The sequence below is a fragment of the Tursiops truncatus genome, chromosome 5, assembly GCF_011762595.2.
Source record: "Tursiops truncatus isolate mTurTru1 chromosome 5, mTurTru1.mat.Y, whole genome shotgun sequence".
In the NCBI taxonomy this organism is placed as follows: Eukaryota; Metazoa; Chordata; class Mammalia; order Artiodactyla; family Delphinidae; genus Tursiops; species Tursiops truncatus.
Window position 1 is genome coordinate 137,075,023 of NC_047038.1, and position 127,545 is coordinate 137,202,567.

A 127,545-nucleotide genomic window follows, 5' to 3' on the forward strand; every position below is an offset into this window, starting at 1 on the left:
ATGGAAAAGGGATTCCTTAACGTTTTCAGCATCCAAGTTGCAGATTTTGAGTGCATTCCAGCATGGAGATGTTGTGTGTCCCTCTTGCTGAAGGGCTCTGAGGTATCGCATAGTTAACGAGCCTTTGCAGGCTGGTCTGGGGAATCTATCACAGATGACTTAATGTTTTCGAGAAAATACATTTTTGGTAACTTTTTATTTGGATAAAATATCAAACTTATGGAAAGGTTGCAGGAATAGTGCAAGGAATTCCCATGGAGCTTTTGCCCAGATTGTTCACATTTTCCTCCATTTGGTTCTGTGTGTGTGTGTGTGTGTTTACACACACACACAGAGAAAATATTCTTTGAATTCTAATTAATTTACAACTTTTGGAACATAAATTACTAGCAAATTTGGGTCTGCTTAAATAGGTGATAAATAAGACACATTATTTTATGCTTTTCAATTTCCCTTAATTCCTAATATTTTCCCTGTAATAAGGGCTCATTTCCAGAAAGAAAAATGTATTTAAGTCTTTACTTTCCTTTTAAATACTTTTATTAACTTCATATAATTGTGAGACTATGTTTTCCCGAGGCCTGTGATACTCTCCAATAATAGGATTGGTATTTAATGAGCCCTGTTCAGTACCTCGAGACACTGGAGCATCACTGAGTAAATAATAATTATTGTGATATGTATAGTAATACGCCAGGGATGCTAGAGGCCAGCCAGTAATGGCCTTTATTCCCGAGGTCACCATGGACTGGCCTGGGGGCTAGTGGAGAGAACTGTTAAAAATTCCAGCTGACTTACCCCTCAGATCCCCAAATAAGAGTTCAGTGTATCTACAGCTCTGCTAATACTGATTTAAACACTGTAATGTTCAGCTTTCTCTTGCTTCCAAGTTGCGTTCTTTTTAAAATCAGATCCTTATCTCCAACCAAACTCTGCACGTTACTTAGTTCACCAGAGATCTTAGACTAACATTATTAAAAGTTCACTTTCCAGAAAAATGTTTTGAAATTTCTACAATGAAATCACAGCATAATTTTCTTCATCCATATTAACATCCTCTTTAAAAATATCATTGAATTAATTTCACTAGAATAAAAAATTCACAGATGTGTACTTAAGACAAAGAGTCCTGATGGTTCCAAGGACATATATACACACCAGAGTGTTGAACACAAACACTTAAAAAGTAAGCTATCAGCAAAAAGAACAAGTCTTATTTCCCACTTCTGAACTTCAGATTTTCCTGATGGAACTTTAATACGGCTCAGCCTGGCAATGGAGGGTGTCTGCTGACATAGGTCCAAATTACTGCTGTACGTTATGATTCATTCCCTGAATGCTGCCTTTACTCCATGTTGCTTCTCGGTAAAGTAAATTAGAATAATATTATTGCATTTTAATGTAGGCTGTAACCCTCTTTTATCCTGAAGGTTATGACACAAAAATGAATTAATAGAAATGAAATTGCTCTTATGAATTAAAATAGCCTTTCCCATATATAGACTTTTTAAAATGTCAAAAAAGGAGATATTTATTGTTACGACACATTACGTTGTGGAGAATATTTTTATAAAATCATCTTTGATATTTACAGAAGAACTACTTTAGATTCATATTGCATCTAACCCATAATGGCTTATTTTCTCTAAAAAAAAGAAAAAGAAAAAAGTGCAACAGAAGAAGCCTCAATCTGTTTTGTTATGTATGCTAACAGTTAAATGAGGAAATGTAACAAAATGCAGACTTGAAAGGTTCAAGGAGCTTAGGGTATCAGACTATGGTTTCTATTCAAAAAGCGTTTTTAAGGCAACCAACACTATGAGAAGCGCTTTGATAACCAGGGTGTTTGGCCAGGGCAGAAGGCAGGCGACTCCACCAGGCTGTACAGGTCACTACAATCGCCCGATATATGAACAAGGCGCTCAGTTCTGAGTATAGGTTATAAGCTATTCTTATATATCAGAAATACTCCCCCAAAGTCACTTTTTGAGGCTTCCTTCTTTCCTTCTTTCTTTCTCTCTCCTCTCTCTTTCTTTTTCACTGAAGAGTTGAACATTGAGGTGAATACATTTTTGTCATGTTAAGTGGAAGGAAAAGCAGGTGGTGACATAGCTCCCAAAATGTTACCACCGCTCCTGAGCTCGCTGCCATCTCAGTGTGCTCTCAGAAGGTCCACACACGCTCCAAGGACTCAAACCCAGAGACTAACAATTGGGTGTGTATTTGGCTAATCTATTCCCGATGCTTTGCCTAAAAAATTGGCATTGGCTTCCTCAACATCTTTCTTCTGGAACCATGGCTTTGAAGTTGTTCCTTGTTGATAAGCTTCCAGAAAATGACAGATTCCAGGAATGTCACTAGGAAAGTTTGGTGGGAGTTCCTCCCTTGATCGAGGTGTAAACACAAAACCAGGACAGTCTTTGAGTAATCTGGGAATATTGAAACACAAATATTAATCATAAAACTTAAGACTGACGTAACTGTCTAGTCAAGAAAAGGTGACACAACTAAAGGAACATTCCTGAGAATATTAATAAACCAGCCATCTTCAGTGTCACTGACAGGAAAAATCCTAGTGATGTTTATAAGCATCTTCACAGAAGAACGGCAAGGAGTCAATGCACAGTAACAGAAAGCCCTACCGAATAATGTAGTTCACTCATATTAGAAAAGATAACTATCAAGTAGTCTTGTAAAGGTATCATCTATAATCTATAGAACAGTGCAATTCACAGCAGTGAGGAAAAAAACCCAAACAATGCAAAAAGTCTAATAATAGCAAAGAATACATGAAAATAATGTTACAGAACTGGAGGAGTTGAAAGAGATAAGACATTGTCAATTCATTCATTTTCTAAATATTACTGAGAAGTAAACTTGGGCAAGACCTTGTGAAAGAAAATTCTATATAAGATATATATCTACATATAAAATGTGAGAGTAACTTTGGGATCTCGCAATAGAATTTTTATGAATTCTAGGTTAGTAGGACTTAAGTGAGATTTAGTTGTATATATCGACACTCTACTTACTATCTGATATTTGCAATATATTTTCTTCTTAAATTCTTAAGAATTAAATTTCACCTTAAATTCAGATGTTCTACAGGCTTTTATTATTTGCTGCATTTGTCCATGATGATAAACTCATTTGAAACTCTAATCATTTTGATTAAGTTACTGTCTCCTCTTCCCACTTGCTTCCCTAGCTTTCTGTCAAATGCAAACTTAATAAGCATCTCTCTGATCTATTATTCAGGCCGTGGATGGAAACTGGCTGTAAACCAGCTTCTGCAGAAAATCTCTCCTCGTATCTCCCCTTCCACTCCCCAGTCTGCAGTGAAAAGAGTGACGATGCTGCACGAGACTTGGGGACGCTGACGCCCCTCTGTGTGCTGAGGAAACCGCTGCACAGAGGTGCAGGTCTCGAGGATCACAGACCTCAAGCAGAATACATGGGAGTGTTCAATCAACTAATTTTTATCAGTGCACCAATAAATATGTAACCTGCAAAATTATAAGACTAATGAAATGATGTTTTAGTCATGGATTTGTAAATATTTTGAGTACCTATTATTTTTAAGGCATAGTATTTGGTAATATATAATGAAAAATTACAGAATTCCACACAATTGAAAGTATAAGCTTCAAAGTCTGGTAGATGTAGGTTTGAATAACAGCAAAGATGTCAGATTTCTAGCCTTTCAAATGGGGATTAAAATAATACATGTCTCTTAAGACAGCTGTGAAGATTAAATAAATTGAACAAGATTAATTAAGCATCAATTAGATATCACATAACACCCGTCATATTGGCAACAATCAGTCTGACAATATCAGTCACTGGGAAACAGAAACCTTCAGACACCGTGGATTCTATTGGTACATATTACCAATATATACCAATAGATTGGCGAAACCAATCTGGACAGCTAACGGATGCTTAGTAAAGCCGAAACTGGGTATAGCCCACGATCTGGGAATACCATTCGTAGGTATATTATCTAGACACATATGTTTAAGAATATTTATCAAATCACGTTGTGTAATAATGAAAAACTGGCAATCCTCTAATTACCCATGGATAGAAGACAGACTGGCTTATTTATACTCTAGAACACATAGTATGTCACATGCCCATATGGGGACATGCTAGATTTATCTCGTACCAGCTTGTGAGAAACAGCTGTTAAACACTCTGGAATTCTGCAAGCCAGTTAAACCATCGGTAGCCTGAAACCTGCCACGGTGATAGTATTTACACCTTAAAAACTGGTAAAAGCTAGAAGTCAGGGAGTATCCACTTCACTCCCCAGGCTGGTTTACCAGCACACCACTGCGTTAGGAATACTGTAAATAAATGAACCAGATTTTTATGAACTGGATTTATATTTCATCAAGAAAAAAATCTCAAAAACATAGTATTGAGTGGATTGAAGGCAAGTTGTAAAAGGGAACGGGTGGAATCTATTTTCCTCTGGTTTTATTCTTCTATCTGGAGCATTCAGAAGTGGCTTTAAAGCAAATCACTTGAATGTATGAAGAGCCTCGCTCCAGATCGCACATCTGGTAAGCCCTGTGCTGTAGGACATGTCTTCTGCCTACAAATCCCATGCTTTTTAAAGAGACTTACAGATGTTTTGTTCATTAAATCATCTTTTTAAAAAGATCCAAATCTGTAAGAAAAACAGGTTGGAAAAATAAAACCATTTAGAAGAAAGCTTGCGTAAGATCCAAGAATAGTAGCCACAGTCCCAGGGCAGATGCTCACATGTGGAGGGAGGTTTTCTTTACCCTCCTGACCGGATGCGGTTTCCTGCAAGCAGCTGCACCAACTCTCCTAATTCGGTCATCGTCCCATAATCCCTTGTTCTCCTTGTTCCCTGGTGGACTTCAAGTCCTGCTTCTGTGCCACTGGTCAACTTTCCCGCCCGCACGGGGCACCTGCCAGTTTTGTCTTTAATGATCCTGCATCACTGCACGCAACCCTCCCTTTAATCCACTGACCCCAAACTCAAACGATATTGAACCTAGTGTCTGCGTTCTCTGCACTTCAGTAAAAACAAACAAAAATGCGGGAACTGTCCCCTAGAAGAAAACTCCTCATGACATTTAAAAGAAAGGAATGTCTAATTGCCATTACATTCTAAATTACTGATCAGAATCTGGAAGTGGAAGTTTGAAGGAAATGGATAGTTTTGGTTGTGCGTATGCAGTCTGTGTCCTAAAGTTACATGTGCTTCATAAATATATCAAGGAAGTTAACACTTCCTAATATTATTGTATTGGGAAACGCCATCCCTGAATTCAGTGTACTATCAATAAAGCTCTGCAAAGAAATAATTACCTTTCATATTTGTATAACTTCTCATAGAATCTCCACTTGTCCTGATCTTAAGAAACACAGGATGAGCTGAGATGAGCACCTGAGGGTGTGTCCAGGGCGGGTGAGGAATGTGTCTGTGAAGACGCGGCCTCTGACTTAAGGTCTGATGTGCGAAGGAGGAAAGCGGGGGATGACCCGGGAGAGAAACGCAAAGCACGCATCCTCCATTCAGGAATCGGTTTGGCGAGCGTGATGCATAAAAACGAGGCCGGGTTGCAGGAGATCCATGAAATAAGGAGGGAGTGGAAGAAACCTTGGTGGTAGGGTCTGGCAGGACTCTGGTCAGAGGGAACACGTGAGTCCGTGGTTGCACGTTTAATTTTGTTCTGGCTTGTAAGGCCGGGGGACGGATCTGGCCTGTGCTTCACGAAGAGAACATGGGTACCACGTGGAGGGGAGCCTGGGTGTGAGTAGCGCTGCGTGCAGCACACTCATCTGCAGCGGGGGCGGGGCACGCACGGGGAAGGTGAGGGCATGCCAGGGTGCTGGTCCCAGGAAGCAGGTGCACGGAGGCCCTCTACCACCCAGTCAGGAGACTGATGGAGCTTGGCCGGTGGGAAGTGGGTGTCTTCGGGGGGGGGGGGGGAATCAGCTGTTCTAATAGGATCACATTGCCTGTAATGGGCCAATTAGTCACCCGAGCAGAAATACAGGGCAGAGCTTACGAGTGGAGATTCTCAGTGGAGAATCATGGGTCGGGCTGGAGATCAAAGTTCCCGTGAGGCTAACGCGCAGTTTAAAAAAAAAAAAGTTAAAGTGAGGATGATACAAGTTACGGCTTTTCTCTTCCTTTAAGATGGTTTAAGCAAGAACAAGTTATGAAGAATGAAACAAACCAATAGACAAAAATGACGACTGCGTATGAATGAAAATAGACTTCAGGCACCGAACGGGATCCGTACCTGTAGGTGGTAGGGCTGACGTTGATTTTCCGGGGGACACTGCAGGACTCGAACTTGTTAGCCAAGGTGACATTATTTCCAAAAAGGCAGTAACGGGGCATCTTAACTCCAACAACTCCGGCAAAAACCGACCCAGAATGCAGTCCAATGCGCATCTGAAAGCAAGAGCAACGCAACGTCCGGTCAGGGGTGAACACTGCTGCTAGTCAGCGCCGGCTGCGTGCCTGTCGAAACCACCGGGCTCCTGGCTCTGCCCACAAGCCCTCCTTCCTCCAAGCCTGCAGCCCATCCCCTCTCCTCGCCACCTCCTCAGCCCCGCCTCTTCACGCTGCTCACAGAGCATCCTTTATCTCAACTGTCCTCCGCATCTGAATCGAAGCCCCCCACGAACGGACCACAGTCACCATGGTGACCAAAGTGCCCGTGGACTGTTGACGTGAACCTGCTCTGTCCGTCGGTGAGAGAGATCTGACTTCCGGCGCCCAGAAGTTGTTTCCCAACACGGTCAGAGGGGGCCAAGAAGCCAGTGCTCAGGATGCAGAGGGCGGGTTTTTAGGTGTTTTGCTTTAAAAGGGCCTTTGTACCAAACACTACCTCACTACTCAAATGATCGGGTGCAGAAAGAGAATTGTAATATTTAGGCAGAAAATGACGGAGGAAGCGGAAAGCTGGCATTGCTGATGCCTGCGTCACAGTGACTACACACACGTCAGTCAAAAACATCTGGACTCGAGGAAAACCAGAGGGTCCTGCCGCATCAGGATAGGCTGAGGTAAACGCTGAGGCACCCTGAAAGCTGTCAATGATCTGGAGAGCAGTTAAGACAATGTTTTAAAGTGGGATCTTCCGGAAGCTCCAATACTGGCCGATCTCAGAGGAGGTACAGATTTTAAATTACTGCTGCAACGAAGCAAGTTAAAGGGGGGATGTTTCAAATGACAGTCAGATACCCTGCACGTTACTTTCAGTTCTATGTTTAGCTGACCATTTGAAACAAGTTTTATTAGATGTGCGTATTGTACGCAGAGGCCAAGTACTCAGTGACTTAGATGTCCTTTAGAATCCAGAAGACTCCAGATCTCCCTAGTTTTACAGCTAATTGCAGATCTCTTCTAGAAACTTCTGAGAATCATTGGCTTCTAACATGTCAAATCATGAATTCTGCGAAATTTTCAAACAGAAGCCCTGCATCATGAATCAGGATATTTGTATTAGAAACCAAAATCGTGCTGATAGCTGGTGCTCTGACCTACAATATTATATTAGTTTCAGGCGCACAACACAGTTATTCCATATTTTATAGATTATACTCCCCGCAGAGTTGTCATAAAATAACTGTACTCGCTGTGCGGTCCATGACATCCTCGTAACTTACTTATTTCACACCCAGTTGTCTGTACATCTAACCCTCACTCCCACGTTCCCCTCCCTCCACCCGCTTCCCTCTGGGACCACTGGTTTCTTCTCTGCATCTGGTAGTCTGACTTTCTCTAAATCTCCAAATCTCCCTTGTACTCCTTCCTCACCTAAAAAATGCAGGGTTGGATTCTTTTTAAAGTTCCTTCTTCATCCAAGTTTTACTTTAAGCAGAAAAACATAAATGTCTATTACATTCTGGCTTTTTCTTCCTTAGGAGACTACGGTTCTATATGTAAACACTATGACAGTGAACAATGTAGACACAGAAAATAAGGTGACAAAAGGCTCTCTTCTGCTTATAAATATCAGGCAGAATTTTAGAAGTTTTTACTGAGTTTGGGCACTCTTCTGGTTAAATCAGTTTCTCTCTTTGTACCTAGTCACTCTAGCTTTTTTTTTTTTTTAACATCTTTATTGGGGTATAATTGCTTTTCAATGGTGTGTTAGTTTCTGCTTTACAACAAAGTGAATCAGCCATACATACACACATGTTCCCACATCTTCCTCCTGCGTCTCCCTCCCTCCCACCCTCCCCATCTCACCCCTCCAGGCAGTCACAAAGCACCGAGCTGATCTCCCTGTGCTATGCACCTGCTTCCCACTAGCTATCTACCTTACGTTTGGTAGTGTATATATGTCCATGCCTCTCTGTCGCTCTGTCACAGCTTTTAATACGACAAGTTTACCATGGCGTTTTACTGTTTCTTTTGCATAATTAATATGGAAATGCGTAAACATTTCCTCTTCGTAAACATCCAAACAACGCAGACAAAGCCAGTGTCTCTGCTTCCTCCCCTGCCCCCCAACTCCCCTCCCCCAGCCCTGAATCTCACTCTCAACCCCAAAGCTTCCTTATACGGGAACTTTTCAAATTTACAAGCACAATAATGGTCCAAAGTTTAACAGGCCCGTCACGCCCCCAGTGGAAACCTGCTGGGGAGTCTCCCCTTTGGGGCCACTTTTGATGTAGCCCCTCTGCACTCAGGTTCTGGGGCTGGGAGGGAGGCTCCCAGAGCCTGTGTCGGAGTTCACTCTGCACCTTCTGACTCAGCCTGGCCCTGGTCTCCATCATGAGATAGCGTCCACCCACCCACCGTCTTCCAAGCCTCAGTGGGTGGACGTTAGTGAGGAAGTCGGTAGGAATAAGTGCATAGATGGTTTGTACATACGACATGCTGGAGAAAACAGAGTTTGTAAAGAAAAAAGGGAAATATTTCCTATTCTTTCACTGTGATTCCATGCCGTGGGGCAGGAGGGTAAGAAACACATGACTCCAAATCTGGATCCGTGAGAGGCTCGACTACTCTTGTCTAGCAGTGAATTGTGGATGCCTTCTCATAATGTTGTTATACAGATTTTAAATAAGATGACGCTTAAGTCACAATCTGCTCCCTGTGATACACGTTAGTGCTTCTCTCTCTACTGAAACTACTCTGCACTTCTGCGTCTGTGATATTTCATGAGTAGCCCCTAAGGCTGTCAGGTATTTCCTAGGACTGCAGGTCAATACAAAGAAAAAGGTGGTTTCACATCTGACTTTACAGCTCAGTAAAGCTAAACTATTATCACCCAGGTAATTATCTTTGAAACTAGCTATAAATAATTCTTGCAATTGCGAAACTCTAAAAGTGTATTTCTACAAATATCAAAAACCCCCCATGCCACTAACCCCCCTGCCCCAAACATACACATCTTATTACAAAATCCATTTATGTGGAGATCACTGGTTTTATTATTAATCGGGATATTTTAAGCATTTACTTTGATGCTCTGAGTTTCCTCACCAAAAAAAGACAAAACAACAACAAAACACAAAAAAACACATAATTCTCTTCTAAAAAGGTATAGAAGTTAAGCATCTGGAAAAGTCAGATACCATGAAACCTTTAAAGCACAGTGGAAAATTATGTCGCACTCTTCCTATTGAAACCTGGGGTCTCAGTCTTCTCCCCTGCGGGCAGGCTTAGGGTTGCTGTGACCATTAGGACAAAATGGACGTGTCACAGTGTATCTCCTCAGGCCAGGGCATAAAGGCCATGCAGTGGAGGCAGACCTGTTCACCGGGACGCGGCCCCTGTGTAAGAAGTGGGACGGCCCTGAGGCTGCCCCAGCAGAGCGTGACAGGTGAGCACCTGGGCTGACAGTCCCAGCTGGGCCCCGCCCTCCGCCAGCCCCACCCAGGGAACCAGGCCTGTGAGGGAAGCTCTGGTTCAAGTGGTGTAATCCCAGCTACCTGACGCGCCCTCGACCGCTGAGGTGCCGGATGCTGTGAGAAAGGACGAGGTATTCCGGCTTTGCCTCATCCAAATTCCGACGCACAGAACCAGTGCAAAATCAAAGCTCTGTGGTTTTATGCCACTAATTTTAGGGAAGTGTGTCACACATCGGTATATAACTGGGATGAGGGTTGACTTAGAAGATAGTTGTGAAGGCTTACGCATACGGCTTCTAGTAACGGTGGAGAGAGCCCTGGCTAAACTTCCAAGTTTTTTCCTCCTTCTCTCTCTATTTTATATCATGCCACGTAGGATTCCATATTACTTCAAAGACCCATTTCTGAAGGTCATCAACTGAGACTGTTCTATGGCAGACTCACTTCAAGTGGGACAAAGAAGGATATTCCACTCACGTTTTATCTATTAAATCAATGGTTAGCATGTTAATTTTATTTTCTCATCTGCTATAAGACATTATTGTTCCGGGATATGGCTCGTCTAGAAATTTTAGAATTTTATGTGTCCTGGAAAATACTGGTGGGTTAGCAGCCCACTTCATTCTCGTGTAATTCCTCCCCTGCAGGGCTCAAAAAACTAAGCATTCCATTTTCCAAAGTCCCTTGAAGGTTCTAGATGTACTTAGGTGTGGTGAATCGGAAGCCCTTGCCTGAGCTCTGGAAACCTGCATTTCTGCCTGCACTCCCGGTGTGAGCACGGCTGGGGAAGCCTTTGTGTTCTCTCTCCCCTGCTTCGCAGGGAGCCCAGTGGCCAGTCATTCATTTTGGAAGAGTCGTGATGCGGTATTTCCACGTTGCTGATGCAATTACAGTAGCTGCAACTTTCCTCTGCAGCCAGCAGTGGACGCAGCTGCTTTCCGAGCACAGTGGTTCCCTGCCTGGCTGTGGCTGTGTGGTTCTGGAACCAGCTTCCAGGTCACGGAGGAAGCTGTGGTTCTGAAGTGTGGGTTTGGGAACCATGTTTTCAAAGCTCAAGCCATGGGTGGCGTCTCTGGTCTCTAAGTGATCTGTAAGCCATTTAACACCGCGTAGTAAAGCAAGAGGAGATTTGCCCTCTGCCACTAAACCCTGAGGGACGCACCATTCTGTTGGGATCTAACTAATCAGCATTTACTGTCCTGACATCTCCTGGCCAGGACGTGATACGCCTCACCTTGATGGGCTCTCCGTGGGGAGACACCACTTCATCAGACAGCTCCATCATCTTCAGGGCCATCAGTGCGATCCGAACAGCGTGGGTGTCGCTCTCTTTGTGCAAGCCCCCAGCCACACAGTATGCATCGCCGATGGTCTCCACCTACGCACAACAGATTCTCCACGTTACAAGCAGAAGCTGAGGAAGCACCACAGGGCATATCATAGAGCAGAGATTAAGAGTCATGCAGCAGACACCTCAGCGCTCAGGGCCCATGGAACATCAGAGCAAATCGCAGACTCTTGGAAAAGGCTCTCCTTCCCAGGAAACGCAAAAGGTGAGCGGCGGTGCCGCGCTGTGAACACAGTTTCGGGAGGGCTTCTACTCCCAGGATCGCCACTGACTCACCTCCTTCTTTCCCCACCACGTGAAAGGGCTTTGTAGAAGCAAATGACGTACTTTGGGTTTATACTAAACTGTTTAAGATACTGGGTGATTTTATACGCTCTCAGCATAAAATACAGCGTTCTGAACAAAGTCACTACTGAATCAAGGCCCTATGAATTTATTAAGGATGTGCCTGGTTAAAACTGTCATTTTAGCTTTTCAAAAGGACATTTGGGGTTGTCATAGCAACGCTAATCACAAAGTGTAGAAACCAAGATGTCAAGCCCAGAGGCAGACAGTGGTGACTGGAAGCTATTGGAAATCAGGCTCTTCTGTAAATTTCATGTACATTACTATCATTGTCATGATTGCTGTTGCTACGAGTGATTTTTATCTGTCGGTGACCCTGAGTACAGAAAGCTAACGGTTACTTTAAATCCACAAATAAGCCACCAATTTGTAATAGGTACATTTTTCTCCTCTAAATATTAATTGTAACTTATCAGATCATATCACTGTTCTGATCCAGAGCTTCCAATCTAGGGGGACGGAGACGAGAGAGGAGAAGAGAACGGGGACAAATTTCAGTGACTCCCTTTTTCATGCAGAATAAATGCCGGGGCCCTTAACATGCCCCCCAAGTTCTTGCCCTGCCTTTCTGCTGCCCCCAATTCATGTCCTAACTCTCCCTGTTGCGCACTGTGTTCCAAGCCAGCGGCCACCTGTTTCCCCTCAAACATACCAAACACTTGCTACTCCTCGGTCTGGAACAGTCTTCCTGCAGGTGGCCACCTGGCGTGTCCCTGGTCTCCTCGGGCCCTGCTGACACCCACCTGGCGAGGAAGCCCAATCCTGCCCACGGCCCGTACCTGCTCCATTTCCTACCAGGAGAGCACACCAACAGGGATGCTGTTGGAGTTATGCCCGTTTGTTGGCTTTTCTCCTAGTAGGACACAAGCTCTCGGAGTCTGTCTCATCAGCTCCCCCATCACTGGGGCCCAGGCTGTTCACCAAGGACACAGCCCGGCGGCCGGGCATCCCGAGAGCATCTCCTCAGCACTACAGGCAGAGAAGCGCTCAGGCTAACGGCTCACCTGTCACAGGGCTCAGGAAGTGTTACTAAGTAGGAGAAGGGCACCCTCGCCCCTACTGGGTGTTGGGTGCTGTCCTCTGTGCTGCTGCAGCCCCTGCAGAGGTGAGAGTGGTATCACGTCCCCAGTGTCACAGGGAATCTGCCCTGTGCGTCTCTGTGTGTCCCTCCTCTGCCCGCCCCCTGCCGTGGACTCTTTTCACAGGGACTGTACCCCCTCCCACGCTGGCCAACGCTGGAGAACCAGTAAGGATGTGCTGAAACAACAGACAGATACACACTCAAATAAGCAGAAAATGACCGAGAGATTGAAAGACAGAAAGGAAATGTAACTGAATGAAGTCCTGGTCCAGCCGGGTCCTGGAATAAACAAGCCTGACTGTTCCTTGGAAGCCACCACGGGCACAGGTCAGCCCCTGATGAACACTTTCTATATCTTAAGGTTATTCCGAGGTGAGGACCCTCCCCCGTTTGTTCACAGCATCTCCAGGTGTTTCCACGCGGAGTCGGCATGAAGAGCCGGTGAAACGAGGATGCAGGCTCTCTGGCTGGGGCTGCGGCTGGGCCCCCAGGGGTCTCTGCGCCCGCACCCTCATCGTGAGGTACAAGATTCTGACCACTGGGGAGAATGACCCATATTTTAAAGTTTCAACAGGGCGAACCATGCAGCAGCGGGCAGCTTCTGCAAGCAGCCACAGCAGTTTGCAGAAGACAGGGAGACCTCCCAGTTCTGAGAGGAGATATTCTCAAGGCATAAACTGTCTACAAATAAATACAGTGAATTCCACAAGAGGTCATGAGGCTTAACCTAAGTGAAGCCAATTATTTTATCTGTAATTATGCATGGACCTCTTTTTTCCTAAGGGAATCATAGCTCTGCCTGGAATTTCCTGTTACAAATTTTTTAAAAGGCAAGTTTGACTTCGAGCATCTAGATTGGAACAAAGGAGGGGCTTATAGAGTCCCATAAATCATTTTTGTTTCCTCTTTAATCATTTATTTATTTTCATGTTGCATTAAGCTCTGAAATGCCAGAATTTTACGTGGCAAATTAAAAGATGATTCAAGCCACATAAATGAGAAGCATGCTTTATTCCTTATGCCAGTATTTAGGACAACGTAAAATACTTTAAATCAGCAAGAAAATATGTTTTACTTCTAAAGAAATAAGCTGAACACAAAGTGTCTTCATTGGTTCTCTTATTAACAAAAGTTACATTTAAAAAATAGTTTATTATGTTTCAGGGACAATCTCCGTGCAGCCTCGGAGCCTAGAATGATGGCTGCTACCCTGTAGGCACTCAGTGCCTGCTGGCTGATGAATGACAGATTTTTTTTTTTTACCGTAATCTTTGTAACAGTCGTGTTCACGAAGATTACCGGACATAATGCATGTTATTCATGCATATAAACTCTGTGGGTGGGTATTATATCCTCTGTTTCAGAAATGAGGAAGGTTATTTAACTTTCTCTGCTTACAAAGCCAATAAGGCAGTAAAGGAGATTGGAAGACAGCCCTTCTTCTGCCCTTGGCCTGGGTACAGTAACCCCCTAAGCCGCTGACTTGGGTTTCTCTTCCCTGGCTGTGAAAAGGATCCCGTTACCCTGTACTGAATGAATCCGTTCGAAGACAATTTGTGCAGTCCTCGTGCTTCTTTCCTTCTGCAGACAGAAAGGATACGTCCTCCCTGTGCAAGGCTGACCTTGAAACATCTCACATTAACAGTTCATCTCGGGTCTCACAGTCGAGGCTCAGGCTCACTGTCTTTTTTTTTTTTTTGCGGTACGCGGGCCTGTCGCTGTTGTGGCCTCTCCCGTTGCGGAGCACAGGCTCCGGACACGCACGCCCAGCATCCATGGCTCACGGGCCCAGCCGCTCTGCGGCATGTGGGATCCTCCCGGACCGGGGCACGAACCCGTGTCCCCTGCATCGGCAGGCGGACTCCCAACCACTGCGCCACCAGGGAAGCCCAGGCTCACCGTCCTTTAAACTTCCCCTCTCTGAGGGTCCGAGGCCCGCCCCTCGCTCTGTCGCCCCTGCACTCTGTGCTTGTTCTTTGGCACAAGCTCGTCCTTTCTGGAATGCGCGGCTTCGCAGCCCTTTCGGGCCGGAGGCCACGCGCACGGCCGAGGCACGCCGCCTGCTCCCGGGCTGGGGCCCCCGGCCTCGCCCTGCCCCCCGCAGGCCCCTACCTTGTAGACGTCCAGCTCCCCGCACTGCCGGTCGAAGCGGGTGTAGAGCGCGTTGAGCATGGTGATGACCTGCAGCGGGGAGCACTGAGAGCAGATGGCCGTGAAGCCCACGATGTCCGAGAAGAGCATGGTGACGTCGCCAAACCGCTTGGCCTGCACGGCTCGGCCCTGCCACAGCTGCTGCGCCACCTCGCAGGGGAAGATGGAGCACAGGAGGTCCACCGTCTTCCGCTTCTCCTCCTCCAGGGCCTGGTGGGCCTGCTCCAGCGTGGCCTTGAGCTTGCCCAGCCTCTTCTTCAGGCCGTCCTGCGCCCTGGCCTGCTCTCCGATCAGGACCACGTCCCGCAGTGCGTTGTGGATGGGGATGTCCGAGAGGTAGAGCCCCCGGCCCGTGAAGTCCTCCAGTCTGTCCACGCAGGGCGAGCCCAGGAACAGGATGGCGCTGGACTCCACCATGTAGATCATCTGGCCTTTGAGGTCCATCACCTGCGTAGGAAGAGGCACCAACCGTTGTGGCCTATTCAAGTTCCCAACACCTTTTTGAGACAAAAGGTGAGGCGGGTACAGGGATAATCCCCTTGGTTTTTGTAGCTGTACCGTGAGGCTTGCGGACCTCAGTGCCCCGACCAGGGATCGAACCTGTGCCCCCTGTGGTGGAAGCGTGGAGTCCTAACCCCTGGACTGCCAGGGAAGTCCCTCCTTTCATTTTTAGACTTGATTTTTTTCTACTGGTCAACAAAAACAATATGCTTTTTTATCGTTGCAATTTACTATGAATTCTAAAATGCATGCAGACATTTGGGGAATACACTGCAGTATAGGCTACACAGAAATCATGATTTTCAATCAACAGAGCCCCAAATTCTTGCTTCAGGGCTTTCTCACTATGTGGCATGCTGATGCTTCTGCTACTGCATTCTGTGGACAGCAGCAGAAAGGATGGCACAAGGAGCCCTGAGCGAGGGGGCTTCGTGTGTTTGTCCTGGATGACAGGGTTACTTGTGTGAATGAGACAAACGTGTACATGTGTGTTCACGGCAGCAAAGTGGAAGGCAGCCCAGGTGTCCTTCAATAGTGAACGGTTAAACGGGAAACCACACGATGGGATACGACACAGCCTTTGAAAACGTGGAACAGACAGGTATCTAATGACATGGCAGGAGGCCCATAGGTATCGTTTAGTGATTAAAAAAAAAAAGTTGTAAATAGTATATTTTGTTTTAAACAAAAATGTGTAAAATTAATGTTTTTGAGTTTGCAATGAACATCTTTAAGTATTACCTATTTTTTAAACACTTAGCTATACTACTTTTATGATAAAAAGTAATAAAGCTGTTTTCATTTGGGGGGGACAGACAGCATGTCTGCTGGTTTACATGTGTCCAGAAGTTAGATGCGTCATAAGCCTTTCTTTGAGCTCGCTTGTACTATCGGCTGTGATTTCCCAAACATTTTTCTAAATCATTACCATGGTTATCTATGACGAGAGCAGAACATTTTTCCCCACATTCTCTAACAGTTAATCAAACAAGTTATTGATTTTTTTCCATGTCTATTAAATATTGAAAAAATCCATTTAGTTGCCGCCTGTAAGAAACAAGTTGTTTCTTTGTTGTAGAATCCCTCTTATCATTCCAAATTAAGTCAGCTATTTCATGATGACTGAAACCATACTTTTACATCAATATTTTTCTAATTCAGTTACAAAATACTCCATAAAGATTGTAAAAGGTAGACTGCATTCAACAAATATCTGTGCAGTGATGGCTTAAGTGAGTAAGCAAATGAATGCAGAAAGAATCTTGTCTTAAATTTATTCCACCCTTCGAAGTGTTTTAGAATTGTCTTAAACAGAAATGCTGTATTAAAACATCTCAAGTAATGCGTATATTTTCACCTTTTTTATTTCTAGTCTTTAAATATGAAACAACGGATTCCATATTCACAACAGTGTAACGTTCTTCTTACCCTGGAAGATTTCTTCACGGCGTTGTCCCACCTCCTCACGCGGACCACAAACTGCATGTTCAACATGGTCATGATTCCGCTGAAGTTCTGGCTGATCTTTGGAGTGAGAATCTCGAAGTACTCGTCAAAATGAGGCTTCCCTTGCACGTCTCTCCTGCTCATCAGCCTTCTGATGCCGTTGCCCAACTGCAGGATGGTCATGTCTCTGTCCAGCATGAAATGGAAGGGGAAGGTCTTGCAGAAGAGCGAGGTGGGGATCACCAGCGAGGACGGGGGCTTCCCCGGGGGTGGGGACGGCCGGGGGGTCTTGACGTGGACGGAGTAGAGCAGGCAGGGCTGGTCCATGAACTCGCTGCAGTGCTGGTGGAAGCAGGGGGGCGTCGAGGACACCTCCACTTCGGTCTCGTACAAGATGCGAGCAGCTGCCTTAACGATGCCGGGGAGAATCAGGGAAGTGATCCTCTTGGGGAAGAAATAGTAAACATTTAAGAAATCGGGATCTTTATCCAGGCACAGGATGGACGCTTCCTCAAACCTGCCCTTCTTCTCTGCTTCCTGGCAGTGACTGCTTTGTCTCAGAAGGGTGCTGAAGCTGTTTAAGAAGTCTTTCAGGGTTCCTCCGACCACCCCTAGGATGTATTCATCTTCTTCGTAGCATATTTTAAAAAGCTCCTCACCGAGAGATTCTCTGATGATCTCCACTGGGACTCCTGAAAGCACATAATACATTTTCTGCCGTATCAAATGCGCCATCTTAGCAGAGACGTGCTGTTACTGGTTTTAATATTGTTCTCTCTGACGAGTTAGTTTGCTTTATATCGGCTAATAAGATTTCCAACCAAAATTAACTACCCGTGTTTAAATTATCTACATAAATTAGTTTCTAAAATTTGGACAACTCCTAATATGAATCCCAAGTCAGTTAATTATGAAAGAATGGTCAACTGAGTATAATATATGACTTTTTATCTCCCTGAAGCTTAACTATAAAAGAGCAATTGGAATCACAGGACAAAGTCCATTTCAGAAAAAGCTCTCCCACCTTGTTAACAACGGAAACAGTGGTACATGTTGCTGAAGGGGTCTTGGCCCCCTTGGAGTATAAGCATCAGATACAGGAATTAATCTAAATCACTGGTGGTGAAACTCAATTTTGTCATTTTTCCTTAGAGACGATATGAAGTAATTGTTTTCCAGTAAAACAGCATTCTTGTTTGATGTTACCTGACTGAATAGGTGTTTGGAATATATTATCTACTCTCCACAGCTTCTCCCTCTAATGTCCTTTGTTCTTTACACTCTGTGTACCACATTCTTCTCATCTGTGACTTAGGGAAACCCGAGTGCCCTGTCCACAGCGCTGCCATGGCAGGGTTGGCGGGCACGTTAGGATCGCGCCTGACCCGGAGGAAGGGCTCAGTACAAGTCAGCCATCGCCACTGTCATCATCATCATCATCAAGTTCTTCATATCTTGTACTTTGAGAAACATCTAACCTGTTGGTTCATGTACTCAGACTTTGGAAAGGACAGTATGACAGAGTCACTCATCTGCTTGTTTCCTCCAAACTAGGATTAATATGAGAGCGCTGCTCACCTTTTTTCCCGTGATTGCTTCCAACCTTTAAAAAAATTACTTCTTTTACTTTGCTGAGTAGAATTTTTCATGCATAAATGAGGAACACTTAAAGTTCAAGACCAAAGCCTGTGAACGCCTATGAGTCAGCCTCCCACGCAGCTTTATCTACTTCTCAGCAAATAAACATTGTGAGAAGAGGAAATGTTTGAGGTCAAAGACATATAGTACGAAAAAGTTATTCTTTGTGTTAACACAAAACGTGATATTGAACATTTCACACTGCAAGCTACCAACAAATAAATAGGAATATTTTAAAGAAAATATTTGTTCTCCAGCTAAATATTTTCTAGGAATAGAAAATCTTTGTTTACAGGTAAAACATTAGTTCTACAAGTATAATTATTTCCTAATTGCATATACTTAATTCTATTACCTGCTGCAATCGCTTGGTCTGCCATTATTTTTTCAAAGTCTTCTCTTTCCAAAGATTTCCTGAAATTATTTCAATATCTTAAATTATAAACTGACATGTGAATGCTAAAATTTCAGATTATAACATACAGGAATGATGACAGAAAATAATTTAAACTACCTTTTCTGTAGAGGCAAATCTTGACTGTCAAGTTTACAGGAAAGGAGCAGTGACATGTACAAACCCAAAACAATGTTGGAAAAACCCCGAATATACCTGATTTAGAGTGTTTCATCATTTCTTATAAAGTACATTTACCTTTGAAGCTAACTTCATATTGGCTAATAGTATAGAGGCTGTACTGGCAGAAAACCAGTGGTATGAAATGGCCAGGAAAAGATGATAATAAGTCAGCATGGCGTTTTCTGATAACCCAGCCAAGAAGAAAAATCTCTGTACTGAGGGATTTCACTTTTAAGTAAGTTCTTAATTATTTTCTAAAGCAAATACATAGTACATCCTGCTTTTGGTTCTATATATTTAACTCTCGGACATCATTGCATTAAACTTTTATCCTTGATCTTACATAAAAATTAGTAACTAAAGAAACCTATTCCTTATTCAATTTCTGCGCTGCTATATGTAGCGCAAAAGTTGATAATATGACAGCATACATTTTGACTGATAGAAGGTTTTTGTAATTTCAACTGTTTGCCTAATTGTTTTCTGATCATTTCTGACAGTGAAGACTGATTATGACCAAATTTGCCAAACTACTGAAGTGATTAAAAGACACCCAAGTTCTACTTGTGGTTCAGCTTGCCATTAGACAAGGCAAGAGGAAACAGGCATGAATTTAAAATGTTAAAAAGATTTCAGTAAAGCTCGATACATGTAGAGAAGTTTCAAAAGGAAATATTTTTGAGAAGGAAATTGCTCTGTTGGCTACTTGATTGCATAAAGGTATACTGCTTATAATTATTTAAAATACTAGGTTACTAGAAATATATATTTCTGTATGTTCTTATCTAAATAGTTTGAATTACATCTAGTTTGAATCTAGAGACCCCCCAACCCTTTGTTATATATTATGTTATGTTTTCAGTCTTTACATTTGCTCCTTCTTCTCCCTTAAGCAACTTCTGGGTTTTTTTCTAAAGAAGGAGAGCAAAGCTGCTCAGAGACCTCTTCTGCTAACTCCCAGCAAAGCTTAGCTAATCCAAACAACACACAGTGCGATTCAAAATAAGCTCCCTGGGACTTCCCTGGTGGCGCAGTGGTTAAGAATCCACCTGCCAATGCAGGGGACACGGGTTCGAGCCCTGGTCCGGGAAGATCCCACATGCCGCGGAGCAACTAAGCCTGTACGCCACAACTACTGAGCCTGTGCTCTAGAGCCCGCCAACCACAACTACTGAAGCCCGCGCGCCACAACGACTGAAGCCCACGAGCCACAACTACTGAGCCTGTGCGCCACAACTACTGAAGCCTGTGCGCCTAGAGCCCGTGCTCTGCAACAAGAGAAGCCACCGCAATGAGAAGCCCGCGCACTGCAATGAAGAGTAGCCCCCGCTCGCTGCAACTAGAGAAAGTCCAAGCGCAAGCAATGAAGACCAAGTGCAGCCAAAATAAATAAATTTATTTAAAAAAACCCAAAAAACAAAATAAGCTCCCTCTCTTTACCCTCAAAAAAAAAGAAAAAACGAGAAGCTGTAAGCCTGCATGGACACCAGCAAATGTGCATATATTGTACACAGAGACACACACACCAGCCACAAGTTCACACGTGATGCTGTGATGTGATCAAAAGGTCCTAGAAAAAGAAACACACCCAAAGCTCTCTGTGCAACCAACCTAAAGAGGTATCATAACCGGTTGTACTAAAACTCATTCACTTAACAGAGGTGGCGGACGGGGCATTTAAGGTACCCTCAGCGGGCAGCAAACTGACTGCAGTAGAAACAGCAGCTGACCTGCCAGAAAGATGGGGAGAAAGGCCCAATGTCCCGAAGAACTAAAGAAAGACAGCAGAGAGAAGCCATTTAGCATATCAGCAGGCAGTCTCATAAGAAAAAAGGTCCTTCATCTTATTTCAACAGTGGAATAGTGATGAGGACAATTTAAAAGTGTGAGCAGCTCTAAGAAGTCAGGGAAGTGGTCATAGATTTTTTTAAATTTCCAAATAAAATAATTTTTTTAAGTTTTGAGAATTTCTTTTTAAAGAGATAGGTCTCTGGGAACACATCCTAACGGAATATCTGCATCTAGCTGAGGCACGTTTCAGGACACAAGGCCCTGAGAATAAATTCTGAGTAAACTGTCTGGCAAAGCCCTAGGCAGACAGACATAGTAGCACAGCTACAGGACTTGTTGGCTATCTTATCAGCCTGCCTGAGAATTAAGGTCAGAGGCGTTCTGGAATGCTTTCCGTATCACTCTGTAAACACAGCTTCTGTCAGACACATAGGTTCACACTCTCTCTTTTTGGACCTGTGTCTGACCCCTTCTTGCCTTTGCCTGCTGCCTACAGTGTGGGACCAGTTAGTCAGCAAGGGAAATTCAGCCCTGATGATCCGCAGAGCCGATTACCCACTCCTGAGCAGCAGACAGATGAATGAACTCGTAAAGTATTCCCGACAATGATACTGGCTTGCAAAACTTTCAAGTTCGAGTCTGAAAATTTGAACTCAAGTGTTTATTGTATTACTTGCCCATGAAATAATTCTTTGATTTCAGGAAAACCAAAACAAGGCCAAATCAAGTTGTCCACCGGCAGGAAATGAGCCGAGATGTATTTTTAAAATGAACTCTAAAAGTCAGGTTGTTTTTTTTTAAAAAAATTACCTTATATATGAAACGGCTACAGAAAGGTTTCTTAAAGAAAATTTCAAAGACAGAGTAGAAGAACAAATACAAACGGAACTGGTATTCGCACACCAGTATAACCGAACCAGTTAGAAAAATACCGAAACACGTCCCTGAGTACTGCCCCAAACCCCTGAGTGGTCCTCCTCTTGCCCCTGTATCCTTTCCCGTCCTCCTGATGCAGGAGCTGAAAGTTTAACCTGTGGTCGAGGCTACGGGGGAGGGACAGGCAGGTCCCAGCCTCTCGGTAGTGTTCTTCAAGCAAGGACTCTGCTCTGACCCACGCCTTACCTTTGTAACATTTCAGAATATCCCTTGCTAGGAAAGAACAGGCCTTCTGGGAGCTTTTTAAAAGCAACAGCACAGGGCAACATGGTTAAAATCATGGGCTCTGAAAAACCCAGGCTTGAAACTCAGTTCTGCCTTTGCCTGAACAGCTCTAAGAGCCCAGATATTTTACAGGAACCTGAGCTCAGTGATATATAAAATGTGAAAAATGAATACACTTGCTTTCATATGAGTGTTAGCCCAGTTCCCGGCATACCAAAACGATTCAAAACACACGCATACATCACTCAGTGGTGGTTATTAGCAGCTGTGTCAGCGATTGCAACCAGAGATTCATGCAACTAAACTGATTCAACTTACCTGCTTTCCTTTATTTTGTGTTTTGCCAGTGTTCTCTGAAGGGCAAGGTTCAGCCGCTCAAACTGAAAATTGAAAGGAAAAGTTTTAAACATTCCCTTAAATAATCATATTCTTGAAGATACATACTTTACAGAAAATTGGTGCTGAAGCTCCTTATGAAGAAGCAGAAGCAGTTACTTTAATAAGTGCAGTGAATTGACACTGTGAAAAAGGGGATAGATTTTCTATGGGCTTTTCACACTTGGGCAGAAGCAAAGCTCTCAGACTCACTTGAGTCTGGATGTGGGCTTTGCCCTCGGTGGGCGCTCACTGACAGCCACAGAGCTGGAATCAAACAGGAGACCTGGTTTGGTGAAGTCAAGCCTTCGTGGAGGAATCGCGGGCACCCCTTCCTCGGGGGCCGGAAACCCCTTGGGTGTGTGGCCAGGACTTCAGTCTCAGGGGCGCTCAAGCCAAGAGACTCACACTCCTTCCACAGACCCACGCCAGCTACCCCAGTGACCGCCACCCTTCCCACAAACCCACATTTCTGTCTCATGTACGGTTTACGTGTCCTGCTCTAGAAAACTCCTGAGTTTGTCTCTCCCCTTTCTTTTATCCCTTAAATCCAATCTGTCACCAAGGTCGGTTGATCACTGATTGAAACAAATCTCAGATTTCCCCGAACTTGCACTCATTTCCTTTCTTTGAATGAATAATCTTCACCAAATACTTGCAGTGTTCTTCTCTTCTATTGATTTCTGAGTATCTCATGAATCTTCCTAGATTGCAAAATAGTTGTACATAAGCCTGCATAGTTTTAAACACTGGCTTCAATACTATTAATCTCTCTTAACAGCTTGTTGATAAGTGGGAAGTAAAGCACTGGTAATTTCTTTGCATTCCGTAAAAAATCATATGTATCTATGTGTGTATATAGCCACCAGTGCTTTGTGTAGTTTACGCAGAGGACAGTGGCGAATTCTCTGGCTATATCCCAAGTTGTGAAATTCCTTTTTCCTTGAGAACTATTTATATTTCTCTTGGAATTTCCACTGGTCAAGTGAGACAGTAAAGTTAAGCAAAATAGACCAAGCTTCTGTTTTAATAAAATGAGTCATGAAAATAAATTTTGGTGTTTTTTAAAAATTTATTTATTTATTTTTGGCTGCGTTGGGTCTTCGTTGCTGCGCGCGGGCTTTCTCTAGTTGCGGCGAGCGGGGTCTACTCTTCGTTGCGGTGCGCGGGCTTTTCATTGCGGTGGCTTCTCTTGTTGCGGAGCACGGGCTCTAGGCGCGCAGGCTCAGTAGTTGTGACACGCGAGCTCAGTAGTTGTGGCTTGCAGGCTCTAGAGCGCAGGCTCAGTAGTTGTGGCGCACAGGCTTAGTTGCTCCGCGGCATGTGGGATCTTCCCGGACCAGGGCTCGAACCCATGTCCCCTGCATTAGCAGATGGATTCTTAACCACTGCGCAACCAGGGAAGCCCCAAACCTTTTGGTTTTTAAAGAGCATATAGAGCTTAGAAAAGAAATGTGAAATTTCTTGAAAGAAAATGCAAGGGCTGAAAAGAAACGAGAACTTTGATTTACCACGTAGAACCATTTATCTGACGGTTCCGGTAAGGAGAGAGAGGACACATCTGCCTCAGGAGGAAAGAAGGGCTGGAACTGTGGGCAGATTCCGACCAAGGGCCGGATGCCTGGCAGGTGGGGAATGGCTTTGGGAAGAGAAATGGGGGCCTGTTCCTCAGAGCCCTTGAATCGGGGAAGGAGGAAGGGAACATTAAACCCGAGACCGTAAACAAGGCAGCTCGGCCGGGGGTGCTCAAGGATCTTCAGTTTCTCAAGGGCCTTTTTTCTTCTCTCATATATTGCGTTTTATGTCCATAAGCTATATTTTTTTCAGTGAAACCCTTAAAGTCTGTGGATTTTTAATTTTCAGTAGCTCTTTCCAAATTAATTTCATAGAAGTTTGTAGCAATTGGCACTCTTATCAGTTATATATGCGACTGCCAGTTTAGCTCCGCCCCATCCATCTTTCCGTAAAACCTATTCATACGGGAAGAGGGGTCAGCCGCGTAATGAGGGTCACTGCCTCTGCACGAGCCTGTCTTTCAGGCGTTTGCTACCTGACATTTGTTTCTTATTTTCTGTCTTCTCCACTAGAATAGAGACTCCAAAATGGCAGGGAATACCTGTTTTGCTCACTACTGCGTGCCCAGCACCTAGATAGTACCTGACCACGGGAGATGCTCACTACAGTGATGGGATGAATGAATGAATGAATGAATGACCATCACCCCCGTGCCCCCATCAGCTATTCAGTCTTGAAGGCTTGGTCTATAACATTTCTATCAGTGAGGAGATATAAGCCAGCACAGAGGTGTTGCTCTTTCAGCTTGTTCAAAAATGGATTTAGATTGTTTCCAATTTAAAATCGTTTGATTACATTTGTTTATATATGAATTGCTGCTCTGACCAGGAACTTCGCATGAGCAATGAGAAAAGAGAATCCATCCAATTCTGCCACCAAAGACTTTTTCCTTCCTCACCCCGAGCGCTAGTTGAGACACCACCCTTCTCTCTCCTCTTCTTGACCTTTCGGTTAAAACACCAAGTACATGGTTTTATCCTTGCCAGTCTGTATTCTTCCTGGTCTATCATTTCCTTCCCACTGCCACCAGGAACTTCTTTTTCTAGTCCTTTCCTCCTAGCATATATGCTGCCATTGTAAGCAAGGAGAAATGGTCCCTCTCTCATTGCTGGGGTTTGTGGAACAGGTGTCTTCCAGACTTTCCATGTTGAATCAGAACTTAGGCCCTGCTGTACAGCACAGGGAACTCTACTCAATACTCTGTAATGACCTATACGGGAAAAGAACCTGAAAAAGAGTGGATATATGCACATGGATGACTGAATCACTATGCTGTACACCTGAAACTAACACAACATTGTAAATCAACTCTACTCCAATAAAATTAAAAAAAAAAAAGAATTTGCTTTTCTAAAGAAGAAAGTCCCAAAGTCCTAGCAAAGCTGCAGTAGCATAAGCTGCTGATACTGTGGCTTACCAGGCTTTCCTGTCTACTTCCATCACCCACCACTGCACCTCTGGAAAACTGTTATAAATTCAAAACAAGACAAAACAAAAGCAACAAGTTTTGCAGACAAAACACGCATTGGTAAAGGCTGCTGGTGCATAGTTTCCTACCTTGGTGCGAGGGCTTCTACGATACAACCTGAGCCTAGACCCTGAGATGATGCAGTTCACAAGAAATCCACGAACAGGACTCAACGTTCCTGAGACCTCAGGCCTCCTGACACAGAATCAATCACTGCAACACAGCCCCCGAGGATACTCATGTATTAATACCTCAGGTACAACTGCTGTTTGATGCCATATTGTCGGGAACACTCTGAATGGAATTTCATCGGTCTGGTTTATGGATATGTTGCTATTTCAGTTGATTTTTAACTTTTCTACAGTGTTTTTTTTTTTTTTTTTGGCCTGGAGGCTATATTAAGAAAGTTTATTTTTATGTTAGAGCAATGAAAAGTCATTGAAAGGTTTTAAGTATGGCAGGAGCTGGGATGGGGTGTTTTCTACAGTTTTTAATGATTTTCTAGACCAAGGATATTTCCCTCATAAGGATGTTGTAAAACTACTTCTCTTCTTTTCTTCTTGCAACCCAATATTTTGCAGCATATTTAGAGACTTCAGGAGTGCCCTCAGACCCTCTTAGTCTCACAAGGTCTTGGATTTGGGATGATATCCTTTATATAAGCATATCTGACTCAATCGATTCAATTCAGGAAGTGGGTTCTGATTTGCTACAACTGTGGCTAATATCATATCATAATTTCTTTAAAGACATTCTGCCTGAGGAGCTTACAGGATTACTGGGGAGAATATTCAAGAAAAATCAGCTAACAATGTAACAGAAAGAGCAACAGATTACGAATGAGGTGCAGAGAACATTCCAGTCTCCTCCTCAGTTATCTTTTACTTAAAGCAAGTGGCCTTTTATGTGTCAATTTCTTCAAACTAATGAAAAGTTTGCATTAGATGAGCAAAAGGACTTCTGTAACCTACGATTCCACAACTCTGGAAAGCCATCTCCCACCCTAAATCTGCTAAGGATATACTTGTCCCCCCATAAAACATAATTGGGGAGTTAAATCTGATTATCGAAAGCAAGAACTAGGGTACCATCAAATACTATTTGGAGTCTCTTCCTTTGGGTTACTGATAGAACTGAAACTGAACAGTAGGCTAAGCATTAAATCTGTCCCCTTGAAAAGAATCGGCTTAAAAAAAAAGTCCTACTTAATCAAAGACACGTAGATGTTCGGACAGGGGATGAAGTAATCTACACGGCCCTGGGACGTTCCCTGTTTTAATGAAAATGGCCTCAGTTGTGGGAAAAGAGTCCTGGTCCTTGATGCCAAGAGTCACCTCCTGCCTCTTGGAAGGCCTACGTCCTCGCCTTCCCTGCTACGTGACAGCGCAGTCAAACCTTGATGATTATTCCTGTGAGCTCACGAACAAACAACGCAGATCCTTCTAAGTAAAGAAAAGGAAAACAGGAACATATATGTTTGGTGTTCAGAATGTTTTGAAAAGAGGTTCCAACATGTGTATGACTTCTATTGTAGGAACTCAAAACTTATCAAACAGAATAATGACGCCAACATGGTAATGACAAGACCCAGGGAAAGCATGGAAGGTCTCCAGCCGTCCATCCTCACCATCTGTTCATCCCTGTGCATCACGCTCCGTCCTTGGAAATGAGAGTACCAACCGCTTCCCAGACTGTGATGCCAGCCACCTGTCTGAGAAGGGCTACATCCCTCACCCCAGCCAACGCTGGCTGGCTAGTGACTGGAGCAGAGAGAGAATAATTAAATATTTCCATCTCAAAGGCCACGAACCAAAGTACTACTGTGTTTTTTTATATTTGACATAAGTTCCCTCAACGTCCTGCTAACTCTAATTTATCCATCCTTCAAGCTTCCATTCAAGTCTCTTCTTTGTCACTCGAGTCCATATTGTTGACAGCAGTAATGGCTCTATCCTTTCAAAGCTGTGTGACTTTGGTCAAGTCACTTAGCCTCTCTAGTCCTTCTTGGGAGTGAAACAAGTTTCTCTCTGACGTCCCTTCCACTCCTAAAAGTCACCGGTCTGTGGTTCTTCAGTGCTCCACACAGGCACAGGGGTGGTGTGGAGTCAACTGAAACTCATCCGTGGACGATGAGAGCTGCAGCCTGATCACATCAATCCCCAGCCTCCCAGTTGATGCGAATTTATATAAAACTGTGAACACTGACAGAGGGAGGAAGACGCACCATGAAGCCTTTCAGCAGCTCTTCTCTTTGACCCCAAGGGGCAATGAACCCTCCACATGCCCCATCCATTGCAAAGATATTTTACCTGGTCTATGCTCTGTCCCCAGGTTCTTTTCCTCCCGGTTTCATTGGGAACTAATTGACATACATCACTGTCTAAGCTTACAGGGCACAGCACGACGGCTTGATTTACATAGAGTGTGAATAATTACCACGATAGGTTCAGCTAACATCCACCTTCTCCTATAGATACAGTAAAAAGAACAGAAAGAAAAACAAAGTCTCCTTGTGATGAGAACTCACAGGATTTGCCTAATGACGTTCCTACACATCACACAGCAGGGCCAGGTAGTCATTTATCTTATAACTGCCAGTCTGTACTTTCTACGAGTTGTTGCTGTTGTTCTTAAGATTCCACATATAAGTGAGACCTTACAGCATCGGTCTTTCCAGAATTCCCTTAAGGGCTGCGCTCCACATCTCAAAACGGCATCAGGCTGTGCAGCCCAGCCCACAGAGCTACATCAAGATGTGTCTGGGGGCTTCCCTGGTGGCGCAGTGGTTGAGAGTCCACCTGCCGATGCAGGGGACACGGGTTCGTGCCCCGGTCCGGGAAGATCCCACATGCCGCGGAGCAGCTGGGCCCGTGAGCCATGGCCGCTGAGCCTGTGCGTCCGGAGCCTGTGCTCCGCAACGGGAGAGGCCACAACAGTGAGAGGCCTGCATACCATAAAAAAAAAAAAAAAAAAAAAAAAAAAAAGATGTGTCTGAGCTGAGGGCAGGTGGGTGTCACGGGCAGGCCCGGGACCCTGACTCAAGGAAGCAGGCCAGGCCTGGCGTGAGTGGAGACTTCAGACTCTGAACCAGCAGGATGTGGCGGTCTTCCCAGCTCAGCAAGTTGCCAGGGAACAGATGATGCTCTTAGGAAAACCCAGCAGGGAATAAGTTATTCTTCAAGGAATTTGGTTCTAAAAATACAGCTAACGGATCCATAAAAACTAGCTTGGCATCCATGAGTAGAAAACGGGTCCTTGTGGGCGGTGAGAGCTGTGGATCGTTTCACCGAATGCCCGTGCAGACTCCAGGTGTGAGCATTTCCATTTTCAGGTGCGGATGCTGACGCCAAAGGGTGAAGCAGCGGCTCGAAGCCATAAAGCCTGTCAGAGTGCAGGATGCTTTGGAAAAGCACGCAAGATTTTAAACATTTTCAGATAAAACACAATTTAAGAAAATGACTGCTTTAAAAAAATGTTTTAAAATGTTTCCAGAAAACAGTCTACATCGACTGTAGCCTTGAAAGTGAGAGAGCAAGCGTTCACATTTTCCTTAGGAAAACGTCCTTTTGCCATTTTCAGAATATCAGTAAAATCTCGAAAGGCCAGGGACTCACCTCCGGGAAAATCAGTTTGCAGATACTCTCGGCCAGCGTGTGCAGGTAGACGCGGCTGCGGCTACTCTTCCTCTGAGGAAGCCCTCCGGGCGGCTTCTTCGCGGGGTCGCTGGGACAGAGGCCCTGCCCTCCGGCCGGAGCTGCGGGCCCGCCCCCTGCTGCCTCGCCCGCGGGCTCTTTGGGGACCGGGCCCGGGGCCAGCAGCGAGAAGGGGCAGTCCCCCGTGATCTGCAGGTCTTTCAGCTTCGCGCAAAACATGGTGATCACCTCCTGGCGGCTGTTCTTACGGGGACCGACCCACAGAAGCCACTACGGGACCAGGGACACTGGTGACGGGAGCGTCCAGGGGCAGCAGAAGGTCAGAACAGAAAGAGGGGCGACTCTGGATTCCTACGGAAACAGAGAAAGGCAGGTGTGAGAAAGCAAAGACCATCCAGTGCTATGTCACTTTCAAGTAAGAAAAATTCTGGTGCAAATGTCAATGAATGGACGGAACATCTGGTAAAGTTCTTGATTTAATACGGATGCATCATAGTATACTAGTACTTCCTTTTAGTATTTTAATATTGTTCAAACGGAACGCAATTTTCTCCAAAGTGTCTTTAGCACAAACTACTGATTCTCATTTTTATAGCCCATTTGGTCCTGTGTGATTCCACAAGAGTGAAACACTAGGGTTTTATGGCAGACGCTGAGTCTCCATCTATGTCATGTCACTGCTGGTACTGCTACGTTCTCACTGTGCTGTCTGTTCTGAAAAATCAGAATCGCATGTCTAATGTCTCCTAAACATACCTAAAGAAAAAAATATATATAATGAGGCCCAAGTATATGTGATTAGATCTGAAACACTGACTTTTACATGAAAAGAATTACATGAAAAAAATTAATTGAAATGATTACTGGCAAAGAAGATACTTGTCTCTATAAATAGTAAAATAACTTAAAAATATCACCAAAATGAAAAACACGTAATAGTTTTTCAAAGAACTCCTGATTCCTAAGACCATGCCATTGGATTTGCCAGGGTCTCTGGATCCGAATCCAGAGAACACCGGGGTAAACCAAGAAAGCCTCTCTTCCTAGGGGTCCCTGAGGTCACCCGCACGGCCCTTCTGGCCGACTTTCCCTCTTACTTTTGTTTTTGTTGATGTTCTGACTGAGTCTCCACACAATTCGCAACCCACGTCTCGTTAGTTACTTTTCAGTGGAACCGTGTGGTTGTAAATTCAGCTTATCCACAGTACAATGATCTTGGGCTTCCCTGGTGGCACAGTGGTTAAGAATCCGCCTGCCGATGCAGGGGACACGGGTTCAAGCCCTGGTCCAGGAAGATCCCACAAGCCGTGGAGCCACTAAGCCCGTGCGCCACAACTACTGAGCCTGCACTCTACAGCCCGCAAGCCACATTTACTGAGCCCGCGAGCCTCAACTAAGGAGCTCGCGTGCCACAACTACTGAGCCCGCACGCCTAGAGCCCATGCTCTGCAACAAGAGAAGCCACCGCAATGAGAAGCCCATGCACCGCAACGAAGAGCAGCCCCCACTCGCCGCAACTAGAGAAAGCCCGTGAGCAGCAACGAAGACCCAATGCAGCCAAAAATAAAAATAAAGAAAATAAATTTATTAAAAACAAAAACAGGGCTTCCCTGGTGTTGCAGTGGTTGAGAGTCCTCCTACCGCTGCAGGGGACACGGGTTCGTGCCCCGGTCCGGGAAGATCCCACATGCCGTGGAGCGGCTGGGCCCGTGAGCCATGGCCGCTGAGCCTGCGTGTCCGGAGCCTGTGCTCTGCAACGGGAGAGGCCACAGCAGTGAGAGGCCTGCGTACCGCAAAAACCAAACCAAACCAAACCAAACCAAACCAAACAAAACAATACAATGATCTTGATTAGCTTGGGTCCACCAACTATTTCCATACTTGGAAAATCAAAAAGCACAAAAAAAGTGAAAAAGAACCCATGGTTACTTAACCCCACTAAGTGCCTGGTACAGGGCTGGGAACTCTGTATTTACGTTTAAGCCGCACAGCAACCATTGGGAATAGGTACTATTATCTCCAATGGGCCAGAGGCTCAAAGTTTAGGTCATTCCATTTGAGATGCTAGGAAGTGCCAGAACTAGGGTTCAAATGTGCGTCCTTCTCCCTCCACGGCCAGTCCCTTTCGATGGACCCAAACTCACTTTACCAAGTGAGACTGGCTTCTAAGTAATCAGGCTTAGTTTATACAGTAGGATTAGTTTATCTTAAAGATACGGGTTTTGTTTACATTAGAAAGCAAACAAGAGCATAATTCTCCTGCTCACTGGCTCGTGGTACTTGAATCATCCGGGGTAAAATCTTACGTCATGGGTATGTATAGCTGCTTCACTTTGTGTAGAGCAGAAGCTAGCGCACCATCGTGAAGCGATCATACGCCAATAAAGATGTTAAAAAATAAATCTTATGTTTCCGTCTTTGGAACTGGAGTTCGATTATTTTCTCGTCTTTTCTATGCCCCTCCGTGCTCTCAGTATGTTCCTAATATGTATAAGCATCAGCTTGTAACTTGTCACAGATAAGTTACTAACAAGCTTATAACAATGGACAATTCACTTCCTAAACGGGGACAAATAAGGAAGCTAAAGTCACATCCGACAGCCCCTGGGGTGTTGCTGGGTTATCGGGTTTGAGGAGGATGATGGATGCTGACTGGCCAGAAGAAGCTGCCAGGACTCTCTGTTTCTTTTTCTTTTTTAAAATTTTTATGTTATATTGGACTACAGTTGATTTACAATGTTGTGTTAGTTTCAGCAAAGTGACTCAGTTAGACACATATATACCTATTTTTTCAGATTATTTCCCCTTATAAGTTGTTACAAAATATTGAGTAGAGTTCTCTGTGCTCTACAGTGGATCCTTGTTGGTCATCTATATAGTAGTGTGTGTATGTTAATCCCAAACTCCTAACTTATCCCTGTCCCCCGCCTTTCCCCTTTGGTAACCATAAGTTTGTTTTCTATGTCTGTGAGTCTGTTTCTGTTTTGTAAATAAGTTCATTTGTATCATTTTTTAAGATTCCACATATAAGTGACTCTCTGTTTCTTAAAGTCAAACCCCAAATCTGTGATCACACGTCATTCTTTTTTTGTTTTATTTTTTGCGGTACGCGGGCCTCTCACTGTTGCGGCCTCTCCCGTTGCGGAGCACAGGCTCTGGACGCGCAGGCCCAGCGGCCATGGCTCACGGGCCCAGCCGCTCCGCGGCATGTGGGATCTTCCCGGACCGGGGCACGAACCCGTGTCCCCTGCATCGGCAGGCGGACTCCCAACCACTGCGCCACCAGGGAAGCCCGATCACACGTCACTCTTATTCTGCGGGCAGAGAAGAGGGCACTTCTCCGTCAGTGGGCTGCTGAGTGGCCCAAAGGAATCTGGTGATGCAGGAACGGCTACGTGGATTCTGAAAAACCTACAGATCTAGGGCTCTCAACCAGGCTTCGTTTAAGATTCAATTCTACAAGTGTCTGCTTCTCAGTCTTTAATGTATCTCAACATAACTGTTACTGTTTACTAATTCCTGTCCTCACACACACTGTAGATCAAGGTCAAACCTTCCCGTAAAGGGCCACAGGTCACTTCAGCTTTGCAGTCAGTGGCTCCACTCCCCATTGCTGGCAGGAAAGCGGCCACAGCAGATACACAGAGGGCCAGGCATGGACATGTTCCCATAAAAACAGGCTGCACTGGGCCCACAGGCCACAGTGTGCTGACTGCTGTTTGCAAAAAGCTGAGCAAATTAACTGAAGCATTTAAATCCAAATATAATTTTGACTATAGGGTCAGAGTTACTTCCTCACCTCTTCTCCCCATCCCACTCCTAAAATAGAGAACCTCTATGGAGCCAGTTCTGTACAACTTGGAGATAATAAAGGAGAGTATAGTAGATAATATTAAGTAAATATTCATTCATAAAAATTATAATACCATTATTTCATATGAATTTTTAGGAAGAAGGACCGTATTAATTGAATGCCATGGTTTCAGTTATGTAAACGTATAATACGATAACTAGAAAAGAGGGCACTCAAAAAAAAAAGAAGGCCACAAAAAACACAAGATTATATGTTGGAGCCGATGCAGGTCTGGAATTTCTTCCTCAAACAAGTTATCCTGGTACCTATTAGAATTTTAGTATTGGACCTAGGAGTTTGACATAATGTAGTTTATGAAAATTCTTCCATTATGCTTAATCTTCTCATTTAAATTGGATTTCAACCCCTGTCCCCAAACCCAATATTTTACCCTCATCTTCTCTTCAATCTCACTAGAGCAGGATACAACTGACCAGTCAACGTTCCTGGAAATTCTTTCTTCTCCGAGATGGCGCAATGCTCTAATTTCCAGCCAATGTGCCTAACGTGGTTTTTTTTTTTATTAAACTAAAAACAGCGACAGGAAACAAGTTGTGCATACTGCAAGATCACTTAAGTGTTTAGTCTCATTAAATCACATATGTATCAACAAACTAATTAGCATCCTTTGTCTGCTCAGCTGATGAGATTACACTATGAACAGATGCTGATACCTTGGAAACCCGTGTTTGTCTTGCGTTTGCCGGGAAGACAGACTACGTTCTTCAACAGAACGAACGATGATTTTCACGTGTAACATTAGCAGCAACTTCAGAAACGGTTGGGTCAGTTCCTGAATCCAGTACAGAGCTGGGTGTAGAGATGGTAGTGACAGGGGAAGGAAAAAACAAGTGAATCAAAGTGATAAATTTGGTGACAAGGCCTTGGCAAGCAGTGGGAGAGAGATTCTCAGAAACTCGGAGGGGTATTTGCCATCCCCAGGGTTGATGATTAAACGGCCTCCAAGTCCATTGACTGCTCTCTCCCTTTACTGGTAAGTGATTAACTCCACTAGGGTGAGAATAAAGACCCAAGTACTGGCCTCAAATTAATAACCGGGAGGCAGAAAGTGGATCTATGTGTGTGTATAACTGATCCACTGTGCTGTGCACCTAAAACTAACACAGCATGGTAAAGCAACTGGACTCCAATAACAATTTAGAAAAGTGATGAGGATGCCTTGCTGTGCAGGTAACGGGATTCTCCATCATGAACCTCTAGCAGAGAATGAAGCCCCAAACCCTTGTTTCCACATGTAAAAAGAAAACCTGAAGAAAGCACCCTATGCATACTCCATCACACAGAAAGCCTGTTTTCCAACAGCAGGTCATATGCCAGACTTAGCGCCCAGCCATGCCGAAACCTGTGATTCAAGAAATGAAAGTGTTTTAAGATTAAATTCCAAAGTCCAGCTTTTGAAGAGTAGCTGAAAGAAGAGAGAACTTCAAAACAAACTGCCTCGGGAAGGATAAAGTGTACCAACCCCAGCCCAAGCTGTAGCAACCATTTTCATAAACAAACGTCAAGAAGACAGCTTCATGTTCAGAAAATCGAACGTTTTCATTCCTTAAAAGCTGAAAAATTATTAAATAAAAATCCAAAAATCAGGCCTTTAAAATGTGTCTCTTTTCACCTGGCAGTAGGCAATGTGTATAGAACTTTCCCCTGCGATAGATCAGGACAGCAGGACAAAGTAGTAGAAAAGCTGGTGAGAACTTCCAAGTCTGGGCAGTGCTGGGCAGAGGGAGGGCCAGCGAAGGCCCCACTCCCAGCTCCCCAGTCCCCTCTGCTTCCCCTTCTGGTCACGGCCCCTGGGCTGCGCTCACCCCCTCAGATGAGATTTATTCCTGTGCCTACGAGGCCCTGGCTTTGCTTCTACCGTGTCACTCAAACCTCCGTTGGCTAAATTCAACCGTGCACTCCTGAAACTTAAAGCTCTGCACACACCTGACTCCCCGTGCTGCTGGCATTTTGCTTTTCATAACCTCCGCTCCCACGGATTCTCTGATGCTCTGGATTGCTTCCTGCTTCATTACGTCATTCCTCCACTTGTTCACTTTCATTCTGTTCAACAAGCGTTTATGGATGGCCTAACTGTGTGGGACCTTCTTCCAGACGCAAGGGCAGAGCCACACACAAAGGACATCACAGCCACATGGAGCTTACAATCCAGTAGAAAAACTATTTCTTTTTTTTTTTTGTAACTCCTAATTTATCCCTCCCCCACCCCTTTTCTCCTTTGGTAACCCAAGTCTGTTCTCTATGTCTGTGAGTCTGTATCTGCTTTGTAAATAAGTTCATTTGTACCGTATTTTCGATTCCACATATTAGCAATATCACGTGGCATTTGTCTTTGTCTGTCTGACTTACTTCACTCAGTATGATAATCTCTAGGTCCATCCATGTTGCTGCAAATGGCATCATTCCGTTCTTTTTTATGGCTGAGTGATATCCCATCACATATTCGTACCACATCTTCTTTATCCATTCCTCTGTCGATGGATAATTAGGTTGCTTCCATGACCCGGTTACCGTAAATAGTGCTGCCGCAAACACTGGGGTGCGTGTGTCTTTTTGATTTATGGTTTTCTCCGGATAGATGCCCAGCAGTGGGATTGCTGGGTCATAACAGCAACTCTATTTTTAGTTTTAAAGGCACCTCCTTACCGTTCTCCACAGTAGCTGCAACGATTTACACTCCCACCAGCAATGTAGGAGGGCTTCCTTTCGGAAAACTCCTCCTGACACGACAGTTCCCAGTGTGATGTGTGCTATTAAAGGACAGCCACACTGCGATCTAGGAGGGACACGAGGGATCTAAACCCAGTCCCAGCAGGAAGAGACCGCGAGCTGAACGGGGGCCACGAGCCAGGTGAAGAGACCCCAGAGAGAACAGTGCGTTTGGAGGCCAGGACGGACCCAGACACGTACCAGGAACTGAACCAATCCCGGCCCGGCTGGAGCAAGCGGTCGGGGAGCTCCCGGGGAGGCCAGGACGGTGCAGACGCGAGCTTGTAATCCACGCTGCGTAAGCCACCGCTCTCTTCTGAGGGCAATCAGCCGAGTGACTAAGAGGTGAGATCGGGATCGTATTTTTAAAAGATTATCTGAAATGCAGGATGAGGGCTGCATCAGAGTTGGGTGGGATTACGGAGACACCCTGAGGATAAAAAGTGGATCAACCCCTGCAGTGTTTCAGAGACAGAACCCACAGGCTGTGTCTCCCGGGGGGACGTGGTAATGAAGGGAAGGGAGCCCAGAGTCCCCGGACTCACCTTCTCAATACCCCAGCCCCGCGGAGGGGAGACCAGGGTCCAGGGACGGCCACCAAAACGGTCTGCAGTTCACTTCGCAGGATTTGGTCATTAGGCCATCACTAAGCCCAGATGTGCAGTTTTCAATATTGCATAACCCCTCGTGGGGGCTGGATGCTTCAACTCTCCTACTGAAACCCCCTTTAGGGAAGCAATTCTTCCTTCTTCAAAAGCCCAGACGTGGGCAAGCTGACTGCCGTTCAGATTCCAGGCCAGGGACTCACCCTCCCGGGGCAAGGCGTCTCTAGCTCTCTGCAAGAGTAGAGGTTGCTTTTCTTAAATATTTTTGTTCCTAAGAGCCAGTACTGGTCACCCTCCCCCAAACTAAGAGGTCAACTCTGAAGTCCACGGCGACCTCAGCTCTGGGGACCCAAAATTCCAGCATCCCCCACTGGAAACAACTGCCTCACTAAAGCTACACTACGGGACATAACTTATGTTTAACACACTACATTAATCCTTTCTTGAAAAAAGGTGGCTGTGATCCATACCTTTCTTATTGCATTCAGCAGGCAATTCAGTGACAAGTTTGAAGTAAGAGCGAAGTTTAGTGCACTCTAGAGTAGGGAGGTTTTTAACTCTAAGAATGATCATTTTTTGATTCTCAATTGTTATAGCAAAATGTCTACAGGATGCTTTGTAACTAATTAAAGAGTAAAACCTTTGGGACTATAAATCCTGAGTATCTGTGCTTTTAACGATCACCACTGAAATCTGAATGCGTACAGTTACTATCTCTTCAAATTAAATATCATTCCCACTTATGGCAGGTCACGAGGAAATCAGATAAACATTTCGGTATTTTGTTCCTCTAACACATGAAATAATCTCCAGCTACTCCTCTAACCCCTATCATAGTTATACTGCTCAAACAGCTCCTTACAAAGACATAGTCATTTAAAATACATTTACAGGGGCTTCCCTGGTGGCGCAGTGGTTAAGAATCCGCCTGCCAACGCAGGGTACACGGGTTCAAGCCCTGGTCCGGGAAGATCCCACATGCCGCGGAACAACTCAGTCCATGCGCCACAACTACTGAGCCTGCGCTCTAGAGCAACAAGAGAAGCCACCGCAATGAAAAGCCCACGCACGGCAACGAAGAGTAGTCCCCTCTCTCCGCAACTAGAGAAAGCCCGTGCACAGCAACTAAGACCCAATGCAGTCAAAAATAAATAAATAAATAAAATAAAATTAAAAAAAAAAAACATTTACAGAAAATATAGTGATTATTATGAGAAGGGTTAAGGGAGACGAGTAAGGCCTTTTTACTCTATGAAAAGCCATCTTGTTTTCATCTATTTGCAGATAAACACTGTGTATTTCTGTATTGTGGTTTGGCTCATACTAATAAATAGGGGAATAATGTCAGCGTAAAGTAGCGGTCACATTTGAAGACGCCCACCCACCCCTGCAGGTCCCCTCATCTCAGTCTGAACACACGCCCTGTCTTGGAAAAACCTGTTACAGAGTTTCCTTTATTGGTTCTTTGTCTCAGCAGGCTCTGTGCTTTCCTATAATATAGGCCCTTCCAATCAAGCTACCTTTCTTCCCTTAGATCAGTCCTATAATTACTGTAGCACGGTATTCATCAGAATTCAGCTTGTCTTTTAAACTAATCTTGTATATTTGTTAGGACTGTTATAGCTTTTGTTAGTGTCCATAAGTGCTGACTGGTTTCACCCCAACATATTTTCTTCCCATAAATCCTTTCATTTTTAGTGTGTAGTTTTGCAACATACAGCTTTTTAGGAAGTTATGTTGTATAAGAAGTGCCTATATTCTCAGCAATGTTGTTTGTTTTTTTTGTTTTTTTTTGTTTTTTTGCGGTTCGCAGGCCTCTCACTGTTGTGGCCTCTCCTGTTGCGGAGCACAGGTTCCGGACGCGCAGGCTCAGCGGCCATGGTTCACGGGCCCAGCTGCTCCGCGGCACGTGGGATCTTCCCGGACCGGGGCACGAACCCGCGTCCCCTGCATCGGCAGGCGGACTCTCAACCACTGAGCCGCCAGCGAAGCCCCTCTCAGCAATGTTTGATTTAAATTTACAAGTAAGGCGGGAATTCCCTGGTGGTCCAGTGGGTAGAACTTGGCACTTTTACTGCCCAGGGCCCAGGTTCAATCCCTGGTTGGGAAACTAAGATCCCCCAAGCTGTGCAGCCAAAAAAATAAAGTAAAATAACAGGTTAGTTGAAAAGCCTACTTAACTACACGGGAGAAAACCCAATAAAGTACATTCTCTAAGACTGTACAGATCTCGTTATGACTTAGGTCGTAAACCCTGATGAAACTTTCCAAATGGACCCCACGTGAGGAGCTGAGTGAGGCTCCGGGACCAGAGGCTCCACCTTTGCCTCTTCCTCTACCCTTTACCAGCTCTGTGACGTGAGTCAAGTTCTTAGTCTAACTTCACCTCCACTTTCTCCATGTGGAAATAGGGATCCTAATAACAACGATTTCATCCACGTGCTGTGAAGGTAAACATATAAAGTACTTAGGAAAGCACCTAGCACAGTACGTGCTGAATAAATGTCAACCAGCACATTTCCTTCTCAGCAGTCGTGTGATACCGAACCATTTTCTTAACTTCACTGAGCTTCTGTTACCTCACCGGTAAAATGGTATGAGACAGGGATATACGAGAGATCAGAGAAAATATATGTAAAGGCCTTCCACAGAACAATCACACTCACAGAAGGTCACTAAATACATGATTGACAAATGTATTCTATCTTCTCAGAAAGACAGGTAATGTTTTCAAGCTACGACATTTTTTCTCTTCACTTTTCAAAACCAAGGGAACTCTGATTTATATCAGGTGCTTGGTGTCCCACAAATATAAAAAACATTCTCCACTTGAAGAACACGGCTGCACACCAAGAAAGTTGTTATCTATGTCAATAGTTAGGGCTCCTTTCATTGAATTACCAAATAGTAGAGTTTACAGCACAGCCCAGGGCACTAAGATGCCATTTTGGTTTCATTTTATGTAATTCTATCAGCGAATAAGTTGCATGCCAAAGTTCTTTAATAAAATATTAGAATAAACATTGAAGAACTATGCTAGATTTTAAATCTCTTTTTCCACTCATTAAACCAAACTCGTTATATCAATCGAGCAAATATTATGTCATTGGAGTTCATACCATTTTCAATAAATACACATTATTCCCAATGTGGAAATTTTTTAAACAAAATAAACTCATAACAACCAAGGTAAAATAGAAATTCCATGGCATCTGATTTTCTTTTCCTAGAAGTACATTCTGGGATTGACTGTCATATCTGCGGAGCATCTGATTTAACATTTTGAACAACGAGGAGGCATTAAGGTGGCTTCTCCTTGATGGGAAGGAAGCGTGACCCTACGAGCACAGAATTCACTCTATGGTGGAAGAAAGTCAAATCATCTGGGCTCTAACCTGTCATATTTGGAAGGAAGATTATGGAAGAAGACACAACAATGACTCTGGATCCTTCTAATCCAGCCCTTGGAACTTTTCCCAAGATCCTTGAGAAGAAAGCCCACAAACTAACAGAGTCCTAAAAACGTAAGATCTGTGAGCATTGCTGGAGACAGAACCTTCCCAGCCTCACCACGAACAAATCAATCAAGACGCGTACGCCTGGCCACACAGGCACCAACAAAGAGAAAACCAAGGAGACCCGAAGAAATGCATGGCAATGGAGGCGCGGGTGGCGAGCCAACGGGAGGGTCAGACGAAGCTAAGCCAGCCCTGAGCAGGCCGCTGGGCACTCGTGGGGTCGGCCTGTGGGCCAGGTCCAGCCTACTGCCCGGTTTCGTCCAGGCTTTGCGCTAAGAATGGTCTTCACATTATGTAATGGAGGCAAGCCAAAAGAACGTCTCGTGATGACCGAGCACGAAATGAAATTCAAATTGCGGTGTCCACAAATACAGCTTCACTGGAACACAGCCCTGCTCTGCCAGAAGAAGAAACATGGTTGGTCTCTGCCCACTCTCGCCCTTTTCTGTTTCCTGGCTCGCAGCTCCGCAAACCCTTGGAATCTCCAGAGGGATGGTGTTTTTTACGCAAACCAGGTAGCTGGTGGCTGGAGGCCCCTGGGCAGCCTAGGACGGGGCCTCCTTGCCACGGAAGCCAACCTGAGATTAGAAGGTTGGAACTTTGCATCCCTCCCAGATCTCTCGGGGGCGGGCAGGGGGGTTGGAGGTTGAGTTAATCACTAATGGGCAATGAGTTAATCAATCATGCCTACATAACGAAGCCTCCGCAGAAAACCCCAAGCGCAGGGGCGAGCTCCGGGCTGGGGAACACGTGGAGGTGTAGAAGGATGATGCGCCCAGAGCTCACGGAAGCTCCGGGTCCTTCCCCACGCCTGCCCTGTGCGCCTCTTCCATCTGGCCGCTCTTGAATTGCATCCGTTTATAATCAACGGGTAATATAGTAAGGAAGCTGCTTCCTGAATTCTGTGAGCTCCTCTAGCATAATGTGGACCTCAAGGGTGGGCCGTGGGAAGCTTCCACTTAGAGTTGGTTGTGGCATGAATTTGAGATTAGGCTCTGAAGTTGGGGCGGCCTTGTGGGGCTGAGCCCTTAATTAATCTATGGGATACGGTCTCAGAACTGAATGAAACTGTAGGACACCCAGATGGCGTCGGGAATTTCCTGGGGAGGAAACACACACAGTTGCTGTCGGAAGTGAAGTACTGATGAAAGAAGGAAGACGGGGCTTTTCAATGTTTACAAGTTCATCCATTTACCTGTGGCCTAAGGCTGCTGCTTTGGAACAACAGTGGCGGAGCTGAGTAATTGCGACAGAGACCCAAGGCCAGCAAAGCCTAAAATATTTACTGTCTGGTCCTTTATAGATTCCGTTTGCTGACCTTATAAGACATCATATACATTATCTCATCGAATCTTCACAACCATCTGACGGGGAGCGAGTGTGTATATGTTACACAAGAAGAACCTAAAATGTAGATTAAGGAACTTGTGCTTGGTCATTGCTAGTGAGTGGCAGAAACAGGCGGTGAACCCAGGTCCATCTGGTTATAAAGCCAATGCTCTGGGGTGACGTTGAAAAATGGGGAACTTTTATATACCATAGTGATTATTACTCAAATTGTTCTGGCAGTACATACAGTCGGGGAAAACAAAGGTTAAATTTATCTGCTAAAATGGAAGGTCAGACTTTTGGGCCTGGGACCGAGGGAATGAAGACATCCCAGAAACGCAGGTGGGAGGGGCCCTCTTGGGACCCCCGTCAACTCTAAGGAGACCCCGTTGTGCAAAATTTCACTTTGAGCCTCTTTGGTTTTAGGAATCAAAGTAGAATCAGAAGACAACTAGAGGGGCTTCCCTGGTGGCGCAGTGGTTAAGAATCCACCTGCCAATTCAGGGGACACGGGTTCGAGCCCTGGTCTAGGAAGATCCCACGTGCCGCGGAGCAACTAAGCCTGTGCGCCACAACTTCTGAGCCTGTGCTCTAGAGCCTGCGAGCCACATACTACTGAGCCCATGAGCCACAACTACTGAAGCCCGCGAGCCACAACTACTGAGCCCGTGAGCCACAACTACTGAAGCCCGTGAGCCACAACTACTGAGCCCGCGAGCCACAACTACTGAGCCCGCGAGCCACAACTACTGAAGCCCGTGCGCCTACAGCCCATGCTCCGCAACGAGAAGCCACCACAATGAGAAGCCCGCGCACTGCAATGAAGACCCAACGCAGCCAAAAATAAATTTATAAAAAAAAAAGACAACTAGAAAGACTGTGGTTGTCTCTGACACACTTAAAGCATCTTTATTGTAAAGGAGAGGAATAAATTATGGGAAAGTATATTTTTCTGAGAAATTTTCTTTTAAAATCCTAGGGAAAAGGCTAATAACGGTCAAAAAAAACCAGAGCTGGATTAGAGTAATGTTGACACAGAAGAGAGTTAGATTTTTTGAGTTAGATCTTCCCTCTTCTGTGATTCACCCAAAGCTCCCGTCCTGGAGACCTCGGGCGGGGGGAGAGAGGTTTCTCTGGCAGCTCCGGGGGAGTGGGGTACACAGGCCACTGACTGGTTAGACGCTGCCGGGCAGTCACGGGCCTTCTAGAGTTTTCCGTTCAGCTCTTTCTGATTCTTGAGACAGAAAATGGTCTTCTGTCACTGACACTGAGACACGGTCCTTGAAGCTTATGCTGGAACCAGGCCAGCCGAAGAAATGCAGCAAATTCCAACAGAAATTCACTTCTTTCTGAGTTTCTACATTAGGATCAGTTCAGAAGAAATCATTACCAGAAATGACACCTGGCTTCTGAACACGGATTTGCAGGTGTGTGTCTGGACACCCCAAGGGGCATGTTGAGAGAGCAGGTTCTTTCCCATTAAACCCCAAACCACGACTACATTGTTTTAAGGCCTTCTCATCTCGGACCAACTGAAAACAGGGAGGGTCCGAAGAAACTTTCCTGTTCACAGCGAACACAAACCATGTGTCTCCTGCATTTCAGTATCTTTTACACAAAAGTCAACATAAGGACACAGGCACTTACATGATACAAGTTCAGAACTTGAGACCTTAGAGGCTGTTAACTGCAGTCCTTCCCACTCACAGATGGCGGAACAGAAATCCAGATTCTCGTGACTTGGCCCAAACCCCAAAGCTCCTGAGGGACAGAGGTCGCTCAGCAGCTGAGGCCACGTGATCACTCCACACACTCTGGTCACCTCCTCAGCTGAAAGGCAGAGACGCCCCCGCCATCGTGGAGGCCCCGCAATGGCTGCGATGCTTCGAGAACATGTCCACGCTCCATCCTCTGAGTTCGAGTCCCACACCTGTTGATCTGAGAGTTACCACACGTGCTCCACGTTAGTCCAGTCGGCGGGTCACCCGTGCTCTCACCTCGCACCAGCATCAACACTCGCTGCTAAACTGGCTTGGCTGTCTACAGTTTCTGAAACATTTCCCCAGGCTCTTTTCCACGATTTTCTCATCACCTCTTGCACTTTCTCAAGAAGCTATCTTTAGTCCTTTTTTAATTCTCTAAACATATTTTCTAAATAGCCTGACTTACTCATTACCCTGTCTTTGCCACTTAATTGAAAGTTAGGTATGTTTCCAGCCTTAATGTAACTAGCCAACGTAGATCACGATTTATCTAACTTTAGGCTCCTAGTAAGTTAATTTTATGCTGAAATTAAAAGACAGGACTACCGGCTTGGAGTCATCTGGTATAAACGTGGATGGGATACAGATATATCAAGTCCTTATTATATGGTTCACTCAGTCTTTTCCCTTTATTTTCCCTGGATCCTTCTGTACGTGCAGCAAATACACGTACAGATACGTGTATTTGCTTACAAATACACATATGTAAGCAACACACAACTGGAGAAGAAATCATTTTCAGAAAGTTTTCCTACGTATTTTCCTTTTCTATCTTAGTTTGTATGAGCTGTCCTATTCGTTTTTACTATTTTTGTCCAATTATTTTCCTTTTCTTTTTTATCACTTCCATTATTTTATTATTTAATGTTTACCTTTTTTGGAAAGGAAGAATCTCACTACTCATAGAAATGCATGAAATTCACTGAGCTCATTTGAAAATGACAAGAGATTGGACATGAAGCCATGAGCGGAAGGGCACGCCATGGAGGAAGTACAGCGAGGTGAACGGGGCGGGGGGAATGCAGGAAGTTGTGGGAAAGGCAGGAAAGGGTGGTGCTAGAGATACTACAAAATTAAAGTTGGCATCAGTGGCAAATGACTAGGTCTGAGAAGCAGGATGACTCAGGTTCTGTCTGGAAGGATGTTGGGCCATTGATAGAGGCCCCAGAAGCCGGTTTGACAAAGTGATGGTCAGCTGTGCTTTGTACACGTGGACCTTGAATTCTTAGCGGGACATCTGGGTAGAGATGCACCTGAAAACTGAAGTCTTTAAGGAGTGTAAAGCAGATTAGAGATATGAATCTGTGTCCTCTAGATAGAGGAAGCCGTTTAAATCGGGACTTTAACTCAAACCGTTCAATGTCAAAGGGCCGCAAAAGAGAGATAAAACGGCCACGTGGATGACTGGGGAATATTTGTACTTAAGAATTGAAGAAGGATGTTAGGACTCAGATGGAGAAGCAGAGATCAGAAAAGTATGCTGCGAATGAAAAAGAAGAGGACACACGTTCAAACAGAGGGGTTTGTTGGGAGACCGAAGAGGGTCGGGGGGTGTGCTGGTCAGCCAGGCCTGCTGTAACTCAGCACCACAAACTGGGTAACTGGGTGCCCGCGACAACCTTAACACGTCTTCTCAGGTTCTTCAGGCTGGAAGTCAATGGCAGGGTGTTAGCATGGACGAGTTTTGGTGAAAGCTGGCTTTGTGGCTTGCAGATGTCTACCTTGTCACATGGAGGGGGGCAAGAGAGAAGAAAGAGAGAGACAGAGGCAGAGAGCGACAGAGGGAGAGAGAGAGCGACAGAGGGAGAGGGAGACAGAGGGAGAGGGAGAGGGAGAGAGACGCGATAATTCTCAGGTATCTCTTCTTAAAAGGGCACTTAACCCCATCATGAAGTCCTGTAACAGGGAGGAACAAGTCTGACTCCGCGTTGGAGCTGCTTCTTTTTCTTTAACCTTTGTGTTCTGTTGCTTTTTGCTACAAGGTAATCGCTATAATCAAGTTGCCTATAAGCTTAAATTATCCATAATGGCCCATCTCTGGGAACCCGGCCTCCCAGGTCATGAGCATTAAGCTAAAATAACTTTGTTCAGCTCACAGGCCCACCTGTGAACGTCTGCAGCAAGGAAGAAATTCGTACATCCCCTCTGGAGTCTGAAGCGGAAATATCTGCAACAACCTATTACCTTTTTCATTGTACTTTACCTCCTCACCTCCCTCTCCTTGTTCTATAAAAGAAACTAGCATCCAAACCTGGTTAAGATGCTTCTTCAGGACCCTAGTCCACCATCCTCTCAGTCTGCAGGCTTTCCGAATAAAGTCCCTATCGCCTGCGTCCACACCGCGTCTTTCGATGTATTGTCCCGTTGTGTGGCGAACGGAGCGAGCTTGGACTCGGCAACACTCCCACCCCCACCTAAACCTAATACTAGCCAATAAACATCTCTTTGTGTTCAATAATATTAGTCATGAGACAAAAACCCATTAGAATGTCTAAAATTTAGAAGTCTGACAATGCCAAGACTTGATGCTGATGCGGAATAACGGGAATTTTTCGTAAACTGCTGGCGGGAAAGTAAAAAGGAGCAAACCACTTTGGAAAGCAGTTTGGTGGTTTCTTAAAAGGCTGAACACACCCTATCATACCACCCAGCTATTCCATTTCTAGGTATTTACTCATGAGAAAGGTAAATACATATACAAACAAAGACTTGAACACAGACATTCATGAAGCAGGTTTACTTGTAACAATCAAAAACTGGAAACAACTGAAATGTCTTCGATCACGTGAATGAATAAGATGGTGTATAGCCATATGTGCAAAGGACTGTTATCCAGCAGAAACATGCAACAAAGAAGATAAATCTCAAAATCATTATCTGAGTGATGGGACTGCACACACGAGAGTCCACACCGTAACAGTACTCTGTATAAAATCAAGACACTGCAAGCAAACCCGGACTTACAGACAGCAGATCAACGATCGCCTGGAGATAGAGGAGGGGTGCTGATTGGAAAAGGACACAAGAAATTGTTTAGGGGTGACGGAAACGACTTCTATCTTGATTGTGGTGACGGGTTAACGGGTGTATACACCTGTCAAATCTTATCCAACTGTATATTTTTTGTATTTGAGGTTTATTTTAAGTGTCATACCTTAGCCAGGTCATTAAAAAAAAAAAAAAAAACAACTCAGTGGAGGACTAAAAGAACCTAAATGAACTAAATTCCAAAATAAATAAATAAGAAGCCATGGAAGAGATGAGACCTGGGCTATTTTCATCCCAGATCAAGTGGTGGAAGCTGGCAGAATCTCCCACAGGCCGGGGTCAAGAGTGGCTGGTTAAATGTCTATCAGACTTTTAGCTGCTGGAGGAGAGATTAGATCACCAAGGACCCCGAAGCTAAGATGGGCTGGTCCTCCACCTCGCAGCCTAATATGTGTATGTGGTACCTGACACACACACCTGATAGATGACATGAGAAGAGGAAGAAAATGTGACCCACGGTCAAGAGAAAACAGTCAACAGAAAGAGACCAAGAAGTGGCCAAGATGTTGTCACCAGACAGGAACTTTACAACACCCGTGATAAACATACTAAAGAATCCAGTGGCCTAGTTGAATAGCGGGCATAAATAGGGAGCTTCCATTAAGAAACCGAACATAGAGAAAAAGAAGCAATCCGAAATGCTAAAAATGAAACATCACAGCAAGGGAAATAAAGAATTCCATTTACCATCAGAGGAAAGGATCAGTGAACATGAAGTCAGGTTAACAGAAATGACCCCAACAAAAACACAAAGAGAATAAAGAGTGATAAAATGGAAAAGCATCTGAAATCTGTAGAACAATATCTAAAGGTCTAACATACATGTATCTAGAGTCCAGGGAAAAAAAGAGAGGAGATGGAAGCAGAAAAATATTTGAACAAATAATGTCTGGGAATATTCCATATTTGATGATAGCATCAAACACAGATCCAAGAAGTTCATTAAACCCCACACATGATAAATACAAAGAAAACTACACCTAGGCATAATGTTATCAAACCTCTGAAATTCAAAGATAAAAAGAAAACTTTCAAAAAGCATCCAGAGGTGAAAAAAAGAAATATAATAAAGAGGGAGTAAATGATTTTTACTTACTTTTCTCCAGAATAGAGAAGAGCAGGTAATGCAAAAAAACGTATGGGCTGAAAGAAGAAAACTACCCTCTTTACCTTAAATTATAAATCCAACAAAATATTCTTCGAGTTAACATGAAAAAAAAGAAGTTTCCTAAACACTACAGTCATAACTTTGGTGGAGAATTTAGGTACTTTAATTTAACTGAATTTCTATCATTTGTATTAAATGTATTAATTTTTTTCTGGTTTTATGTGTTTTATTTGGAAGTTCATAGATCAGCAAAACCTAACTCTAAAGCTCATAATGCTATAGAGTCTAATCTATTTTAAAAACAAATGCTACTGATTATATGTAAAATCATATACAAACCAACAGAAAAACTGATATGTCAGCCATTAAGGTGGTAAAGCATAGTTTTTTTAAAATTAAATTTAAAATTAAATTTAAATTAAATTAATTAATTTATTTTTATTTATTTATTTTTGCTGCATTGGGTCTTTATTTCTGCATGCCGGCTTTCTCTAGTTGCGGCAAGCGAGGGCTACTCTTCATTGTGGTGCGTGGGCTTCTCATTGTGGTGGCTTCTTTTGTTGTGGAGCACGGGCTCTAGGCTCATGGGCTTCAGTAGTTGTGGCACGTGGGCTCAGTAGTTGTGGCTTGTGGGCTCTAGAGCGCAGGCTCAGTAGTTGTGGCTTGCGGGCTCTAGAGTTCAGGCTCAGCATCTGTGGCGCATGGGCTTAGTTGCTCCGCGGCATGTGGGAACTTCCTGGACCAGGGCTTGAACCCGTGTCCCCTGCATTGGCAGGCGGATTCTTAACCACTGAGCCACCAGGGAAGTCCTAAAGCATACTTTTTAGAGGATGGACCCTGCCTGGCTAAAAAGACTGGTTCCACCACTAATTCAATGTATGACATTTAAGCAAATTATTTTTCTACTCTTGACTTTGTTTCCTGACCTTAAATTAAATGATAAGGGTAGAACATTCTCAAGGGTTTCAAGAAAGGTAATTGCGTTTTAACAATGCTTGGAATATAGTATGTACTTAATGAATGTTGACTATTATGACCTGAAATTAGGTTTACATTAGCCCCTTGATGCTACTTTGTTCAAGGCTTGGTTAACAAAGCAGTAGTTGTCAAAGGGCTCCAAGTTCTGCGCACCCTGGGGTGCCCCGAGAGCCCCTCCTGGAAGGTGCAAGGTCAGAACTGCTTTCATAACAGCACTGGGATACCATGTGTCCTTTCCATCCTCATTCTCTCTCAAGTACACAGCAGCTTTCTGGAAGTTAACACGACATCTACAAGGTCATCATTATGCAGCTAATGAAATGCATGCCCCTACTTCTACGTAGTAGGTTTAGGGTATGAATGTGTATATTCAGGTATTAACCCCGTTTGTTCTCCGAACTTCTACTGTGGTCTTTCTCCCTTTCATTCGTTATACTTGCTCTGATCTCTGTAACCTCATTATTGCCCCAAAATCATTATTTTGAAATTCCCAAGTTCTTCTTGTATCTACATGTAAACACAAGAAGTAACTACCCCTTGGGATTTTGTTTTGCACTGATATTATATTATATTAGCTTTTCTAAAGTTAAAAATTTTATTTTAACAGTTATTATTTTAGAATTTAATAATACTTATTCTAATGTAAAGAAAAAATTATTTATACTTTTCCTTTACTTAAAGACAGATTTTTTTGCTTAAAAAGAGGGAACTGGAAAATTTCCTCAACCCACAGCTGCACCACGTACATCTGCCATGGTAGCCTGACAGCTTCCCAGTACTGATGAGATCAGTGGTGATGTTAATTAATGTGATTATTTTGATACTGTATAATATAAAATGTAAAGTTTGTCAACATTTGGAAGACCTGCAAAACAAGGGGAACCAGTATTTTCCAGTGACCACGATGGTCCAAATTCATGCAGAAATAAAGGTTCCATTCACAGAACAATGGATTTTAATGGTTTCAGATCCCACGTGGCAAGTAACCTTTATGAAATGATCACTTCTCAAATTTTGAATTTTTTATGCCAAAAGAATATCTACAGTTGCCTTAAAACATATTAAACCCCTCCTCTCTTTTCAACTATGCATCACTGTAAGGCTGGTTTTTTTCATACTTCCACTAGAGCAACCTGAATGTGTTAAATATAGAAAACATATTCCTTTTCACTTCAAACGATTGTATATTGACTGTGGGTTCTTCTACCAAATGCATAGTTACTGCTCACAGATATTAAACTTTAAGTTTCAATCTCACTAACCGTGTGGACACACGACCGCTTTACCTTCACATCACACTGCTCTCCATCCGGCAGCGCACACTTCTCTCCAATGCCGGACAAGACCATAGCTTTCTCCTTTAAAGCTGATATTCTGCTCTGGACTCCATCACAGATGCTTCCTTTAAGCCCTTTCTTTCTAATTATTCTACCTATGTAAAATCTTTAATCTTTCTGTCTACCTGAATTCCTGAATTTACCCATCCATCCAACCATTCGTTTATTCATTTGTTCATACATCCTGCAAATTATTTATTAAGCACCTATTACTACATTCTAAGGGATGAGGTTTCAGGAATTAAAAACAAAAACAAACAAATACAAAGAAGCCAACATTAAACCCTAAAGGAGGGTCTCATGTAGGGGTTGGTGGGTGAACAGGATAAAAACACACAAATTCAGTGAAGGTGAACTACCATGACCTGTTGTGATGGGGACACAGAAAATCTGCATCAAATGCTGACACGGTACATTGGTAAGTGCTTCCTCAAATGAATGACTCTTAAGCTGAGCCTTGTTGAATGAGTAAGAAATAACAAGGCATAACAAACAAGAAAAGCTATTCCAAGGAGCAGAAAAGTAGGCGCCAAAGAGAAAGACAAAACAAGAAAGAGTTTGGTGACAAACTGCAGCTGTGACAACATGGCTGTGACACAGTATTCTAGTAGGAGGGTGACTGAGACATGGGAGCAGAGTTAGGGGTGAAGTGCGGCCGTCAGATCACCCAGTGGGAGCTGTGAGCGCTGCGCCGTTTCTACACCGCTTTACACGCGTGTGACACGCAGCGCGCAGCACCGCTTCTCGGTACTCAAGCAGTGACCAACGCTCATTTGTCAAAGACAGCTAAGGCAGACAACCACAGCCGAATGCCATTTTACTGTGTGTAAAACAGACTGACGGCACACAGCTCCCAACACCCACTGTGCACTGAAACAGAGCCAGGATTAAGACAGGAATAACTAACAGATTTTACTCCAGTTGGATTTAGACAGATGATCAAGGCTGGTGAGCAAAAAATGTTCTAACCATCCCCAGCTAAGACGTTTCTTCACCAGCGACGAAGGTGACTAACAGGGAAGAAATTGTGTGAAAAAACAGCCCTTCCCAGGGCTTCCCCGGGCCTCCTCGCTATTTAAGCGCCCTGCTGCCCAAGGCACCCGACTCACCTGCCTTTCTTAAGCCCCACATGCGACGTCTACCACTTTCCTTTTTCTCTTGACTTTGAAAGTCTATATTCAGGAAACCATGGTCTTGATTGAAGGCAGAAGGCAACATAACCAAAGTGACGTCTGCTCTTGGACAAACAAGCTTGTGCTGCTTTTCTGGGTAAAACAGTTCCCCGTGGCCTCCAGAGATACACTCCACGGGACCGCATCAATCCAACTGAACTGGCCACGGGGCAGGACTGATGGGAGAGAAACCTTTGTGCGGTGTGGCCTCACGATACCTGCGGTACGCAACCTTCTTGCTCCTGGCCAAGCCGGCAGGTGAGCTGCAGGTGACAATGCAGTCTAAGTCAGGATCAAGCCTTCGAGCGTCAGAGGGCACGGGGAAAGAGAAGCACCGGAAGAGAGCAGCTTCACTTAGGACGGCCTGCTGTGCAACAGGTTCTGCCAACATGGCGGCCCTCTCACACACCACCGGGAACCTTTTTCAGCACAAGATAGCACAACAAGAGCTTAAGAATATTACTCTAAACCGTCCCCGCAGAAAAGATCCACAACAGAGGCTGTGGCACATTGTTACTGGGACTAGAGACGAACAAAGAAGAGTGTTAGTCGTTAGTGGCTGCAAATATTTTAAGACACTGAAAAGTGAAATTTTACCCAGAGTTTGCACTGGGAGGATTGCCTGTCGCTAAGCACATTTGGAAACGTACAGCGTTGATCCAGCGTAAGAATCTCTTGCCTCAAATCTTGACCTATCAGGTCTCGACTATGTGACTGTGTTTATCCAAGTATCTTCCACGTTACATTTGCAATCCTCGAAATTCTGAGTTAACCCATATTGATTCAGTTTTATATTCACCAATACACAACTTAAAAGTTCATATTATACTAGTGAAACGTTGAAATTCTTTGTCCTATGTTGAATTAAGTTAATCATATGAGCCATGTATCATTTAACTACTTGTAACAGAGGATATCTGAAGCTGCAAAACGAATGAGAAGCAGCAGCTAGCAATTTCAGTGCGTTCATATAAAATTAGACTAGTAACATAACCAAACTCCTCTAATAAAAATATGCATCATTAAAGTCCTAGGGTTTGTCAGCCTCATGGATGGAAACTCCTGATGCAGTGTGAGGACTCAAACAATTTCCCTAAGTCTAGAGATGCATCTAAAACTCTGAAGGGTTGGAACTGACTATGAAGGTCTAATGAAAAGTAACGCATATGCCACACATCCTTTCCCCACAACTCTAAACAACTAAATGGTTCCGAATCACCTAACAAAGAAAGGTTCAGTGGACATCCTGGTCTAGGTGTCACCTAACCCCTTTTAACCTTAACTCTGTTTATCGGTATTTCCCAGCACTCACTGCTCTGAGATGCCCACTTCACATCACACATTCCGACCGAACGCTCGTGATCCCTGGAGCACTTTTATTACGTGTCTGTGAACAGAATGGGAGCTAAACTGAAATGGCATCTCCTCCCATTGGGGAGAACAGTCAATTCAGCAAGTGATTACAGCGGAAGATAAGACGGTGAAAGACAAGTCCCATATGACATCGCTTACAGTGGAATCTAGAAAAGTGATGGAAATGAGCTTGTCTACAAAACAGAAACAGACGCACAGACACAGAGAGCAAACTTATGGTTGCCAAAGGGGAAAGGGGTGAGGGATAAACTAAGAGTTTGGGATTCACAGATACACACTACTGTATAGAAAACAGACAATCAACAAGGACCACTGTATAGCACGGGGAACTCTACTCAATATCTTTTAATAACCTGTAATGGAAAATAATCTCAAAAAGAGTACACATATATATACATGCATATATATATACGACTGAATCACTCTGCTGGACACCTGAAACTAACACGACACTGTAAATCAACTATACTTCAATAAAACAATTATAGCCAAGGATAAATAACAGCATAGGGGATGAACAGGGAGGTGCAGGGAAACATAACAATGCCCTCGATTCAGACCCGGAAGAGCGGGGAAAGTTTCTAGGAAGTAGAGCCTAGCTTGAGATATAACGTCTGAGTAGGTACCGGCCCCTCGAAGACCCAGCAAGGGGCCAGGGAATCGGGAAGAGGAGGGGAGCTGGCCGTGTTTCCCACAAAGGGATGCTGCAGAGTGTGCGGTGAGAAGTGGCACTGCCGGTTCTCCATCCATAGGTTCGTCCCCTCCCCACACACACACTCACACTCTCACACAGCCCGTCACACACGCACTGACAACCTCACACCCCCTCACACTCATACACCCACACAACTCTCACACTCACCTCCACACACACCCTCATACACACTCACACACCCCTCACACTCACACACACGCACTGACAACCTCACACCCCCTCACACCCCCTCACACTCATACACTCACACAACTCTCACACACTCACCTTCACACCCCCCCTCATACAAACACCCTCACACGGACACACACTCACACCCTCACACACAGTCACTCTCACACACCCCCTCACACTCAGACACAGGCACTGACAACCTCACACCCCCTCACACTCACACACACACACTGTCACACACACTCACACCCCGCTCTTCCCACTCTTTAAATCCCACAGGTCCTGCAAGGTCCGGCATCCTCAGCCTGTTGTCGAATCTCTGCTCAGCGCCAGACCTTCCCTAGAAAGCCTTCTTCAGCATTTCCCTCCTGTGGGACGCTGGCTTTTCAAGTCCTTGAGAAGTTTCTAAAACTGCGGCACAGATATTAAGCTCCTGGTAACGTGCTGACATGTGTAATTCCAAGGCTGTTTCTGGGTGGTTATCTCCACGCACAGACTTTAAGCCCCTTCAGGCAGGAATGTCATAAACTTTGCATCTTCCTCAGTAACACGCAAAATCCATAATACACTTCATCCTGAGAGGTACAGAAAAGTGACTAACCTCTGAAAAGTGTGTCACAGAACATAACGTAAGCTGAAGCTTTCAAAGACTACAAATTGAAAACAAATTCTTTTAATTCTTGTTACTACTGCCAGGCACAGTGGTGCTGACGGCGTTTATTAGCTATAGGAGAGCACACTGACTGCGGGGGGCGAAGAAATTCAGATGAAGGTAACTGACTGGACCAGCTGGTTTGGCTTCATCTCAGTTCCTCGAGAACGTATCATTATAACGGCAAAAGCAAGATAAAAGTCAAGTAACAAATTTAAGGCCCAAGCCATAGTATGATGTTCAATATCCTAAATGAGTTTAAATCCATTAAGTGGGAAAAATTTCATCACAAAGTACTGAAAGCACGTGTGGATGTGATAAGGGAACAGTTACAATCATCTTTTAAAATGTTCCGTGAAGGGAGGGCTGACAGGGAGCAAAGAAGCCAGCCATGGTCTCAATTTTCAAAACAAAGAAGGTGGATTCCAACTTTAGCCTTGAGAGCTAGACACTGATTCCAGGCACGCCTCCCACGAGATTCTTAACATTATCAACTGTAAGCGCCCAAAATGTGAAGTGTTGTTACCTACCAGCTAGGGAGAGGCCAAAGGAACCCAGCATTACAAAGCAACCCAGGGCTATTTCTTTTTGTTTTCACAGGGTTACTTCATAGCTCTTCTGCAGAAAGTGGAAATGCAGTGCAGCAAGGAACCTGGCTGAGTCTGTCACAGAATGCATGCACCCCGCCCACAGGAAGGAATGTAAACGCTGAGGAAGGAGAGTCGCTTGACTATAACGCTGCCGGAATGGCCTTATAAAGACCACTCATTCGTGGGCTCCTGCAAAGCAAGGGAAGGCGTCTAGGACCAAACGTCCTGCCCATTCTCCACTCGGCATAGTTATTGGATGAAGATATTAACTGCATCCTGATCACATCTGCTCATGCCTCTAAATGGGGAGGAATAGCTAATCTGTATCATGGAACCAACATCCAAAAATATCCTGACCTCCTGGAACAACAGGCTAATGAAAGGTGAAGGTGACATTTAATTGCAATAAGTATTTTTTAAAGTCCCAAATCTAGTAGTCAAATGTACAAATCGAGGAAAAGAAGTATACTTGCAGAGAAGTATGCAAAAAGATGCCTCATTAAACAGTGCAGTATGGATGCCAAAAATATAGAAGGGGAGAGGACAGATTTGACGTTAGAATGATTTACTATGTGGTACCCAGAGGAGACAGCCAGACAAGTCCAATGATGTTAGTCCGTTCCTGTTTGCTCAGCTCTCAGGACCACACTTTCAGAAAAACAGGAATTCATCCAAAGGAGAAATTGCTTGATGATAATGGGATTCTCGACCTATGCCAATTAAGGACAAGTTGAAGGACATGAATATTACCATAGAGATCACAGACATATTATATCTCTGTTACGTAGAAAAGCTTTCTGTATAAGTATTCTAAGAGGTAAAAATTGGGATAGGAATATTATAGAGGCAAATAGTACAGTTCACTATAAGGAAAGAGTTCTTAGCCTCAGAGCAGGTCAAATAAAAGAATGCCTCCTGCGTTCAAGATGAATCTTGATCAACAGCTCGCCTAAATTGATCTTAACATTCTCCTTGAATTTGGAAATAAGATCATCTGCTAAAAGTGAAAAAATAAAGATAATTTGGACTGGAAAACCTGGAGAACTCCGGAACATGTCTTATGGGGAATTTGATAGAAATTATCCAGGAAAGAATAGAATAACTTCCGAGCAATGTTAACCATCCCTGAAGCTGAAGGTGGAGTGAATCAGGTGCTGGTAGGCCTAGTGGCAAGAGATTAAGGGATGGAGCAGAGCTGACATGGCTGTCCAACGTCAGTGCGCTGAGCAAAGAGGAAAACCGGAGAAAATCGGGACTGGCCAAGGTGCAAAGTCACAGGACAGGAGGGTGTGTGCGGTGCTGAGTGAGGGGCTTACTGGAAGGACAGGAGGTGGGGTCAGAAAGAGAATATGGAAGGCTCAGCTTTTTCAGCTGGGCAGCCCTGAGTGATGGGAAGGCCCGGAGGGCGGGGGGCGAACACCAGTGGATTCCCAAAGTGAAGCAGCGCAGGCGGAGGTCCTGGGGACCCAGCGTGCAGATGCTGAATGAAGTTCTCAGCAATGACAGCTGACCAAAGTGTGGGAAGCAAATCCTCTGTTAGTGTAGGTTCCCAAGGGAAGTGGAACATTCAGGAAGTCAACAAGCACTGGTCACAGGGAGAGGGTAACACCCGTGAAGCGTGTAAACTTACAAAGACCCGGGGTAGCTGGGCGATGCTGAAAGGATTAACAGTTAGGAGCAGCTCTGAACAGCCTGCAGGCCCCATGGGAGAAAAGCACAGGCATGTGTGTAGGACCAAGACCACAACAGTCCACGTAGGCTCCTTGCAAAACAGATACTAATCCTGACATGGTATCGTCGAACAGAATACCTACAGCACCAAGGCATCAAAAAACTAAAATCAATAACTAGGAAGACACCCACTATGTGCCAGGTACTGCGAATCCAAGGATGAATACCCTGAGGGAGATCTGGGTTTGGTAGCAATACAGACAGCTGAACAGGTGTCTGTTTTTCCACTGCAGTATGTTGATTTACAATGTTGTGTTAGCTTCAGGTGTACAGCAAAGTGATTCAGATGCACACACACACACACACACACACACACACACATCTTTTCAGATTCTTTTCCCTTATAGGTTATTACAAGATATTCCCTGTGCTATCTAGTAGGTCCTTGATGATGATTTGCTTTATATACAGCAGTGTGTATCTGTTAATCCCAAACTCCTAATTTATCCCTCCCCGCCCCTTTCCCCTTTGGTAACCAGAAGTTTGTTTTCTATGTCTGTGAGTCTGTTTCTGTTTTGTAAATAAGTTCATTTGTATCTTTTTTTCCCCAATTCCACATGCAAGTGATACTGTATGACATTTATCTTTCTCTGGCTTCCCTGTCTGAACAGGTATTTTTATTTTTAATTAATTAATTTTTTTGGCCGCACTGCGCGGCATTAGTATCTTGGTTCCCTCACCAGGGATCAAACCCATGCCCCTTGCGTTGGGAGCGTGGAGTCTTAACCACTGGACCACCAGGGAAGTCCCTAAAAAGGTATTTTTAATGTAAGGTAGCAGAGTGAAAGGGGACACATAGCTATGTCACACCTGGAAAAAATTCAGGATTAAGAAGCTTTCCTGGGGGTGCCCAGACCCCTTTCCTGGGGTGTTCACTCCCAAAGCCACTGTCTTCTGTTGGCTTCTTGCTAATTCCTACTGTGGTGAGAAGGAAGAAGTGGTACCCGAGTGAATTAACTTAAGTTGCCTTTGATTTTCTGAAAGGGAGAGTTTATTTTAATAAAAAGATTATTAACAGCCAGAAAGGATTCCAGGCAAGCATCTACACGCAGTTGATAATCACATTTATGTGGCTGGGCCTGGGGGAGGGGGGGATCATGGCCCAAAGGCCCTCAGGGTTCATAAGGGCGTCACTCTCCTACTGCTGCTGGGCGGGGACTGGCCTAAAGCTCAGTCCTGGCAAATAATTCTGTTCATACCCTGTAAGCCTGAAGGCTGCAGAAGAACAAGCCTGTGGGCCTAGCACTCAGGCGAGAGAGAAATAGATGAACTAGGTCAGACGCTTCCAAACTGTTTGAGAGAAACAAAAGAAGCCAATGTGAGTCAGGATAGCCAAAAAATCACTCCAATGCCAAACGAGTCAACTAATCTATGCGCGGCTGAATTGGTTCATCTAAAGACCTAAAACTTGCCAGAAGATTTTCTTGTATCAAGATGGAGAGCCCCAACCAAAACTGCCGCACAGGCACCTAACGAATGTTTACTGAAAACATCTAGGTGGCCTAGGGACTAAAAACGAGTGAAATTATTGATATTTTAGAAAGAAAAGCAACTGTTTCTACAAATATGCAGAAAAGTAATAAACTGTAATGTTTAAGAAGAGTTGCTTGGGTAAATATTTATAATTAAGTGGTATAAAAATCAATGATACAGAAGTTATATATCCTAGCAAATAAAAGGAAAGTTAAGCAACTTCCTGGAAAATCTAACATTCCTAATGGAAATAACAATTTGAGTTATCACTTACTTCTTTAGTCTTTAGTCCAATATTAATTTAAAAAGTTTTTTAAAATAATGCTTTAACACAAGATCATTTTATAAAGCATAGTTATATGAGATTTGAGGACCACACCTTGTGAAGCTACGTCTCCTTCTACATTCTCAAGAACGACAAAAAAAAGTATCTTGGACATGTTATTGTATACCCGGGTACCTAGTAGCGGGGACTTAAAGGGGCTTTTTATATTCATACACTATGAAACACCACACCAAGCATAAGTACTTTCTATTTGTGTTGGGTCTCAAAGAGAGAAAAATAAAATTCTTATTTTCTCTGTCATACATTAGAAAAAAGATCCTACAGCACAAGGAAAAACAGAATACCCATCTATTCATTACAAATTTCTATTAAATAAACTCCAGCTACTTAAGTTTCCTCGCTGATACATTTAAAAACATACAAGTGGGTCTGTTTTATATGAGATGTTTAATTACTGTAAGAATAATTATTCTAGAATGTTCCCTACTACTTTATGTCTACAGGCTCTATGTAAAGAGCCTACTGTTTTGACGTGAAAAGTACAGCTTATTTATTTTAACTCCGTGCTTCTTATTTTTCTGTTGGGTCATAGATCCCTTTAGATACCTGAGGACTCTGGATTATCACCCTAAAAATGCAGAGACTCAAACGTTTAAATACAATTTCAGGATCCCCGGGAGCAATCCACAGACCGAGCTGTGTAATAACTGAACAGAGAGCACAGACTGCACGGGCAAACTCCACCAAAAGCATAACACTGTTAACATGGCTTTTTGACAAATTAAGATTTGCTTCTAAATTTTAGACATCATATTTCTGTTAGTTGCTGTTATTATTGATTTTTGTCACTCTTCATAATATAGTACCTGAAATGACAACTCCCAAAGAAAACCAAAAAACATAGCCGTCTTAGGAAAAGCAACAGATTAGCTCCACACTAGGAACCAAGGTATAAAAATCTACATCCATCACTGAAGGCTCTAACGCTTATCCACGTGTCATCAGAGGGTCAGCGATGTTCCTCCCAAGAGCAGTTCTAGTTAGGAGGTAAGCATTTGATGAAATCACTATCACAGGGCTGACCCTGATATGTTATAAGTCAAGCTCTAATTTAAAACTGTATATATGACCCGTTCTACTTAAAATTCCAGGGGGTTTCAGTGTGTTGGAAACCAAGACGCCCCGGTCACAATTAAGCGACACGTTCAACCTTCTGGCTTACTTCAGAAGATACACACTGTTCACCAAGTGCAAAATGAAGGCGCAACCCCGGGAAACGAGGGAGTAAAGGAAAGACGCACGGAATGCATAACCTGAAATCACATGACCACTCGCAGCGGAGCGCCCACACAAGTGCCGCCGCGAGGCTGCTCGGCCCACCCAGGACAGGCTGAGGGCACCGGCCCGACGCCAACCGCTCCCCAGGGCGCCGCGGTCACAGTGGGCATCGGATCCCCAAGCAGTAATTAACACGCGCGCACACACACACACACAGACACGCGCGCGCGCACACGAACACACGCGCGCGCACACACACACACACACGCACACGCGCGCACAGGCACACACACACGCACACGCACGCAGACACACGCACACTCCCCGGCGGAGCCCGGCAGCCCCCCTGGAAGTTCGCGGCGGCCCCGCTGAGCGATCCCGGGGTCGCAGCCGCCCGGCCCCCAGGAGCGCGAAACGCTCACGCGCAGCGTGGCCGGACGAGGCTGCGGTGACGCCGGCGCGGCCTCACTCCCCGCGGGCCCTCCGCCCTCGGCCGCCGCGGGGCCCCGGGGCGCGGTGCTGCCCCCGGCGTGGGAACCGGGCCCGGTCCCGGGAGCGCAGGAGGGCTTCCTGGGGGGCACGCGAGGGCCCGGACTGGGGGCCGCGGAGAGGGCCGCCCCCCGGGAGCCCGGGCCGGCGAGGGCGCGCGGCGACCACTTACTCGGGGGCGTCTCGACCTCGGGCTGCGTTTCCGGCTCGCCGGCAGCTCCGGGCGCGCCTCGCAGATCCGCGCCGCCCGCCCAGGAGGAGAGTGGGCGGCGGGCGGCAGAGGGGGGCCCGGCGGCGGCACCTGCCGGTCCCTGCACCGGTGTCCCCACAGCCGGCGGCCGCCGCGCCTCTTCCCGGCTGCCGCTCAACAGGCAGGGCGGGCGCGGCGCGCAGCAAACCCGGTTCCCGCGCGGCGCCCACGCTCAGGCAGCCCCGGCCCCGGGCTCCCGCTCTCTCTCTCCCTCTCTCCCTCCCTGTCTCCTCCCCCCGCTCTCAGCCCTAAGGATCCCTCGCAGCGCCTCTCCCTGCGGTCTTTTCGGAACCCCTCCCCTTCCCTGCACCAAAAGACTGAGAAAGAAAGCAGCGGTTGAAACGCACCATGGTGAGGTTACGCCGGGCTCCTGTCCGCTCGCGGCGCGCCCTCCCCGCAAGTGTCGGTCGCCTGGGGGGCGGGTGTGCTCCCGCGGCGGCTCCCTGCCTTCTGCGTGGACTCTAGCAGCCAAAGTGTAGGGAAACTACACCGAAATCTGCTCCTGGAAAGCCAGCTCGGGGCTGAGTGTCACCCACTGCGACCATACTAGGGCAGGGGGACTGAGTCCTCCAGCCGCCCAGTCGCCTTCCCAGCAGTTCCTGTGTGGAGACGGAGACCAGGGAACAGGGACAAAGGAAGAGAAAGGAGAAAGAGGGAGGGAACGCAAGGAAAATTTGGCCGACTTAAAAAACAATGTTTTCCACTATGCACTGGGCCGGAAAAACCTCAGTTCTCCGTAGTTAGAAACTCCAGCATTTCTGCTGGGAAATTGATGTCTCTGCATGGATGGTTTTCGTGCCCTGGTTCTCAGGTTAAAGCCAATCTGCTCCTTTGCAAATGCAGTTCTATGGCTGCCGAGCATTTACATCTTTCCAGTAAGGTCCTCATTCTGCTTGGTTCGGTACATTTAGTTCTGTTTGTTGGATGTGCGCGGTGTGTGTGTGTGTGTGTGTGTGTGTGTGTGTGTGTGTGTATTCCAGAACAGAAAAATAAGTTCTTATATAAGCGTTTTGAGTCACCTTTCCGACCTCAAAAAAGCTCATTATGCTGTTTCATTTTGAATTCATAATTAGTCATGATTATTATGCGATCTTTCTTCAAACCCAGGAACTCTGAGATACATTGTTCGTGGTTATCTCCAATTCGTATATTTCTCCCCAAACTTACCCACATAAATCTCTCCATTTTAGACTCATCTCGCAGCCTTGACAACTATGCTGTCCTCCAGACAAACATCAGTCAGAATAAACATACATTTAAATAAGAAAAAATACATTTAAATAAGAAAAAAGGGCGTTTAACTAAAATTTGCCTTAGTATCGGGCAACTGGTCCAGAGCTATAAGTGCATTTTTTGGCTCTGCCATCTCTGAAACCATCTGTTTCTCTACATCTGATGCATGATAATCTCTTAGGTCAAAAGGGCTTTTGTCTTCAGAGAATTTAAGTGCTAGGAGGAAACAAATAAGTAAGAAGTACCCAGTATCGCATAGTTGAAAGAGGATTTCATAGTATTTTAAGAAAGATAAAGCTAATGATTTGAAGCTCAGAGGAAGCACAGATACCGTCTGACTGGAGACTATTTCATATCAGGATGGCAGTAGAGTCAGGCCTTAAAGCACGGATCATATCTGGGAAAACATAAAGTAGAGGAAGTTTTTGTCTTTTGTGTTTTTCAGGCAGCGGCGAACTTGTGAGCAAAGGCTTGGAGGTGGGAGGGTAGGACCCTGCTGTTCAAAAAGGGAGTGGTGATCACAAGGGTCGGAAAGGCCACTGTTTCTGCAAATAACAGACGCTGGAGAGGGTGTGGAGAGAAGGGGACACTCCTCCACTGTTGGTGGGAATATAAACTGGTGCAGCCACTGTGGAGAACAGTATGGAGGTTCCTTAAACTAAAAATATTGATAGAACTACCATACGATCCAGCAGTTCCACTCCTGAGCATGTATCCGGAGTGAGCTGTAATTCGAAAAGATACATGCTCCCCTATGTTCGTAGCAGCACTATTTATAATAGCCAAGACATGGAAGCAACTTAAATGTCCATCAGCGGATGAATGGATAATGAAGATGTGGTGCATGTACACAATGGAATACTACTCAGCCATCAAAAGGAATTAAATAATGGCATTTGCAGCAACAGTGGATGGACCTAGAGATTATCATACTAAGTAAGTCAGAAAGAAAAAGACAGATACCATGTGATATCACTTATATGTGGAATCTAAAATATGACACAAATGAACTTATCTATGAAAGAGAAACAGACTCACAGACATAGACTTGTGGCTGCCAAGGGGGAAGAGAGTGGGGGAGGGATGAATTGGGAGTTTGGGATTAGCAGATGCAAACTATTATATATAGGATGGATAAGCAACAAGGTCCTACTGTACAGCACAGGGAATTATATTCAATATCCTGTGATAAACCATCATGGAAAAGAATATAAAAAAGAATGTATATGTATATATATAACTGAATCACTTTTCTATATAGCAGAAATTAACACAACATTGTAAACCAACTATACTTCAATAAAATAAATTTAAAAGGGAGTCCTTTGCAAAGTACACCAAAAAAAGTGTAAGCAGATGAGGTAGAAAGGTAAGTTGAGTCCAGACGGCCTCATCTGCCCGCCTTCTAGTTGTCCTGCATTGCAGCCTCATATAAAACCTGCTGTTTCCTTTTTTGTTTTCCTCTACTGTCGTTTCTCTTCTCAACATACCCTTCGTCCTGGATCATGACTTGCTTGACCCATTCATTCTTGCCTTTACTGGCCTCAAATTCTAAGGCACACAGACTCCTTGGTAAGGACTACATTGAACCTCAGTGCTTTCTACCAGGACCTACCCAGGTTCACCAAGGGGAGCTCTCAGGTAGAGAGTCCTATGCAGACACTTCCTCAGAGACATAGTGATTTCAGTTCCAGGCCACCAAAATAAAGCACATATCACAATAAAGCGAGTCACACAAATTTTTTGTTCCTAGTGCATATAAAAGTTACATTTACACTGTAGTCTATGAAGTATGCAGTAGCATTATGTCTAAAAAACAATGTATCTGCCTTGACTAAAAAAATACTTCGTTGGGCTTCCCTGGTGGCGCAGTGGTTGAGAGTCCGCCTGCCGATGCAGGGGACACGGGTTCGTGCCCCGGTCCGGGAGGATCCCACATGCCGCAGAGCGGCTGGGCCCGTGAGCCACGGCCGCTGAGCCTGTGCGTCCGGAGCCTGTGCTCCGCAACGGGAGAGGCCACAGCAGTGAGAGGCCCCCGTACCGCAAAAAAAAACCCAAAAAACTTTGTTGCTAAAAAATCCTAACCATCAATGAGCCTTCAGCGAGTCTTAGTAGTAAGTCAAAGATCACTGATCACAGGTCACCATAACAAAATACAATAATGAAAACGTTTGAAATATTGTGAGGATTACCAAAATGTGACACAGAGGCATGAAGTGAGCAAAGGCTGTGGGAAAACGGCACAGATAGACTTGCCCGATGCAGGGTTGTCACAAACCTTCAATTTCTAACAAAAATGCAATAAAGGGAAGTACTAAAAAGGTCTGCCTGTGGCCCTCCCCCGTTCTCTATAGGGTGTGTGGGGAAAGCAACCAGCCTGGGGTACAGGAACCACCAAAGCGTGATTGTGAGAGACATTCTCTAATCTGGATGACCGATACGCCCTGAAAAATTACTAAGAGTTCCTTGATGTTGGGAAGTAACCTTTCCAGCCTAAGTGCTTAGCGATGAGCATGGATCACAGGAGGGATTCGGTGAGATCATTGACTGGATAAATGAACACCTGAATATTTCATCACCTTTGAGATCTGTTCTGTCTTACAGATGACGTGTAGGTTAAAACCTACCTGCCTCCACTTTACTGAGAATAGGAAAGTTGTCATGGCAACTTCATCAAAATGTTAACAAGGACAAGTATTCAGTTTATAGCGACTTGACTTTCCATAACTTTGTCTCTCAGGCAGAAAAGCTCAAGTTTTTCTTCTCAAGAGGCTTCGTTTTTCCTGTATGCACAATTGGCAACAGCACACAGGCATTCAACTGTGTATTCTGTTCGCATTTGCAGATGACAATGGCAATCAGAGGTGCGGTCTGACTCCTTGCTACTCAGAGTGTGGCCTGTGTGTCTGCAGCAGCAGCGTGACCTGTGATCTTGTCAGAAGTACAGGCCTCAGGCCTCACCCCACACCTACCGAATCAGAACCTTATTTAACAAAGTCCTGGTTAACTCGTATGCGTGTTACAGTTTGGGAACCACTGGTCTGCAGTCGGCTCATTAAGTGTGCTCCACCTGGAAGTGGGTTTTATGAATCTGTTTAAACCTGGGGATTTTTACAGCAAGGCTCGCTCTTTCTTTCTGGGATGTTATTACCATATCAGTTCAAATCAACTAATGGGACTAATGGATTCATCCTTTTGGCTTCTTGGTCTAGTTCATAAACAAAAGCCACAAACCAAGGGAATTTAGAAAAGGGAGAGGGTGGGAGGGAAGGAATGTGAGGAAATTGTACGCTAGTGTACAGGTACTTTTTAAAAATATGTCAGAGGTGGAACTTCTCTTTACTTTTTAGCAAACAGACCATTACCCGTACTGTTTATCCCATCAAGGTAACTTGTCAAACTTCATGATCTTTGTTTTTCTCTTTATTATTCTCTTTTCCTCCTTAAGGTCATTTACTTTCAATTTGTTTGCAACGCACCTAGTTAGATGTCTTTTGCCCTGGTAACCTGTGATCAACCATTGGGACCACATTAGCATCCCACGTCTCTTTTGGAATGTGAGGTTTTAATTAAGAAAAGCAGAACGCAGGTCGGAGTCCCTAAATTTCTGGTCCTGACATACATGTTCAGGAAGCAACGTGGACTTTAAGAGATTCCAGTGGGGATGGAAATAGAGTTCATTATATTTTCTCAAAACAGGTGGTGTTTGTCAGCATTCAGTAGGGTGGTTGGCAGAATAATGCCCTCACGCCCTGCACCCCGGCCCCAAGATGCTGTGTCCCGATCCCTGAAACCTGTGAATAGCTTACGTTTCGTGGCACATGGCGAGGGGCAGTTAAGCTTGCACACAGAATTAGGATTGTAACCGATGGACCTTGAGGTGGGAAGATGACCCCAGATTACCCGTGTGGGCCCAATCACAGGGTCCTTATAAATGAAAGATGGAGGCAAGAAAGTCCGGGTCCGAGGCAGAGAGAGTCACAGGGATGCAGTGTAAGGAAGACTTGCCCAGCGATTGCTGGCTTGAAGGTGGAGAGGGCGAGTAGCCAGGGATGTGCACAGCCTCTGGACAAGGGTGAGGCTAGAAAGCCCTTCTTCCTGAGCCTCCAGAGGAGAGGCAGCCACGTGAGCGCTCTGCTTCTGGTCCAGCGAGACCCATTTCAGACCTCTGACTCCCAGAATTGTGAAGCAATACACGTGCGTTGTTTTAAGTAACTAGATTTGGGCAATTTGTTACAGCAGCGATAGGAAATTAATACCGATTTTGGGCCTGGGAAGTGGGGTGTTGCTCTAAAAAACTACCTTAAAATGTGAAAGTAGCTTTGGAGGGGGCAGGCTGGAAGAACCTCATGGAGAATAATGTTTTAGAAAGCCTAGGTTGCTTTGAGTGTACTGTTAGTAAACATACGGCTGTTCACTCTTCTCTCAACGAGTCAGAAGCACGGCAGAAAAAACCTCCATCATCTCAGAGCATCCCTAACAGGTCACAGATGGTCAGCTGGAAGAAGCAGGGGTGGTGAAAGCACTGCCAGTGAAGGCACAGCTATTGGAAAACGGGGGAAAGGAGATCCTTATACAGTGGCAGAAACTCAGCAGAATTGTAGTCCGCAGGTATGCGGGAACAGGGAATATTTAGGTATTTACCAGAGGCCAGTTCTGAGCAATGTGTTGAAGACACAGGCTGGTTTCCTCTTGCTGCTTCTGGTAAAAGGTGAGAGGAGAGAGATAGCTTGAAGGAAGAGAAGGAAGCAAAAAGGAACCAGGACTTGGTGAGTTGGGAAATCGTCAGCTTATCTGGATGCTAAAGCATGGCATGCCACCCTTTTCTGGGTAAACATAACGTACTTGTGCTTTGGCGATCCTGAGAGGTTTTAATTCTCATATTTGAAAAATCTGTTAAATATATTGACTCAACAGATCCCCATATTTTAATTTGATGTCCTAGAGTAATAATTATAGTGACTTTTTTGGCCCTGATATCACTACATAACCCTGGTATTCATAAATTGTTTGTGCTTCAAAAGGAGGCCAAGGGGCTTCCCTGGTGATGCAGTGGTTAAGAATCCGCCTGCCAATGCAGGGGACATGGGTTCGAGCCCTGGTCCGGGAAGATCCCACATGCCACGGAGCAACTAAGCCTGTGCACCACAACTACTGAGCCTGTGCTCTCGAGCCCGCAAGCCACAACTACTGAGCCCGTGTCCACAACTACTGAGCCCGTGAGCCACAACTACTGAAGCCCATGTGCCACAACTACTGAAGCCCGTGAGCCACAACTACTGAGCCCGTGCGCCTAAAGCCCTTGCTCCACAACAAAAGAAGCCACCGCAATGAGAAGCCCGCACACCACAACGAAGACCTAATGCAGCCAAAAAGAAATAAACAAAAATTTAAAAAAAGGAGGCCAAAATGGTATCCTATAGATCTCAATATATTTAATGCTGCTTTTAAAGTGCTCCCCCCATAGGAATAACTTACAACTGCATTGACTAGAGGAAATTGAAAGGAAAGCATAAGGTAGAAACAGTGACATGAAAAGTTCCGAAGATGAATGGGTTAATGGATACCGCAAAATAAAGATCTGACAAACTAGTTCAAAGGTATTTATTGAGTGTAACTATGTTTACTCTCTCCAGTAAAAGATATTTCACACGAGCAAAACTGACAAGTTTAAAAAAAACAGGTATGTTTTCTGTAAAGAGAGAAGAAAAGAAAGAAGTCCACAGCTAAGGTTAAGCACTCATTCTAACTTAGTTAAAAAATACACGTAGTTTTCAATGTTGCTTTTTCTTCCCCTGCATCTTGCTCTTGCAAGACTTCTAGGCTTTCCAGAATTGATCATATGAAGACAGATTCTGTTTTCTGAGTCCTTGGCTGTACTCTTTCTTAAATAGAAAAACTACACTAGTTGCCAACAAAGAAGTCATCTGAGTTACTTATAATAACTCCAAACTGGAAGCAGCTCAAATGCCCAGCCACAAATGAGTGGCTGAGCAAATTACGGTACATGCATACGATGAAGTAGAACTCAGCAGAGGAAAAGAAGAAACTACTAACCCACATGGCAACACAGATGAATCTCAGAAACATTGTGCTGAGGGAAAAAAAACCAGGCACAAAGGAGTACATATGGCATGTTTCCATTTACATGACATTCTAGAAAGGGTAAGACCAATCTGGTAGTGACAGAGGGCAGACCCCTGGTTGCCTGGACCCAGGGTGGGGAATTGCTGGTAAAGGGACAGAAGGGACTTTCTTGGTGCTGGGAATGTTCCACATCATGATTGTGGTAGGGGCGATGAGGGTGTATGCGTTTATCGAAACTCATCGAATATTACACTTAAAATGGGTGTGTTTTATCGTATGTACGTGTATCTCAATAAAGTTGGCTTTAAAATGAGAGCTGAAAACATCAACAACAAGCAAAGTTATTAAGAGAAGGATGAATGAATTTTTTTCTGGGGTTCTAAAATGTTGTCAGGAAAGAACCATAGTAGTTGGCACTGCAAGATGTAATTATGTATCAGACACTATTCCAAGCACTGTATGTGTTTGGTCACTCCTTTCCTCTAATAATCCTTTGAGGTGAGCTTTACATTCAAGGAAATTGAGGTATAGGGAAATTAAGCAATCTCCCCCAAATCACGCAGCTAGCAAGTAGCAAAAGCAGGGCTCAAACTCAGGTGGCCTGGTTGGGAACCCTGGGTGGGAATGCCTCTGGTCATTCTGCAAAGAGCTTGCTAATTACGCAAAACAAAAAACCCCAGCTCAGGCTGATTAGATCAGATTCTTTGGGTACTGGCAGGTCCCAGGAACTTACATTTTAACAAGCATGTGTAGATCATTCTGATATTTGAGGATCACGTTGAGAAACCCCAAATATATCTTGGTAGTAAAGCTGTCTTAGTGAAAAATTGCCTGGGCGGGGACACATTCCCGACACCGTTATGCAGTGGGATTCTCAACATTGGCACTCCAAACTGTTTATATACTCCTTTAGTTTCCTTGTCTGACTTTAAGCTACATGTGAGCAGTGGAGAACATGAGTTTCAACAGCTTTATTTCCTAATGGCAAGGTTAACTAAATTGTAGTAACGGATTTCCATTTATTTATGCATTTATAGAATGAAAGAGAGGGAGAGACTGAGGCAGAGAGACAGGGAAGGAAGGAAGGGAGGAAGGAAGGGGGGAAGGAAGATTCCTGAAGCAGGTAGGCAAGGCATTGGAAGTATATTTGTAAAGCTGCTTATAAAAGAAAATATTAAGGAAATCACACTCAGGTAACCTTACCCCAATTCTTCAAACGTCATAAAGCTTGACAGGTTCCTGCTTCCCTTCATGGCAAAGCATATTAGAAAATAAGCATCAATTATGTGTATGCCTTTTACGAAGAGCTGAAAATCCCTTAGCACCTGCCATGTCTGGTCAGTGGACTTGGAAGTAACCCCAGAGCTCCTGCAGGTGAAGCTCCCAAGCATCTTCCTCGCCAGGATGCGAGTCTCCTATTTCAGGGGATCCTGCGTTAGCTGAATTGAAACAGAGTTAAAAACATCACAGCCTTGAAAGCATATCACTTTTAGAAGAATGCATTTAATCCAAATGAGGAGAGTTTTTATATGCGAATACAAATATGGGAAAATCTACGAGCCCTTAAGTTTTAAGAGAAACATTCCAAAGCCACACGACCTACTGACCTACGGGAAAGGGCCAGCTGTGTAGAAAGACACGTTTGCAACTTTTCAGATACCGGTGAAAGGAACGAAAAGTATAGTCTAGTCAATAAAGTGCCCTCTCTCCTTTCAAATATTGTAACAGATAAACATGTTTCTGCTTCCAGTATAGTACTGCATAATTTAAAGTTGCAAAATGGTATGAGAAAAGTAAGATGTGTCTCACTGAGCAGTCCCCGGGAGGGAGGCCTGCTAATCTCCATTGTTCACTCGCCCTGATGATGCGCTGTGCTAGCGGCGAGCCAACGCGTCTGTGCCAGAAACATCTAACCCACGGGTGCCGCTGTCGCTTTTGTTTTTCTCTTTACTTCCAAAGACAAGATGTTTCCTTTGATCCTGCTCATAAGTGTTCCAGGTTTGCTTCTCCTTCTGGCAAACACGAAGCACATAGACCTCAAAACTGCCAAGGAGACTAAGATGGTCTTAAGGGATCACCTTGCCAGACGGGGCCCAAAGGCATATCCTGAGCCCTGGTTCAAAACAAGAAACTGACTCAAGTTTCCATGTAGAGAGAACTCTGTTTTGACAAAGGAAACACAAATTATGCAGAGGCAGACTTGTTGAAATCTCACTTTCTGAAAATGACAGGTATAGGTGCTTCTCTTATATTTATAAAATACTGTGTTTGAACGGTCGACAATATGACCTAGGGGAAGTAGTGTCTTACCAAACTCTCCTTCCTTTCCAGAGGATCTACTTTGGCGATTATAAAAGTGATGCAAGTGATAAAAGGGGCTTCCCTTTCCAACACCTCAGGAGATGTACAGAGAAACCCTCCCCAGTACAGAACACCTGGCAGGGCTGGATAACATTTAAGCACGATGTTAAGGCTGAAGCAGGCCGGATGTCCAGGAAGGGGAACAAGCTGCAGCCAGGAATAGAGAGAAAAAAAGGCTTCACTGGTAGGAAGCAGAGTAGCTGGAATTCCTCGGCTGTCATCACCTGCAGCTGGTGGACAGAGGACTGGGCCAGTGGAAGCAGGTACAAGGGGACAAGACAGAAGCAGTAGGGACAGGAAATGATACCACAATAGAAATCCTGCTGGCGTGTTTTCTCTCTTCAGTGTTGACTCAGAATGGGGAGGACACAGTCTCTCCCAAGTATTCCTGCACATGCACGGTTTTGGCTCAGAAACGCATAGACATTCAGTGGCTTGAAACTCGCAGGAAGAACCCTGAGTTTAAAGTGGTCCTGTGTTGGGAGCACTGCAGGAGCCTGGCAGAAGCAAACACAAATTCTCACCAGAAAAAAATAACATTCCCTCAGAGTCACTCATTCATTCAAATATCTTTATTGAACACCAACCCCACAGCAGGCACTGTTCTAGAAACTGGGGACTTAACAGTGTGTAAAACAAAGATTTTTGTTGTCATGGTGCTTCCACTATGGCGGACAACTAAAAATATGAACAAACAAAAATATAGGACATCGGATGGTGGTATGGGGTGTGAGAAAAATACAGCAGAGAAGCATGATGGGCCGGGGGTGGGAAGGTGGGAGGGGAGGGAGTTAACCGGCTCTAACCAATAAGTCGTGGATGTTGTTTTAATATTTCAGTCTTATTATGACCCCTACATCAGATTGTGTTTCTGCAGGAAAACAGACATCACTTGACCCTTGATGCATTTGAAACAGAGCTGTTGGAAGGCCTTGGCGAGGAGTGTAGGGACCGGAGGAAGATATCAGTGATGCCAGATGCCTGCTTCTTCTCTCTGCCGTCTAAGCCTCAGTGAAATCACAGAACGGTCTCAGCCCTGTTGGTGAAGGATTCTGGGAACCGTAGTTTCCATGCTCCCTGTAATTTGGAACGCTGTAATATGGAACGCTGCAGACTAGTACCCTCCTCAGATACTCATTAATTTCCAATAAATCGTTTGTGCTTTACTTTGAGCTGCTCAGTTACTTTTCCAAAACTTTTACATTTTCCTTGTGAGCCCTTCTCTGCACCTATTTTATGGTTAGCGGCTCGACATACAGCAGTCACACCAATTTGTCAGAGACCCACTGTTAGCATATTATACGCTTTCTAACACCCCGTGTCTTAGCTTCCCCTTCACATGGGGCGAGGGTGGGCCTGCGTCATCTCTGCAGCTCTTCCTGTTACAATCTGTAACCATATAAGCATCGTGGGAAGGTTAGGGTGTGGGATAAAATTCAGAAAACAATCTTCTCTTTCCTTTCTACCATATGTACTAGAAATATGCTTGCATAAACCAAAAGAAGGAGTCATCTATTAAGTAGAAATTAAAATTCTAAGCTCAAATACCTGTAACTTAACCTTGATTAAAGTTAGGTTAAGAAAAGAGGGTAAAACTTCAAAAACGACACCTTTAACAGAAGAATAACACAGTTATTGATGTTAGTTCTTTGAGAACAGGTAAAGAAAGCACTGGATAAACATTGCCTTTTGTTTAGGCTAGAAAATATTTCTATATCTGTGTGCATATAACAAGTTTAATTTATATTTATTCTGTATTTTATGTCAAAAAGCTATTTTATTTTAATTGTATTTTCTAAAACAGGCAAAGAGCATTCCTATTTTTTCTAATGTTTTCAAGGGCTTCGAGCTGTACCACTTGACCTTGTCCCACAGGTCCTTTAAGCTATCCTCACTCTTTCGTGCTTTTTTCTTTTTGCCGCTCTAACTGGATGAGTTCCACTGTCCCACCTTCCAGCTCACTGGCCCTTCCTTCTGTTTTATCTAGTGTGCAGCGGCCATGGCTCACGGGCCCAGCCGCTTCACGGCATGTGGGATCCTCCCGGAAGGGGGCACGACCCCGTGTCCCCTGCATTGGCAGGCGGACTCTCAACCACTGCGCCACCAGGGAAGCCCCGGGGTGTCAGTTTTTTGAAATTTATTCTGCTTGGTGCTCTCCTAACTTCCTGTATCAGTGATTTGGTGTCTGTCATTAATTCTGGAATGTTCTTCACCATTATGACTTCATATATTTCTTCTGCTCTGTTCTCTCTTTCTTCTCCTTCTGGCATTCAATTATACACACATTACACATTTTGGAACCTCCCCACAGTTCTTAAAAGTTCTATTCTTTTTGTTCATTCTTTCTTTGCCTTCACATTGTAAAGATCCCATTGACCTAATCTTCACATTCCCTGATTCTTTCCTGGGCTAAGTCATATTCTACTAATAAATCAGTCAAAAGCATTCTTCATTTCTGGTACACTCTTTTGGATTTCTATAATTTCCTTTTATTAAAATTTTTATTGGAGCATAGTTGATTTACAATGTTGTGTTAGATTCAGGTGTACAGCAAAATGAATCAGTTATACTTACATATATATCCACTCTTTTTTAGATTCTTTACCCATATAGGTTATCGCAGAGTATTGAGCTCTACAGTAGGCCCTTATTATTATCTATTTTATATGTAGTCGTGTGCATATGTCCATCCCAATCTCCCAGTTTATCCCTCCCCACCATCTTTCCCCCTTGGTAACCATAAGTTTGTTTGCTTCATCTGTGACTCTCTTTCTGTTTTATAGATAAGTTCATTTGTACCCTGTTTGATTCTGTCTTAGAGTTCCCACTTCTCTGATTACCTTACCCGCCTGTTCTTACATGTTGTCCCCTCTTCATTAGACACCTAAACGTACTAATTTTAGCTATTTTAAATTCCTGCTCTGATGACTCCAACATCTGTGTCATATCTGAGTCTGCTTCCGATACTTCATTTGTTTCTCCCGACTTTTTTCTTGACTTTGGCATGCCTTGTAATTGTTTGGAGAAAGCAGGACATGTTGTACTGAGTAATAGAAACAGAAGAAAACAGGCATTTAGTGTGAGGATTTATGTTATGAGAAACATTGGGGTTTTCTTGATGTTTGCTTTAGCTGTAGGTGCCAGAGGCTTCAGATTCCTTGAGCGTTCTTGTTTTTATCTCCTCTTGATTCTGGGCTGCATGTTGCAGCAAATTTCCACTGTCATCCACTCTTGCTGTACAAGAGCCCTGTTGGTGTGGTGGTGAAGTGGGGGGAGAGGAGAAGTGTTCTATAATCTCAGGGTGAAATCTCAGCCCCGTAGCGGGATGGGACTTGCACAAGTGTGTCTCCAGCAGCACAGCTTTTGTTTGCTCCCTTGGGTTATGCCGGAAGGTGGAAGTCAGAGGAATGCCCTTCCTCCAGAGGCGATAAGGAGCAGGTGAACCCTTTTCCCTGGAGAAGACACCGGACGTGTTTCACAACCACGGCTGGGAGGGCATTTTCCTTGGAACTTCACAGGATTTCTAGATGTGAAATCCACAAGAACGTGGGGACCCTTTGAAGACCGTGGACTCACCCTGGTCCAGTTCAGCATTTTCTTCTTGAAAAGACGGGAGTGATAACTTTTAAGTTCTTTAGAGCTGTCAGAGCTGAGGCTGAAAGTTCTGCTTATGTTACAGTCAAGATAGTCAATATACAAAAGAAAAAAATACCGTTCTTCTTTGGTTTGTCCAGATATGTTACTTTTAATTTAAGAAGAAAATGTTTTGAAAATAGACATCGTTTGAAAAAATACATATCTCCATAATACACAAAAGTTGTCTTATTAGAAAAAAATGAACATTTCAAAAGTTATATAATTTCAGTTATTTTTAGTATCCTCTTGCACTCTCAAAAGTGCTTGGTTTGGACTATAAGTTATATGAGAAGACTCAAGCACCTGCAGTTACAAAGCCCCGGAAAAGTGTTTGACTTTAATGCCTTCATTTCATCTGCAGAGGCTCACTATCTATTATCATTACAAGATCCAAATATTTGATAAATATAAAATCATGTCCTTGGGTTGTCAGAAAATAACATAGTCTTGTCAATAAGTAAATTATGCTTGTCTATCTTGTGTGCAAAGTGCAAATATCCCCATCAAACTGTTGAGACTGTGGTTTAACATCCGCTTCTCTAGATGGAGCTAACCAATTTCTGTGATGAGGAATTTTCTTGGATTTGTATTAAATCACTTTTATTCCTAGGTGAGAATAGATGTTAACAATAATAATTTTCTTAGAAGTTATGGAAAAGGAAACATCTGACTTCCTCTGTTTATGACAGAGATTTCCTACGCCCCACATTAGAAAGGCCTGCGCTTCAGAGCGCTTGTCTTTGTCAGAAGAAAATTTTTATCACTGTCAAGTTAGATACATCAAAAGAACGGCAAAGATGAAAAAGTGGACACTAAGGATTTTTCTCTTAAGTCTTTCTCTTGAAAAAGCCAAGATCGCTTCCCTTTGGGTATTTGAGATTATAGAACAGAGGGTGCAATGGAAAAGGCCTAAAACATCTGCTTTGAGCATTCCATGCTGAGATTCAGAAACGGGGAATATCACAGGAGACACAGGGGAGGACTGTGTCAAAGATAACTTTTTCAGATTGAGTCAGTGATAATTTTTATTTATTAAATAAAGTCGAGACCAGGTACACATTAACAAAATACAGTGGTGAGCAAAACAGTTCAATACTTTGCCGATTGCTCCATAGTTAGTGAGATGGGAAGCAACAGCCATACAATTAAAAACAGCTCAAGTGCTATGAAAAAAAGTGCAGAGAAGTATGAGAAAAGGAGAACCTGATCTTTGCAGGTGCAGGTGGAAGGTGGAGTAGTGGTCAGAGGGGGTGAAGCTGGAGCTGAGATATGGAGGGTGTGTGGGAACAGAACAGAGTGTCGGGGAAGGAAGAGTGTTTCTGACAGAGGGAACGGTATACGCGAGCGCCCTGAGGACAGGAAGTGCAGCATGTCAGAGAACTGAAAGCAGATGAATGTAGCTGGTGTGGAGGCTGAAAGGAATAAAGAACCGAGACTAGAACGGAGTAAAGAATAGAGACAAAAGACCGAATGGAGAAATGGTGGCCTAGGCAATGCACGAGAACAGCATCCTCTGACTTTGATCTGTGGCCCGGGGAGAAGTCAGAGACCACACTCTGTTGTCCCCACACCCGTTTTGGACCCTGCTTGTACTCCGTTCTCTTGTACATCTGTACTTCTCCCCAGAAGGCATCTCCACCTCCTAGATGTGTTGCAAACAGCCCCAGTTGCAGCGCCTTGCGGACCCTTCCATGGAGGCTTCTTCCCACCCTCCAGAGATCAGACAGGCCAAGAGTGGTGCTGACACCGTCCTGGATCCCAGCTCCCTCGCCCGCTCTCACTTCCTTTCATGTGTGAGGTCTTCCCTTTTGAAGCCCAAAGCCTGAACACAAGTTGAGCCTGCGTCTTGTCTGTTTTGCTCATATGAGCTTTTAGGACTTAGTTGCTTTATTGCAGCATTTGTACACCCCTGTCTGCACTGCTTGACTACAAGTTCTTTGAGGTCTGAGCTCCCTTGACTGGTCTGAATTTGAGCGTGGAATTTATTCTTCGGAGTAGAGATGCTTTTCCTTGTCTGCCCCACACGGAGAATGACGCGCCCCGAGCCACACACTCGTGGTCTAGGAGGGATGAGGTTGAGACCAGCGAGGACATGGTTCACAGAGCCTTACGCCACTCATGGTGCTGTCATTCCTCATCTCCCGCTCAAGGAAACACTGCCACACGAATTAAGGGACACCGCTGTAGGGAGAATCTTGACTCTTGGGTCCACTGTCACTTATTTTTCAAGAAAATCTTGCACATACTTGAGTGCTTTACTAAAAAGTAAAATTTTGAACACACTTCAAGACTGATCTTCACATGCATACTATTACCTATAGGATGGATAAACAGCAAGGTCCTACTGTAGAGCACAAGGGAACTATTCAATATCCTGTGATAAACCACCATGGAAAAGAACATGACAAGGAAGGTGTATATATATGTATAAATGAATCACTTTGCTGTACAGAAGAAATGAACACAACATTGTCAATCAACTATACTTCAATAAAATAAATGTCTTTAAATTTTTTAAAAAAATAAAAAGCTGATCTTGACAAACCGTGACTTAGAAGTTCTCTGAATGAGACTGAGTAAATCTTCTCTTAACAAACCGAGGGACAATCTTGACATAAAATTCAGAGTCATATCATAGTCATACTATCCCATTTTCAATCTTCAAACCTACTGATCCAAAGATTGATATTAAGCCCTTTACAGGCTCTCAGGGCTCCAAGCGTCATGAGAGTTGCACCCTGCACAGCTCCAGAACCCCAGTCACACGTAGCCTTCAATTGTACGGTTTAACTCAGGGTTGCAGAGTCTCTGTGGCTTCTTCCTAGGGGAGGATGTGATGTGTCAATACCAGGTTACTGATCACTGCTTTACCAACAGTGCATTCCAGATGTTTCTAAGTCCATTCATTAGATTAGTTTTCTGTGGTCTTTTGATGACAATATTATTTGAGAGGAAATCAAATTGTCAGCTGTGGTCTACCCATATATATCTGTGAATGTATTAAAACTTCTAAATTTTAAATAGCTCTTTGTTTAAATGATTGCTGTGGAGTGACATTTTAATAGTTCTATTGTTATCTAGTAAAATCTTAACAGCATGTCATATAATTAATTTAGAAAACCTCAAATCATTGATTTCTGGTTCCAGGGGCAGAACTCTCATTCTCCCCGACCAGTACGCTTCAGTCACAGAGGTTACGCCTCTTAAGCTCTCTGGTGGTCAGCGAGGCCACACAATTATAGCATAAGTCATTTTAATTCTCATTTGAAATATGTGGTTATTCAGGAGAGATTGACAGCGCTATGATCTAGCCCGTGAACTGGGAGCCTTTCTGGGCCAGCAGAATATTTTCTATGGTAGAAACTACAAGTTTATTCAAGGTGTGTAATCAGTGATTTGTGTAGTCTAAATATATTTTAATGACTATACAGTCACAATTATACCACATGTACAATACAAAATCAACAAATAGCAATTTTTTTAACATAAAGAGGCTTTTATAATTAGCCATCAAAGACTTATTAACTTGATTCAAAGTGAGTTTTAAGTGTGGACTCTGCAAAGAGACATATTATGTGCCGGTACCAAACACGCTTCTGAAGCCAATATTTTCAGATGTGTTTTATTTTAAATAAATAAATTTATTTGTTTGTTTATTTATTTATTTTACTTGGCTGCTTTGGGTCTTCGTTGCTGCAAGCAGGCTTTCTCTAGTTGTGGCGAGCGGGGGCTACTCTTCTTTCTGGTGCATGGGCTTCTCATCGCGGTGGCTTCTCTTGTTGTGGAGCATGGGCTCTAGGCGCGCAGGCTTCAGTAGTTGTGGCACGTGGGCTCAGCAGTTGTGGCTCGCGGGCTCTAGAGCGCAGGCTCAGTAGTCGTGGCGCACAGGCTCAGTTGCTCTGCGGCATGTGGGATCTTCCCAGACCGGGGCTCGAACCCGCGTCCCCTGCATTGGCAGGCGGTTTCTTAACCACTGCACCACCAGGGAAGTCCTTCAGATGTGTTTTTACCGGAGCTGTAGTTTTAAGATCTCACATTGTAGTGCTATAGACAATGAGACATTACTGAATTTTTCCATGGCAGTTGGAAATCGATTCCATGCTGTTTGCTAAGAACTGTGCACCACAGTAAAGCTGCCAAAGGCTCCCAGCCAGGGGATACAGTGTAATACTCACCAAGCAGCTTATGACAAGTATCAGAACTGGAGCCGACCAGACACTGACTATTACATGATAACTAAGATGAATCTGTTGAAAATTTGACTTGAAAAGGGGGCAGATATAAAATGTGGTCCAACAGACGGAATGTATAAAACAGAAACAGCTGCTTACTGTCAACTTGTTGACTTGAACAAATCTCCTTTCCTAGTCATTAAAACACTTTTCTCAAGGCCATGTACAAAGTTTGAAATAGCTATTTTGTCAACACACATCTGCATGGTCTCAAAAGCTACATGGTACGATTTTACGATACAATTAGTGAAGTTTCATCTGGAAGAGTCCAAAGGAATGTGAAAAAGAGGAAAATCCCTTTCAGTAAGAGGCAAAAGGATGTGTTCTAGAAGAATAATGATAACTTTCCACATTAGTGCACAATAAACGTCCATTTTATTACTGCTTTACAAACAGTGATGAAAAGATTAGCTGAGATATGAGAAAATAGGCTGTAGTCATGGAAGTGATAAAACAACGTTTGCATAAGATTTAAAATCACCTTACTCCTTCCTTCCTAAATTAACAGTTTATTTGAAATGAGTGTAGGAATAATTGCTAAATAAGCATTTAGTGATTCACAATTAGCAAACACTTCATTATTCTTGGATGGTAGTGAAGGGTGACAGAGAGAGTACTGCTGGGACAATAATAATTTATCGTTCCGTAAGCAGTGTTAATACCTGTAAAAAAATAGGTTGTTGCCTATAGCTTTAGTGCTTATAGCATAAATTAAGTTCTGAGGAAGATTTTTTACGTTCAAAGATAAAATTTATGGCCAAGATACATCTACTTTAGATAAAGTAGGATGAAATACATTTGATTATTGGTATTTATCACCTATGTAGACTGCTGGTCTCAGGGTGGCAAACAGGTAAGTGATTTGAAGGGGCTTCCTGGGGCGTTGTGTTGAGAAAGATTCTGAGGACTGACTGAGAAAGTATATAATGATAGTGATGTTTGGGGTGAGTGTGGTGATTGATGGCCCATATACCTAATACTTATTACCCCTAGAGGTTGTATAGCTTAGAAATTAAAGACAAAACTAATTCTATTACTTATATATTCCTGAACATATATTCAACATTTAAACTTAAAGAAATTTAATTAAATGTGCAGTGAAGGTTTAAGTTCTTTTAATCTCTAAATCATAGTTGGTACTTTCTGTGGTATATGATAAATTTTATAACATTTTCGTGTTTGGGGTGCCTTTTGGTTGGGAAGATAAAATGAAACAAACGTAGTAAAGCTGAAAGCACAAGCCCCACTCTTGACAAAGTATTTACAATAACACTTGACATACAACCAATAATCCAAAATTTCCCATAAGCTGCTGGGATAGAGGGCACTAGAGTGATTTTAAATTGGAGTTTACAAGAGCAAGACACATAAGCAATGACGATGAAGGTTGGCTCTAATCTTCAATAAGTAAAAACTGTTTGAAAGGGGATCATAATTACTGTCTGAAATTGTAAGGTATAGAAAACAGAGTCACTGGACCGTTGGCAGTGTCAACGCTCTGATTCCTGGCTTCTCATCTCTAGACAAATCTTCTAGAATTAATGTTCTTGTAAGTATGTGGAGGTTCAGAACTTTTGGTTAATACCGAGAGCTCCATAAAAAAGATCACTGAAATCCAATTGGAAAATTTAACTATTTTTCCACCATTTAAATGTATCTGCCTGAAGGGAAAAATACATATATTAGGGTTAGAGTTAAGGCCACAGGCTAACTCATATGTTAATAATGATAGACACCTTGAAAATGATCAATGTGAAAAACAACAGTCTCACTCCAACAAGTTCTATTTTCCTTAAGTTTCTTTTTGAAAGGAGCTGACCCTTATCTGATAGCTGGTTTTCAAAGGGAGAATGAGTCATGTCAAAAATGTTGTCAATTTTGCTTTTATGAGATTTGGCAAAGGGCTTTCTATTTTCTTCATATTTTATGAGATCTCAAAATAGATTTTGGAATTTCCCCTCCTAGGGTGAACACTGTAATACCAACTTGTGTTTAAAAGATACTTTCAGTTTTCAAAGAGCTTTCACCCATAGCATGCAGCTTTCCCAGCCCTGACAATCTCCTAAGGGAGGAAGTCGAGGTGTTAGCACCCCTGTTTCAGGGTGAGAAAGTTAAGACACGGCTGATTGAGGGGTTTTCCACAGACACATGGTTGCTAGGAGTGAAGGTGGAAGTTGAAACCCAAGCTGCCTGACTCATGATTTAATTGTTCTTCTGACCATGTTATGTTGAGGGCGGTGGGAAAACCTGGGATTCTTCCTCGGGAACGATCGCCCTTCCTCTAGGACAGAGTAATAAAAATAGGGGGAGGTATGCGCTTAATAAAGGCCGAAGAAAATCTCGGCAGGAAAAATGGTTCTGTTGTGCTGCCTTATCTTTTCAGCTTTTCCCCTCTTCTTTCACACATCGCCCAGATGACATCAATCGTTCAGCTCAGTTTGATCCCACATCCTGATAAGTCCCGGACGTACAACTTGAGCTCAGATTTCCCTTCCTTCATAACTTTAGACCCAAGTATATACTCATCTACCGGATGCCTCTGCTGGAATGGCTTCCAGGAGAGCCAGACTCAAAATTCCCCAGATGGAATTCACCATCTTCTTCCCCAACCTGACCCCGCTCTGTATTTCTATGTTGGGATTGACACCTTACTTCTCGGAACTAAACAAAACTTGGGAGACTTCCCTGGTGGTCCAGTGGTAAAGAATCTGCCTTCCAATGAAGGGAACGCGGGTTCAATCCCTGGTCGGGGAATTAAAATCGCTCATGCCTCGGGGAAACTAAGCCCGCGCGCCACAACTACTGAGCTCGTGCGCCTCAACTGGAGAGCCTACGTGCTGCAAAATACTGAGTCTACACGCTGTGGAGCCCAAGCCACAATTAGAGAAGAGAAAACCCACATGCCACAACTAGAGAGAAGTCCGTACCGCATTGAAAAATCCCACATGCAGCAACAAAGACCCAGTGCAGCCAAATAAATAAATATTAAAAAAAAAAACAAACCCAAAACTTGGCTGCATCTTTACATCTTTCCCTGTTAATCCGTCATATACAAGAATTCCCCAACCACTGCTGATTCAATTTTCCAGACACCTCTTAAATTCTGTTGTCTTTTTCCTCCTGCCTTTATTCAGGTCTCATAAATTTTCACCTGGATTAAGGTCCACACGTCCTTCAATCTGGCTTCTCCCCAATCCAGTTTCCACACTGCAATCACCCAGCAAATCTTACCCGGCGCATCTGTGATGAAATTCTCCCTCCTTAAGGTGGCCTGTAGAGCCTACGTGACCCGGCTTCATCCTTCTCACTTTCTGTTTCACCATCTGAGATCACTCAACACTGCAATCAGTGTAAGTCTGAGGCTGTTCCAACTTCTATCCTTGTTCTATTGCTTTGTTTACAACATTGATGGGTGGTCTCACTCTCCTGCTACCAAGTCCAGCTCACAATGTGGTGTCCCTCCCTGCCCTTTGGAAATTACACACCCTTGCCTGGTGGACTTGGCCGTATGGTTTACTTTGCCTGGTGAGATGTAAGCAGAAGTGGCACGTGCCGCTTTGGGATGACAGCTCTGTGCTTCAACGCGATGTTTGCCTTCTGCCACAAGACAGGCGATGTCCCGGATGAAGAATGACCTGTCAACTTGTGTCCTGGAGAAGAGAAGGCAGGGAGCACAGCAGAGCTGATACCGAACGGGGTACTTGGCCTCCTTAATCAATAGAAATGGACTAGATGTGCACTGCCTTGTGTAAAACAGATAGCTAGTGGGCACCAGCTGTATAGTGCGGGGAGCTCAGCTCTGTGCTCTGTGGTGACCTAGATGGATGGGATGGGGGTGGGATGTGGGGAGGGAGGGAGGCACAAGAGGGAGGGAATATAGGTATATGTATAGCTGATTCACTTCACCGAACAGCAGAAACTAACACAACATTGTAAAATAATTATACTCCAATTAAGCAAAAAAAAGAAAGAAAGAAGGAAATTGACTAGAGGCCAGACAAGAAATTCAGGCAAGGCTTAACTGGGGCCCCTGCTGCAAGAGCGGGGAGCCAGAACAAGCAACAGGGGCCCTTGCTCACTCCCCGAGGCGGGGCGAGCTGCCTCCTTACTTGGGGTGAGGGCAGGCGCGTGTCCCGGGGTTGGGCAGGAGGCGGGGCTTAGGTGGTCCGCCCACCCCTTAGGTGGTGCTGAGTGCAGGGGGCGTGTGCAGTGCCCTGTTCTTGCTCCTGGCTCTTCAGAAGTGGCGGCTGGGTTTTTGATCTTTTTGTATCTTGTTGTCCATAATTTGCCCCAAGTGCACATGCACGCAGTTATTTTTAGTCCCTTATGGTTTCTTTGTGTTTTGTTGCTCCAGGAGAGGTGTGTCCGGGTGCCAGCAGTGCAGCAAAGGGTCCCAAGTCCCAGGTCCCAGCCTGTCTCAGAGCTACAGCCAACCCATGATAGACACATAAAGCCCAGAGACCTGGAGGTCTTTTCTGTTATTTCGGCATGATTTAGCCTCCTTGACTGACGCACGTGTCTGCAAGAGTCTTCTCCTTTTGTCTCAGCTGACTCCCCCCATTCACTGTCTCACGTGAAATGTCATTCTCTTCAAATCTACTTCTAAGTCCTCGATTGGGTACAGCTTTTGTGTTTCCATAGCACTCCGTACTCCGCATAACAATAACACTCACTGCATCGCAGTTATTCGGTCATTGTTTGTATCCCCTCCTAGATGGTGGACTCCTTTCTTTTTCACATCTTTATTGGAGTGTAATTGCTTTACAATGGTGTGTTGGTTTCTGCTGTATAACAAAGTGAATCAGCTATACATATACTTATAACCCCATCTCTCCTCTCTTTTGCGTCTCCCTCCCACCCTCCCTATCCCACCCCTCTAGGTGGTCACAAAGCACCGAGCTGACCTCCCTGTGCTATGCGGCTGCTTCCCACTGGCCTCTTTGTGGGAACAGCTCCTTTCTTGCTCTTAACCACTTTATTTCCACCTCTTAGTACCTAGTGCATAAGTGTTCCACAATAGCTATGTTGTATGAATGAATGAGAAATAAATAAATGGAGGAAAAGTAGTCAAGAGTAAACCAGTTGTGTGGGTCTATTTCTGTTTTGTATATAAGTTCATGTGTATCATTATGGTTACCAAAGGGAAAGTGGGGAGGGGTAAATTAGGAGTTTGGGTTTAACACATACACGCTACTACATATAAAATAGATAACCAACAAGGACCTAGCCAAGGGAACTCTGCTGAATATTTTGTAATAACCTGTAAAAGAAAAGAATCTGAAAAATATAGATATATATGTATGTATAACTGAATCACTTTGCTGTACACCTGAAACTAACACAATATTGTAAATCGACTGTACTTCAAAAAAAAAAACAAACCCAAAACAACAAAAAAAGAGTAAACTGGTTCTCACATGCAAATCTTGTGGAAGGTTTTCAGCTTCAGAGCTGCCTGAGCAGCAGTGATACTCGGGGATTTTTGCTGCAGTGACAGACGGAACGCTAAAAGAAAACCTGTCATCACTGACCTCTCACCTGCACTAGCCTCACTCTCTGTTCTCACACATTTGCAGAGTACAGAGCTGGGAGGAAAGTTTTATTCGTAGACTATAGCCTCAGCTACGCTTTTGTCCCATGAATCCCCTGAACGTGCTCGATGTCATTGTTGCAGTCACGCCCCGTGATGACCCCACGGCCTCGGTGGGCAGTTTATCCTCCAGCACAAATGCCAAGGCAGACCTACCGGAGGCAGGCAAGGAGGCTCGACAAATCGGTCTTCCTTACCTCGGCTGATGGACACACCTCCTTCTTCATCATGTGTGTTTTTATCCAAGATGGTAGACAGTATAATTTTAGTCTAGAACTGTGACAATTTTAGTTTTACATTCAAACCACTGCATAGCTTGAGGTGCATATTTGCGTTATATGTTGCTGACTCTTTAGTGACATACAGGCAGTAGGTTCGCAGCACATATTTATTTTCAGTCTATACTCTCCTCTGACTATTGTTTAGACTTTTCCTTCACTATCAAACATCTTGAAAGCATTAGCAGAATAATTTACATTGTTCACATTCATTCTCTAATATCTCATTCACATTTTAGCCCATCGCTTTTTTTATCTTTTACCTTTCAGACTCCATTCAAACTGACATTCACACACAGACACACAGAGACAGATACACACACACACACACATACACACACACAGCCAGGTCACAGTTTTTTTTTTTTTTTTAATGTATTTATTTATTTATTTTTGGCTGAGTTGGGTTTTCGTTGCTGTGTGCGGGCCTTCCCTAGCTGCGGCGAATGGGGGCCACTCTTCGCTGCGGTGCGCAGGCTTCTCATTGCCGTGGCTTCTCTTGTTGCGGAGCACGGGCTCTAGGGGCGCGGGCTTCAGTAGCTGTGGGGCACGGGCTTCAGTAGTTGTGGCTCGCGGGCCCAGCCGCTCCGCGGCATGTGGGATCCTCCCGGACCGGGGCACGAACCCGTGTCCACCGCATCGGCAGGCGGACTCTTAACCACTGCTCCACCAGGAAAGCCCCAGGTCACAGTTTTAACGTGAGGTCATGATCATCCCATGACAAAATTCTATTAAGAGAAATTTCCTAGAATCTCTCTCTGCCTCATTGATATTTTTCTCTTGTCTGCATAAGCCCTTTATTTTTTTAAATTGAAGTATAGTTGATTTACAATGTAGTGTTAACTTCTGCTGTGCAGCAAAGTGATTCAGCCATATATATATATATATATATTCTTTTTAATATTTTTTCTATCATGGTTTATCACAGGATATTGAATATGGTTCCCCGTGCCATACAGTAAGGCCTTGTTGTTTATCTGTCCTATATATAATAGTTTGCATCTGCTAACACCAAACTTCCAGTCCAACCCTTCCCCACCCGCTTTGGTAACCATAAGTTTGTTTTCTATGTCTGCGAGGCTGTTTTGTAAATAAGTTCATTTGTATCATTTTTTTAGATTCCACATATAAGTGATATCATGCAATATTTGGCTTTCTCTGTCGGACTAACTTCACTTAGTATGACAATCTCTAGGTCCATCCATGTTGCTGCAAATGACATTATGTCATTCTTCTTTATGGCTGAGTAGTATTCCATTGTATATATGTGCCACATCTTCTCTGTCCGCTCACAGACACTTAGGCTGTTTCCATGTCTTGGTGCCTAAGCCCTTTAGATTGCTGATTTGTTGGGTGGTCCAGTCAGCTTTGATTCAGTCTTCCTAAGATGATGTCTTGGGTTACCCTTCTGCACCACACCTTGTAGTCCACAAGTGAGAGATGTCCTGTACTGTAGTTGACCCAGGCTCCCAGATACTGCACCTGGACCTGGCTCAACATTTCAGGTCCTGATTTCTTAGGAGGGGAAATTGGAGAATCACATGCTCATGGCTCCCCTCCAGGAGCCTTGAGCACCTCTGGAGTCCTGCTGGGATCTCTACTTGACTCCAGGGCTCTCTGATAGTTTAGCTTGAATGTGACAACCTGGAAAACAGGCATTTCTGAAGAAAAGTCATAAAGTGTCAGGAGTAGGAAAGATCTCATGCCACACAGACAAATACCTCATCTCATAGGTGAAGACTCTGAAAACCAAGGCATGTTTAATGGTTTACTGGTTTACTGGAGCTAATTAGTGGAAAGTGTACAAGTAGAACCCAGGTCTCCTAAGTTTTTATTGAGTGCTCTATTATTTACGCCATCTCATCTTTTCTTTTCTTCCTTTCCTTCCTTCCTTCCTTCCTGCCCTCCTCCTTCCTTTCTTTCTATTAACAGTGACTATTTCTCAAATAGTTTCTGAGCCTCATTGGACTTACTGCTGTTGACATTTTAAGTGAAGCCTAGCACGGGACCTGTTGCAAAGCCCGGGCTTTCTGTACACGGGGTCGCTAGTGGAGAATAAATTAAATAAACTGATACCTCAGATGGACAAGTTGGATGGGAACATAGGAACCAGAGTAGGAGTTTACTGAGAATTAAAAATAACTCAAGGTTTTCAGCCTGGAAAAAGGCTGACGGTACAGATGTGCCTGGGATAAGGTGGCATTAAGGAGTTTTAGGAAAGAGGAGAGGGAAGAGTATGCATTTCGGTTTAAAGATATTGAATTTGGGATGACAGTAATTCATCCAAGTGGAAATATCTGTCAAGCAGTGGAGATTAAAAAAAAAGAGATGAGAAGAAGAAGAAATGTCCAGGTTGATAAAAGAGGTAGACTGGGAGAGGTTCGCTCTTATTTGAAGAAGGAAGACTTTGCTGTCTTCCTGCAGAAGATTGGAGGTGGAACTGTGCACAGCGTCTGCAGTATGAGAGCAGCTCTAGCCACAAGGACTTGTGCTCGTCAGCTTCCCATTGCCTATGGGGCCCCTGTCTGCTAAAAATTGACTGTTTTTCCTTAGGATAAGACTGATAATAATCTGAGTTTTGTATTGAATAGTTCTCTACTTCTGTGGGACTTAATATTCTGGTGTGTCTCCGTAACTTGTAAGGCAGATTACAAGTAATATATATGAATGATTTATCTGTTTATTTTATCTGATCTTATCATTATTACTTTTTTTAAACCTTTTGAACCCCTTCACCTATTTCTCCCATCCCCATCCCAGCCTCTGGCAGCCCCCAGTCTGTCCTCTGTATCTAGGACCCTGGGTTTGTTGTTGTTTGGTTTAAATTCCACATGTAAGAGATATCTTAACGATATTGGTGTTTTTCTCTCTCTGTCTGGTTTATTTCACTTAGCATAATGCTCTCCATGTTCATCCACGTTGTCACAAATGGCAAGCTTTCAATCTTTTTTATGTCTGAATAATGTTCGATTATATTTATATACACCCCATCTTCTTTATCCATTTATCCATCGAATGGCACTTAGGTTGTTTCCATATCTTGGATATTATAAATAGTGTTATAGTGAACATTGGGTGCATAGATCTTTTCAAATCAGTATTTTCATTTTTTTCAGATAAATACCCAGAAGTGGATTTGCTGAATCACACAGCAGTTCTGTTTGTAATTGTTTGAGGAGCCTCCGTACTGTTCTCCACAGTTGCTGCACCAATTTATATTCCCACCAGCAGTGCATGAGGGTCCGCTTTTCTCCACATCCTCACCAACAGTTGTTTTTTTTTGTCTTTTTGACAAGAGCCATTCTAACGGGTATGAGGTTATATCTCATTGTGGTTTGGATTTGCATTTCTCTGATGATGGATGACGTTGAGCATCTTTTCATGCACCTGTTGGCCATCTGCATGTTGGTCTTTGGAAAAAGGTCTGTTCATACCTCCTGCCCATTTTAAATCAAATTGTTTATTTTTTTTGCTATTGAGTTGGATGGGTTCTTCATATATCTTCTCCATTCAGTAGGCTGCCTTTTCATTTTGTTGATGGTTTCCTTTGCTGTGCAGAAGCTTTTTAGTTTGATGTAGTCCCACTTGTTTATTTTTGCTCTTATTGCTTTTGCTATCAGATTAAAAGAATTATTTCGAGACCTATGTCAAGCAGCTTATCACCTATGTTTTCTTCTAGGAGGTTTATGGTTTCAGGGCTTATATTCAAGTCTTTAATCTATTTTGAGTTAATTTTTGTATATAGCATAAGATAGTGGTCGAGTTTCATACTTTTGCACGTGGCTGTCCAGTTTTTCCCAATAACGTTTATTGAAGAGACTGTCCTTTCTCCATTGCATATTCTTGGTTCCTTTGTCGTAAATTAATTGACTGCGTATGAGTGGGTTTATTTCTGGGATCTCTTTCTGTTCCATTGACCTATGTGTCTTTTTTTATGCCAGTAACATACTATGTTAGTTACTAGATATTTGAGTTTTTTTTTTTTTGGTTTCATACAAATTTTATAATTATTTCTTATTTTTCCATTAAAAATGCAACGTTGGAATTTTGATAAGGATTGTATTGAATCTGTAGATTGCTTTGGGTAGTATGGACATTTTAACAATGTTAATTCTTCCAACCCATGAGCATGAAATATCTTTCCATTTATTTGTGTCTTCTTCAATTTCTTTTATTAACGTCTTTTAGTTTTCAATATAAATGTCTTTCACCTCCTTGGTTAAAATTATTTGTAGGTATTTTGCTTTGTTTTTTGGATGTAGATGTAAAGAGGATTGTTATCTCTTTTTCTCTGATACTTCGTTTTCAATGATGTTAATGGTGGACTTTTCACTTATGACAGCTGGGTTGCACCCCGCAGGCCTGGAAGCACAGCTTTGAGACCAATGAAAGAGTCCAGAGTCAGCGACAGAAACATCAATGGTTTATTGGACAGGGGATCTTACACATATGAAGCAAGGTCCTGGAGCGACACCCCCCAGTGTGCTGTGGACGGGCTGGCAGGACAGGACATGGCAGCAGTCTTTGCTACTGGGGGGAGAGGGAGGTTACCAGTTATAAGGGAAGTTGACATCAGGTTGGCTCATGGGTTTCCAGGGAAACCAGCAGAAGGAAATGTCCCTCGTAGCCCTCACAGTAAGGACCAACATAGGCAGATATTTTCCCTTTGATAGACTAACACAGTGGATCAATAACTAGCTGGGAGGAAGGGTGGAGCAAGCACACAGGCAGCTACTGATTGGGTTCTGAGATTAAGAGGGAGGGTCGGGCATGTGAGTGGGTGTGGATCAGACAGGGACTGGTTGGGCAGGGGATGCACAGAGAACAAGAGCAGCCCTCGTGCGTGGCCTGGCCATGCCATGGCCTCTATGATGTGGAGGTACCTGCCCTCTACACCTGCTTTATTAAGAGTTTTTATCATCAGTGTATGCTCAATTTTGTTAAATGTTTTTTCTGCATCTCTTGTGATGATCGTATGATCTTTACACTCTGTTTCGTTAATGTGGGGCATCACATGGACTACTTTGCAGATGTCAACCCACCCCAGCATCTCTGGGATGAATCCCACTTGATCACGGTGCACAACCTCTCTGTTCTATTGAAGATGGCCAGCACCAGTTTCTGTTGCAACAAAGCACCTTGTCTGACACGCAGGGTGGCTTCCTGTTATTTCCGGGAGCCTAGAGAGGTACGGTTTCTGCCAGTAGCACTGGGGGTGGCAAGGATGGAGGAGGGGATATATTTAAAGATGAAGAGGTCTTTGAAGATCTTAAGGGGGTCAGACTCAATGGTCTGTGGAAGGTTAGATGTTACACTGTAGGGGTCAGGCAATGAGTAGCTGGTGATTTAAAGGAGGCCATAATACAGACGAGTTTGAAAAGTCTGAAATTATTATTGCCTTCAAGTTTGGTTATGGAGAGGGTGTGCATGTATGAGTGGTGGGGTTCAAACATCACTGTGAGAAAATCAAGCACGGCGGAGTTGGGGTAAATCAACCAAACACATAACAAAGTGTGTTGGTGGGAGTGGGGTGACCGAAAGTGGAGAGAGAAGCATTATAGCCACTGAAACAAATAGAATAAGTTACACACATTAAATTTTAATGTGATGGGTTTTACTATCATCTTCCTCATTTGTACTAATACCACAACTGAGATAAATTACATTACACCAGGAAAAAAGTCAACTAATTGCTCCCATTAACCTATTTTTGATATAACCCAAACATCAATGAAAGCAGGATAATTATTGTTTAAGAGGGTAATTTTTACCAGTTCTTCCAGATACCTAAAGTGTGAAACACTTTTGACATCTGGAAACCCCCTGTGTGGGATTAGGGAAATATGCCCAACTAGTGTATGAAAATCACTATTTAATGCAATGATTAGGTTTCTTGACATTTTAGCAGACCTCATTTATTTTTCCATCAGAAATCATATTTTAGTCACATATAGCATTCGAGGCAATATGATTACATATAGAATAGCTTTCGTCTTCTTCCTTTGCTGTTACCACAGCTAAATCAGCCATATTGTGTGTGGGATCTCGAGCAAACTTCAGCTTTCAACAAATCTGTGAAACGTTGCTGTTAATTCCATGAAGAGCCTTGCTCGCTTTTATGTTTCAAATATAGTTTGAATTAATTTGAAGTAAGGACACTCTAAAGTCCAAGGAATATAAAAAATTAAGTTATCAAATGTAGAGTCTACAAGAAAGCAAATCCTAAAAGGGGACATTAATTCTTTCAGCTAATTTCTGGACAAGAAAGGTTAACATATGTGGACATAGACACAGAGTGGATTCCATGGCTTCGTGGAGCCCTAGTCTTTCTGAAAGGCTCACCATTCTGTCCTCAGCACACGTGAAATTCTCAATAAATATTGGCGAGTAAGTGAATAAATGAATGGGTAGATGGTAGCTTTAGAAAATAGCTTCATTACATGACTTATATGTAATTAGTTTCTATAATTTCTTTTTTTAATGTATTTTTTTATTTTTTTAAATTTATTTATTTTGGGCTGTGTTGGGTCTTCGTTGCTGCGTGCAGGCTTTCCCTAGTTGCGGTGTGTGGGCTTCTCATTGCAGTGGCTTCTCTTGTTTCAGAGCACAGGCTCTAGGCACGCGGGCTTCAGTAGTTTTGGCACATGGGCTCAGTAGTTGTAGCTCGCGGGCTCTAGAGGGCAGGCTCAGTAGTTGTGCACAGGCTTAGCTGCTCCGAGGCATGTGGGATGTTCTTGGACAAGGGCTTGAACCCGTGTCCTCTGCATTGGCAGGCAGATTCTTAACCACTGCACCACCAGGGAAGCCCCCTTTTCTATAATTTCAACTCATTATACAAAAATTCCAGGGATGGAATGAGTATGATCTCTTTATCTCTACAAAACTGTGAAATTTGTTTACCAAACAGACTAACATTAAGAATCTCTGCATCTAGCATGCATTGCTAATCTTTTAGCAGGATGCTTTGGGCATTAGTATATATATATATATATATATATATATAGTATCACACACACATAATTGTAAATATATTTGAAGCTAAAAAAACTTGCTTAAGGTTCTTGTAGGCTCTTAATAAAATTAGCCATCCTTTTTTTTTTTAAAAACAAGAAAGGCTTATCTTAGAATAAGCCTAATTTTTATAATAGCAACTTGTTTTTGTACGTGACAATTACCATTTAATGACCCAGGACCCTATACCTAAAGAAATGTGTGACTTTGAAGATATTGAGACTGAACACATTTCTTTACATCCTTTAAAAGCTTTTATTCTCTGAGAACTGAATATTTTAAAAATTGTGCTATCATTTGACCAAACTAAGTCAAGAGATATGTGGAGAAAAATGGAGAGAAAGGAAAAAGTGCCATTTTGTGTGGTTCTAAACTTGTGGAAGAGCCATGATTTAATACTATCTTAAGAGATACAGAAACTTGCATTTTTCAAAATATGTTTCATCATGATGAAATTTCCACAGACCACATGTCCTAAGATGGGAGATATTATCTCTAGTCCAGAAAGAAAATGTCAGAATGTCAGAAGGATTAATTGACCTGATATCAGTTGCAGAATTAATAGAGAAACAAATCAGGGGCTAATACTCAGAGTCCTACTAAATAAATGTTCGTTATATGCACCTTCTTTTCTTCTTTTATGCTGTGTAGCCTCCTGGCACCTTCCAGCAATGGAATACAATCGTAACAGTATCATTAAGGGACTGCTGTATTCAGGTCATCATATTAAGTGGAGAAAGACATTAAGTATGTTTCCCCTGGTTTCCCCCAACACCAATAGAGAGTGGATACTTTTGTTACTAGTAAAAGGGTCGTCTATTTCCTAGACACATTGCAGATCTTCAGAGTATAAGGATCACATAAAAAATAAAATGACCCCAAACAATAGCTTATGGGTGTGCTATTTCATAACTGTTGGAAGCTACAGGATTGAGCAATAAAATATTTTACTTCCAAGTCAGAGGAGTCCTTCAAAAGATTTCATGGGTTACACTTTTCCTTACATCATAATATCTTCAATATCTTTCCAATTCTTCCTTCTTCAGACATTTATTCCTCCTACAGTGTGTAGGAAGAGGCAAGGTTTATCCAATAAATCTTTCTAGGGCCGGGTTTTCATTTTTATGTCCTCTATTAAACAAAAAATGCCACTTACGTCAATTGCATTCAAGAACATTCATGACTGAAATAAGGGTTAGGTTTTGCTCTTATGATCCTATCTACATGAGAAAAATTAATTTTCTATGGGAAAGGAGAGGAACTACAGTTCTAGAAAGTATCTAATGCCTGAGGAGATCTTAAAGTCAACTAGCTGTAAAAACAAAGGAAGGAAGAAAAGTCTTTAAAGACTGGTCCCCATGTCTACTCAACCTTGAGTAAGACTGTTAGATGCCTGTTTTAGATACACAGAACGAAGAAAAAGATTGCATTTTCCTGCTGGTCGGCACAGACTACTCTAAATGATTGAATGTGAAGCTCCTACGTGATTCATTTTTCAGTCCTTTGAGCTTAGCCTTCATCAAGTGTTAGACCACTGAATACAGTCTTCCCTCAGTGTACACAGGGAATTGACTGCAGGAACCCCATCAAATACCCAAATTCATGGATGCTCACGTCCCTCCTATAAAACAGTGTAGTATTTGCATGTGACCTACACCCGACCTCCGTACACTTTAAATCATCTCTAATTACCTGTAACACCAAATACAATGTAAATGCTACGTAAATAGTTGCCAGGTGTAAGGTAAATTCAAGTATTGCTTTTTGGAACTTTCTGGAATTTTTTTCCCCCAAATATTTCTGATCCACGGTTGGTTGAATCTGAGGACAAGGAATCCATGGGTAAGGAGGGCTGAATATATGTCCCGGGAGTTCCAAAGTCCTTGGTATTTTCAAACATCTTCACCAATATGCCCAACCCTCTGTTCAGACAACTGGTAACAGTGAAGACCATCGTTGACTAAAACGCATTTTTTTAGGACACCTATGTCCTCTGGTTTGTGAAAGATGATGTGTGTGTGCGTGTGTGTGCATGTGTGTGTGTGTGTCTGTTGCGAGGGACAGAAGGGAAAGTTCTTTACTGAAATCAAGGTGGGCAGCACTGGATTAGATGAAGTTAAAGCATTTATTTAACACTGAATGTTCAAGCCATGAATGCATCAGTTGCATTTCTAAATCATATGTAATCACTAACACTGCTACCCCGACCTTCCGTTCCTACCACTGTGGCCATCCTGTAAATGCTTGGCGGGGCTGTAGTGCCCCAGTGACCCCTGGCCTAGAAAACGTGGACGCAGAGTAGCCAGCTGCTGGCCCAGTGTCGTGTGCAGCAGCTCTGCAGCCCCTGGAATGCCCTTGGCCCCGGGAAGGGAGACTTTCTTCATATGTCCTGGTTCCTGCTTTTCTGTCAGATGAACAAAGCTGAAATAACCTGTCCCTATGGTCACGTCCACCCCCTCACATAGGGTGAAACTGGCTTATTCTTCAGCCCCCAGCTATTTAATTTCTATCAAAAGCATCGCAGATTTTTTTTTTTACTTTGTTCTTTCCTGATTTAGAAAACAATTATTTCTCAAATCTGTATATTTTCTCTCTAAAGCCTACAAAAGCGGCAACACGACATCTGACCCTCTCAAATTTTCCCTGGAAAAATGACCATTTCAAAGGTTTGTCTGTGGCCCATTTTCTAGCATTCTATTACTTATTAGTTACTCGGGAAGGGAAAGGTATATTTTTCTAGATCATTTGATATTATCTCCCTCATGATTTTTTTGTTAAGATCTCTCCATGACTGGAAATTTTTGCTCAAAAGCAATGAAAGAAAAAAAAGGAAATTCAGTAATAAGAATACAAGTCAATCGTAGGTTGAAATTCCCAATTACTTTCTCACCTAAAAAGGAAATGATGTAATGTTGGCCTTTCATCAGGTTAACTGGCAAAATGACAGAAATAACCACGGTAAGGGTATTGTTAACATTACAATTTGTTTGGAATTAGGCTGTGGGAAAGAGGAGTTTCTACAGAAAGTTAAGCCAAGTTAAACAGAGAAGGGAAAAAAATACTGTTATTCCCTTTACTCCAAGTCTGGGTTAAAGGGTTGATTATGTGGGAAGATGCCAAAGGGTCAGATATTCAAAACCAATGGAATCTGGCTTCTTGACGAACAACTAAATATAACTTATGGCTTCAAGTTCTTTTTTTCCTATTTTGTTCTATTAATTTGGAAATTCTGATATAGATAATTATAAAACACAAAGAAGTTTTTTCTTTCTTACAAATGGTTTAGATATTTACAAAGTAAAAAAAGTTAATGTTAGAAGATATTTTTGCAAACATTTGTATGGTTTTTATAGACATCATATTTTTCAGATAAAACGTAAGATCTCCATTACACGAAGAGCCCCTAATGCATTTTTTTTAAGATTCTTTTTTTTGACGTGGGCCATTTTTAAAGTCTTTACTGAATTTGTTACAATATTGCTTCTGTTTTATGTTTTGGTTTGTTTGGTGTGGAGGCATGTAGGATCTTAGCTCCCTGACCGGGGGTCGAACCCTCACCCCCTGCATTGAAAGGTGAAGTCCTAACCACTGGACCACCAGGGAAGTCCCCTAATGCATTTTTATACATGCACAATATCATGGTTTCATTGAATCTTTAGAGACGATTCAAAAATAAAATAAAATATGTAATATGTTCTCTACTTGAAATTACATTAATTTGATAGTCTTGTGTAGTAGGAAATTGACTTAAAATGGAACCACTTAATATGAAATTATTGAAACCAGACTGTGGGAACGATTGCTCCATTTACGTCGAGTGTCAGTTTGAGGATATGCATGTATGTTGTTATTAATGGAAGCTTACACTGTAAAATAACTCCTCTGTGGTCAGACATGTGCTGTGTTCCCTTATTTTAGCACAACTTTGGTCCAGTATATACACTGTTCCATATTGCAACATCAATATAGATATTATTGGATTGTTGGTATAGTAGATCGCTCAGATGTACTGATTATTTTATGAAAAAAGTCTTGATTCTTTGCCAAGAGTTGTAATGCTGTTATTTTTGGTTAAGCTCTGTATTCTTTGGGTTGTGATTTTTAGACTTGAGAGAAATCTCCTAAACTCTCTTGAAACATAAAAACAACAATTTTTTCTTTTCCTTTTCCTCTTTCCAGCCCAATGCCTTACAGCTGCCCTGATTTAAATCTGTTTTGGATTAATTGTTCCTTTGACCAACAACAAATAAATTTTCCCCATGGACCATTCAGCCTACTTTAGGAAGTTCAGGATGTTTCTGGAAAGGATTGGATATGTTTTCTTTCTTTGCTAAGCGCGGGTGCCTGTCATTTGTTCTCCATGAGTTAGGAAACAGAAATACCAGTGAGCGTGGAGCTGCGACTAGACCCTAGGTCAACAATTTAATGCGAAGGAACATGCCAGGCACTTTCGTACTAAAAATCTTCCTTCAGTATGTTTAATTTTGGCTTCACGTGTCACTGCTCTGGAAAAGGTGCAAAAAGATCTGACTTTTTACAATTAGCCTCAAATACATATAGCACAATTTCAGGTCGGACTCATTGACTCTGGTATAAAGATGTTTTTAGATGTAATTAATAACTTCAGTTAAGAGAAATGGAAGAAACAAAATTTTAGTTAGGTGGAGAGAAGAAAAGTAATGTGGTGAATTCTATAGTTAACTGTCTGGAATCTGTTTTTCTCTTATCAAGTAGAAAAGTACAGAAGGTGGGACTGTTTTCATTCTAAAAGGAGAATGCTGCTTCTTCTAGCAGGTGTGAAACTCATAAGAGAATCTGACTGACAATTTCCTTTTTGTGTGTTGATTTTGTACAATTCATTTATATACACTTCATACATAGGGTTTAAAAGATAATTGACTTCTAATTTTGTCATTTTTGTAAAGACAGAAAGAAATAATAATCCTCAGTCAGTATAGGAATTTAAGCCTCAAAAGGCAAAATGTACTTTGAATGATAGTCAAAGAAAATTAAATCAGTCTATATGGTTTGCATTCTTACTTCGTTCTTGTGAAAAATATAATTTCTTTAGAAGGAAGTATAAACAACTCTTTGCCACCTGAGTAATATCTATTCCTCATTAAAATCTCTGCCAAGACAGAGTTAAAAAACATTAACTTTGGGCTTCCCTGGTGGCGCAGTTGTTGAGAGTCCACCTGCCGATGCAGGGGACACAGGTTCGTGCCCCGGTCCGGGAAGATCCCACATGCCACAGAGCGACTAGGCCCGTGAGCCATGGCCGCTGAGCCTGCGCGTCCGGAGCCTGTGCTCCGCAACGGGAGAGGCCACAACAGTGAGAGGCCCGCGTACCGCAAAAACAAACAAACAAACAAACAAAACATTAACTTTAACCAAAAAACTTTATAACAACACAGAGTAGGTGTTATATTGAGGCAGGTGACAGTGCTAAAACAGGATATTCCTTAAATGGAAAATTTGAGACAAACATGAAGTTGTTATCTTGTTCTTGAATACACAGAAGCAGGTAAAGGAAACTATTCACTTAGAAGCTTTGAACTTGCAGTCTCTGAATCTCATTTCTGACCATACACACCGATCCTCTTCCAATGTCAGTGCCAGATGGAACTACCATACAGCTGCCCCTTGAACACACCGGGGATTAGGGGCTCTGACCCCTCACAGGTGCAAATGTGCAAACTTCCGTGTCTGCCTCAAAAGCAAAGGAACTGATAAAGGACTCGCCCCAGGGCAAGAAGCTGAAACGGTTTGGTTAGAATCAGGACTCAAACCCTAGTTCTTTTGATTCCACATACTGCGATCTCTCATCAGACGCAGACTACCCCCCGCCACTTTGTTAATCTAAAGATCTGTTTTACTTTAAAAAGTCCACATATAAGTGGGCTCCTGCAGTTAAGCCCATGTTGCTCAAGGGTGAACTGTAGTTTAATTTTTCAGTGCATTGTTGTTGGAAATACCTTGACTTGTTAAGCAAAGGTATCAATGGCAATGTGCAATTTAAAGTTAACAGATCACGTCAATTCTTCTTCTGACGGATGGGTCTCTATGACTTGCCTATTGGTGGAAAACCTCGAGACCCTCAGAAACAGTCATGGCCCATGTCCTTCAGATTTGCTTCTAAGGTGAAGGTCCCATAGCATCGGGTGGAGAAAACTTTAGTAACCTAATGGAGTAAGAAGGACAAAGCACAGGGAGATCAGCTCGGTGCTCTGTGACCACCTAGAGGGGTGGGATAGGGAGGGTGGGAGGGAGACGCAAGAGGGAGGGGATATGGGGATATATGTATATCTATAGCTGATTCACTTTGTTATACAGCAGAAACTAACACACAATTGTAAAGCAATTACACTCCAATAAAGATGTTAAAAATTAAAAAGGACTAAGCAAATTCCTAGCAGAACATAGCAGTTAGAACCCTACCCTTTACGTCCTCTGACTCCTACCGTTAATTTTCAGTAACCACACTGAAACATCAGGACACCCTAAGCATGTCTTTTGGGCATGTTGTGCCTGCTGGGAGGAGCCACAGGTCTCTGGAAAGACATAAGCTTCTCCACAGTGGGTGAAGTGAGAAGAGAAGGAAAGGAAAGGGAAAATTGGCTGTGAGGGAGAAAACTAAGCTGGAGCAGGAGTAGAAAGAGAGAAGAAGCGCTCAGGAGGTGTGCCAGAGGAAAGGGACGAGTGGTCAGGAGAAAGGGAAGGGAACCGGAAGAAGAAAATGCATAGAAGAAGAAAGGAAAGGAGAAAAGGAAAGGAAAGAAAGGAGCATAAAGAGGCCGCGCGCGGTTAGACGCCAGTGGCTAGCTGTCTGTGGGCTGAAGTTGTGCTCTCTCCCCTGGGGGCTGGTCCCTTCCTGTGATGACATGGCTGCTCCCAGGCCCTCTGGGTGTCTCTGCCTGCGCTGCCTCCCCAGGGGCCTTCTGTCCTGGGCCCCGAGGTCTGGGCGCCTACCTCACAGGCATGTTTCAAGCTGAACAGGTATGCTGCAGCACTGCTGAAAGATTGTGCTCCGTCGCCAGGAACCTTGCTGGATTGAGAAGGAAACCTCTCGTATGGCCAAGGAGAGCGCGAGCTGAGACCTGAGCCCTCCCGTCTGCCCTCACGTGTCAGGTGTCCCTTTCCGGAGAAAAGCAGAGGAGAAGGCAATTGCAAACGAGCGGCAAAGGTATCTCATTTTTACTGTGGTTTGTGTAATATTCATAATCATCTTAAAAGGATTTAACAGTAAAGAACTAAAAACACACTTACGGATATCCATAATCTATACTTCTGTGCTGTAGGCATTGCAGTGTCCATAAAAGGTCTTTCCAAATTCAGGAAAACACATTAGATCCAAAACTCATCATTGGCAAGTTGCCTTTATTCTTGTATGAAGAACTTGGCCTTGATCAGTCTGAGAAAACAAAATAAACAGAAGATTTTCAAACTCTGGCATAAGAACATAACAGTTGTCATGTATCTACGATCCGGAATTTTGGCACTGGCGAGCAAAAAAATGACATTCTCTTCTAGTCTGATTTACTGATAAGCATTAACAAAAGTTTCTCACAGTAATTAGTTCTTGCGAGGAAAAAATTTTTTTAATGACATTAAATTATAGTCATTACGTGGGACCTTTTTTAAATTAATAAATCTTAAGCAAATAATATGTGGAAAAGTAAACATGTACATTTTTAAAGAATCTGAACTAAAAAAATATATATGTATATATATATATATATAAAAAACTGAATCACTTTGCTGTACACCTAAAACTAACGCAACATTGCAAATCAACTATACGTCAATAAAAAAATAAAATTAAATAACATTTAAAAAAAGGAGAAAGGTAACAGCTCATATGCATGGCAGTGTTGAATTCAGTCTGTGCCCGTGTTCAAACTTCTGCGAGACATTGCGACCACCCACGCAAGCATAGCCGTCTGGATTTCATGGACAACTCATATTAGGATGAATTTTGTGTGTGTCTCCTAAACTATACGGTGTTTACCAGGACTTACAAATCTTCCCCAAATCATTTCCCTTCAAAGCCTTTTACTGACAGGTGCTGATCTACCTTCTTGTCCTCTCTGCATACGCTGTACTGCGAACAACAGCCCTCTTTCCTGCATGGACCTACAGGCACAGAAAAGTGAGGCCAAGTGTCCTTTGCTTTCCAGCGAGTAACATGAGCACCTTCAGTCTTTCCCATTAATTCTGAGAACAGACCACATAAACGGATACCTCACGTTTCCTTCACGATAGTCATCTAAGCCCAGATACAAAATGCAGCTTCTGATAAGCTTTTCATAAGATCAGGCGGATCACAGAGTCATGGTTACATGGGAAATGTGGATTCTCTTTCTTTATCTTAAAAGTGAGGAAACTGAGAACTAAAGATGTTAAATAACATAAACGTCTACGAACCACAATTGCTCCATGATTTTGGATTAGGTCCTCAAATTGTGCATGGAGTTACTAAAAATTCAGATGGATGGCTCACCAAAAATACATCCCTGTACATTCTTTTGATTATTAATGATTCCACATCTGAAATTTGTATTCAAATCAAAAGCTTAGGATGATATTTAAATATTGTGAATTGCTTATTTTTTTATTAATACCAAGGACACAGAAGCTATGTTCAAAATCGTCTCTGGCCAGAAGTGTCACCTCTGAGAACAGATCCATTGGATTAAGTTCATTATTTCAAAATAACCAGTGATGGACACAGAAGTAGACGGTAAGAGTCGGGTGGGGGAGCAGGGCATGACTTAAGGATTCTAACGTCAGTGGTGAGACGCTGGATTTATGTTCTCTCCTGTGAGAAGCACTACTCAGAAAAGAATGCTGTCATCTCGTAAACGGTGTTCCAGGTCCATGTGAATCGGCAGTTATGAATGACAGGGACTGCATCAGAAAGAGACGCTGGGTCCTGTTAGGACAAAAGGAGTCTCACTTTTCCCGACAGCTGGGGCTAAGGCATGATGGAAGTGTATTTCCACAGATGAGGGGAGGCCTGCATTTCTCATCTCCGTCGACGTGGAGATTTTGGAGAAGGGGAAATCGTACCCATCACTGGGTCCCATTTGGGCTTCAGGGTTAGACTGAGGTGCCCTCCCAAAGGGCCACCAGAGTGCGGGGCTCCTCTGATGAATGCGTCACAGAATGAGGGTGGCTTACGGGGAGGTGAGCATGTTTAAGCCCTCTCTGTTTACTCAGCTCTTCCATAATCCTCTATTCTGCCTGCTTTACACAAAGTTACGGCGCCTCCCGCCATGCCTCAAGACCTCAGGCGTATTTAGGGGTACGCCCAGCTTCTGTGGCATGAGTCAGAGATGTGACTCCCTGGGGCTGCTGGGTGGGCCGCAGTGGCTTCCCTGGAGTGGTGGCCATACGGGTCTGCTTAGTCAAAGGACCCGGGAAGCACCCACTGCCCCGGGCCAGTCACCTGGAAAGCACGAAATTCTAAGCTTCTTCTGCTTTTCCCCTTCGAAAGGTTCCAGTTACCAAATAGTACCAGTTGCTGGTTTGCTTTTTTTTTTCTTTTTAAAGTATTCCAACTAATAATTGTGAAAGGAACGAGATACTTAGAAAATCACGAATTTGGGACTTGTCATGAAATAAATGTTGCAAGAAACAACACATATCTGCAAGCTAAGGCCCAGAGGAGAAGTCCTGATCGTGGGAAAGCAGCTATGACCTGACGGGCCTGCGTGTGGCCCTGCCTTGGGTTGTGCTGCCCGAATGGTTCTGCCAGGCTCTCCCTAACTCTCCTCGCCGCAAGTCCTCGTCCATCCCTCCTGCCTTCCTTTCTTCCTTCCTCTTCTAGTGGCTGCTGACTGAGACCATGTTGGCGTCGGCACTGAGGACATGAAAATCCAACCTCCTTTCTTGGTTCCGTTCCTGAGAGACAGTGTTGAATAAAGAAGCACAAGACCAGATTGGAACACCCACTGGATTGGAACACCAGCTCCATCACTTTCAGCCTGGGGGATTTCAAACAGGTGACTGAAGCCCTCTGAGCTTGAGTTTTCCATTTCTCTGCGTTGCTGTGAGGATAAGTGAGAGAGAACTGTATAGCACCTAGAATAACCACGGCAGGTAGCAAGCGCTGGAGAACGGTGAGCTCAGCACTTTCCCACCCCTCTGCACCTCCGCCCACGAGGGAGTTCAAACACAGCTTCCGTGCTCACGCCCTCCAGTCTGGCCCTTCTGCGCCTCCTGGACCTGGGACCTGGACCTCCCGTTTTACCTCGGCCTGAGCCGCTCCTTTTTCGTCACCCACTGCCCCTCGAATCACCTGTCTGTTCACCCGTCACTGAGAAAATCATGAGAGTGGACTCTGGTCCAGCGATTCCAACTTAGCCTAATTAGGCAGAAAAGTCTTGAATGACAGGAATCAGCGTGTGCACCACTTTTGAGTTTTATTTTTATTTTCATGAAAGGTTGAAGCTGTAGATGTGATTGTGATACTCGATATACCTTGCAAACACAATATACATTTGAAAATATACTTTCTTCCATGACCTGATAACTCTACTGATTAAAAATAGTTTTTGGTTGGTTACTGGCAAGGAAGGAAACTTCTCGCCTCTCTCTTGGTCCCGACCCTCTCCTTCTTCCAGTCTGACGCTGACAGATCTGTGTAACTCCTGAGGTCTGTGAGCACTCAGATCTGGGGCAGCTGGCTGTTTTCCAGTCTTCATATTTTCTTTAATATCATCTGCATGATCTGCAGTTTTTAACAGTCCTGAGGGTTTTAATCCCTCCCTTTCCCCTAGTTGTACAGGTTAGAGGATTCCTAATAGGATAAGTAGGGTCTGATGGGTTTTGGGTGGGTGATCTAAGTGCCAAACCACTGAAGAAGAAGCAGAGTTTACATCAGAGGCTGTTTCTCCTTTTCTCCCTTTAGAGGCTGTTTCTCCTTTTCTCCCTTTAGAGCAGCTTCAGTTTCTTCAGCGCTTTCTATACGAAGGCGAGGCAGCAGGCTGGTTGCTGGTCTGACACTGACACTGACCAACAGAGTGAGGTTCGATTACCTACTTACTTCTGCATCTAGGACTTTAAGATTCGTGACCTGACACTGAGGTCTTTGATGTAGATAATGTCTTCCAGCTCTTACATTTTGTGACACTGTTATGACCTTTTGCTACTCCTGGGAAATATTGTGAAAATTTGCTGTAAAGAATTGTTAAGAAGTCAGGTGTGGTGAAGGAAAAAAACTGGGCAAGGTAATACAAATAATGGTGGGATTCTCTGGGTTGCGGTCAGGGATGGCTTTGCTGAGTAGGTGATGTCAAGGTGCAAATGGCAAGACGGAGCCTGCCTTACCAAGATCCTTAGAGGCAGAGAAAACAGCCTGTGAAAAGTCTCTGAGGAAGAAGGAGGTGGGAGAGGGAAAAGGGCAACCCCGGCTGAAGCCTGGTAACGTGGAGACAGCAGTAGGAGAGGGGGTAGAGAGGGTCCGCGGTCATGGTGGGCTAGGGCAGATGTATTTGAGATGGCCCCTCCAGGAGCTGTGAGTTGAGCCAGGGTAGAAATCGATTCTTTAAATCTGGAGGAAAGTTCACCAGGAATATCTTCAAGAACAGTCCTAGAATTCCAATACTGTGATACGCTGCTAGGTTGACTTTTCAGAAGACTTACATCCAAAATTCACCCTAGTGCCTTTTATCTAAGGATGACTCATGTGAAGAAAATCGGAGTTATATTCAAGGCAGTCTTTTTTTTTAACCTGGATGCTTTTGGTAAAAGGCTATTGCCTAAAAATTCCTAATAGAAATAAATTACAAACTTCAATTCGTAATATAATGTAATTCTACCATGCCACTGAATATGAATGTCCGCTAGGTAACCGTACTGGTTTTACATAGAGAAGTGAATATCATATTATTATTAATTTATTTTTTATTTAAAACATGGCAGGCCGTATCAACTTTTGCTGCTGGAGATGTCAACTCCAACTCCCATTTGTGGTTTTGTAATTCATGATATGATAGGATGAGTCACTTTCCTAATTAAGGAAATTAATGAGCCTACATTTTGAGAGTTAAATGGTACTGGCGGTATTTCATAATGTAGACCGAGGGGCAGTATTGGATATTAATAACCGTGGCTTGATAAGAAAACAGTGTTTCTTAACGTCCTAAGTGTGATCTGGTAAAATGGGTAAGTGCAAGGCAGAGAGTTTTGTGATCCAATCCCTCTCACAGAAGAGTTCCCCGCACCGCCACATCTGATTTCGCTTACCCTTGGTAACTTTATCAGTAAAGTGGGAATGATCTCCATCTCTCAGAATGAGTTTTCTTTCGCAGGTGAGGCGGTGTTTGGAAGGGTCTGCTGGTGAATTCGTAACTAGTGGTCCTTCCACAGTTCACCCTGTAGGAACCCAGCCCTCCCTGCTGTCACTTCTCTCACCCCCACCCTGGCCACCAGTCACGTTTATGGAAGGCTTTGGGGACCAGTATGGGTCAATAATGTGGTTAGTTTCATTTGAGTTTGGCGAGTTACTTTTTGTCAAAATTTACGATGCATAATACTGCAAAATAGCTTTGTAGAAATAACGGATTCAATGCCTGTGTAGTCCTTTCCTGACAGAAAAGGTGCCGTCACAATGATATACGAGGGTTTGTCTTATACCTGACAAAATAAGAATTCCTTGAAAACTTTAGCACAATCTGATATTAAAATGGCTCTGCACCCAAATTCCAACAGGTGGGCGAGGGGGAACTTCCAACAAGCAATGGTCTGGACATCAGCTGGGTGTCCTACAATTCAGCTCAATTCAGGTACTATCTACCCAGAGAGAACATCGAATTCCACAGGTTAAGGGTTCAGTCCTACAAGGCCTCCCACCCCCAAAACACACACAGTTCAGCCACCAACTGCAAGCCCAGATCATCACCTGTTTTCTGACCAACTGGCTACGGACTGGAGGTTCCCACAACGCCATCCAACTCAGGTTGCCAGCTGCAAGCCCAGGTTGTTACCTGTACTTCTGACCGACTGCCTGTAACCTAGAGCTTCCCAGGGGCTTAATTAATTTGCTAAAGCAGCTCACAGAGCTCAGAGAAACATTTCATTTACTAGATTACCGGTTTGTTATAAACGGATACAGCCTAGGGCAACCAATGCGAGACACGCACAGGACGCTCGGGGAAAGGGCATGGGGCTTCCACACCCCTCCAGGCACGCGCTCTCCTGGAATCTCCACGTGTTCACTGGCCTGGAAGCTCTCTGAACTCCGTCCTTCTGAGTGTTTAGGAGGCTTTGTCAGATAGATATGATTGATTAGATCATTGGCTGTTGGTGCCCTCCAACTCCGGGCCCTCTGTCCTCCCTGGAGGCCAGGGTGTGGGGCTGAAAGTTCCAGTCCTTGAAGCCCAAGGTGGCTTTCTTGGCCACCAGTCCTCACACTTAGGTTACCTAAGGCCAGTCCAAAACCCACCTCATCAACAAATAAAAGACAACTTTGTTGCTCTTATCACTTAGGAAATCCCGAAGGTTTTGTGACAAAATACTAAATATATATTTCCTCTTATAAGTCACCATATCACAAATATATACCCCGAAACAATGGGAGAGAATGGACCATGTACCAGTGTATATACTAAGTATCAATATAACAGTGTAACAAGTACTGATGTACATTATATGTAAAACAGCTGCTGAGGTCATTGATGCTATTACACTGAAAGAATTGATGAAAGAAAGTAAACAGGTAATGAAAATAACCATGGATATTTAAGGATGAGGATAAAGTTTCATGGAGAGGAAGCTTTGACTGTTTCAGGCTCCCAAAACCAAGAGCAGGACACATGCTCTATAATTCATGAAAACAGAAATCTTATCGTCTGTCTGCCAGACTGAAAGAAATGACATTTAATGAATTTGTCTTCCTTGTTCTTTTGCAGTGTTTCGAAGCCTTATCTCAAGGACCATACATGCGCTTGCTTTTTAGTCAATTTACTGATTAAAGGAAGGAAAGCTCAAAGCGTGTGTCCCCAAATTTGGCAACTCATTTCACATTACACAGATTAGACCCTGCCCTGCTCTGCACCAATGCTGTTATCCACACAGCTACTTCCTTGCTGGAAGAAAAATCGGCTACGCTCTTCTCTCTTTGTATTATGAAGTAAAATGCACTTTAAAAAATAAACGGGAGCAAATTTTAACAAAAACATTACCAATCACTTGTTACTAATTACTTATTAATTACTATATTGTATATCGACATATAATTATTAAAAGGGCTGGAATGGAAAACAATCTTATGTAAGGACGAAAATGTAGGAATAGGTAAGGTTATCAAAGGGTCAAAAAAACCCCAAAAATCCTCAAACAGGAAAAGTAGTGAATTGCAGTCGGGAATTACTGGGCTTGCCTGAATTGTTAGTAACCAGGCAACCTAGCAACAAGCTGGTCCATATTTCTGGGCTGCCGGTGCGCGATATTCCAAGGCCACCATCTGGGAGCCTTAGAAGAAGACAAATTTCTCCCGGGAGAGAACATTTTTCCTGTATTCTTATTGTACATATTCACTATTGTGAGGTGTTTATCTCACAACAGGTATTTCTGTACCTTTCCCTTACCCTGATGGGCAAATCCTTTTTTTTTTTGCGGTACGCGGGCCTCTCACTGCCGTGGCCTCACACGTTGCGGAGCACAGCCTCCGGACGCGCAGGCTCAGCGGCCATGGCTCACGGGCCCAGCCGCTCCGTGGTACGTGGGATCTTCCCGGACCGGGACACGAACCCGCGTCCCCTGCATCGGCAGGCAGACTCTCAACCACTGCGCCACCAGGGAAGCCCCGGCAAATCCTTTTTACTTTCCCTCCCACTGTCTCCATCCCTTGGTAAATCTGATTATGGTGTTCTCTTCAGGGGTTCCTTATTTGATAGAGAAACTGGCTTTTCCCTGAAGGAGTTTTGACTCCAGTCAGCAAGAAAGTAATGAGTTATTTCATAAGAAATGGCAGGAATAATTGAGATGGTAAAGCAAAATGCATGCTTCGCATCACTGCTGCAAATAAATGTACACAAGCTAACTTAGAGCTTGATAACAACCGTGCTTTGCTCACCATCAAGTCAAGTGGGACAGCTACAGGACACCCCGAAGTCACCTGAACAGCATTTTTACGTGGAATTTCTATTAAAAATATCTGGTGAACAGGACACTCTATTTCTTATAACCTACAAAATTCCATCATAATGTATGTTCTTTTTTTTATTGTGGCCAAAAGACACGTAACATAAAACACATTCTTGCAAGAGTTTTGTAACGTGTATTCTTAATGCTGCTCTTAGGAATCCAGCAGGATTGTGAAATGCCTTTTCTGGCTCAGCAGAGATGAATGCATTCAGTACAGCTCTAGGATGACATTATTTGCTGAAGTTTAATACTTTGAGAGAAGCAGATTCATATAGAGTGCTGCTTCCCCCCCCCCCAAACTGGCCACATCTTTAGAATTGCCTGGGGAAGAATCTGTTAAAGGTAGAATCTTCCCTGGAGGCTTGGATTCAGTGGTTCTGGAACAGAGAGGGATCTGGATTTGTAACAAGGGCCCCAGCTGACTACTTAGGTCAGGATGATTGCGAAACACAGAAGCAAAGAATGTGTATTTCTCTTTATGAGAATACCTCATTCTCCATCTGTGCTGGAAAGCATGTCGTGAATACTGTCTTCTTTCACGCATTATCGAGTAACAGGAGTTTTCTTCACTCCTGTAAAGTCGGGACACTTATGGGCTCTGACAGGCTTTGCTGCCACCTGGATCCTGCCTCAGTCCTTGTGACACTTGGCACTCACAGCAAGAGCTGTCATTATGAGTGACATCTCCTAGGGCCCTGGCAGGCCTAACACATTTACCAGCCCCTTGTGAAAAACCCTAAAGGGCAAGTTCCTGAAACAAAGCTTTAGAAAAATTGTCCACCACAAAGAGGTTCCAGAAATAACTACCCAAAGGTAAATATTCATCCTGAATGTTTTATTTGGAATGCAGACGAAAATTTTGGATACTGTGTCTGTTTCTTTCTTTGTAAATAAAAATGACTTTTCTATTTATAAACTTTTGACTCGCTCCTTTCAGTTGTTAGGCTTAGTAATATTAGCCAGTGATAAACATCTAGCTTTTAAACAGGAAAGATGTTTATGCAAGCATAACTTCGCTATTAAATTATAAAAAGGGAGAATTGAAGCTATTAGAAGCCTGTTAACTGAGTTAAAACAGAAAAAGAAAAAGCAAGTTTACAAAATATGTACAATTTAATTACATTATTTTATAATAAAAGTACACATACAAAGACCTATACGATAGAGAAAAATAGACTGGAAGGAAATATACCAAAATGTTAGTGATAGTTTTCTGATTCTGAAATTATGGGTAATTTTAGTCTTTTCTCCTTTTTATTTTGTATTTTCTAATCTTTTTAACAAGATGCATTGTATTTATAATAATATTTTTTTATTTTGTTGAAAAAAATCACTTGCTTTTCCTGAAACATTACTGAGGATAATATTTTGGCAAACTTACTTTTCAATTCCTCCTTTAAAATTGACCTTGGAAATTTTGTCTGATTTTTGTACATCAACCATAGCAGTAGATTTATACACCAAAAATCCAAAAAATAGCTGCAGAAAGTTCAGAGTGAACAGTGTGTTTGATAAGATGACATTAATAACATACTGTCAATTCTATATTCATATATCTTCCAACTCATTTGGAAATTTTTAGCTCCAGATGAGTATGATTCAATCTTTGATGTGAAAAGAAAATGGGAACAGTGTTTAGAAGAAATAATTTAACAAAAGCATTAAGGAAAAGGTTATGCATATAATCACCTCATATATAAATGATTTTTTAAAAAAATACAAAGCTATTTACTTTCAAAGTACAAGTGCTATTTTTTGACATGGTTGTCTAGAGAAAACTTGTGGTTGGATGCAGGGAGCTGGGTTCTAGAGCAGGAATTTCCACCAAAGGAGTGGGGTGATCATAGATAGTATGGATTTCCTCAAAGGTTCAATGTGAATATAATTATGCTCCCTTTAAACACCTTATAGAGGTCGGATAAAGTGAAATAGGGAGAGATTACTTCGAAGTGTTAAAAACACACTCTGAAAACCATACATGGTCCAGCCAAATTGAAATAAGATGGTCCAGATTTACTCTCCCACCAGAAATGACCAATACACAGAAGAGAGTATATGAAATACTGGCAATCAGAGTCTAAGATCAGACAGCACACGGAGTGATTTCTGGAAGAAGGAGAGGGTCCTGTGGTCTCCCCAGGCTGGGCAGACAGGCGGGTATCTGGGGATGCCTTGGAAGGAATGAGAATTACAGAGGCTGGAGGCGTCTCCTCATTTTTGGCTGAATACTCATCAGGTCATGCACGTGAGAGCTTTACTGGATACGGGGAAATAACCACTCCTGACCCTCAGAGCTCCCAAATTGCTGAGAAGAGCTTGTGTTCTCAGCTGCCAGAGAAGGGAGGCTTTTTCATCCACAAGGTATGTTACTTAGGAGAGGATTGCCTCAATACTAAGATAAATTAGCCTTAGACTATAGGCTACACTGGGCCCACCTAAGAAAACTGAAAGTTTAAAATTGTTTTGGAGGCCCTTATCTGCACTGCAGAACACATCTCCAGAATATTGATAGAAATACAAAAATATCTAGCACAGAAAATAGTATCAAAAAAGTGAGAGACATACAAAGTAACAGAAAAATATAGATCCATAGCCAAGACAAAAATCTATCAATAAAAATAAACTGGGGCTTCCCTGGTGGCGCAGTGGTTGAGAGTCTGCCTGCAGATGCAGGGGACACGGGTTCGTGCCCCGGTCCGGGAAGATCCCACATGCCGCGGAACGGCTGCGCCCGTGGGCCATGGCCGCTGCGCCTGCGCATCTGGAGCCTGTGCTCCGCAACGGGATAGGCCACAGCAGTGAGAGGCCCGCGTACCAGCAAAAACAACAACAACAACAAAACTGACAAATGCCCAGATGATGGAATTAGTAGATGTAAACTTATAATTCTGTTTCATATATTCAGGAAGGTAGAGGAAACATGTTGAAGAGAAACCAAAAACATATTTAAAACTCACAAAAAAAACACCCATATAAAACTTCTAGAGAGGAAAAAACAATATGAGAGATGAAAATACACTTTGTCTAAAATATACTTAATTGGAGTCCCCAGAGGAGAAGAGATAGGTGGGGAGCAGAAATAAGGACAGATCATTTTCCAAATTTAATGAAAACTATAAAAATGCAGATCTAAGAAGTTCAAAGTACTAAGTACAAGAAACATGAAAAAAACTATCTCAAGGAACATCATAATTAAATGGCTTAAAACAGTGATTAAAAGAAGAACTGAAAAGCCTTCAGTGAAAAAAGAAAATTAGGTACAGAGGAGCAAAGAATGACAGAACTTTCCATTGGAAACCAGGTAAGTCAGAAAAAGTAGCACAGAGTCATTAAAGTTCTTAAAGGGGAAAAATAAAGAAACCCAAAAACAAAACCCAAACTGTCAAACTAGAATTCTATATCCAGCAAAAATATCTTCAGGAAATGAATGCCCCCAAACTGACTTTTCCGGATATATAAAAGTTGAACAAATTTGTCACCAGTAGACGTGAACTATAATAAATTAAAATGTTAAAAAAGTCCTTCAGGCAAAAGGAAAATGATATCAGATGGAATCTTGATCTACACAATGGAATAAAGAGCAGAGGAAATGGTAAATATGTGGATGAAAATAAAATATTTTTTCTATTTCTAAATCTCTTTAAAATATAATTGACTGTTTAAAGCAAAAATAATAGTTACACATCATTGGGAGCTTTATAACACATGTAGAAATAAAATGTATGACAATATTAGCCCAAGTTGGGAGGAGAAACGGAAGTATTTTGTTACAAGACTGTACTTTAAATGAAGTGTTAGGTCATTACTTAATGGTGGACCGTGATAAGGATGTATAATATAGACTAGAGTTTGACAGACTTTTTCTGTAAAGGACTACACAGCCAATCTCTCAGGCTTTCTGACCAGCATCTGCTGCAACTGCTCATCTCTGCCATTGCAGCAAAGATGATACTGAGTAAGTTGTGACTGTGCTCCACCAAAACTTTACTCACAAGACAGAGAATTAGGCCTATGTGCTATAGTTTGCTGACCCCTGATACAGGCATTAAAGTATCTACTTAAAAAAAATGAGTTAAGAAGTTTGTTGGTTACAAGTCAATATGTAATAGTCAATTGCATTACTACATAGTAGCAATGATAATCATTCATTAAAATTAAATTTAAAAAACAGCAATACTATTTACAGTAGCCTCCAAAATATAAATTATTTAGGGGTAACTTTAAGAAAAAGTGTAGAAGAATGAAACACGAAAACTAAAAAAATATTGCTGAAAAAAATTAAAGGTCTAAACTAATGGAGATATATACTGTGTACATGAGCCAGAAGAATCAATATTGTTAAGATGTCCATTTTCCCCCAATTTATCTGTAGGTTCATCATGAATCCCAAGTGAAATTATAGCAGGGTTTTTAATAGCAATTTATAATCTGATTCTAAAATTTATACAAATATGTAATGTACCTAGAATGTATGAAACAACTTTTAAATAAAGAGCAAATTATTGGATATAAACTGTGTGATTCCAAGGCTTATAAGCATACAGGGATCAAAATAGTGTCATGTTGGTGCAAGAATAGATAAGCAGGTCAGTGGAACAGAAGAGAGATCAAGAAATAGATCTAAATAAGTTTGTTTGTATCATTTTTTTAAGAGTCCACATATAAGTGATATCACATGGTATTTGTCTTCCTCTGTCTGACTTACTTCACTTAGTATGATAATCTCTAGGCCCATCCATGTTGCTATAAATGGCATTATTTCATTCTTTTTCATGGCTGAGTAATATTCCACTGTGCATAAGTACCACATCTTCTTCATCCATTCATCTGTCAGTGGACACTTAGGTTGCTTCCATGTCTTGGCTATTGTAAATAGAGTTGCAATGAACATAGGGGTTTATGTATATTTTCAAACTATGAACTTATGGTTACCAAAGGGGAAGAGGAGGAGGGATAAATTAGGAGTTTGGGATTAAAATATACACACTACTATATATAAAACAGATAACCAACAAGGACTTACTGTATATCACAGGGAAATAGACTCAACATCTTATAATAACCTATAATGGAATAGAATGTTAACAAGAATATATATATATATATATATTTATATATAACTGAATCACTTTGCTGTACGCCTGAAACTAACACAGCATTGTAAATCAACTATATTTCAATAAAAATTTTAAAAAGAGAAATAGACCTAAATGTAAGAGTTTAAAACTATAACATTTCTAGAATACTACATGAGGAAAAATATATGGACCTTGGGTTTAACAATAATCTCTTTAAAAACACACAAAAGGCACAAAATATACAAGATAAAAATAAGATTCTCAAAGTTGTTAGTAAATGCAACTTAAAATCACATTGATTAGACCACTGAATGTAGAATACAATGTCTAGAATTAGGAAGACTTACCATACCAAGTATTGGTGAGGGTGTGGAATAATTAGAACTGTCATAAATTGCTGGTGGTAACACAGAATGGTATGATTACTTTTGCACATAATTTAGACATTTCGTAAAAAGTAAAGTATCACTGAACTCCTAGAAATGAAGCCCATGTTCTCACAAAGACTTTTATGTCTTTGTTTGGAATAGCTCCCAAATAGAACCACTCAAACATCCATCAAGTAGTGAACAGAAGAACAAATTGTAGCTTAGCCACAGAATGCAATACTACTGTGCAATATTCCCATACAAAGATATGAGCTACCATTACATATTTTGTGATCTACATAACCAAAAAGCCAAGTATCAGTATATAAACTGCTTCATACTTACAAGGGCTAGGTGAAATACTCACATTTTATAAGTGAAGGACTGAAAATAAATTTTGAAAAATGACTTGCTTTAAATAATAAAGCTATTATAAAGCAAATCTGAGGTTTGAAGCCAACACCAACAAGGCTGAATCCGCATTGTCCTATTCACTATGCTGTCTCCTAACTGTGTCCGCATTTCCTTTGCTCCCGTTAGAGTTTCTGCCAGGCAACCAGAGAGACTAAGTCCCTTTATTATGTGAGTTTCTTAATGACTATTAGAGGTCATTAGCGTGACTACTTTTTCAATTTTGGTAAGCTCGAACAAGTTGTAAACTTTGAGAATCATTTTCAATATACGTGTGTAGACTGAGAGATAGAGTTGCAGACAGATACGCAAGGACCTAAAGTAACTGAAACAAGCTTGAAAAACAGTTGTTGAAAAAAAATTAATGAGGGATACACGTCGTTTGACATTTGTCCAGATGCATAGATTGTACAACAGCAAAAGTGACCCTGATGTCAACTAGGGAGTTTGGGTGATGCTGATGTGTCCATGTAGATGCATCCGTTATAAAAAATGTACCATCTGGTGGGGATGTTGTTGGTGGGGGGAAGCTGGACATGGGTGGGGGAGGGCTAGATGGGAAATCTCTGTACTCAGTTTTGCTGGGAATCTAAAAGGGCTATAAAAATTAGTCTTAAAAAATGCACACGTACACACCAACACATACATATCTTTTAGAAATAATTATTTGTTTTTGGCTGTGTTGGGTCTTCGTTTCTGTTGCGAGGGCTTTCTCTAGTTGCGGCGAGCGCGGGCCTCTCACTATCGCGGCCTCTCCCGTTGCAGAGCACAGGCTCCAGACGCACGGGCTCAGTTGTTGTGGCTTACGGGGTTAGTTGCTCTGCGGCATGTGGGATCTTCCTGGACCAGGGCTTGAACCCGTGTCCTCTACATTGGCAGGCGGATTCTTAACCACTGCGGCACCAGGGAAGCCCCAACACGTGCATATCTTTACCTGCATAGTTTTCCGGTCTTAGCAGATAAGAGGTATTTCCATAGTTATGTTTATAGCTCTTAAAATAACCAATTTGGAATCCTTAGAGAAATTATAGAATTAAATTTTATGAAATAAACTCCTATCGTAATCATTATTGTAATTAATAAAACCCATGTTTTTTTTTTTTTTTTATAAGGGATGTGGGATATATACATAGTGAGACTACGATAACAGAGATAATGACAACTCAGAAAAATATGATGTTGAAATCTCTTCTAAAACAGCGACAGGCATTCCTCTGGGACCTTTTTTTTTTTTTAATGTTCTCTTTTTTTATTGAGAGTTAACTTACATACACTAAGATGCATTATTAGTCTTAAGTGTATAGTTCCATGAGTTTGACAAATGTATACACCCCTATAATCACCACTCAGATCTTGATGTCCCATCCCCAGTCAATCCCCACCCCAGAGGCAACCATTGTTCTGATTTCTATCATCATAGATTAGTTTTGCTTAAACTTGAATGCCATACGAGTGGAGTCATAACCATATACTTTATTGTATCTGGCGTATTTTGCTTACCCTTCTGCCTGTGAGGATTGTCAGGTCACTTTTTTTGTTTCTTGAAAATTAATGTTAAATTTTTATTTTCAGTCAACTATTGTGTATTTTCCAGCTCCTTATTTATGTTTTTTTTAAAAATCTGTTTCTTTTCTTTTGCCTGAGTTGGGTCTTGGTTCCTGTTTTCTCTAGTTGTGGTGAGAAGGGGCTGCTTTTCCTTGTGGTGCACGGGCTTCTCATTGCAGCGGCTTCTCTTGCTTTGGAGCATGGGCCCTAGAGCGTGCAGGCTTCAGTAGTTGTGACTCATGGGCTCGGTAGTTGTGGCGCACGGGCTTAGTTGCTCTGCGGCATGTGGGATCTTCCCAGACCAGGGCTCGAACCCGTGTCCCCTGCGCGGGCAGGTAGATTCTCAACCACTGCGCCACCATCCTCTGGGGCCTTTTGTGCACAGCCCAGAGTCAGGGGCTGGGAGGCAGACCCCAAGATGGTGGGCCCATCAGGCCAGCTCTCTGAGGCAGGTCTCAGAGGAGCCCTGCTACGAGGGGCATAGTTTTGAAATGAATCCCATGTCAAGGACTGAAAGAAAAGTTGTACAATGAGGAACAAAGTAGAAGAGGATGATCTTGAAATATCGTTCCTTCAAGATGCCAAAAAGAGCAGGAACCAATAATAAGAAGAAGGGGGTGAATCCAGAACAAAGAGAAAAGTTGGTCTAAACATGATTCTGCACCAGGAGCCGCTTTGGGATGAATCTTACAGAAGCCAAGTTCTTGCAGCGGCAAACCTCTGCAGAAGGGATTATTATCTCTCTCCCTTCAGATGAGGTGAAGGTTCTCAAAATGGTAATCAAGACCACCCTGGACATAACGTATCATTTAACACCGTCCTAAATCCAGGGGAAATGGAAACACAAAGTATTACTTAATGGTTGTTGCTTACCTCCTTTTCAAGCTGTAAAAACAGATTTGCCAGATTTACCAGGTGGAATCTTATGTAAAAGACATGAATAATAGACCGTGCTTTTTAAAAAGGAAATGAAAACCTGTATATCTGTGGTCCACGGTTCTTTTTCATACTTTTTTAACCCTGCACATTCATCCAGACTAAAATATTGGAGCAGGTTGGTGTTCAAAAACTGTAAAATATTAAGGTTCAGAAATCAGTGACTCTTTAAGGCTCATGTACAAATAACGCATCTATTCCTGGTGTCAGTGACATAACCCGTGTCCACTGGTAAAAGCTATCTAACCTGTAATCAGGTGAAATAAATGACCCGAAAACATTGTGAAGAAGAAATAAATCTTAGTCCTGGATGCAGGTGTTCAAGAGATTCAATTTTACTGATATTTCTATAAGTTAATTGAATTTCTCCTTTGAGTTTTTCATTCTACTGTGACAAAAGAAACTGAATTTCAGAAAATTAAGACTTTCCCTGGTTTACTTTCTCTGGGACTCTGGCACCATAGGAATTGTCAGGCGTTGGTCTAAATGTGTGATAACATATTCCACCCCTGCTTGGGCAAATCCAGCCGCCAGATCATCATTAGAGTCCACATAAACCTAAATATTTCTTCTAAGATTTAAACAGCAGCAACATCGGTGCTTTGTGACCACCTAGAGGGGTGGGGTAGGGAGGGTGGGAGGGAGACGCAAGAGGGAGGAGATATGGGGATATATGTATATGTATAGCTGATTCACTTTGTTATAAAGCAGAAACTGACACACCATTGTAAAGAGATTATACTCCAATAAAGATGTTAAAAATAAATAAAAGAGCAGCAAAAATGATACTGCAACCCGGATGCTTCCAAATTCCTGGTGTCTTTTAGATAGCGTCTGCAAAAAAAAAGGAAGGGGGTTGGAGCCTCCCTTCCACATATGAGTGGGAAGTCCTGCATTTTTCCCTTTGAGAGTATCTTCAAGAATTCATTAATCACTTATTATTGTTTTGCCTGGGTATCGTATTTCTGCAGCTCACCTACATCTCCAATCTCCTCCCTGCCTCAGTTTTCACTTACTATTGACAAAATGCTCGCCACACAGTACAAACTAAATGCTTCTTTGTTAAATAACAAATTAGCTTTTAGCTATTTGACTCTCAGGAGATCACAGTGGAACATAAAGCGTAAGTATCTCTGTGATTCCTTTTATGCATCGTTGGAAAGGCATCAGACGTCTGTCCTTCAGTGGTTGCCTGTGACTCTGCGTGTGTGCATTTCCTGATAATCGTTTGCCATATTTTCTACTGCAGATGACACTTGGACTAGGTATTCTGGGTTTGCATTTTCTGAACTACATAAATTCACAAACAATTCATTTAGATAAAACAAATCTTGACAATGGGACTCAGGAAAGTACGAACCTTAAACCTGAACTTCGTTTTTATACTCGAGACTACTATTGGAAATACTGCTGTAAGGGGAAAATGATACTCTTCTTTTACATGGACCTTTGTTATGAGGGAAAACTGATTAAGTTCCCTGGTTTGCAAACAATTATTTGCTTCTATAATGTGAGGCGGAAAAAATCCATAAATAAGGTACAAGAATCTCTATGGGGCAGCTGTCAGGAAACCGCTCCCTTCATTTCAACCATTCGATATAAGGCTAGTTTTATTTTCTGTTTTGTTGGTTTGTTTGTTTCTTTTACTGGAGTATCATTGATTTCCAATGTTGTGTTAGTTTCAGGTGTGCACCCCAGCATTCACTGCAGCCCTGTTTACAATAGTCAAGACAGGGAAGCAACCTAAATGTAAGGCTAGTTTTAAAAGTTCCATATCTTCCCCCATGGAATTCTTCCACTCAATACACGTGACTAGCTCTTTCACAAGGCCCGGCTGCCTGTTACCTGGGTTGCAAGGCCAAACAACAGATCCTTAATAGCAGTCCAAGCTTGAAGTTTTAGAAAGAAATATCGGCTTTTTTTTGCAAATTAAAAAGTTCTTCAGTGGAGAAACTCATTCTGTCTTGCGTTGGTTCTACCTTAATGGTGCACAGGAGGTTCCAGCAGAAGCCCCCCCGCCCCGCCCCGCCCCGCCATCCACTCCTCACTGCAGAGACGCAGACCCATCTCCTTGTGTCTAAAAGTGGCCTCCCCTCCCCTCTGGGAGAATAACAGAGAGGATGATGCCCAGTGGAAAGATGCTCCCACCCGCAAACTGACTTAATTCTGGGGGAAAGAAAAAATCTCTGCTTAGGACTTACTGGAAAGAGATATTTCATCACAGCAGCAAATGTTCAATCAATTTTCCTTTTCTCAGTTTGCTAGAAGACTACAATGGAAAAGAATCTTTATTCACTTTATTCAAGTAAGGGCAGTCTGTAGTTCCTCAGAAAGGAACTATAGTTACATGGAAACAGAAATCCTAGACATCTTTTCCCTGGAAGATACAGAAGTACAGCCAGCAGTGGAGAAGAGATTCATAGCAGAGATCTAAGGAATTGAAAAAGGCCAGCAAACATTAACAAACACATATTCTGAGAATGCAATCAGAATAGCATTCACAGCCTTGGCATGAAAAAGCCGAGAAAATTCTGACAATTTAACCTTGTTAGGAGGGAAACCAATTCAAAATAAGAATGAATATTTCCTTTGAAGCATCAGGAGACTTGGTTAGATGAGATGTCCCAAACCCACCCCAGGCAATTCAGTTAAGAAGTGAGTATCCGGTGGGTATGCAATTTCATAGAACTCATACGATGATCATTAAATATATAGTCCACTAAGCTATATCACATAATAAAATGAAAAAAAAAAAAAAACCTTAGGACTTCCCTGGTGGTGCACTGGTTAAGAATCCTCCTGCCAATACAGGGGACACAGGTTTGAGCCCTGGTCCGGGAAGATCTCACATGTCGCAGAACAACTAAGCCCATGCGCCACAAATACTGAGCCTGCGCTCTAGAGCCCGCGAGCCACAACTATTGAGCCCGCGCTCCACTACTACTGAAGTCCGCATGCCTAGAGCCCATGGTCCGCAGCAAGAGAAGCCACCACAATGAGAAGCCCGCACACCGCAATGAAGATAAGTCCCCACTTGTTTCAACTAGAGAAAGCCCGCGGGCATCAACGAAGACCCAATGCAGCCAAAAATAAATAAATTAAATAATAAATAAATTTATTTTAAAAAAACCCTAACGTTAATACAGCAAAACTAATCAATAAATTGAACTATACTAGTTCTTATGGCTGAGACAGTTTTTAGGAATGGATCCCAGATCAGATTGCTCTAGATCCAACATTAAAACTTTGAGCAGAAGAGGGGTTAATGCTGTTTGGCCAAGGATGCTTTCCTTTTCAGCTTTATTTGTACACAGGCCAGAGCTCTGTCTGTGAGCATAGACTAGGGGTCATAAACTCAGATTCCAGGAAATGTTAGTTAGCTCAGAGACTACTAACATGAGATGATATAACACATCTGAAGACACTCTAATTAAAAACAGACAAACAAAAACAAGCCAAAAATACTGTGGAATCCAACCAAACACATGCCCACCCTACAAACAGTGGGCACCTCTGTGCCTACAGCTGTATCTGGCTTAGAATGGCACGAGGTGAGTGTTTGGTGTGGAGGTCAGCTCCCCACTGGTGAACCACACAACATGTTGGAGCTTCCTGAAACAGCTTAATTTCTAGAGAGCAGGAAATGCACTTTGGTCCACAGAGAATTAATAATATACCTCAAAGTGAGCTTAACATTTAATGACATTCTGAAGTCTATTCTCTTATGGAAGAAGATGAAGTCTGCATAGAGCCAGCACTCATCCTCGAAATCTTCCTTGTTTTTGTTGATTCCCTTTGGGCTCATGTTTTGAACCCCTGCCAATGCCTAAGCAGTTCTACTAAATTACAGATAGGTGCCAATTAGCCACTTAAAATTAAAAAAATACTGACCACAGCATGCTAATCACAGATGTATTGGAAGGGCTGCCTATAGAAGTTGATTACATATGCCATGAATATTACATAAGCCTCTCAAGAGGCCCTTCTGAAGGAACATGAGTAAATTCAGCTATTATGGGGATTAAGAACGCTTACTAGTCACCCTCAGTGGTCCATCCAGCTTACCTGAATGCTTGGTCCCCTGTCCAGGTGGACAGTGAACTTGATTTGGAAGCTGTGCTGGAAATGCCCCATTGGCCTCTTGAGATCCACTCTCTACCATTTCCACATTGCTCTGTGTACTGGTAGCCTAGCCTGTGAGAAATACACCAAAGGTCTCCCTTGCTTTCTGGTGTCTGGTTGGATCATCCGATGAAGGATACTGAAAAAAGATCAGAGTGTGGAGAAGCATGAAGTCCTTGTATTGTTTCCTTGGTTCCTCTTGTAATGGTGGACTTGAGTGGGTCACATCCTTCAAGGTTACATCCCTCACATCCCTGAACATCCCTCAGAGATACAACTCCCCTCATGGGACCTTCCTTCAACCAAAGACACAACTCCCCTCAGGGGACCTTCCTTCAACCAAAGACAGAACTCCCCTCGGGGACCTTCCTTCAACCACAGACACAACTCCTTTCAGGGGACCTTCCTTCAACCACAGACACAACTCCCCTCGGGGACCTTCCTTCAACCACAGACACAACTCCCCGCAGGGACCTTCCTTCAACCAAAGACACAACTCCCCTTGGGGACCTTCTTTCAACCAAAGACACAACTCCCCTCGGGGACCTTCCTTCAACCACAGACACAACTCCCCGTGGGGACCTTCCTTCTCCACACAACTCTCTCGCTCTCTGGATCCCGGGAATGGCCCCCTCTCCTTGCCCCTTGGAGAATAAGAATAGTTATGGCTCCATGGTTACCATCCTGGAGCATCCCTGTTGCTTCTCCTAAGGGCTGCCCACGTCTTTTAAAATAGTCCTTATTTACTGCTTGTTCCTCAGTTAACCAGCTTGCGGCTGCCATCTATTTCCTGCTGGGAATCTAATTCACGTGCAGAGTGAGGGTGAGAAGCATTTGGTACACGAGCAGGGAGAGGGTTGGCCTGATGCTGTGGACAAGGCTTTTCGTGCATTGATCTAAGTAATCTGCCATGTAGCACAAGAGTGTGTGCAGTTGAGGGTACACATTACCAAAAAGAAAAACTGCCTTAAAAGGAGTCCTAATTACTCTCTGAAACTTTCAGTTAAATTTAGTTAAAGTCACATGGTGATGTACAGCTTAATTTGATTACTAAGATAGTCTTAGTGAAGCTTAAAGATATTCTTTAAAGTGCTTCTTCATGTATATTATCCAATACAATAATGGACGAAGAATTAGCAGAAAAAGATAGTGAGAAAGTAGATAAATATGGAAAAGAAGAGGAGCCGGGAATAAAAGGCTAACGTTGAATTAGTCATGAAGTTATTAATTGTTATAGCTTTATTTTTTTTTAATTTATTTATTTTTGGCTGTGTTGGCTTTTCGTTGCTGTGCATGGGCTTTGTCTAGCTGCGGCGAGTGGGAGCTGCTCTTCATTGCGGTGTGCGGGCTTCTCATTGCGGTGGCTTCTCTTGCTGTGGAGCACAGGCTCTAGGCACATGGGCTTCAGTAGTTGTGGCACGTGGGCTCAGTAGTTGTGGCTCACGGGCTCAGTAGTTGTGGCTCACAGGCTTAGCTGTTCCGTGGCATGTGGGATCTCCCTGGACCAGGGCTTGAACCCGTGTTGCCTGCATTGGCAGGCAGATTCCTAACCACTGCGCCACCAGGGAAGACAGATATAAATTGTTATAGCTTCTCACTGAACATGATTTTGCTAAAACTTCCAACAAAAACAAAGCCTTAACAAAATGCCTTTTTTGAAGATTTTATATAGGAACCAATTTAGCTCTGTCCCAGTGTACTTTTACTGAGGGGATAAACAGAAATAGTAAAAGTGTAGATTGTCCATAAACCGTGAAGACCATGTGTTCTAGGGGGATTACAGAGTGAAGGTTCTTATACGGCAGCACCAAATGACCTTATGCCCACAAGCAGGAGCTTGGGTGGGGTGAAAGGTAACAGTGGCCATGTAGCCGGGCCGGCTTGGAGCCAGCTCACTGTATCTTAGGGTGTCTGACTTCTGGAGTAGTATTTCTCTGGTTGAGTTCTTCTCGTCTGTTAGTTTTGCAATCTTCTTCCTGTTGAGCAACTTCATCTGATCAGAGATTATACTAATAGCTAAGCAGAGCCTCTGGTCACTTTTCCAATGAGTAGAGTATTTTCTTGACAACAGCTTCTCAGGTAGCAGAGGAGAGAGACGTTTGCGTGTCATTGACTTCACGTTTCATTCAGCTTGAACTTGGAAATCAAAGCCTCACGTGCATATCAATACTTCGAACGCTGAAGTGAGCGCAAGAAGATGAGAAGGTCTTACCAGGGTAATCAGCTGGACTTTTTCACTGCTCAAAATGTGGTTTTCATTATAAATGAATTGGCCTTTGGGGGAGAATATTCACAAGAATAGGAACTCGGGTTACTTAATATTATGAGTAAGCACCATCTAAACAAAGTGATCTGCGTAATGAAGGCGTGAAGGCTGAGATCTGCTGGTGAACACATGTCACAGAGACAGCTTTGTGTAAGACTCACGAAGGTCGGCCCCGCATTACTCAGTGGGGATGTGGGCAGGTCACACTTAGGTCCACCGTGAAGAGATAAGGAGGAAACATTTTACTTCCCTGCAGCAAAAGTGTATCCCATGAATTGGTGGCGAGTTCTCTCCCAGAGCTTTCTGAGAGATGGACAATTCTGTCTCTGGGAAAAAGCTAGTGTGGGCTTCCAAACTCCAAGGAGCAGAATATGGGTGTATTTTGATACCTGGACTCACTAGAGCCCCACTCTCAACCTTTAGCCTCCACCGCATTTTACTACCAGTTTAGGGACTAAAGTCATAAAGTCCCTCCAGTGATATAAACACCTTATGTCACTCTTCTGCTGAAAGTCTCGTTGAGGTCCCGTGTTTCTTTCAAAGCAAAAGTAAAGCACTTCCAGTGGGTCTCAAGGCCCTAGCCCCGATGTTTGCCTCTGATTTAGCTCCATTTCACGGCCTCCGTCTGTCCTCGCTCAGGGCTCACTCTGCTCTCACCACATGGCCCCTGTCTGTTCACAGCCTTTGCTCTGGCCTCTCCTCCGCAGGGCTGCTCTGCCCAGGCATCTGCGCGGCCTCTTCCAGTCGGCTGGAATTCATTTGCAGGAACTCTGTCCTGCCCACGCTACTTGATGAAGCAAACTGCAACCATCTCCCACTTCACCCTCTTCATCCCCTTTACTCTGTCCCACTTTTATTCTGCTTCCAAAGCATGTGTCACCTTCGAAAATACTATGATTTATTTATATGTTTATTTTTGTCATCCTCCTGTCTCCCACTGGGATGTAGGTAGCATGACGCAAAGGTCTTTGATCCTTTTACTCACTAGGGTGTCATTAGCACTTAGAGCAGTGGCTGGCTTGTACTCAGGGGCAGATAAATATTTGCCTAATTTTGATAACTGCATGTGTAAACAAGAACAACTTATTCAAAATGCATTTAAAAAAATCTGAAACCTAAAAATATCTCAAACACATGAGTTCTACTAGGAAGTAGACGTACCACTTAAAGAATTCGTAAGTCTTTAAAGTATACAACTTGCTATTCAGAGTAGTGATCAGCAAACTATGGCCTGGGCCGAATGTGGCTAGTTAGTTTGTTTGTTTTGTTTTGAATCAGAGTGTTATTGGAACCCAGCCCCTCCCATTCGCTTATATTGTCCAAGGCAGCTTCTCATCCGCAAGAGCAGAGTTGAGCAAACCTTAGTTTGCTGACACTGACTTGGATCAAAGTTACAGGCATACATTCCAGCAGTTATCTAAATAAATGTTTTCACCTATATGTTAGGAGAGTAGAAGGAACCTAAGGGCGGGAGACTGTCTGAAGCGTCTTTGCTTCTGCACTGCAGCTGCCTGTCCGTCCCACTCACTCCAAAGTACCTTAAGTGTTTGAATTCTCCAGTGGTCTCTGACCTTCAGTTGAAATTGAAATCTGCCAGAATTCTAAAGTAAACAACTCCTTGAAGTCCCATCAGAGTTGGTTTATTACTCAGAATTGTCTATTTTCCGTACTATAATTGGGCATCTTTAACGTATTACAATAACCTGGATTATTCAGTGCCTGTGTCCTCAGTGATCTCTTTCCCTTTAGAAAGCAGTTCCCTTGATGTTCTCTGAAAGGTATTCAGACACTATTATACTACATTTATACTTCAATAATTTTCTTGAAGGAAGATATAATTTTCCTTAACATTTAATCCTAATATAAAATTAGTGTACCCTATATAGCAGTAGCATTGTTACCCTAATAGCTGCATTATAACTAATGATAGAGAAAGGCAGATTAAGATGACAGATTTATCATCATGCTTCACAAAACATAGGATGCTAGTACTTTTAAGGGGATTCATTTAGGTGCTATTTTAAATAACACTTAATTGAATACATTCAAAGAGCTTCTCTTAGCAGAAATTGCAGTCAACCTGAGGCAAGTCTCTGGATAATTCAAGAGAAAAATGATCTTTCCTTAATTCTCTAGATACTTTTAGATGATACTTTACATGTGTCGTGTGAATGTGTGTGTTAAGATAGATGATAGATAGATAGATGATTAGATGGATGGATAGATAGATGGATAGATGGGTGGATGGATGGATAGATGGATGGATGGATAGGTAGGTAGGTAGGTAGATAGAAAGAGAGATAGATGATAGGTAGATGGAAGGATGGATGGATAGATGGATAGATAGATAGGTAGATAGATATATGGAAGGATGGATGGATGGATGGATGGATGGATAGACAGATGATGGATGGATGGATAGATAGATAGATAGACAGATAAATAGGTAGGAAGAATAGAGTGTTTGCCTGGAGGTTGGCCTATAGAAAGGCATTCAATAAATATTATTGTTCTTTTCCTGTACATTCTTTTATTTCTCACCAATAAATATCAGAAGTTGAGAAGACTTTAGAAAATTCTTATTAATAGAATGCATGGAAATAGCCAAGTTGGGTAAGAGTGACATTACAGTTTTGGTGTTAGACCTGAATTATCCAGCTAAACTTTTTATTGGAAACATCCAATCAGACGACTGACTGATTCATTTGGAACTCTGTAAACATAGGCTAAAGAAAACATATTTGCAGGGCAATTAAACCTAGCAGGATTGTTGTCCTACCACCTTAAATACCATTCTTCACATCATTACAATATTAAAGGGTATGCATGCACATTTGATTCACAACCAATATTTACTTAACACCTACCAAGGTCAGAAGATAGCTGCTGAGAAACGTGAGCACTGCTGCCTTATCTGCTCCAGCGCCGTCTGTCATTATTGATGGATGTTGTAGAGTGGCGGGACTAGGGACACACTACCACACTGTCAGCCACGGAGTCCAACACGGTAGGATTTTGAGGTGTGTAGAAGGAAGATCAGACCAAAAAGGGGAGGCTCGGATGAGACATTTCTCCCCTGACTTCAACTGGGAAGAAGATGCGGATGCAGGCGGCATCCAGCGTAGGTGCACCTTCCAGGAGCTCTTCAGTACATGCCTGTACTGAACCTGCAGGCACCCTTCCATCCGTGCTCCACTCTCATCAGTTGCGAGAACCAGCTTGCTCTTTCTTTTCTCGGTGTTTGCTTAGCAAGTCTTTTCCTCGTCTCCTGCTTGCCCAGCTAGTTCCCACACCCTCTTCAGGTCTCAGTTTTAAACTTTCTTCTTAGGACTTCCCTGGTGGTGCAGTGGTTAAGAATCCACCTGCCAATGCAGGGGACACGGGTTTGAGCCCGGGTCCAGGAAGATCCCACATGCCACGGCGCAACTAAGCTCGTGCGCCACAACTACTGAGCCTGCGCTCTAGAGCCCGTGAGCCACAACTACTGAAGCCCGCGTGCCTCGAGCCCGTGCTCTGCTACAAGAGAAGCCACCGTAGTGAGAAGCCCTTGCACCGCAGCGAAGAGTAGCCCCTTCTTGTCGCAACTCTAGAAAGCCCGCATGCAGCAACGAAGACCCAACGCAGCCAAAATTAAATAAATAAAATTTAAAAAAACCCTCTTCTTCAGAGTGACTATCCTCAACTCTTAGAATTCATCTGGTGCTCCAAATTGTGCTCCCATAGAAGCCGTTTTTTCATTGCACTCGTAATTATTTGTTTAATGTATATTTTCTTCAACAGAGTAAAATCTCTATCTAATGTGTGTGCTCACTGTTTGTGTAACATCTGTACCTCCAGAGATGAAGACAGTGCCCGGTGCTCATGTGTACACATAATAAACGCTTGCTGAGTGAACAGCAGAGAAGTCTGGTGAGAGGACTCTGTAAGTTTCTATGGCATATCATTTAGGTTTGGTGAGAGGCAGAGACCAAGATGGGATCAGTCACACAAGAGATTTACCTGTGGAGGGAGTGAGAGAAGGTAGGGCGAGCCTTGTCGTGATGCAGTTCCAAAGACCATTTGAACCGGCCAGTGGGGAGTCCCTGACCACAGGTGCCCACTGGAAGGGTCACAGAGCTCCCTGGAGTGGGTCTGCTGAGCACCCCCAGCGTGCCATTCACGAGCTGGGAGCAGCCAGGGCGGCAGCTCCCAGGACGGCAGCTGGGTGACCACTCAGCGATGCTCCCTTTAGGAGGAGCCCAGAGCATCACGTTCTGATGACTGCCATGCAGTAACGCCCAGGGAGATTCCCTACCAGGTGGCCTTTGGGGATGATCGCTTACAAAAAAACCTCTAAAAATACATGAGCGTAGTCAAGTTAAAGGTAAGGTAACACTGATCACTGTTATATTTTATTTGGCATAGGAATTTTGATCTAGCTGTGATAAAGTTTTGCTTCTTGTTTTTACTTTTCCAATACCAAAATAAAATATTAAACTTTGCAAGGAGATGTGAAAAAGAAGATTAAAATAGTGCTTATAAACGGCAGCTTTTCTTGACCCGGACTGTACGAACTACTTACTTATGTTACATCAGTGGAATTGACACTTTTATCTCATTAATCGTCTCTAACGTACAGTTGGTAGCCTACCACGTAAGACCAGCCAGGGCAGAAAACCCTGCATGATGCTTTTATGTCCAAAGGATAGTCAGGCAGTGTGCAGTGTGGTCCCTGGCATCTACGCTACCCCCCATCCCCAGACTTAGTTGATGGTTGCGTTTCAACAAAGTAGGCCATTAAAAGCAAGAAGATGCATTGCCTGTGCTACCAGATTTATCTAGCAAGCAAGTTAAAGATGATTTGATCTTCCCCAGGGACAAAAGCAAAACAAATGTAAATACTCGTAAATCTTTAAGAAATTTCCAGGACCTGTGGGCTGTAGGCTGACAAAGCTTCATGTCACGATCTTGATAAGCTCCACAAAAAAGTCTCAAATCCTGGCAGTTAGGAGTGGGCTTTAGGAAACTCTATTTTGTGCGGAGTATGTCAGTTAGGATCAAACTCTGTGGGCCTCTATAGACTCAGGCTAAAGCACAAAGTCTGGGTTCAGTGGAGATACCCCAATTCACCCTGACATGACTTGAAATTACCAAGGACCCCCTTTTGCTGTTGCCTGGAGGACGGATTTTTAATAGTCACTCAAGAGCCCAATTCCATCTAGAAGCCTCTAAGGTGGCCTAGTATTTATTCCAGATCTGACCAAACCATGTCCCAAATGACTGGTGCCCATGAAATCAGGGAAAAAGTGTTAACTCTGGATACTTGATTTCTTTCTTCCTTTAGAAAGATGATATTTACAAAATGGATGACATGTGAATAGGACTCTCAAAGATAAAGTAAATAAAAACATCATTCCCAGCACCACTAAAGAATATTTTCAAGTTATTGCAAAGTTAAAAAGCTGAAGTATAAATAAGAAAGATGCAAAGTATGTTTTTTTATGAATGAGACCAATAACCCTCTGTCATTCGATTCAGTGATCGAGTTTCCATGACTCTCTTATAGCCATTTTTTTCTTCAACTGAGTGTGTATTTATTGAGCGCCAAGCGCTGTTCAAGGAGCTGGGGATACAGGCAGGAACGCGAGGCCCTGACCCCTTGGAGCTTATCTTATAGGAGGAGAAGACAGTTAATAATGAGATATGCAAGTAAAGATTCAGTAAGCCAAAAATTATTAAGAACTATGGGAAAAGTCGTATGTGTTAGAAAAAAAAGATAGAAACTTTTCCCCAGAGTTAAGATACCATGACGCTCATACTAAAAAGAAAGAAAAGAAAAAGGCTAAGGGGAAAACTAAAACACAGGAAGGAACTAGACAGTGCAGAGGAGAGGGAAGGGGCTGGATGGGCTCTCGTCCCTAGAGCTGCTGTGGAAGAGTCCGCGGGGCGGGGACGCGGGAGCAGAGGACTGATTTCAGGTGAGGGAGCAGAACGTAGCAGTAAACTCGGGAGAAGAGAATCCGGGAAGGGGAGACATGAGACGCTAAAGCCCTGATCTGCGGGCCTGGCTAAGAAGCTGGAGAAGCACTGAGGAGACCAGTGCGGCTGAAGGGAGGTGGACGTGGCAGCAGTAGCAGAAGACGCACTGTGATGAAGGAGTTGCGTGTTACTAACTGAAAGTAAATTCCTGGCTGTCTTAATCAGTCTGGGCTGCTGTACCAAAATACCACACACTGGGTGGCTGCAGCGTAAACATTGCCCACGCTTGGCCGGTGGTCCAAGGTCAGGGCTCCGGTGAAAGCCCTTCTCCTAGTTTACAGACTCCCTCACACGGCAGAGAGCAGAGAGAGGCGCGAGACTCTGTGTCTCCTCTTGTAAGGCCACTAACCCCAACTGTCAGGGCTCCGCCCTTACAGCCTGAGCATCCCTCAAGGGCCCCATCTCCTCACGCCATCACTTTTGGATGTAGGATTTCAACGTATGACTTAGGCGGGGACACAAACATTCAGTCCCTGACACCAGGCACGTCTAGGTTTTATTGAATTTTATTTACGCAATTTTATTGGGTCCCGGTGAGAAATCTGCCCGTGATGTTCTGGAAGCATCTGAAGCATGACCTATGCCACAGACTGGGAAGGTGAAGATTTGGAAGCCAGAGAAGGAAGAAGATGGGATCCCACCTCAGCCGCTGGGAAGGGCCATGCTTAGGTTACACAGGAGGTGCTTCCATCTGTGTGATCGTTGGTTGAGAATTTCTTATTAATTCACTGTTGCCCACATTGTTCACCACTAGCATCCTTACTGCACAACCCGCCTGGTCTCTTAAAAAGGTTAAGGATGATTTTACAATTTATCATCCAAAATGGGGCCCACTGAAGAGCGAAAGGGGAGCACGGGGCTGTTCCAGGCAGACTCACGTGCACGGTTATCCCACTTCACATGCAGGAGCTCAGCCCCATTCACGCCAGCCCTGGGCGCTGGAGTCCCTTGAAGCTGGGAACTCTGGGCTGAGTGTCCAGACTTGTGAGGTGCACCCCTCAGGTCGTTCTAATCTACCAGGTTCTGGACACAGACCTGCAAAACCAAAAGTCCTGGGGACCCGTACCCACCTCAGACTTAGGGGCCTCAGTCATTTCCCACTGAGCTGGAGCCCCACTCTCTTCAAAGCGTGGGGTTCTTTCACCCTTACTTGCAAAATGTCCTCCGGAATTCAGGCTTTCAGAAAACAAAAGCCTGAAAGAAAACGACTTTAGGTATTTATTACTTCTTGCCCCATATCACAATTTAGCTCCATTAGGGGGAGGGGAAAATGGTTCCTTTCTTTCTTGTGTATTTCCAGGACCCTTTGAGAGGTAGGTATCAGAGATTACCGAGAGACATCAAAGGACCAGCTTCATTACTGGCAAAGCTGACGGAGGGAGGGGTTTCAGGTGTATGGCCAAGTGATCTCATAAATACTTCACCTACTGGGATCACTTACCCACTTGGTCACTGATGGAGTTGGACCATTCCGGCTCCCCTCAGCAGGGGCAGAACCCACTCAGAAAGGTCACAGTGTGTATGAGCAGAGGTGTGACAGGCTGTTTCCACAGGACAGAGCCAAGAGGGGCTCGATCCCACACTGCAGATAAACGACTTCTCCTCTCCTGGTGAGCTGCAGTCCACATAGGGAAGCAGAAGTGTTTCTATAGCCCAAGTCCCTGAATACAGGAACATATGACAAGGGAAAAGTATCTTCCCAGCATGAGCTCTTTTTCCCTGATTTGTCTATGGCAGCAAAGCCAAAGTAAAGTTAATATTTCCATGAATAGTTCTGCCGAAACTGTAGGCTTTATACTTAC

At 43.3% G+C, this 127,545-nt stretch overlaps 2 protein-coding genes and 1 long non-coding RNA gene across 9 annotated transcripts; 1 reads left to right on the forward strand and 2 right to left on the reverse strand.

Moving 5' to 3' along the window:
• Positions 1–873: 873 nt before the first annotated feature.
• Positions 874–60,056, reverse strand: GUCY1A1 (guanylate cyclase 1 soluble subunit alpha 1). Of its 7 annotated transcripts, none has more exons than XM_073805633.1 (10): positions 59,769–60,056; positions 33,496–33,631; positions 28,930–29,319; positions 22,216–22,277; positions 18,724–18,782; positions 16,713–17,422; positions 14,745–15,230; positions 11,093–11,236; positions 6,288–6,442; positions 874–2,429 (listed from the first exon to the last, which is right to left on the reverse strand). In XM_073805633.1, the coding sequence occupies exons 3-10, from the start codon at positions 29,185–29,187 to the stop codon at positions 2,228–2,230; spliced, it is 2,076 nt and encodes a 691-aa protein (XP_073661734.1). In that variant the 5' UTR covers positions 29,188–29,319; positions 33,496–33,631; positions 59,769–60,056; the 3' UTR covers positions 874–2,227. The 7 variants fall into 7 exon arrangements, with proteins under 7 accessions (XP_073661734.1, XP_019781902.2, XP_073661733.1 ...); XM_019926343.3 differs by lacking the exon at positions 59,769–60,056 and adding an exon at positions 59,344–59,483; XM_073805632.1 differs by lacking the exon at positions 33,496–33,631.
• Positions 55,027–62,422, forward strand: LOC141278663 (uncharacterized). The gene is made up of 3 exons (XM_073804680.1): positions 55,027–55,071; positions 59,073–59,772; positions 61,100–62,422. The coding sequence occupies exons 1-3, from the start codon at positions 55,027–55,029 to the stop codon at positions 61,141–61,143; spliced, it is 789 nt and encodes a 262-aa protein (XP_073660781.1). The 3' UTR covers positions 61,144–62,422.
• Positions 62,423–95,274: 32,852 nt separating this feature from the next.
• LOC141278720 (uncharacterized) lies at positions 95,275–97,965 on the reverse strand. The gene is made up of 3 exons (XR_012331789.1): positions 97,116–97,965; positions 96,819–96,983; positions 95,275–96,030 (listed from the first exon to the last, which is right to left on the reverse strand). It is a non-coding gene; the product is annotated as an uncharacterized lncRNA (long non-coding RNA).
• Positions 97,966–127,545: the final 29,580 nt, after the last annotated feature.

Excerpts from the sequence above, each read along its gene's own strand:
- LOC141278663 (XM_073804680.1), top strand. The coding sequence starts at position 55,027 with ATGTTAACCATCCCTGAAGCTGAAGGTGGAGTGAATCAGGTGCTG. Across the intron at positions 55,072-59,072 it reads GTGGAGTGAATCAGGTGCTG|CCGCCCGGCCCCCAGGAGCG; the intron begins GTAGGCCTAGTG and ends CCGGGGTCGCAG. Across the intron at positions 59,773-61,099 it reads AGCGGTTGAAACGCACCATG|GCAGCGGCGAACTTGTGAGC; the intron begins GTGAGGTTACGC and ends TGTGTTTTTCAG.
- GUCY1A1 (XM_073805632.1), bottom strand. The coding sequence starts at position 29,187 with ATGTTTTGCGCGAAGCTGAAAGACCTGCAGATCACGGGGGACTGCCCC. Across the intron at positions 17,423-18,723 it reads AGACCAAGCGATTGCAGCAG|GAGTCCCAGTGGAGATCATC; the intron begins GTAATAGAATTA and ends ATGTGCTTTCAG. Across the intron at positions 11,237-14,744 it reads GGGAGCTGGACGTCTACAAG|GTGGAGACCATCGGCGATGC; the intron begins GTAGGGGCCTGC and ends TGTTGTGCGTAG.